This window comes from Desmodus rotundus, chromosome 7 (assembly GCF_022682495.2).
Source record: "Desmodus rotundus isolate HL8 chromosome 7, HLdesRot8A.1, whole genome shotgun sequence".
In the NCBI taxonomy this organism is placed as follows: domain Eukaryota; kingdom Metazoa; phylum Chordata; class Mammalia; order Chiroptera; family Phyllostomidae; genus Desmodus; species Desmodus rotundus.
The window spans coordinates 38,489,707-38,633,885 of NC_071393.1; the positions used below are offsets into that span (position 1 = coordinate 38,489,707).

At 42.8% G+C, this 144,179-nt stretch overlaps 1 protein-coding gene and 2 pseudogenes across 6 annotated transcripts; 2 read left to right on the plus strand and 1 right to left on the minus strand.

Moving 5' to 3' along the window:
* The first annotated feature begins 16,598 nt into the window (after nucleotides 1–16,598).
* Nucleotides 16,599–108,887, plus strand: UACA (uveal autoantigen with coiled-coil domains and ankyrin repeats). 6 transcript variants are annotated; one of them, XM_053927612.2, is made up of 19 exons: nucleotides 16,599–16,864; nucleotides 60,326–60,459; nucleotides 65,520–65,608; nucleotides 67,979–68,043; nucleotides 68,839–68,896; nucleotides 74,752–74,822; nucleotides 74,925–75,031; nucleotides 77,022–77,203; nucleotides 78,548–78,585; nucleotides 81,990–82,058; nucleotides 83,140–83,247; nucleotides 84,299–84,331; nucleotides 84,856–84,954; nucleotides 94,736–94,772; nucleotides 95,590–95,642; nucleotides 98,656–101,394; nucleotides 103,070–103,222; nucleotides 105,072–105,137; nucleotides 107,671–108,887. In XM_053927612.2, the coding sequence occupies exons 1-19, from the start codon at nucleotides 16,790–16,792 to the stop codon at nucleotides 107,740–107,742; spliced, it is 4,248 nt and encodes a 1,415-aa protein (XP_053783587.1). In that variant the 5' UTR covers nucleotides 16,599–16,789; the 3' UTR covers nucleotides 107,743–108,887. The 6 variants fall into 6 exon arrangements, with proteins under 6 accessions (XP_053783587.1, XP_053783589.1, XP_053783590.1 ...); XM_024557402.4 differs by lacking the exon at nucleotides 16,599–16,864 and adding an exon at nucleotides 17,493–17,732; XM_045192659.3 differs by lacking the exon at nucleotides 16,599–16,864 and adding an exon at nucleotides 48,480–48,708.
* On the minus strand, nucleotides 69,880–73,327 carry LOC112301860 (cell division control protein 42 homolog; annotated as a pseudogene).
* Nucleotides 96,548–98,649, plus strand: LOC128781310 (GTP-binding nuclear protein Ran-like; annotated as a pseudogene).
* Nucleotides 108,888–144,179: the final 35,292 nt, after the last annotated feature.

Here is a 144,179-nt window from a genome sequence, read left to right on the forward strand (position 1 = left end):
TTCATTCATTAATCCATTCACTCAACACCTATGTATCATCCAGGGTTAACACGGTGCAATCACTGCTCAAAATAACCCGTAGGTGATGTGACCTCCCCTCTAATTCCACTGCTCACTAGCTGTGACTTGGAAAAGGCATTTCCTTTCCTGGTCCCTCTCCTGGTCTCTCTGGTTCAACTTCCTCAACTATAAAGTCAGGAAGTTGGATGAAATGATCCCGTTTCATTCTGTCTGTGTTATTCAGGGTCCAGATAGGAGAAACCACACAGTACTTGGAATTAATAACAGAGAACTACTCAGGGGTATCGTGAACTCTGAAGAATATTGGGATAGCAGATAGAGCAGCCTGGGGCCTACCCTAAGGCTGAGGCAGAAGACTAGAGGAAGGGACAAATTCAGAGTCCCCACCCCCAAGACTAAAATAAAGACCTTCCAACCATAACTCAATGAATGGCACAGAAATTCTTGGAGGGGTTGCAGGCCAGGCTGGCAGGCCGGGAGCCATCCACTGGAGCACTGGAAAGCGTTGTTGAGAAGCTGCCCACAGGAGTGATGCTGTTCTCCCTGGAAGCAAACACAGGTGATTGTGGACTCCACAGAGGCTGCCTGTGGGGGCGCTGCTGAAACTCACTTGAGGTGAGTGTGTCCCCCACCTTGTCCTCTGCCACAGAAAAGCCACGAGGGTAAGAAGCAAACAAAGCACACCAGAACTGGAAGATAACTCCCTTTCTCCTGCTGTGCTTTCTCCTGCTCTTGTACTGCTGTGCAGTACCCTCCAGAACCCTCTACTGGCAAAGCTAACAATGCCACCAGGTAAAGAGGAATGGTTACAGATCCAGCTCCAGTTCTAGCACCACACACTGGCAAGAAGGGAGGCTTGGAGATGAGCAGCAACAGATCAGTAATGGACACATTATCATTCTATAATATATGGTTTTTTTGATTCACTCAATTTTAACGTTAAAATTAACATAAGTGAACATGAAATAAAGGAATCACTTGTATTGTACCTAGCCTAGACATGACCTTAGCTTATTCTGCTATGCCTCCCTCACCTCTGCTCCTCGGTAAGTAATGAATCATTTCAGAATGAGCCATGCCATAATCAGGTTTATATATGATTATAAACATGCCCATATTTTATAACTAATTAGTAATTAGTTATTAGTAATACCTATGCCAAGGATAAAGGAGGGTCTGAGCTTCAAGGGGAATGAGTAAAAGATGCCGAGTCTTTCAGTACCCTTCCTGATGACAGCAAATAACTCAGAGGAGAAATAAGATCTAGTGAAGTTAATTTCAAACCAGACGTGATCAAGAACCAGGTGTGTGACAGAAAATGTGACAAAAGCTCATAGGAAGGAAAAAGATCCATAGGCTGAAATGCTCAAGGAAAGATTTGTGATAGCAGCCAAATCTGAGGAGAACGTTGAGTAACAGGCAGAAGTCATACGTCAGGTACAAAGGGAAGGAGCCGAGGTATGACTACAGAATGAGAAATGGGCTAACTGGTCCCTTGACCCCAAACTCACTCGCCCCGCATTTGGACGGAGCCAGTCGGTGGCAAAGAATGTGTAATGCATCTAGGACAGATGTGAGACCAGCAGAGAGGGCCTCTGAGTCACTGGATCCCTGACGGCCTCCTTCAAGAAAACACCATTGTATACTTTATCATTTAGATAAACCCGTGGTTCTCGTATTTGTGGGTTGATAGGAGATCATATCAGAGCATTTCCTGGTATAGAGGATTTACTGCTCTTACACGCAACTTGTGCTCTGCAAATTGTTTCATCGAAAGAGTGAAATACAATACCAAGAAAGAAGACAAATAAATGTCGCAACTGTGCAAATACAGCATTGCTGTGTTAGGTGCCTTAAGTTTATTTCTTCTCTCATGAATGAAGATTGAGCAGAGGCGTGGCTCAGAAGTGTTCCGAGTGTTTGGACAAGCTGTGCTTTGTGTGAGGACGACTGAAGGAAACTGGCTGTTGACCTCTGTCAATATCACTTGCACTTGACATTTACTGATATTTAGCCTCTGTGACCTTAGAGTTGGCTGGCCTGAGTTTCTCCGCCCAGCCTCTTAAAGCTGTTGTTCTTCAGGCTCTGTCCTAGGCTTGCAGTCTCTCTACACACCTCCTGGGCCTTTTAATCCATTGCTATGGTTGAAATTCCATTTACATGTGCTAACAGCATTCGAGTTTTTATCTTTGGCTCCAGACTGGAATAGCCTCCCTGCTGATGGATGTGGATGCATTATAGGTAACTCTAGCTCCACACATGCCAAGCTGAGCAAACTTCCTCACCCTACAAACCTGTTGCCGCTCCTCTGTGCCCTTTTATTAAGGCCCAAATTATTTCACTCAGGCTTGCAAGTTAGAGACCAGGAAGTCATCCTTAACTTTCCACTCCTTCACCTACCACCTCCGAATCAGCCATCAAAGCCTACTGATTATCCCTCCAAAATCTCTTAAATCCACCTCCTACTTTCCACCCCTCTCTCGTTCATATGCCCGAAACTCTAACCTGTACTACCACAGCCTTTTAAATGGTTTTTAATCATGCAAATAGTTGTTACTAAAAAAATGTATTTAGAAGACTCCTGTCAGCCCTAGGCTGAGGGAGGGTCCTCCGAGTTGGTTTTGGTTTGCTTCTGCCAGGGCTGTCGGTGGCTTAAGAACAATTTTTAATGCAGATTTCTTGGCTTCAAGGTGTCTACTCCATGCAATGAGTATAGTTTCAACCCCCTCAAATGACGTGAGGCCAGACATAGGCTCAAAAATCCACGTGGAGACTTCCTTGTCCCCGCTGAAGACCAGGCCGACTCTGACACATTTCCCCGCGCGTTTCTTTGCTGGAGAATGGAGATCTTTCAGTGCGTCCTTTCACGGAAGACCTGGTTTTATTTCCCAGTTCCAGCTCCTACTCTTTTATTTCCCCCCCAATATATTTGGTAGATAGCATACTACTTACTGTTATCTGTCATCATCAAAAAGGCTAGCAAAACTGGAAAATTTGTAATGTTGTAAAATAAAGTGCAATCTCATCTTTCGGTTAGAATTTAGATCTTCCACAGTCATGCTTTGCCTTAGTACAAAGTGTTGTAATGATTCTACTAGTTAAAGGTCCTGTTCGCATAAAAGCAGCCACATTGATGGTATCTTAAAGCACACAAATGACTTATGCAGAGGTGCACTGAAGTCCAAACAAGAAGCAGGGCGTCTCCCCCGGCCCCCTGCACTAAGGAGAGTCTGCCATTCCCTCAGGACCCAGCACTCATGGCAGGTGACATGGGGCTCTGACAGAGGGAATACAAGGGATGTTACCTGCGTCGGTCCACGTAGTAAGTGCTGGTAATATTTAATTTCTCCCTTATTTTTTTAGGAAAAAAATAAGTAGAAATAAACATTTTAATATTTTCTTTCCTCTCCTCACAGGATTATCGTGTGTACTCTGTGGGGTTCTTGCTCCACTTCATAGATACCTGCTTCATAGGGGAGTGGTACTGTGTCCCCACTGATTTTGAACTTCCAGCCTCCAGAATTGTGATGCAATATATTTCTGTTGTTTCCAGACAGGAAGTTTATGGTACTTGTTACAGCAGCCCTAGGCAACTAATACAAAATGGGATCTGGAGAAAATCGAAGCAAGTTCAGAGAGGTGGCAGGGATACCAGTAGGGCAAGGTGACTCAGGGAACCGGGCAGGTGAGAGCTCAGGAAGGAGGGCGTGGGCAATGGGTTCAAATGCATCCCGGAAAGCAGGAGGATGTGAGCAAAGCTACAGGAATGTGTTTGGGAGGACGGGAGCTGGAGGAGGACACTCATCTGCTCTGAGGGATGCGGCACTACGGGAAGTAGAGGAAGATGCCCTTGAATGGGTTGGGCATGGGCTGCGAACAGCCCTGAATGCCCGTTCCTTCTGCTCTCTTGGGCTTCCCTCTTCCAGCATCTGAATTTCTTCAGTGGCCTTCTGGCTGTTGCAGCCCTATCTACATTGCTTTCCTTAAGATTTGCTTGTAACACCCATCTGGGCTTCTGGATGCCTAATCTACACCATGGTTCCCACCATTTTTTCCCCACACAGGACCAGTCGCATTCGCTCTTCCTCGAATGCCTGAAATTCTCCCACACTTTTGAGTCACCACCTTAGGGCCCTGTATATAAAGGTTTAATAAGTTGTTGGAGCTCTACTTAATAACACACTAAGCAGCTGTTGGAAAGACTGGCATTGTGAAATAAAAATACAAGGAGTAGAAGTTTGTTTTGGGATGCTTCCATTTGTATATAAAAGAGTTGTATCTGCATAAAGTTAGATTATGCATAATCCTGTTAGATTAGACAGAAGGGAGGGCAAGGAAGAGGACCTGACCCTGCTCCCAGAGCGGTGTCCCATCTCGCTTGAAGGGATTAGGTGTCATCTCTTGTGCCCAAAGAAGCGATTTCTCCTATAGCAGCTTCCGTGAAAGAACTGGAGTGCTCAAATTTATTCATTCATTCTGTTGTTCAACAAATATTACTTCAGCACCTACTTCACACGCTGGCTAAGGGCTCAGAATAGGGTGAAGAACAAAAGTGAAGCAGTTGCTGCTCTCAGAAAGACTGTAGTCTTTAGGGAATTCAGGCCTTTATAATGCAGTATGACCAATGTCCAAAGGAAAAATGCATGTTTTACTTTCTTAATGCGTATTTATCTACATGTCAGTCACTGGGTGTGATAGGCAGATAATGACCTGGGTAGGTGTCCGTCCATGTCTTAGTCTTCAGAACCCGTGAGTATGTTACCTTACATAGCAGAAGGATCTTGCAGATGTGGCTAAAGTTAGGACCCTGAATTGGAGATGTTGTCCGGGATCGTCTGGCAGGCCTGAACTCATTACATGCCTCCTTATAATCAGAGAACCTTCCTCAGCTGATTTCCGAGTCAGAGGGAGATGTGACGATGGGGGCGGCATCAGGGCGATGCAGACATGCTGGTGTTGAAATGGAGGAGGGGCTGTGAGCCAAGAAATGCAGGCAGCGTCTTGAAGCTGGAAAAAGCAAAGAAACAGACACTCTGCTGACACCTTCATTTTAGCCCAGTGACCTGCGTCAGATGTCTAATTTAGAGAGCTGTGTTGTTTTAAGCCACTAAATTTGTGGTAATTTGTTACGGCAGCGATAGAAACCCAGTATGCTGAGTTAGCCCACGTGCACATGAAGTTGAATAAAACAAGGTCCCTGGCCTCGTGAATCTCACAACTTATTGGGGGCAGAGACATGTACATAGCATAATAAAAGTGCGAAGACTGGAGTGTGTTCATGGAGCTATGTATATACAATTAATTTGGAGATATCCTGTTAATCTCTACCAGCTAAGAAAAGCTTTTCTTGATTTTATTTTCTCCACCAGCTAATGCCCCATTTCCTCACTCCCCCTTGCACCAAAACTGCTAGATAGAATTACATCTATTATAGTTTCTGGTTCTTCTCCTCCTCCCATGTCCTCTTCAAGCCACTGCAGTTAGGCCATTGTACCCACTACCTCGTATCTCCGCCTGTGGTCCTGGTCACCAATAAGCTCCATGATGCTTAACCCAGTGGTGAGTTTTGGTCCTCACAGGTACAACTAGTGAGCGGCATTGACGCAGCCAACCATGTCCTTCTCCCTGATACAATTCCTTTATTTGATTCCCGGGACTCCACACTCTGGGCTTCCCTCTTTCCCTGGATGCCACTTCTCCCAGCATGTCAATAGTAGAGTGTCCCAGAGCTCAGTCTTTGGTCCTCTTTTCTTTATATTTCCTCTTTTGGTGATGTCATACAGTCTTGTACCAACTGTCTGCTGATGACCCCCAAGGGTATCTCTCCATTCCAGGCTTCTCTCTTGGACTCCAGTTGCACACATCCAGCCTCCTACTTGTCAGCACCACTTGAACGTGCACAATAGCAGACATCCCATACTCACACGTCCAGTACTGAACTCCTGATCTTCCCTAAGCCCGTCCCGCAGCCTGCTCCACCCACAGCCTTCCTCACCCCCGTGGGTGACAACTCTATCTTCCCAGGTACTCGATTCATAATTGACTCTCTGACATTTCACATCAACCCATCAGGAATTTTTTATTGGCTCAACCTTCAAAATATATCCAGAATCTGACCACTTCTCTATTGCTACTATCCTGGTCTGGTCACCGATGCCTCTTGCCTGAGCTACTAAAAAGCCCTGATATGTTTTTCCCATGTGCCCCAGAGAACTGTCTCGGAGCCCTTACAATATCCTACCAGGTGCCACCTGACCTAGATCTCTGCTCCCCTTACACCTGTCAGGTCATCTTCTGCCCTTGTTCCCACCACACGGGCACCGAGTTTCTGAACTTTGTACTTTAGGAACAGTGATTAATCTCAGCAAGTCCAAACAATGCCTGGAACTTAATGCATACTCAATAAAAATTTAATGAATGAATGAATACATTTTGTCAATCACAGGTGCACATGTTGCTTAATTTTCCCTTTCCAAATATAACACTATTTGTTACTTCTCTTGTTTTTTTTGAGATATTTATCTAGAATTTCCATTTCAAATAAACGTTTCTTTAAAATGACAAACGAATTTAGTGTTCCTACAATACCAGGAACATTGACATAAAAAAAAAAAATCTAGCAATCGCATCTGAAAGAAAACTTGATTCCACCCTAATGTCCTTTTCAACCCTAGACTATGAACCACACATGAATCAGAAGTGGAACTGGAAAGGCTTAATTCTGAAAGGTCACATGACAGTCAACCATGACTTTGTAAATGCACTACTTTGGTGAGTATTCATAATCTTGAACTTGAAACTAGAAGGTCAATGAATCCTTTGTTTAAGATGGCAGGAAGCTAAATCTCTGTGTGTGAACTGTTTTCATACAGGAAGCAAAGTCATTTACATTACCCAATAAATCAACACCAACTTCTCAGCCACTTACTTGAGTCTCGAGCTGTGTAACTACTGCGTAAGAACAGAAGGCCTGGAATTACACAGGCATGTTGAAACATGGGAATCTCTGAATCTCTGAATCTCTCTGAATCTCTGTATGTGATTTTATCTTATTCACTTAATTTTTCCAATAATTTCTGGAAAAAGAGAAAGTACAGACACCTATTCTTAACCGTAATATCAAAATACATTAGAATCAGTAGAATTCATGGATTGAATTCCCTTTTTGTTTTATTCTCTTGGCCCATAGGAAGGGGGCGACGATCTCAGACCAGCTGAAGTTCTGAGATCTCAAAGTTGTCCTTGGGGGACGTCCCTAAGGGAACAAGAGGTCTGGTGGCACCCGAAGGAGTCATTCTGGCTTATTCCTGTGGCATGCTGGAGCTCGCCAACGAGAGTGAATTGGTAGTTTTTAAAGATTTTAAAACTGGAAATTTTTGCGAGCTGGTTGATGTCACATTGCTAACTTGAACGCTGTGGTGGAAGTATTTACACCACAGAAATTGGCAGTTACCACAAACCAGGCATTCCCCACCACCCCCAAAAGCCAGCTGTTAAATACTTTAGCAGTACCCAGTGATTGAGTCTCTCCTTCAACAAACTTTGTTATGTCAACAGGGGTTTCTAAATTCCCATTTTTTACTTTTAGACTTTCTATCTGAAGTACTTTAACTTTCTAGTGAATCATTTACAGGTATATGTCATTTTATTTAAGTTTTGGCTTTATAGTTTTATCTCCCTATGGGCAAATTATTTACAAGCATGAATACCTTATTAAACCTGGCTTTACATTTATTTACACAGCTCCATTCATAACTACATGCTGACTCTGTCCTTCCGTCTCGTGAACAACCTCACGGTCTCTAATATTGCTGTAATTTAGCCTTTGTAAGCTTCAGCTTCATCATTTATGAAACTGGGATAATAATAGCACATGCTTCTCATTTAGTTGCTGGGAGTATTAAAGGAAATTACACATGTAAAGCATTTAGCACAGCGCTTGGCATATGGCAGTATCTCAATAAATTTTAGTTATTGTATAGTAATATTAGCAGTAGTACTTTGTACTACGGGCTACACACAGCAAAAGGGTGAGACATGGTGCTTTGGTGCACAAATATTTTGACCAATCCCCATGCAGTTTGGGAACACAAATTAACCAGTGCTTGGTGTTCAGTGGTGTAGTTCTTGGGGGCCCCCATCTGAACTGATTTGCGGGTAGAAAGATATAAGTAAGAAATTATCTTCATGCTGTCAAAATAACACTGGGGATTTACTCGATCGGGTACACTAAGTAGATATTTTAGAGTTGAAAGACTGAACAATATGGGTCAGTTATTACCTTCTTGTTTCTCCTGAAACTTTCAAAAGCCTTGTTTCCTCACTGTCCATTTTACTTTTAACTGATAATCATGATTCCTGAGAAAATGGAAGCAATCCAGGTAAGACCTTTTCTTTCCACTAAATATACCAGCCTATATGTATCTGTACCTGTACTTTTTGCCTTCCTTCCTGTTACTACAGATGATAAGAGCCCACGCTCCTATCTCAGGAATCACAACCCTTTCATCTGCTCAAGGACTTAACTCTTCTACATGTTCCCCTTCTCTGCTTCATCAGTCCTTCCCCCTCTGCTGGGTCATACTCCCCCTAGCTTACAACAAATGTTAGTAGCACACACTCTAAAATAAAAAGATTTCTGACCTCTTGTCTCTCTCCAGCTACTATCCCCATTTCTCTGCTCCCCTTCCCACCACATTGGTCAGAGTTTCTGTCCCATTTCCTTTCATTCGCTCTTGAACTTGCTTTAGCCAGAAATCTTTCCCCCAGACGGGTGGAAACTGTTTTGCTAAGGCTATTAGTAGCATCTATGGTGCCCCACCCAATAGTCACTCATCTGTCTTCAGGCTTCTCCATCCTTCAGCAGTGCCGAAGATTTGGCAGAGCTGAGCTTAGAAAATGCATCCTCTCTTGGCTGCTGCGGCCGCCCCACACTCTGGCTTCTGCCTGCCCTCTAGCCATTTCCTCTCCGTCTCCTTTGCTGGTTCTGCATCTCTGTTTTCTAAATGCTTTGCTACCCACATCTGGGCCCTTGGCCCTCTTCCTGCGTAATGGGTCGCATCTTGTCCCATGGCCTTAAATTCCATTTATTTGCCCTTGAGGTCCAAATGTGTGTCTCCAGCCCCAGGTCTCCAGTGAGTTGCACTCTTGTTATTTAGGCCATCTTCTTAATATATCCCCACTTGGACGCTCAATGGGAAGTTCAAACCAGAATGACCACAATAAAACTCTTGACCTTCCCTTCAAAACATAGCTCCCACAGTCATCCCCACTCAATAAGTGGCACTACCATGCACTTAGTTGCTTAAGGTCTCAATCTGCATCCAATCTACCAGCAAGTCAGTCCTGTTTCTAGACAACATCCCAATCTTGTTCATGCCCCCCTACTCCCCCCTCTTTGTCATTTATGATCCATTCTCTCCCCAGAAGCAGGAAGATATTTCTGTATATAAATAAGATCCCATTGTGCCCTGCTTAATTTGATTCCCATTAGAAAAAACTTAATTAGCTTCCTATTGGAAAATGATCCCAAATCCTTACTTTGGCCCCTATACCCTACTTGTGCTGGCTCCAGCCTACCTCTCCAGACTCACCTGGCTCATATTCTTCTCTCGCTCTGCTCCAGCCGCAATGGCCTTCAATGTTTCCCCGAGACATGCCAAGCTGACCCTCCCCTCAGGGCCTTTGCATGTGCTGTTTCCCCTGCCTGGAGTGTTCTGTCACCACATCTGTACTTGGCAGGCACCCTCCTTTCTGCCATTCCGAACCAAGTTCAAAGCCTTTTCTCCAGAATACCTTGCTGAAGCACCCAAACTACAGTAACCCCCTCCCTCTTGTTCTCTAGAACATTACTCTTTTTATTTTCCTCACATCCACTATCTGAATTTATTTATTTATTGCTGTCCCCAAATAAACTAATTTGAATTTATTTGTCACTTATTTTTTGTGTGTGTGCTTTGTCTCCTGCCTCCCACTACTCTTGCTGGAATTAAATTCCTTGAGAACAGAGCCTGTGTCTATCTTGTTCTTGATGTTTTCCCAGCATTTACATATAAGTTATATACACACGCATTTGCATATATATTTGCATACAAGATATTGACTCATAACATATATTACGTATGCCTCCCAATCGTCTGTGACTAAACAACAACTGTCGTATGAATGAATGAACATCGCAGACACGTAACAAAGATATTTCTAAAGATTATAACGGTGAATGTAGTTGAGGAGACTGACTAGCACACTGCTCCTCGTCTTATACGTAAAGCTGCACCGCATGAGAAATTTATTGCAGAGTGCAGCATCAGGAAAACTTCACCTCTCCTGAGAACTTGCTGTGTCTGTCCTTTTCCAGTACTAAAGTTAGCGCCGATTGTTTCCATTTTTGTTTTACCAGAAATGGCTGTTTGGAAGCTGAGAGCCAAATTTCAGATTCGAGGAGAACAATAATAGTTGTTCTAATAATGAACAAAAATGCTCCCTTCCTCAGGTTTATTTCTTACTTTTGTCATCAGAATTATGGCAGTGAAATTCGTTATACGTTACTTCAGTTTCCTTTTTGGAGTGATTTAAACAAAAGCATTTACAGTGTTCAAATTCGGGCATAGGCTAGATGGTGTTGACTTGGAGCAATGTGGTGTTGGCCGGGAGCTTTCCGGCTGTGTTTATGGGGTAGCATGAGAAGCCTTTATTGCTGTAGGTGATTTGCTGTGCTTCCTATTAGGGAGTCCCAGAGGTTACTCTGGTTAGGATTTAGTTGCCTAATATGAGTCCAGGCTTCTGGGTGTGAGGGTTTTCCAGCTTATTTGGTTGATGTGTCACTTTGGAGTTATGAGCTGAAAAGTTGCTAGCTCATAAGAGTTTATGATTCTTTCAGAGCTCATGTCTCAGTGGTAGAAGAAACATGCCTTCTAGTTTAGTCTTAAAATGCCATGCCTTGATCTTAGACAAATTCACGGACTACACTCTTCTAAGATTTAAAGGAACAGTTCTTAATTGCTGTTTCGGTCTAGGAACATTTTTGAAGTTTGACACATCATTTTTGGAGCATAACACATAATGCTTCTCCCTAGCATGGCAAAATAAAAATGTAACTCTTTAGAAGTCCAGAATATGCTGGCATTTTAATGTATTAATTTTTAAATATATTTTGTTTGTGGCAACAGCATTCATACCATAGCAATAGGAAAAGCACACACTGACCTGTTATTATTGAATATCTTTGGATACTTGCACAAGATTGATATAGGTGACGCAAAAATACATGTGTGGTTAATCCATAAGGGTATAATAGTGAGCGCATCTCTTTGATCTGTGTGTTTTAAAAATAGCCCTGAAGGCTTATACGCAATGTGGAATGACGCCACTGTATGCAAGAATTGTACCTTAATTAAAATTTTTCTCTCAAATAAGCATTGTAATTAAGGATAATTTAGCAATTCGACACAAGATTATATTTTAACTTTTAATGATAATTTAAACATTGGTGCAAGTAGTTTTGAAGAAGGGACTTGTATAAGTTTTTTTGTAAGCTATCTCTCCCAGGAAGCAAAAGTCTGAGCCTTTTGGTAACCAAACCCAATCACACACACATCGCACATACATCCTGTGTGACACCATGCAAGGAAGTCATTTTTAAGATTAACCTTTAAAAATATACATTTTTCCCACACATACAAGTGTGGAGATCCCATATAAAGGTTTGATTTTTTTAATATAAAAATCAGGACTTACATAAAGATGTATTAATTCATGAAGATATTATATGAAAAAATTCCAAATACTACATTAAAACATATAACATATAATCTTATATGATATCCAATATAATAATATACATAATCAACTGTGTTTTTACATGTGACTTTATTAGAACATTTACATATCCAATATTTGGCCTATGACCTTCCTTTCATATAACTAAGCCACATAGTTAGTAGTAATTTTAACTGAAGTGACTGTAAGGTTATTGTTAAATGTGCATCATAATAAAGCTTGGGTCATTTACCTAGTACATTCGAACATTAGATTTACCTTGATTTATTCTGTCTACGCTGTTTTTTCATTAGAATAAACAGCAAAGATTGGCACACAGGTGGTATAACAGTCCCATAATTTGCTGGTAATTTAATTATCATATGAAGAGTATTTACTAATACCTTGCCAGAGTTTTAAAAGGCCCCTGGAGATCTGCAAGGAAAATATGATAAGGAGGACAAGTAAAACCACCCTTCAAAATCTGTAGAGATAGTCTTTATTTGCCACATTTCAATTCAAAAGCAAGAAACTTTTCTATGCAAATTATCCAACAGTGCTCAAGTCTTGAAAGTCTCTTTGATCCTTGTTGTTGCATGTCCTGGTATCCTGCCCAAGATAAGAAAATGCCAAAGTCCAAGAGAGTTTGTTACGAGTCAGAGAGTTCCTGAACCCTGAACCAAATTCTTTGCATTTATCTGGGCTCCTGGATAAGCAGCCCGTTCTAAAAGAGGCAGCCGTGAGCTTCTGCCTTTGAACCATCCTGACTCGGGACCATCAGTCTTCTCATTACAGAAAAGCCAATGGTATTTCCGGAGCTTTGTGTCAGCAAGACTTGATAATGAAGGGTTATTTTCACCAAATGAAATGAGTTCGGTTTTCTTGACGTTAAACCTGAATTCAAAGAAATAATTGCGGGTATCTCCACTACTATTATGTGTAAGATCAATTTTGCAAGCAAAGTCTAGTTTTGTTCCAGACCATGTCCTGGCTTTTTTGCTCCCTCTTTCCGTATTGAAACTAACGGCACACTTGATGTGAACGGCTGTCTGTGAAGGGCCAAAGACAGAGGGACAGGTGGAAGGAAAGGAGAACTCTGGGAGATAACCAGTAGAGTTATCAAGACGGAAACAGCAGAGCATAAAACAACCCTCAGTGGCGGAGACTGAAGAAGTTTCTGTAAGAGGGAATTGGCATCTCTACAAATTTTAGTGCCAAGTAACCGAGAAAACTCACACAAGTTTGTAGTTACATGGAGCAGAGGCCACCTCCTCTTCCTGCTTTCCTTCTTCCCACTCTAGTTTTCAAGGATGGAGTCATTCGACAGCTTACTAGAAATGCAGATGGTTTCACATTTAGTGTCAAAAATGACCCATTTTTTTAAAGCTTTCTTATGCAGTGTGTTTTGGTTTGATTGCGGGAAGAGAAGAGGTTGTGAGAACCGCCTCAGGTCTCTTATTCCTGGGGCTGCCATATGAGTTGTGGATGTGGGTGCCCTTGCTCATGACCTCGTGGCTACACGTGGCTCTGCCAGCTATCTGCCTCGCCATCTGAGCTGGGAAAGGACGACTGGGGTCCTGAGCTCCTCCAAGGAATTATTGACTGGCTTTGGTGGTCAGTTAACTGGAGCTGTCAGGAATAGCAGGACCCTCCGAAAACAAAGAAGGAAGTCACTGGATATGGAATTCACACCTTAAACTGGTCTGGAAGATCTTCCTGTTTGAAAGGGATAATTTTCAATTTTGTGTGTTAATTCTTTGTTCTCCTCCTAAGGAGTGCATTTGTCACCTTGTTGCCATGTTCATCACATTGAAGATCTGAATAGTTAAATTGAACAATGTTATCCATGAATATCTCCCAAGGTGCTTTCTTATCTGCTCTGGCTGGTCCAATGCACGTCCTCTGCCTCCCTGGTGTTCCTTCTCACCCATGTGCACTCACCGAAGCTCCGTCCAACCTTGAGTACCCTCCCTTCATGCAAACTTATTTCCTACTCTTTTTCTTTCTTGAATACTAGCCACATCTGCCATCCTGCCATACAGTTCAGTAAGTATTTGTTCTCTGGTTGAGCTGTATGTTAGCTTTTCCCCCCCAGTCTAGAGCAGGGCCAAAGGATAGAGCTGGTAGGGAGACTAACTCTTATCCTTTTGTATTATTTGATGTTTGTTTACATTGTACGTGTATAACTTATTAAAACAAATTTAAAAATGTATTTCCCTTCCTGGTTTTATATTGTAAAACATTAAACAAAAAAATTCATATAGGTTCAGAACACTAACAAATAAAAACCTGTCTAGGTTAGATAAGTGCCTTTTGTTCTGAAGGGAAGACAAAAATAAATAATACTGATAATAGTCAACCAAACCAAACCAAACCTGTCTGGCCCAATGCTAAAAATGTGACTTTACTTCATGTAGGGCGCTTCCAGATCAACATGGAAAAAGCCTTACTGCACATTCAAACCAGTGCTATTTACTTAGCTGCTCTCACATGGGAATAAGTAGACATTAGCTATCAGGTTTCTAGTCTGGAAAAATTCATCAAGGCCACTGGACACAGACACCACGGGGACATCATGCAGACAGTTCATAAAAATAACTTGTCTAGCATTTTTGGAAACTGATGAAAGCTGTATTTGTGGCTCTGTCTGTTGCTTTTGCTTTACCCAGTAATAACTGAAAAGGGCCGGCTACTTGGACTGTAAGACCTTGGATGCTACAGGAGACATCCAGTATTCACAATAGGAGGAGTATTAATCGTTACATGAGAAAAAACAACGAGAATTCACTCCAATAACCAAAAAGGACTCATGGATCTATTCAGAAGTGTTTATTGAGCACCTAACACATGTTAAGAATTCTAGAGAATTCAAATATTATCAGTGTTCCCTGGTTTTAAGGAGTCCGAAGTCTAGTAGTAAAATAATGCTTGTTCAGAACAGATGTGTTATCTGAGAGGTACCATGTAACTCTTCAGGGGCTGGAGAGCTCACTTGTAGTTGACTGATCTGAGAAGGTTCTGTTAGAGAGAAGGGCACTTGACATGAACATACAATTAGAAAAAAACATTTTTATTAAAGTATTATACACACATAGAAGTATCATAAACACTACAAGTTAACAGAATTTTCACAAACCGAACACACTATTTATGCAACCACACGGAATAGTACAATACTCCAGAAGCCCTCCCCCTGTGCTTCTTCCTGCCGTTCTTGGGAAGAGGAGAATTTTGTTAGATGAATGTAGGCAGAAAGAAAAGTACTGGAGGAGGAATCGGCATGTATAAAGATGTGGACATTAAAAGGCAAGGGCTGTGGTTGGAGAACGGGCTGAAGGGTAGTTTGGAATGTCAGCGGGAGGATGAGGTTGCATCCGTATTGTAGCCAGGTAAATGCCAGGTAAAAAAGTTAGATTTTGTTCATCAGCCACTGAAGGTCTGAGCAAAAGAGGAATAAGATATTTGACGATGGTTAGTAATTTATCAGTAATGTGAAGGTGAGACTGGAGGTCGGGTGACTGGTTGGGAAGCTTCTGTAATATCCAGGTATGAGATGATTTTGGCTCTGCAGTGGCAGGTGGGGACATAGAGTAACTTTCCACAGACACTATAATGAGCCAACGAAAATTGAATAGCTGTGAATCTTGAGGAAGGAGTAGAAGTCCAAGAAAATTCCCTTCTATAGAACTAATCAAAAGAAAATTGTCATTTGCTATTTTATCAAGAGATAACACAGCCTTTGGATGCTATCTGTCCAAGAGAATTCTAAAAATGTTCTTACAGTATTTGAATAAAACCTTGCGTACTCTAAGGAGACTCCAAAGAAAGCAACCGACCTTTCCCACAGAGAGTTCTTTGTTAGTCAGAAATGTGGATTGTTTGTCTTTTCCTATGGGTGCATGCTAGAATAAATAAACATTTTGGTGGGCAAAATGGACTCTAAGGAAGACTTTTGAAGGCGTCAAGTTAACGCAAAAAATTATTGAGTGTTGCTCATCTGTTTGTTCTTTCTTCATTTAAATTATTCTCATCCAGATTTCTGGATAGGATGAATTACTTTCATAGTATACGTTTACTTGGAAATGTGTTTCTACAGGAAGCAAAAAACAATTTTTGGAAATGAAGGCCATAATATTAATTCTTTGACGGCTTCTTATATCACTTTAGCTTTGTGGGTCATTTTTTATTAAAGCAACCCCAGCCCGAGCATTCCATCTCTTTCCCTCCAAAGCAGTGGGTTCTTGACTGAGCAAATAATTACTGAGCACTCAATCTGTACTTGGATTTACTATTAGGTCTTTCAAAGTCTTTCCTTAACTGTCTGTCCTCCTATACAACTGGCACCTTATTCCCAGAGGCTTTTTGTGGAGTCTTTGATTCCCATGGTGGTTTCCAGGTACCGGGACGTGTGGAGTGAAGCATCAGCAGATGGAAGAGAAGTTGCTCTTCAAAGCCAGGGTGCGTGCAGGTAACCTGAGGTCCTCCCTGGGACCAGACGGCAGGAAGTAAGTTGGTTAACTTTACTTGGGAAGGAGCACGCGGGTGGGAAAAGGGGAATCCTCCAAGCGGAGAGCTGGCATTGCCTGGACCGCGTGTTCCCCGCCGGCCTGCGGCTCAACCTCTCAGGTAGGCAGGAGCCGGAGGTCTGGAGCCAGTGCTGGCCGCCACTAGCTACCCACCTCCGCCGCTCCCCCAGCTGAAGTTCCAAACTTTTCCTCCCGCAGGGAGAGGAAGGGTGTTATTAACTTAGGAAGGGAAGTCCCTCCCTCTTCCAGGATTCCGATTGGCTGTGGCCAGCCCGCCCCCCCCAGGGCCGCGGGCGGATTGGCTGCGGGGGTGCGGGGCGCCGCCGCAGGCCCCGAGCCGCGGGCTGCCCGGGGCCCCCAGGTGGCAGGTGGGGTCGGGACGCCTGCTCCTCCGCGAGCGCTCGCTTCCCGAAGACTTTGAGGTTCGCCTGTGGACGGAGCCGGGCGCGCAGCCTCGCCGGGAGTGGGGCTGCGGTGACTCGGCCATGAAGAGCCTCAAGTCCCGCCTGAGGAGGCAGGACGCGCCCGGCCCCCTGTCCTCCGCCGCCGCCAGCAGCGCGGTGAGTCCCGCAGCCGCGCGTCCCGGGCTCCCGGGCTCTCGGGCTCCCCTCCCTCCGGGTCCTCCCCTGCTCCTAAGCGCGCGCTCCTCTCGGCTTTCCCTCCGGGCGCCCTGCCCCAGCGGCGCCGGCGACTCCAGCCGCTTCAGGTCTGGGCTCCGCGTGGGCTCGGAGACCCTCCGCACCCACCGCCCCCGGCCTCGCGGGGCCCCTCCCCCGCCCCCTGTCCCCAGTCTGCGAGCTCTTGGCGCTGCGGTATCCGGTCGCCCCCTCCTCCTCAATCCGGTGTTTCTGGGATGTCCTTCACTCCGGCCCTTCCCCTGCGACCCGGGGGCTTGCCCCGCTCCCCACGCACAGTCTGTCCCCGCCGGGCTTCGCGGGGTCCCGGGAGGGCTGCGGGCCGAGAGGGAGATTGGCATCCCGTGGCCAGCTGCTCGGGGTAGCGGACCCGCCGCCCTCCCCGCCCGGACTCCGGACCTTCCGTGAGTCCAGACTCCGAGCTTCGAGCGCTGCACGGCTGGGTGGATGTTTTGTTCTGGCCTCTGTCGCCTGTCACTGGGGAAGTTTGATTTCTGAGCGCAGCAAATGGGATCGGGCGTAGTTGGACACACAGAGCCCCAGATGGGTGGTGACTCTGGAAGTGGGGGTGAAATCGGGAAGGTGGTTATCCTGCTGCGCCGCGTCGCACCTGTGGGACAGACTCGTATCGCAGGATGGAGTCCCACCGGTGGGACAGACCTCCGTTCGGTGTTGACGTGGAGCCTGCCCTCAGTGTGCACGCTAGGAAGTACTAGGGCCTCTTTTTAGTTGGCAGGAGAATAGGAATCTGGAGAAACAGCCTGACTGCAGATGTTGGGATTTAGATAATTTGGTAAGTTAGAAGAATGGCTATATCATCAAAATTTTCTGTTATTGAAATAAACATTATTTTAAAGTATTGAAGTCAGAAACATAAAGGAGATGTGCTTCGTTCGAACTGACCTGTTGCCCATTTGGAGCAATTAAAACGGACCTTTATACGTTGCATAGATTTTACCAAATGATTGCATGCTTTTTATGAGAATACTAATTAACCTGCTTTTAAGTTAAGTCAGAATTGTACCTTTCTCTCTACCTATTTTTTAGGATGGTTTTCTTGGGACTTAAAGGAAATTGTAGTGAAATTAGGCTCTTTCATTCCCATTTTTTTTTTTTAAAAGGGGGGATAGCTTCAGGCTGTATGTGCGATAATTTGATGTTGTTTATTAAAGCATGATTTTGTTTTATTAGTATAAGCACATAGAAGGAGAGATTACTTTGTTTCACATTTTAAAAATACTTTATTTATTTATTTTTAGAGAGAGGGAAGGAAGGGAAGGAGAGAGAAACATTAAGGAGCTAGAGAAACATGGGTTGGTTGGTTGCTCCTCACATGCCCCCAGCTGGGGATTTGGCTGGCAACTCAGGTGTGTACCCTGACCGGGAATCGAACCAACAACCTCTCCGTGTGCGCAAAGGTGCTCAATCCACGGAGCCACACCAGCCAGGGCTGTTTTACAGTATTTTTCAAAATAATTGGAAAAAATGGCATTTAGTGATGGCACAGGTCACTGCAGTTGAGCTAAAGATTCAACTTATTTCTGGTACAGATTGTGTTTTCAGCTTTAAAGATACATTTTCCCATGAGAAGGGGATAAATGATAATGGAAAAAATACGATAAAAAATACCCTTTTCTAGGTTTATTCACTGCATTTTTTTCCACTTAGTTTGCACTAAAGATTCACATCCCACTTGGAGGTTAATACACATTAATTTAATCTTTTTTTTCTTCTAGAGATGCAGAGTAGTTATTGGTATTTCCAATATGCCAGTTTGCATTTTGTACACTTGGAACGTGAAGCATCTCTTTGAGCTTAAATCTTTAGCAGGTGCTAAATTGCGCATTTTATTTTTCCTAAAATAACAACATAAAATAAAGAGAAATACATGGTATAAAAACCAGAACCTATCTGATTAGAAAAAGTGAACACATCTCAGTTTAAGTTAAATATTAGCATAAGTTTAGTAAAATAATAAATGAGTGTGATGGCAAATAAAACCAAACCAAGCATCGAGAACAAAATTTTGCTGGCTGTTAGCTAATTCTGGCAGGAAAGGGAAAGGAAGAATGGACTTGTCAGCTTACCAACAGGGTAATTTCTGAAGATGCAACTTTATAGCACCAGCCAGCAATCTCCCTAAACAATGGTTTAAACTTGTAACGGAATTCACAATTTTAATTCAGGTTTAAAAAAGAAAAAAGAAGGAGAGAAAGAAAAACTTTCCTTTGACTCTGTCCCCCAGCTGCTACCCTCTCTGCTCCCTCCCTGGGCTGGCTATGTTAATTTCACAACGCCACACTGTTACACTTGCTGCGCTTTTGCTTGGAAAGCCTTGCAAACTGTCCTTTGGTCCAGGCTCAAGCCTTACCTTTCTACCTTTTCCCCTGACCCCACCCTACTCATCCATGGTCCCAGGTCAATTTATGTACATCACTATTATGCCTCTGAACATATTGTGTTGTTATTTTATGCCTAGCTCTCCGAAGGTGTTTTTTTTTTCCAATGAAAAACTGATTTACTGACTGAGGTGAAGGATGTTAACCTTAAAATTCTTGAAGGCTATAACTTGATTTTTTATTATAGAAACTTTAGAACATATACAAAATACAATAGTATCACAAAAGTAAACACAGTAGTTACAACAATTGTTAACCCAACCAATCCTATGTCAACTATACACCCCGTAATTTTCCTACCCACAGATTATTCTAAAGTAAATCCCAGACTTCACATCATTTCATCTGTAAATAGTATACTTGTAAATGTTTCTCTGAAACACAAAACATTCTATAAACATACCCACGTCAATACCATTGTCACATTGGTATTATTTTAATCTTTTAAAATAATAGTTCTATAAGGTCACAACATATCCAGTTAGTGTTTCCATTTCCTCAGTTGTCTTATAAACTTTTCCTTTTTACAATTATTTAATCAGGGGCTAAATGAAGGCTACCGTTAGAATTGGTTAATGTCTCCTAAATCTCTTTTAGTCTGTAGGTTTTCCTTTCTTTCTCCTTCTTACCGTTTATTTTTGAAGAAACCAGGCCATTTGTTCGGTGGAGTTCCCCAAGACCAGAATTTTGTGCACCGCACCCCCATTCCTCTGCCTCCTGCGTTTTCTGTAGAAGGGTTGTTAGCTCTAGAGGCCTGCCATTCTGCCACCCCGTCTCCATCTGTTAGCTGGGGCACAAGAGCTTTTATAAAGGAGAAACTCCCCTCATTGGATAGTTGGCTACCCTGAGAAAAAGCATGATGTTGCATTCTTTCTCTCGATTTTCTGAATATTAAAAGAATTCTAACTTTCTGCATATGTAAACGTCAGGTTTCCCTGACATTTTCTAAAAGTGATCTTTCTTTCTCTCTCTAAACTTCCTTTCTTTCTTTCTCATTATGAACTCATGGATTTAAACATTTCTGTCTATTGCTGTAGTTATCTTTACTGGTGATCAAATTGTCCCACCATTGATCAAGTGGTAGCTTTTTTGCTTTTGTGTGTATATGTGTGTTCGTCCAGCATATTACCCTGTTACGTTTAGTTTCAGATATTTAGGAGGACTTGTAGGTGAAGTAGGTCCTGAGAATCCAAACTAAAAATTGTTGGCTTACTATCTGGAGGGGTATGTGTGTGTGTGTGTGTGTGTGTGTGTGTCTAAAAGGATACACATACTTTTTTAGAGGGGTCATGATATGTTTTAAAATTGACCTTATTGATAATGTTTTCAAAGTTTGACATTACCTCTGTAGTCAGTTTTTCCCTTCTAGGTGCACAAATATATATATATATATTTATATTTAATCTTAGAGACTTGGTTAGTTTTTTTCTTACCACATTGTGACGTTAAGAGGGAGGAGGAAGGGGTGGGGTTGGGGGAGGACATATACATCATGCTTCCTAAACTAAAAACGCGAGCGTGGAACATTTCTTACGCTTGCTGTTGTTACTGCCTGGTTTTCTCACCTGCAGGGTGTTTACCCTGTGAGGGGCTGGGCTGCTGTGACAATGAGTCTCCCGTGGGGAAGCGTGTGGGTGTGGTTCTGGTGAGGCTAGTGCCTTCTGAGCTTTTCAGCTGCGCTTGTGAATAGGTCGTAAACACTTGCCCATTTAGTGTTTTAATGGGAGATCTTTTTAATGAGAGGTTTTTTTTTCTTAATGGGAGATCTTGTTTTTATGATTTATCTCTTTTTTTAATAAAGATTTTATTTATTTATTTTTAGAGAGAGGGGAAGGGAAGGAGAAAGAGAGGGAGAGAAACATCGATGTGTGGTTGCCTCTCCTGTGCCCCCAGCTGGGGGACCTGGCTCACAACCAGGCACGTGCCCTGGCTGGGAATCAACTGGTGACCCTTTGGTTCACAAGCCTGCACTCAAATCCACGGAGCTGTACCAGCCAGGACTCATTCATCTCATTTAAAAAAATTGACATTTCATACCTTAAAAAAGTACTTTATGATATATAAACAGCATTCATGACAATGGGTAAGTAGACAAATACTGTAGGAAAAAGGAGTGTTTTCTCAGCTTTACAAAAGGCAAATTGTAGGCCAGAGAATATCCATTCACAACTTTAAGCAGTATGAAGGGGCAGGTTGATGTCTTAGTGTTACAGGATCGAGCTCTGCAGTCTAGGTGACTTGGGTGTGAATTTTGCTGCTTCCAGTAACCAGCTTTGTGACTCTAGGCAAATTACTTAAATATATTTGTTTCTGCATTTGAAAATGGGAAAGTAGTGAAGAACTCAGTAAATGTTCTTATTATTGCTAACTGCAAAACCTTCCCAGAAGTCATTTCATTTCTGTCCTTTATAACCAGATGAACTGCAGTCTTTCCTGATGATCTTTCCCTTTCCAATTGATACATGCCCTTGGCTTCTGTGTACCCTAGATTTTCACCACATCATCTGCTCTAGCCTCCTGCCCCAAGGGAAGCGAGTAGTAGTTCTGTTTTTCATTTATTAGGAAAACCCCAAACATTTCTCGAGGGCCGAGCCTAAGCACTGGGGGATGAGAAGATAAGGAAGACGAGAGGACGCAAGTATTATGGGGCACTGTAAGCTTCACGGAAAGTAAGAGCTGCTGACAGGTCGGTGTACAGGGTGCCGATTCAGTCCGCTGCTGAGGAGTCAGTGCAGGTGTTTTTGCAGGTGAGCTGCTGCTGCAGCCTCTTGTGAAAAATTGAAGTGAGACTCATACAACATAAAATTAGTCACTTTAAAGTGAGTAAGTCAGTGGTGTATAGTACATTCGTAATGTTGTCAAACCACCTTCTCCATCTAGTTCCAAAACAGTTTCATCACCCAAAGGAAATTCTGTGCCTATTAAGCAGTTGCTTCCCAGCCCCGCCTTCCCCTAGCCCCTGGCAACCACTGTTCTGCTGGGTGCCTTCCTTAATCTGGGGCTGAAAAGAAGTGGGTGGGAGTGGTCCAGGAGAGGATGAAGCTCCTTTTAGTGGGAACAGCAAGGCAAAGGCTTGCAGCTGAGAAATGTCATGGAGTTGGATTATCAGTTTAGCTCTGGTGAGTTCTAGAACAGGCAAGGGGTTTGGATGGGAGATAGGCAGGAGAGGGGAGGAGGGGCTAAATTTTGGGATGGCTTTCAGTTTTCCTTGTGTTAAGAGTGTTGGCCTGCGTCCTGTATGTACAGGAATGGGGAATAGCATGGTTAGGTGTGTTCTGAGGTGGGCTGCTGTGGTAGCTCTGTTTGGGGTGGGAGGCTGCTGCAGTGGTAGAGGCAGAAATTATTGCGAGCCTGAATAATGGCAGTGTTGGAAGGGTGGAGGAGAGGGCCCGTGCTGGAGGAACAGGAGTTCCCTGAGACCCAGAGATGTGACGGGCCAGAGTCACACAGTCAGCAGACAAGTTGTCGGAGCCCTTGCCTGCCAGCCCGGAGTGATTCCCACTAAGCCCCGTGGGCTTGATGGAGGGTACGGAACTCCCAGGCCCGGACTCGAGGTCCTTGCGTCCTAAGCGAGAGAACGCTGTCTCCATCTTCCCGTACACTAGCCGCTCAGTGTTGCTGTAAAGTGCACCTATAATCAGTTTGGGTGAACCGCTGATTGCCCTGGATGGAAAATACTTTTGAAAGGTTAACTGACTGTGCTAATGATCATTATAATCACAGATTTAGAGCAGGTACCTAATTTATTTTCTCCCACTTTTCACTGTGGAAAGTTGAGCCATGCACAAAGTGAGAAGGGATAGCACAATCAGGCTCACGTCGCAGACCCCAGGTTACCATTCTGCTGCAGCTGCTCTGCACGCGTGCACACACATTTTCAGTGAACCTTTGGGAAGTGGCAGACATTACATGTTACCTTTAAGTACTGTAGCATCCTTCCCTTAAGAATAAGACATCTTTTTACTTTCTACAGTATACTAGTGGTGTTTTAAACTGTAACTTGTATTTATTGGTGAGGAAACGTAAGTGTTAATAACTGATGAGGACGAAACAGTTGGGAGAAACAATATTTTCTAGTTCCTCAGACTGCTGTGACTTACATTGTACGTGATAATACTACCTTTCAAATACTACTTCAGTAATATTAATATATTATCTCGATGATTTTTGTCTCATTCATGGAACACTGTGCTAATTATTACTATTCTTTCAGAATGACTGACGTAAGCCCTGACCAGTGTGTCCTGCAAAGTGATAGGTTGCGGGTTCCGATCCCCATCAGGGCACATGCCTGGGTTGCAGGTTGGTCCCTGGTAGAGGCATGTACGAGAGGCGATCAATCAGTGTCTCTCTCTTCCTCCCTGCCCTTCTCTCTAAAAATATGTAAATAAGGTCTTTTTTTTAAAAGGAAGATTCCCAAGAGTTAAAAAATGACTTAAAAATATGTAAATGTCAGTATTTATTTAGAAAGGAAACTGTATGAAGAAGAGGAAGAAAAGGGGGCCTAGCCGTCTGAGCTGCAGAGATGGTCTCTTTGGGGTGAGCCTCTCTGGGGAAGGGGCCGTGGTGAAGGGGTGGGGCAGGCAGGAGGGACGGGCTGGGCACAGGCCCGGGGCTGCAGGCTGGATGTGGGGACCTGCCTTCCGCTGGTCCTGTCGCCAGGTTGAGCCAGGGGCCAGGACTCTGGTGTTGGCTCCTGTTGGGCGTTTTTCTTGCATTTCTCACTTCGTGTCCCAGGCCCTGCTGCTGCACTTATCCCTGCCACAGGCTGGTATTAGATGGTCTGGAACCTTAGAAGGGGCTCGAGTGGACTGTCACCCACGTGTGTCCCTGTGCCAGTGAGGCCTACGCATCCGCATGGTGGTGTAGGTACCACACTCTGAGAAACGCTCCCTTGTGACATTCTGCTGCTACATACATACTTGCTGTGTGTGGATCGATGTTTTAAAACTTTGCTTTACAGCTAATTTGTTGAAGTTCTTAATTAAATAATTATTTTTCAGTCATCTAAACTGGAGAATGTACGTTTTTAAAGTCAGCACATATTCTTTCAGTACTGTTTGCCGGGTACTGTGTTGCCTAGTAATGTAAACAAACTATTCATTGTATCCTGAAGGTTATTTGAAGTTCATTTTTCTTCAATTCCTTTTCTCTACATTTAAAAATCACCTGGAATTATATTAAAGAAAATAACAATACTATTTTTGAATAGCATATAAGTTGTTAAATATTCAGAATAGCTTATATGAATGGAGAAATGATTGTGTCCAATATTTTAATTTGACTACTCAATAAATATTCTAGCTTAGAATATTAGATGCATGGCCATTTTTGTTTTCCTTTATTGGTTTATTTCATTATAAAGTCAGTGATTTTCTTTAACATTTTCTTTAACATTTAAGTAGTATTTGACTTTTCCCTGTATAAATAAAAGGAAAATGGTGTTGCAATTTTAAAAGTGCCACCTTTCATCTTTGTGTCAGTACTATTGATGTAGGCCAAATAGGCAAAAGGATCAGGAATGACAAGATGTCAGATTCGCTCTGCGTTCAGGCACTTTCTCCCGAAAAACTCTGTGACTTCGCGCAGATCGCTCTACCTCAGTGAGTTTCATTTCTTCCTCTCGGAAGACGGGGGTAATACCACTTGCCTTTCAACCCTACCGGAGGTTTTAGGTACTAGAAAGATCGAACACACTTTAGAAGCTGTAGCACAGTGTGAATAGTGATTGAAACAGTGATGGTTGTCGTTGCGTAAACCATTGCACTTTTTAGGTGCGCCTAACATGGCACTGGTCCAGTTCTGAAAATGCAGAAAATGTTTCCATTTTTATGAGGTGAAGAATAAAGTTTATTGTTTATATGTAGAATGAAAAGATACTCTGAATTGTAATTCGAATTGCTTTTCATATTGATTGCATGGGTGGGGAATAAGAAGAGGACAACTTTTGTTTTTTACAAAGGAGTTTTGAGTTGGTTAGCTAAATATAGCACAGTTGGGATGGAAAACTCCTTTGTGAGGTGACAAAATACATATTTTTTTCCCCCAATGAATTTTTATCACAGAAGAAGGCAGTGAACGAGGAAGAGTGTTTTGCAAGCGGTGGAAAACATTACGCTTGTGCATCTGATGAAGAGTTGAAGCTGTGGTTAGTGTTTCATAGTTACGGCTTTTACGAGCTTCTCATTCCGCGGCATCTTTCGTTGCTCAGTGTGCTCTTTCTGCCTCCTGGTTAACACCGATAGGCAGGATCCCGGCTTATTTATCTCTAGAGTTCTGTTGAGCGACCCCATACCTACTTTTGTACCTGCCGTTGTATGGGTTGTAATTACTTTGAGACTAAAAATTTCAGCAAAATTCAGATCTACTAATATATAGCAGATTTTATTTTGTCTTAACACCACTGTTACTTCCCCTCATTTTCTTCTGTGACTCCTAGGAGCGGCTACCCAGTCCCCTTGCAGGCTGCCCCACCCTGGATCCGGTGTCAGCGTATCGCGTATGGGCAGGTTGTTGGTAGTTTTTATTTAGCCCATTAGTAGCTGAGATTTAGAAAGAGTTATCTTCTTTGTCTGGGGGGTAAAGGTCCAAGACTAACAAACATTTATGCCCTATTATACTTAAATTCAATGATATTTATTTATTGAATATTTATTTATTGTATAATGTGCACAGAAACATGGGTGAATATTTATTCAATGAGTAAGTAAGTGTCAAAAATTTATTTGGCACTTACTCTCTGACTTCTTCTTTCTTCACCAGAGGTTATGACTAGAAAATTGGGTCCCTAAAAGGTGACAATTTTGCAAAAACATGTCTTTTTTTTTTTTAACTAGGAGAAAGTTCAGTTCCCTTTAAAAAAAAAAGATTTCATTTATTATATTTAGAGAGAGGGTGAGGGAGGGAGAAGGAGATGGAGAGAAACTGGTTGGTCGCGTCTGGTATACCCCCAAACCGAGATGGCCCACAACCCAGGCTTGGGCCCACGCGCCCTGACCAGGAATCGAACTGGCGAACTTTTGGTTTGCTGGATGACGCCCAACCCACTATGCCACACCAGTCGGGGCAGTTCTCTTTTTGATTAACTAACTTTTAAATTCATATAGTTTTATATTTTTTCCAAGTTTTGAAATAATTGTATATCTTATTTCTTTAATGTGTTCATTCAATTTTTAGCATTTTAAGATTGGAAAGGACCTTAAAATTTTTTAGTCCCGTGGCTCGATGACCTTTAAGCTTTGGGACTACCACCCACAGTTAAAAATACACATTTTCTACTGTGATGCAGAGATGTGACAGGCAGAATTCTAAAAGTGCAACCTGCCCCCCCCCCCCCCCGCACCCCCACGAGTGATTTCCACTCTAATCCCTAGGACTTGGAATATGATCAGAAAATATGCCCATGACTATGTTATGTTACCTGGTAAATGAGATTTTGTGGGGTACTTAAGGTTACAAATCACTTGAGTTAGCCTAAAAAGGGAGATTGTCCAGGTGGACCTATTCTAAGTGCACGAACCCTTTATAAGTAGTTTTCTCTGGCTTGCGGAGGAATGGGAAAAGCCAGAGAAGTTTGAAGGAACAAAGAGGATGTTGCTGCTCGCTTGAGGATGGATGGGGCCATGTGAGAAGGAATGCGAGTGGCCTTAAGGAGCTGAGAGAGGGGCTCTGTGCCGATAGCCACCAAGAAAACAGGGACAGGATCTCAGTCCTACAGCCGCAGGGAACTGACTTCTACCAACCACCTGAATGAGCCTGGAAATGAATTCTTCCCAAGTAAGAGTCCAGCCTGGCTGGCATCTTGATTTTGGCCTTGACAGATCCTAAATAAAGAACCCGCTGCCCTGGCTGGTGTGGCTCAGTGGATTGAGCACCAACCTGTGAACCAAAGGGTCGCCAGTTCAATTCCCAGTCAGGGCACATGCCTGGGTTGCTGGCCAGGTCCCCAGTAGGGTTTGCACAAGCGGCAACCACCCATTGATGTTTCTCTCCCTCTCTTTCTCCCTCCCTTCCCCTCTCTCTAAAATAAATAAAAAAACAACAACAAAAAAACCCCCATACCACTCCACCTAGACTAATGACCTGCAGAACTGTGAACTAAGTATTGTTTTAAGCCTCTAAGTTTGTGGTAATATTTTATACAGTAATAGAATATTAATATGCAAGACTATTTCACATCCATATGAAGAAATTATGTAGGAAAAAATGGAATTCTAACAAATGAAAAAATCAGAATGAAAATCATCTGTATTTATGTAGTCATGTAAAATATTCACATGCATGGGAAAAGACCAACAGGGGATATACAAAGATGATCATAGCTATGGATTATGAAATTTTTTATTTGGGAATTTATTACTGGAAGCATGCATATTCATAGTCCTGAAAGATTCCTGCTGGAAAGTGTTGCACATGAAAAACAAATGTTTTCCCTAAAATTGCTTGATTACTGAATATATCATTAAGATAATTGGTATCAAGAACCTGTAGGTAATAAATGAAAAGCCCTATGTTCCTTAACACTCACCAATTCACTAATTCGCTGAGGAAATAGCTTTTGCTGTCCTGTGTTGAGGGGAATGCTCAGGCCTGCATGTGTTTTGAGAAGAGGTTCTGTGTAGGGGTCCAGGAATGGCTGTTGGAAAGCTAGATTTGAAGTTGTTATGTATGGCCTTTAAAATAAAGATGTCAAAGGACCTGTGCCTACTATTACTTGTTTTCAAGACACTTGAAGTAAGTTAGCCTTCTTACAGAGCCTATTGCAAGGGGTCCTGTAAGTCTTATTAATCATGTTGAGGAAATAGAACAGCAGGCTTCCTAATTGCTTTGGTCTAATTACATTCCTGCTGTGGAAGTGTTTTGGTAGCTTGGGAAAGAGTGAGTCACAAAGGAGGAAGGAACTACGTTTAGGACCCATTCTAAACACTTTTGGGTGTGGTGGTGTGTTTGCGTGTACCCTGAGGACCAACGGAGTGTCTCATTAATGCTGTCACGTAGGGTAGGGCTTGTTGTTGGTATTAACCTGTAGGATAAGCGTATCTCGTGTCTGCTCCTGACTGCTTAGCGCTGAGATGCACCTTAAAGAGGACCAGAAGTAGGGAAGGAATAGTATTGTGCTGTGAAGAGGAAACCCTATCCTGTGATCATTTTTGTATGAACCTGAGTTATTAAAACTAACAGTCCTAACGACATAGTATACTATTGCTATTCAGTGTTCCTGGGTGATAACACTGATTCAGTTAAATAGCAATAATTGGAAAGATTGACTGAAATAAAACGTTTCCACTGAAAGTGTAAATACACACATTTAAAACTTATAAACCATTTTTAAACACAAGGCCAGTGTTATAAAGGATGGAGTTAAAGAGTTCCTTAGAATGACCATCTTTTCCACTGACACAGTTTAAAAACTTGCAAGGGGTCCCATTGGATATGCGTAGTGACCCTTCCTTTCTGCTGGCCTCCTCATGCCCTGTTTGGTGCCGTCAGTTCAGCAGGCCTGACAGGCCCTGTGGTTCTTTGAGGGGACACAGAGATGACGACGAGGAAGGTGTAAGTGTCGAGGCTTAGTATAGGACAGACTTTGGGGAGGTGGAAATCGGGTGCTGTTTTCTGCTGTGAAGTGCATTTCCTGCTGGGCTGGAGCCAGGATGAAAGCAGCTGGCTCTTGCCTCACATCCTGGGTCAGTGCCTGGCCCTGAGAGTGAGTCTTTCCCTAAATTTGGTGACCTAAGCACTTCACTCCTCTTACCCTGGTCCCAGCTCTGCTCATTGGTGCATCACTGGGTTAGCAAATTACCACATTTTGCTGTGTATAATGTGTACTTTTTTGTCTAAATTTTTGAGGGAAAAATAAGGATGCACATTATATGTGGGTATAATGATTACATGCCATGGGTCTAATAAACCCGTGTATAATGCGCGCAAAAACATGGGTGCACATTAGACACGGCAAAACACGGTGCCCCATTTTCTTTTCTCTGAAGGAGAAACTTATTTTTCACCAGAGGATCCATAATGAGAGTCTTTGGCTGATATTATCACAGGTTTGTACGTTATTGTACTGTAGAAAATAATTTAATGTACCAAGATTCTCAAGATCTCCTATCAGCTGAAGTGGTCTCATTTCCATACAGCATTTCAAGAACATGGGTATTGTGGAAACAGCTCAGATCAATCAGTATTCAGGACTATGTCTCTTGGGTTTTCCAGTATGTTCCCTAGTTTTCTTAATTGTCCAGAGAATATTGTCATTCGTTGTTTTCCTCCTTTTTTAAAAAATTATTGCTTTCTAGTTTTGTACTTTATTACAGAGGCTTTCCGAGGTGTGTTTCACATTTATTGTATTTATCAATCCTTACCTGAGGATGCGTTTACTGATTTGAGAGGGAGAAAGAGACACAGAGAGAGACAGAGAGACATAGGTGTGAGAGAGGAAGAGACATTGACCGGTTTCCTCCCATGCATGGCCTGACTGGGACTCAAACCCACAACATTTTGGTGTACTGGGTGGCGCTCCCACTGACCGAGCCACCTGGCAGGGCCAGTAATGATTTTAAAGCACCACAACTGTTCTGCATTTCACATCTGCTCATTATTAAACATTTTCCTCATCCTTAAAGTTCAGAACAATAATACGGTGGGTAAGAGACAGCCCACTCCTATCACAGTACTGAAGAATGTCACTGGTCAACATTTGAGAACCAGTGAGTTGGAATGCGTTACGCACAAAGCCTGGGGCTTCTGCTAGCAAAGCACGAGCTCTGTCACAGGCGGCCAGGTGGTTGCGAGCGTGAGCGTCTAGTAACTGGGATATGAGTGCTCACCTCCGTGCACTTCTCTGATAAGGTGATAACGAAGATACTGAACTTTAACTAAGCTCCGTCCTTCCTCAAGCGCAGGAAGTGTTATTTGAAAACATGTTGAATATGTCAGCATTCTATTAAAATCAATACACAATATTTTAATTCCAACTGTATAGTAATTTAATTTAGTATATAATTAGTATATAATTTTTAGAATAGTTTGCTATAAATAGGAATTTGACTATAAAAATGCAATACTTAAAGAATACTAATTAATATGGAAACTACTAATTCATACCAAATTCAATTTTTTTCATATACATCTACTTGACTGGTGTAAAATATAATGTAAAACATTTAAGTTTGTTTTTAAAAATTATTAAAAGTTTCTAAAACATGAAAGCTAATTTAATTAACCAATTTAGAAATCTAGCAATTAACTTCTAAACTTCAGACCAAGGGTGTCTCTCATAAAGGTATTTATGAGTACAATATTCATATTATTATCTCTGACATTAAATTCTAAATTCAGTTCACAATACTGGAAATAACAAAAATAGCAAAATTAAAATATTTGTTATTCATTCCTTAAATATATTTCCTCTGATTATAGACAATTAGACATCTTTGGAAATGATCATTTAGAAGGTAAAAATTTTCCATATTTACATATATGGGACATGTCAAGATATCCAAGAAATATTTGTAATGTGAAAAAGCAAGTTGGAGGACAGTTTATTAGTCTAGTTTGTTAGTGGAGATTTTTTTTAATTGAGAAAATTTACACCCAATTCTTCACCAAACTGTTAAAAGTAGTTTCCTATGTTGAAGGGATGCAGAAGTGTGGGGTTCTCAAACATTTGTGGACCGAACTTTCAGAGGTGGATTTAGAAGCTTGAGAGTGGTATCAGTCTGGGTTTTGAGTAAACACATGTGCCATGTTGTTATGATGCAAATAGTTTCCTGCTATTACACGGGGTACAATTTCCGGCTACAGTTTCCTTCAAACAGAGAACTCCTTGAAGAAAAATTTTGAAATTCAAAAGATTTGAAAACCATCATCTGTGATAACTGTCCTAGCATGTAGAAGTTCTGGGACAGTTTGAGGGTGTTCAGTAAGTAAAATTTTAAACATCAATACCTTATGTATATTTGGTGGTTTTAGTTTTTGAGAACACTTTTTCCATTATTTTTATTTTAGCCAATTTTCATTTGTCCTGTAAGCAGGACAAATGAAAGTGTATAATAGGAATTTAAAAATTTCCACCATGATAGAATATTTCAAATAACTTATAAATAGGTTGCCAATATAAATTTTTCTGTTCTTTGGATGGTAAAATTCAGAAATATGTGTATTTAAAATAGAACCAACCTTCTGGTCAAGATGGAAACATAGGTAAACATGCTTTGCCTCCTAATACAACTACAGCAAAAATTACAGCTAGACTACAAAACAAATATCACCCAGGTCTGTCAGAAAATCGAACTATATGGGAGTCCAACAACCAAGGATTTGAAGAAGCCACATTCATCCAGAAGGCTAGGATGGGCAGAGATGTGGAGTGGTGTGGAGAGGGACGGAGATGCCGAACAGGTAGCCACATTCATGTGGGGTGGGTAAAAATCAAGAGGGATACCTTGGGAGTGAGGGATCCCAGCCCCAGACCAGACCACCCAGCCCCCAGTTCCAGCACCGGGAAGATAAGTCTCCATAACTTCTGGCTATAAAAACCAGTAGGGGTTGAGGTAGCGGAAGAAACTGAAGGACTCTCAGGAGACTCCTGCTAAAGGGCCCACAATAGTCTTAGGACTCAGGCAGACCTGCCCCCTCTGGGATTCAGCACCAGGGCAATAGCTGGAAGGGCACCAGTGGCATTTGGGGAGAAAGCGAAGTGACTGGGAGCAGGGTGAGTGCCAGGAGACAGCTTCCCCCTGGGAAAATCTCCAGAGGCCCAGCAGCAGCATTGCCCCCTCCGCGAGCCCTCCCCGACGTAGAGCCCAGAGCTGTGACATGGGTTGCCCTGGAGATTACCTGAGGCTCTGCCCCATCCAACTTACAGGTGCACTTTTCTACAGGAGGCCACACTACTAAGACAGGCAGTCAAAGCAGCTCTACCTAAGAGACAGAAGCATACACAGGGAATTGCCAGATTGAGGAGACGAAGAAATAAGGTCCAAGTGAAAGAACAGAACTCCAGAAAAAGAACTAAATGAAATGGAGATAACCTATCAGATGCAGAGTTCAAAACATTGCTTATCAGGTTGCTCAAAGAAATCATTTTATGCAACAGCATTAAAAAGACCTAGGCAGAAATGAAGGTTACATTAAGTGAAATATTGAATAATCTACAGGGAACCAACAGTGGAGGGGATGAAGCTGAGAGTCAAATCAACAATTTGAAACATAAGAAATAAGCATTCAATCGAACAGCAAGAAGAAAAAAGAATTCAAAAAAAAAAGGACAGACTAAAGAGCCTCTGGGACATCTCCAAATATACCAACATCCGAATCATAGGGGTACCAGAAGGGGAAGAGGAAGAGCAAGAAATTGAAAACTTATTTGAAAAAATAATGAAGTAAAACTTCCCTAATTTGGTGAAGGAAATAGACATGTAAGTCCAGGAAGTACAGAGAATCCTACAGAAGTTGGACCTAAAGAGGACCACACCAAGACACATTGTAACTAAAATGCCAAAGGTTAAAGATGACGAGAGAATCTTTTTTTTAAAATGTATTTTATTGATTATGCTATTACAGTTGTCCCATTTCCCCCCCTTCACTCCCCTCCTCTCTGCACACCCCCTCCTTCCCACATTCCCCTCCTTTAGTTCATGTCCATGGGTCATACATATAAGTTCTTTGGCTTCTACATTTCCTATACTGTTCTTACCCTCCCCCTGTCTATTTTCTACCTACCATTTATGCTACTTATTCTCTGTACCTTTCCCCCCTCTCTCCCCCTCCCACTCCCCTGCTGATAAACCTCCATGTGATCTCCATTTCTGTGGTTCTGTTCCTGTTGTAGTTGTTTGCTTAGTTTGCTTTTGTTTTTGTTTTCGGTATAGTTGTTAATAACTGAGAGTTTCCTGTCATTTTAATGTCATATTTTTTATTTTCTTTTTCTTAGATAAATCCCTTTAACATTTCATATAATAAGGGTTTGGTGATGATGAACTCCTTTAACTTGACCTTATCTGGGAAGCACTTTATCTGCCCTTCCATTCTAAATGAAAGCTTTGCTGGATAGAGCAATCTTGGATGTAGGTCCTTGCCTTTCATGACTTGGAATACTTCTTTCCAGCCCCTTCTTGCCTGCAAGGTTTCTTTTAAGAAATCAGCTCATAGTCTTATGGAAACTCCTTTGTAGGTAACTGTCTCCTTTTCTCTTGCTGCTTTTAAGATTCTTTATCTTTAATCTTGGGTACTGTAATTATGATGTGCCTTGGTGTGTTCCTCCTTGGGTCCAGCTTCTTCGGGACTCTGAGCTTCCTGGACTTCCTGCAAGTCTATTTCCTTTGACAGATTGGGGAAGGAAATATTCCTTCAATATTTGTTCAAATAAGTTTTTAATTTTTGCTCTTCCTCTTCTCCTTCTGATACCCCTATATTTCGGATGTTGGAATGTTTAAAGATGTCCTGGAGGTTCCTAAGCCTCTCCTCATTTTTTTGAATTCTTGTTTCTTCATTCTTTTCTGGTTGGATGTTTCTTTCTTCCTTCTGGTCCACACCGTTGATTTGAGTCCCAGTTTCCTTCGCATCACTATTGGTTCCCTGTACATTTTCCTTTATTTCACTTAGCATAGCCTTCATTTTTTCATCTAATTTGTGACCAAATTGAACCAATTCTGTGAGCATCCTGATAACCAGTGTTTTGAACTGTGCATCTGATAGGTTGGCTATCTCTTTGTTGCTTAGTTATGTTTTTTCTGGAGCTTTGATCTGTTCTTTCATTTGGGCCATGTTTTTTTTTTGTCTTGGTGTACCTGTTACGTAAAGGGGCTGAGCCTTAGGTGTTCACCAGGGTGGGACAACCCTTGTTGCTTCGTTGAGATGCTGTATGTGTGTGGGGAGGGAGTCTGAGAGGGAACAATGCCGCTTGCTCAGCTCTCTGCCAGCTTTCAGGTACTTCCCCTGCTACCCGCAAGCAAAGTGGGCCTTTCTGGTGCTGCTTCCCAGTGGGTGAGCTTGTGTACATTCTAGGCCTCTGTGTGTCTCTCCAATGAACTCTCCTGTGAGGCTGGGAGTTTCTCCTGCTGCAGCCTCAACCCCCACGGGTGTTTTCATTCAGTGGTTTGAGGCTTTGTTTCCCCATGCTGGAGCCCTGGGTTGTGTGGTCTGCCACCCGGTCCACCAGCTGTTGCCTCGATGGCCAGCTGCTGCCTGGCCTACCTGCTCCACAATCCGCCGCCTTGCTGGGTCCACCAGCCGTCACCTTGCCGCGAGTCCTCTCCTCCCAGCTGCCCATCTCCGCTCCTCCTACCGGTCTGGATGAATGTTTCTTTAACTCTTTGGGTGTTGGACTTCCATACAGTTCAATTTTCTGGCAGTTCTGGTTGATTTTTGTTTTTGTTTTTGTTTGTTTTTAATTTAATTTATTTTTTTATTGTTATTCAGTTACAGTTGTCTGCATTTTCTCCCCATCCTTCCACCCCACCCCAGCCAATCCCACCTCTTGTTGTTGTCTTTCTTTTGGTTGTGCGAGGAGGCACAGTGTGTCTACCTACGCCTCCATCTTGGCCAGAAGTGAAGAGAGAATCTTAAAAGCAGCAAGAGGAAAGCAGATATTTATCCTCAAAGGAGTTCCCATAAGATTATAAGCTGCTTTCTTAAAGAAACCTTGCAGGTAGGAAGGGACTGGCAAGAAGTATTCAAAGTGATGAAAGGCAAGGACCTACAGCCTAGATTACTCTGTCCAGCAGAGCTATCATTTAGAATCTGAGGGCAGATAAAGTGCTTCCCAGATGTAAAACTAAAGGAGTTCATTATCATCAAGCCATTATTATATGAAATGTTAAAGGGACTATTATAAGAAAAAGATGATCAAAACTATGAACATTAAAATGGCAATAAATTCACAACTATCGACAACTGAATTTAAAAAGCAAACTAAGCAAACAAGCAGAACAGAAACAGAATCATAGATAGGGAGATCATTTGGAAGGTTATCAGCTGAGAGAGGAAGAAGGGGGAGAAATGGGGAGAAGGTGCAGGGATTAGGAAGTACAAATCGGTAGGTACAAAATAGGGGGAATTTAAGAACAGCATAGGAAGTGGAGAATCCAAAGAACTTATATGCACGACCCATGGACATGAACTAAGGTTGGGGATTGCTAGAGGGAATGGAGTACTGAGCGGAGGGGGGCAAAAGGGGAAAAACCGGGACAACTCTAATAGCATAGTCAATAAAATATATTAAAAAAAATAGAACCAACCAGAGTGCTTCATATTATTTCTCAGGGATATGATATCAAATAATTTTAAAGTATCCTATTTGTGTTGATTGTGTACATTTTCTAGTTTTATACAATAATTATTTAATAATAAAAGGAGGAAAAAACTTTATAGATATGTGCTTTGTTAAGTAATATATTTATGATTTATAGAAACATAAATGTTTTTCTGTTATAGATTATTTCTCCCCCCAAAAAATGTCAGGAAAGAGGAGGGAGACTTTCCTTTTCTACCCTTCTCTGTGCTGTTGGACCTTTCTAAAAACCATGCATATGTATTCAATTCATAATCTAAAAAAATAAAATTCAGTGCTTAAGCAAAAGCGGCCTGTTTTCCTAACCTTCTTATACCCGAACCACAGCCTTATACTTAAAGCAGAAGACATGTGGAGTGTAAGATGGAAGCAAAAAGAAGAATATTCACAGCTGATTAGGAGAGTGGAGGGGTGTAGGTGGACGAGCAGTGAGCAGTGAGTTGGGAAGCGACGGGTGGGCGGCAGCTCCGCTTTTGCTCTCTTCCCGAGGTTCCTGGGACAGAACCGCCTGCAGCGCCACCTCTCGCTCCAGACTTCGTAGGGCTCAGCTCAACTGCGGTCCCTGTGCGTGATTTCTGTGAGGTTTCCGTAGCACCCCATTCTATAGCTTTGTGATAAATGTTTTTTTTAAAGGCAACTCAAAGGATGTTTGTTTCTTGCGAGTAAGGAAGTCTGACCAAAACAGTGTTCATTGTAGAAAATGTAGAAAATACGAGGAATTGAAGTCTTCTCTAATCCCACATTCCATAAATTGTTAACTCTTTATTTTCTCCCATTTTTTTTCTGAATGTTTATTTCTTAAAATCGTCGTGATTAATATTTGCATGCATTTTCATTGTACTGGGCTCTGTGATGTCTGTGAGCTCTGTGTCTAGTTCAGATGAAAGTTAAAGCTAAGTGAAAGGAGATTAATTGGGGAAACTATTTAGTGAATATGTGCTTTTAAAACTCAAATTTTGGAGAGATTTAGTATCATGAAAAGAACAGCAAAGAATATGCTTCTAAGCTGATGAGAAAATCAGTGGTGTTTGCACATTATATTTATAATTTCCTCTGTGCTGCTCATATATTACATATCTTGTAAAAGTTAAGAGTTAAAAGTTTTGTTAGGGGAGATCCAATTCTCTGTTGCCAGGGAGAGGGCTTGTTTAAGATGAAACTCAGCCGCGATTGGATTCAGAGATGCTGAGTTACACTGAAAGTTCACTGAGGTATTAGATGTCATCTCACTAATGTATAATGAGGACTAAATAGCTGGTATTGGGCTGGATACTTCGTCCAGTCTCTCTGTACAGGGATGCGAGTTTGTCAAGGAGCTAGCCTGACGGAGTTAGCGTCAGATCAGAGGGAGTGAGAGACAGGACTCAGATGTTTCAGGCCATGGTGGTTGATGACTTGGTGCCCCATCCTCTTCCTTGGGGTTGTTCCTGTGTGGCCAGTGTCAGAACTCCTGAAATGCACCTCTGCTCTCTTTCAGGAGCAGTTACAGGTACTTCACTCTGGGCTCCTACTTCTTGGTTAAGTGATAAAGTAGGAAATACCTTGTTTAGTCGGATCACAGCCCAGCTAACTCTGTGGACTGTGGTGGAATTTAAGCGATGTGTCACCAGAGATCCTCCCTAAGGTTGGAGGGACATTGTAAAAATGGACAGGTTTCCGTTTCCGACAGGGAGGAGGATGTTTACCAGTTGTGGCTACTCCCTTGCACAGTGTTCCCTGTGGCAATGAAAATGACCCTGCTTTTCTTACATTACTGCCTCGTCCTCAGGAGCCTGGAGGTCTGTGGACAGTCTTCTTGGTCAAAAGGAAAACGCTAAGATTGATTTATCCATATTCACTATGGAAGTGGACACATACAATGCTGAATATTTCCCATTCCTGGGCAGGACGGTCCCCAAAGGGCTTGTTTCTATTCTATAGGAGATGTAGTTTAAAATTTAACTTCCTATAAAATAACAAAGGAAAAATTAATTTTTAGTCTTTTAATACAGCATGCAGCTTTTGGGGAAAATGACAGTTGCTTTTTTGAAATCATAAGATTTGCCACAAATCTGCCAATAATGATAAAAATCTATCAAAAGTCTTTAGCTATCCTAGCAAATAAAGATTTGACTCTAAGATGTGTTGCAAACCTTGTTGCTTTTTTTGGTTTGGTATAAATGAGTAGAGGGAAAGCTATTGAGACCAGAATTTACTATATACTTGGGAATGCTTACTATGTAAAAATGAGTTTGTGCTCTGCAAGTTCACACGCTTTAAGGCAATCATAGGTGTGCTTTGGTTTAAAGAAATGCAGTTTGCATACTTCCCAAAGAAACCATGAAGCACGCCTTTTAGCTGGCATCATTAGCTCTGCTAATTTGTTTACCACAGATTTCCTGGGAAAATAAAACTCTACTACAGTATAAAACACTCAGTTTCAGACAAAATTTCACTTGAATATTTGTTACAAAACCAAACCACACACACACTGAAATTTTTTCAAGTTTAAATCAGAAGTGTTAAGAGGACTACCATATATTTAGGTTTCTGTCCTCTTAAAGATGGTTTTTTTTGAAGAGCACAACTTTTTCAGTGAGTTTATGTTAAAGATATTTCTGTGTATGATTTTCTATCAGACTTTATGAACACCAGCTAGCCTAATAAAGAGTACAACGCAAAATATTTGTGATATTACTGTATACTTATCTGGCCACCTTGAACTGAAGTAGTCATGTTTAGAAAGAATTCTTGAGTTTCATATGTGTTAATTTCAGTTTGCTCCGCCACTGGACAGATACTTAAGTGCCTCCTCCATGTGGCCAAGTGGCTAGATTATGAGGATGCAGTGTATTCAGTACTTCCCCTGCTCTTGAGCATTTGTGGACAGACCCATGGAGGAGGCAGTAGTGCCATGCTAACGCAGTTAAAGAGAAGCTTCAGCCCTACGTAATGAGCTGGGCGAAGGAGAGGTGTACCAGAATATGTCCTAGAGAAGGGCCGACTTGCTCTGGGAAGTCAGAGAACATTTCCCTGAAAAAGTTGAACTAAGATCTAAAAAAAGGTTCTTGGTAAGTAGCATAGGGGAAGGGCATGCTGTTCCTAGGCACCCTGTGAGGGAACTTGGTACTTTGGAAGAACTTCACTATGAAAAATGATCGGAGGGCTGGAGGGAGGGTGACTGACTGAACGACAACGCTTCAGGGGTCAGTAGGGGCTGGGCTGTGAAGAAATTTAGAAGTCATTAACGATTTTGATCTTGAGAGCAGAGTGTCAGTACAGTAGGTTTATATTTTAGAAGTTAATCTGTTTGAATTTACTGGCTCTGTAGTAACTCTTCAGTAGTTGTGCTGTCCAACCACAGCTCAGCATCTTCGTGGGGCTTGGTGTATTTTGTGCTTACTCTGTATCAATGCTTTACAGCACACCCAGGTGTAAACATATCAACTCTAATGCTTATAGCTCTGAGGTAGTTGAGATCAGCTTTATTTACAGGTGAGGAAAATGAAGCTCAGAAGGATTAAGTAATTTGACCAAGTCCTTAGCAAACAAGTGTTCAAACTGGGAGCTCAGTCCAGGTTTTTCTGATGCCAAATCCTTGCTGGCTAATAGGAATTCACGAAAAAATTGTCCACTGTCCACCTTCTGGCAAAATTGTACACCTTGTACAATTTTAGATGTACATTTAGATGTACACTTGTGCACAAAGATGTTTTTAGTGATAAATTAGTGCCTAAGTTTGATTTTTCAAACAAGTTGAATTAAAAAAAAAAAAGCTTCTCTTAGTTAGGTACCAGCAGAGGGAGCCAGAAAGATTATTTTAATAAGCTTTGGAGTTTTCCAAGTTGGGAATCTTCATTCTTAAGTAATTCTGTTGAACTCATGTTAAGCATAATCACTAAATGAAATATGTATGTACTCTGTAGTACGTTAGTTTGATATAAAGTACACGTGTATCTAGGTGTTGAAAAGAAGTCTGGAAAGACGTGTAACAAAAGATGAAGTTACTGTTACCACTTAATGGTGGTTTTACTAGGTTGTCTTTTCCTACTTTTTTGAGTATTTGTTAGTCTTGTCTAATTTTTCTATTAGTATTTATTACGTAATAACAATTTTTATTTGTAGTTTACATGAGCTGTATAAAGGCTATTAAATGGCTTATAAACTTTAAAATATTTGTTCTTGTAGCCTAAAATGCATTAATATTAATAAATACATTAGGAAATAATTTGCTTAGGAAATCTTTTGCATATTGACAAGGTAAATTTAGGTCATCACTTTTCTGAATCTTTAAAATTCTCAATTAGTATAGTTGAAATTTAAGAACATTTAGAATTAAAGTTATATTGTTTTAGGTTCTTGTTTGTTACATTAATAAGAACATCTTAGAGTATGAGAAAAATTCAGTATGAACAATATATTTAATAGGATTCAGACTTAGAACTGAGTTCATGGTATCAGCTTTTCTTGCATCTGTCTTGTAGAACTGGTAAGTAGTATACAGTTACCACTTTTATAGAACTATTACTAAATAATCTGTACTTTGGTTGACAGCATGATACAAAAAAAAAATTGAAGAGTTACATAGTCTTCAACTTAAGTAGCTGGTAGGGGAATACAAATCAAAACTACAGTGAGGTGACACCTCACACCTGTTAGAATGGCCATCATCAACAAGACAGGTGACAATAACAAGTGTTGGAGAGGTGTGGAGAAAAAGAAATCCTCATTTACTGCTGGTGGGACTGTAAACTGGTACAGCCACTATGAAAATCAGCATGGAGGCTCCTCGAAAAATTAAGAACAGGGTTATCATATGACCCAGCAATCCCTCTTCTGGTTATTTACCTGAAAAATTCGAAAACATGTATTCACAAAGATATAAGCACCCCTGTGTTCATTGCAGCATTATTCACGGTGGCCAGGACACGGAGACAGTCAGTGTTTCGGGAGAGGACTAGATAAAGAGGCTATGGCACATATGTATAGGAGGTCTGTCCAGAAAAAGTCCAGCCATTGTTCATATAATGAGAACGGCACGCACAACATCAGTGTAACCTGGCAGCCAAGGAGCATGGACTGGAATGCACGTGCGTGAACAGTGAAACTAGTCAGTGAGGGAGGTAGATGCTGGTGAGTGAGCACGTGTACCCTGTGGCCCTCATATTCAAAATCACTGAGCGAGTAGAGCAACGATCTGCATCCAATTTTGCATGAGGCTGGGACATTCCTCTGTGGAAACTATTTGGATGATTCGGAAGGCCGCAGCTGTGGGCAAATGGTGATTGGCAGCTTCATCACGACAACCCACTCATGCATCACGTTTTGTGCAGAGGTTTTTGGTGAAACATCAAATTGTCTAGGTGACTCAGCCCCTCTATAGCCCAGATTTGGTGCCCTGCAACTTCTGGCTTTTCCCAAAACAAAAATCACCTTTGAAAGGGAAGAGATTTCAGACCGGTGATGAGATTCAGGGAAATACGATGGGGCAGCTGATGACAATGGGGAGAACTGTGTGAGGTCCCAAGGTGCCTGCTTTGAAAGGAACTGCGGTGTCACTGTCCTATGTACAGTGTTTCTTGTATCTTGTATCTTCTCAGTAAATGTCTATTTTTTTGTAGTACATGGCTGGGTACTTTCTGGACAGACCTCCTGTGGAGCACTACTCAGCCATACGAAAAGATGAAATACTTCCATTTGTGACAACATGGGTGGACCTTGAGAATATTATGCTAAGCAAAATAAGTCAGATAGAAACAGCTCAGAACCATATGATTTCACCCTTATGTGGGGTGTAAAGCTGAAAACACAGATAGACAACAGTATGGTGGTTACCAGAGGGAAGAGGGGGGAAGGTAGAGGGTAAAGGGGGCAAAGTATATGGTGATGGAAGAAGATGATTTGACTTTGGGAGGTGGGCACACAATGCAATGTACACATCATGTATCATAGAAATGTACACTTGAAACCTGTATGATTCTATTAACCAGTGTCACCCCAGTACATTTAATAAAAAAGGAATTAGGTAGTCTTGGCTTTGAATTCTAACTCTGTCACTTGGTAGCTGTATTTAATGTTGGCAAGTTACTGAACTTCCCTAAGTTTCTTTCTTTCTGTGTGGAAAATGTAGATGGTAATGAAAGTCTTTTCAATTATAGTTCAGGACTATGTGAGGTGTGTGTGCAGTGTTTATTATTAACAGTAAATGTTAAAATACCAGGTTACCACCTTAGCGTTATCTTTGCCACAGCATCACCTCCAACAACTAACCTGCTTAGTCCTTTACAGGATCTTACTTACCCGTCTGTACCCATAGCTGCTGTGGGAACGTAGATCCTTCCCCTGCTGTGCTTATGTGCAACCATAGGCATCTCACACTGTATTCAGTCACCGAATAGTAGCTATGCATCACATAATCCCTCCCCCTTCTACCTTTTATTTCATTTGATTTCTGTATTAATCAGCTTTGCTGCAGAAGCAAACAACCCTCAGATCTTGGTGGCGTATATCAGCATTACATTATATGTAGACTTCGGGCTGCCTTTGCAGAGTGGTTCTATTCCACATTTTAAAAAATATTTTATTCATTTATTTTTAGAGAGAGAGGGGAAGGGAGGAAGAAGAAGAGGGAGAGAAGCATCGATTGTTTGCCTCTTGTGCCCCCTGACCAGGGACGGAACCCGCAACCCAGGGATGTGCCCTGACTGGGAATCAAACTGGTGACCTTTTGCTTTGTGGGGCAATGTCCAACCAACTGAGCCAGACCGGTCAGGGCTCCACATGTTTTTTTTCTGAGACCCAGACTTACGGAGCAGCCTTTATCTGGACCTGCCGTTTGCATAATATTGAGGACTCAAGCCTGGCTGAAATTTGTGATACCTCTGAAAGCTTCTGCTCAGGTGTGGAGTGTGCTTCATGACCTCCAAAGCATGTGACGTGGCTAGGTTCAAAGTTAGTAAGGCATGGGGGGAAATACTCTTCACACTGGAGGTGTAGCCAAGTTATAAATCAGTGCGCGGGGACGTATAAACCTCTTCCAAGGATGGGGTGATAAATAGTGAACAATAGTATAATCTACCACAATCTGTCCTTTTGATCAAAACTATTAACTTGTTCTCCCTTCTGCATACAAAATGCATTTTCTCAGTCTCAGGCTTAAAACCTAGAACCTCATTAGAATTTCTACCTTTATACATGTAGACTTTCTTGATCCAAAACCCAGTTACCTTAAACCTTCCCTCTCTACAACATGCAGAGAATATCCACAGTAACCGTGCCTGTTAAGAAAGGAGCAGGGTGGGGGCACCCAGCGATCACGGGTCCCTGGCCCTCGTGGACATCCTGCTGCGTCAGTGCAACGAGGGCTCGTTCTCTTGGCATCAGGGGGTGTTCCTGGACGAGGCCCTGGGTTTGCTCCTGTGTGTGGCTCCCAGTGTGTTATGTTCCGTGGCTCGTGGCCGTGCCCTCCATGGGGTGTTTCCTACAATATATCATCCTTTTCCATGTTTGAAAAGAGTGTTGGAGGATATTCCCTTGCCTGGGGAATGAGGTGAAGGGTTGAGCAGCTTTCCTGGCCTGCCTCTTGCCAGTAGAAATCGGGGGCCAAGGATGATCTGCCAAAGAAGAGTGGCAGACCCTTAAGTTTGGGGTAGTTTTGGAAGTTGTCTTTTGTCTTTATCTGATGTGAGTCAGATCCACTTGCTAATAATTATATTCTCAGCTCTCTGGGGTGTGCATTTTTCTCTAGACTTGTATTCAGTTATCTCGAGCTTATAGGGCTTCTGTGGGACCACAGCCTTAGTCTTTTCCTGTGGGGAATCCCCCTTCAAGTCATTTTTGTTTCACCGGAAAGGGCTCAGTGGGTGAAAGGAAAAACATTTGTTTCCTTTGCTCACTACTCACTGAGTACTTCCGTACTACAAGTGTGTGGGGGTTTTCCACACCAGACAATTCTCTGTTGGCACAGACTGACTGGGTGTCCTACACTTTAACTGAGGTCTGATGTGACCCAGAGTTAGCTCAGACACCACAGGGTCAGAGCTCCGTCCTGTGAGCCTGCCCCTCTCCTGCTCAGATGTCACTCTCAAGTCCGGTCTTGGTATTTACCAGGTTTTCTGGTTTTTTACACATAACAGTTTTAGTTATCACTGTGATATGTGGCTTACCATTTCTCCAATCTCCAATAACAGTTTCTTTGCTGTGTGCCAGCTGGCTCCAAAGCTTATAGCACAAAAATTTTTTATCGTTGGAGGTGGTGGTTGTTAAGATTGCCCTCCACTTAGGTACCAATTTCTGCGGTGTTCAGCTTTGCTGTGTAATTGCTTGTGAGTTTCAGTGGCTTCTTAAAATAGGAAAGTTGTATTTCCTAATAACTTTATGTTGCAGACTGTGGGTCAGCCCTATAGAAACAGCCTATGGCTCCCTCCCCTTCAGAACCGTGGGTGAAGGACCTTCTAGGAAGTAGGCCAATCTCTTGACAAAGTACCGAAGCAAGAAAGACCGGCCCGAATTAAGATCGCTGCTTCAAGTTTTTGCTCAGATGTGATGAACAGCAGTATATCACATCTGTTCACATTCTGTCGACCAGAACATATCACAAGAGTGATCCCAAAATTGAAAACCTAGGGATGTCCGTTCTTTCCCTGTGAGATATTCACAAGTCACGTGTTTACATATGGATATACGGTCTGTCCAGAAAAAGTCCAGCCATTGTTAATACAATGAGAACGGTTTGCGTTACATCGATTCAACCTGGCAGCCAAGGAGAGTGGACTGGAATGCACATGCGTGAGCAATGACGACTTCACTGTACTAGTCAGTGGGGGCAGTAGACGCAGCTGAGTGAGCGTGTGTACTGTGTGGCCCTCACATTCAAAATGACTGAGCTACTAGAGCGATGAATCTGCATCAAAATTTGTGTTAAGCTTAGACATTCCTCTGCAGAAACTATTCGGATGATTCAGAAGGCCGCAGCTTTGGGCAACTGGTGATTGGCAGCTTCATCACAACAACATGGCTGCTCATGCATCACGTCTAGTGCAGAGGTTTTTGGCGGAACATCCAATCACCCAGGTGACTCAGCCCCTCTACAGCCCAGATTTGGCACCCTGCGACTTCTGGCTTTTCCCAAAACGAAAATCACCTTTGAAAGGGAAGAGATTTCAGACAGGCAAGAGATTCAGGAAAATAAAACAGGGCAGCTGATGGTAATTGGGAGAACTGTGTTAAGTCCCCAGGTTCCTACTTTGAAGGACACTGAGGTGTCATTGTCCTGTGTTCAGTGTTTCTTGTATCATATCTTCTCCATATCTTGTAAATCATATCTTGTAAATGTCTCTATTTTTCATAGTGTGTGGCTGGATACTTTCTGGGCAGACCGCACAGACACACATACATATATTCATTACCTTGCAAGGAAGTGGTAGGGGAATGAATGATGTCAAATAATAATGCAGTCTCCACAACTTTCTCACATAGTTTTGGATAATGCATAAAAAAATCAGAGTATATCCTTTTTAAAATTTAAGGGTATATTACGTTAAAGTACATATTAATAGGCCTATATATCTGCACCTATGAGAGAGATATATACTTGAAGGAATTGCTTATGTGTTTTGGGGCCTGGCAAACCTGAAATTTGTAAGGCAAATTGTTACAGTGACGAGGCAGAATTGTTTCCTCTTTGGGAAACTTCAGTTTTTGCTCTTAAAGTCTTCAAGTGATTGGATGAGTCCTACTCACTTTATCAAGGATAATCTCCTTTATTTAAAGTCATCTGATTTTAGATGTTAACCATATCTACAAAATGTCTTCATAGCAACATCTGACTCATGTTTGACGAAAAAACTGGGCTCCATAGCTGAGCTAAGTTGACATAAAATTTACCATCTTGTATTGTAGCGTTATTTTGCAGATAGGAGCTGTGAATACAGAGAGTACTCTCTAATAAGTCTCATGGTGAGGCAGGAAATTCGCTTGATCACAGCTACTAAACTAGGTGTGCTCTGGCTGCAGATAACTAAGCACCTAAAACAAGGGCTGGCAAACTATGACCCACTGCCTGTTTTTATAGATGTAACCGTATTGGAACATAGAGCCTCGCTTATTTTTTATATTTTTTGTTTATGGCTGTTTTCATTCTACAGTGGCAGAGTAGCTAAAATAGAGATCACATGACCTGCAAATCCTAAAATAGTTACTTATCGAACCCTTTTCAGAAAATGTTTGCCAGCCCTTAAGGAATACATGGAGAAGGCACTTGTGGTTCTTACTCTGTCATGGTCCTGGCTTAGTGTTTTCATTTAAATGTGAATGTATACTCATTAAACATTACAATAGCAGTGTTTTCTTGTTTAAAGCCGTAAATTTTATTAGATTCACAAAAATTAATTTCTCCATTTTTTTATTGTGTAGCTATTAGATTTTCTTTTAGTCACATGGTGAGTTCTGTTTTGGTGGATAAAATATATATAAATATTATTAATTTTTAAATGAATACTTGTATATCTTTGGGGCTGAAGAGAGTACTTTTTTTATAAAATTTTATCAGCTTTCAGTTATTACAACTACAGATTTCAATGTATGTACCTATTGTCCTTTGAGGCAGTAAAAAATATATTTCTTTATTAGATGATGAGTAAAATATGTAAACTTATTTCTCAATTTGATTGCTCTTGTATGTCTATAAAATTGAATTGGACTATAAAATGTGTTTGTTTTCAAACCGAAGAGCAGATTGCCCGTTTAGTTAGTGGAGGGAGTCTAGGCTGTGGATTCAGACAGTCCTACGTTTTAATTTAGTGGCTTAAAACAACAGCTGTTTTATTTGGTGCTAACTTCACGGGTTAGCAGTTTGGTCTGGGCTCTGCTGTAGGTTGTTCCTCTGGTCTCGTTTGAGGTCACTCCCATGTCCCTGTAATCTGGTAGCTCCTCTAGGGTTGAGTGGTCTAAGGTGGCCACACTGTTACATCTGGCACTTTCTGCTCGCTGGCGCAGCCTGGTGGCCGGGCTCTTTCTCTTTCAAGATCTCTAATGTCTAGTGAGCTAGCTTGTTCACACTGTGCAAGCACCGGCCCAGGAGGATGCTCACACCTATCCTCAGAAGTCCTACAGGGTCACTGCTGTATTCTCTTTGTCAAAGTAAGTTACAAGGCCAGCCCAGATTTAACAGATGAGGAAGTAAGTGCCGCCTTGTGGTAGCGTGTGGCAGAGTCACGCTGCAAAGTGATGGGCTCACAGGAGTGAAAGGGATTAATAGCAGCTGTGCCGTCCACCTCCCTAACTCCGTTTCTTTATGCCCATTGGAAAGTGGAAGTAGCAGTATGACTTGAAGAGTTCTTACAGCTTAACAATTATGTACATGAAGCATTTCTTAATTCTGAAATGGAAATCTAATTTTAATTTCTGTTTGTTATATACCTAAATATCATAAGAGTATGAATTTTTTCTTGTTACTAATTTGGCCCTGTAGTTTTAACATACTAAGACTCACTGGAAGGAAATGTGTAAAAGAGCTGTGTGGGGAGAGTCTTCCATTGTGCACACCTATGCTCCACTTAATACATATAAAGAAGCGCAGCCACTAACTTTTAATGTCTTTGCAGGAACATACACTTTCCTATAACCCTCTGTTTTTACACACATATCTTTATATTTTCCATTTAAAAATGTAAAAATAATTGGCTTGTAGTGTAAGGTTTGTTATCAGTTTAATTCTTGAGGAGTCTTTTGAGTTCTAGCAAACATATTTTTGTTCAGCTAGGTTTTTTTTTTCAAAGCCAAGAAAAAATAGAAAGTCAAAGGAACAAAAATATCTCTTACTTTTTTATTGTGGTCAAATCCCATCCAAGGCTCTTTTATAAGCGTATCTGTTTTTGCTTTGTCAGGGACACGGAAGGCTTCCAAAATCTGTTCTGTATTGAGGGTGTGTGTGTGTGTGTGTGTGTGTGTCAGACATTGGCAAAAATGTTTGTTAAAATTCACAAGAAGTATTCTGTTCATTGGTGTATGATGTAGGGTGGGGTAGGAATGTAACAGACCCTCCTTCATTTTTACCTTTGTATTTTAAAAACGTTACTCCTGACATTTAGGCATTTTAAGAACTCTAACTTGAATACCTTTTTTTCTATAAAATATTCTAAGGACAAAACTTGTATTTATGTTTTCCCAAATAACTGATTGCTTAACATTGTAAAGGGGACGTTAAACAAAATCTGACTTACCCAGCCTGCGAGGGCTCTTCTTGCATGATACACGTTACTATTTGTTGTGTTTAAGACCCAGGTATATATTCACTTTGGAGTTTACTGCTTCTAGTGAGGAAGGTGAAATCAGTAATGTTACAGAAAAATGAGACATCACAATTGGAGAGACAATTTCCCGTCTATGTTTTCAGTACTCTTTTGGTGTCTAGACAGACCTAGGAAAGGGACAAACACCTGCCCTCGGGTGGGGGGGCAGTCTGGTATTTATGCAACAGACTGGAATAGAATCAGACTGGATGGTTAGGGAGTCTCATTAGAACAGTGCCTTCCGAGTCTTTGTGACTCTAGTTCTTTCTGAAGTTTTTTTTTTTTTTTAGATTTCATAGCTACCTTCTGTCCTGAAGATGTTAGATTTATTATTTAAATAATAATCATCATTATTACTATCTTTTTGTCCTTGACATTTTTATGTAGAGAAACACAATAAAGCAGGATGAAGCCTTTTACTGTTTTGGTCAGAAAGATGATCGATGCAATGTAATTTGCCCTTTCCTCTGTTCCATTGAGCCCTAACTACGTGTCTTCTGATCACAAAGTGGAGGGCTTGAGAGGATAAGAGGAGCAGATGGGGCAACATTAAAAAGGATAAGGAAAAAATAGGGAAAAGTCAAGGTTGGCGAGGAAGAAGCTGGTTGAACAGCTTTTATTTTCCTGGTTTACTTTCACATTTTTCTTTTTCTATTATGTAAGCTCAAATTTGCTGTTATATAAGAGGGAGGAATAAATAACCTTTGGACTAAATGGAATGGGGCAACTATTTCTAATTATCATCAATCCAGTGAACTGTTGAACAGTTCTTAATTGTGGAGCCTAATCTTCAAGGAATGTGTGTGCTTGGTGAGCTTTGCTTTCTGCTCTTTGCTCAGTTTTCAGTTGTGGTAGAGCTTGTCTCTTGTTTAATAATGGGCAGTGTTGATAATTGTAGGGTACTGTAGAGGCCTATTGTAATACTTTGTCTCAATTAGGTGTTTAAGGGATTTGCCTAAACGTACATGTTGTTTAGTTTTTATTTAGGATTTTTTTTCCCCTTGGAAAAAATTTTATTATTTTTCTGGAAGAAGCTTATCTTGAGGATGTAATTGTGAAATTCTTTTTTTTTTTGAGTGCTATTTTTCTTTTAAGGTCGATTTTTAAGTGTATTTCATTGCAAAGTTTGCTTGGGTTTTTAGGTCTGAGGAGAGTGATGGAGATTATGATATCTATTATGGTGAAATTAATTTTATAAATATTTCAAGGCAAGTTAAGATTTAGTAGTTATTGTTCAATGTAAATTTTTAAAAATATTTTATTTATTTTTAGAGGGGAAGAGAGGGAGAGAAACATCAATGTTTGGTTGCCTCTCACACGCCCCACACCACTGGGGACGCGGCCTGCAACCCAGGCATGTGCCCCGACTGGGAATTGAACCAGTGACCCTTTGGTGTTCACAGGTCAGTGCTCAATCCACTGAGCCACACTAGCCGGGGCTCAATGTAAATTTTTAGAAACAAAAAAAGAGTAGTATGTTGAGATGAATACTTTTTTAGACTTAATTCTAAAGTGGCCAAAAGAACCTTATGAAAAAAAAGCTGCCTTAGTTCCTGAAGAAGTACCTTTTGAAAAGTTTTTATGAGAAAACTGGGAAATCCCACAGTTCAGTGCCCACTTCTCCATGCCCTCATAGCGTTTTGTGATCCTTCGGACTCCTTACGTGTCAGCTGTACTGACCATCTTTCAAACTGCCAGCCTCCTCTCACTAGTTGTTCCCTCTGAAATGTAAATTTTCACCTGCTGGCTCTTGCTTTTTATTCAAATACAGTGACAAATATCACTCTCTTAGAACTTTCCAGGTTACCCAACCTAACAGTTTATCCCCAGTATTCCCACAACATCTTCCCTGGTCTCACCTGATAGTTTTTCTTAGTCTTTACTCTATCATTTCCCCATCAGAACACCGAATTCCATTAGAGGAGAGACCTTGATATGTTTATGGCCTTGATGGTGGTGATGGTTTCACTGGTATGTACTTATCCTCAAACTCATTGTATCAATATATGTACAGCTTTTTACATGTCCAACCATCTCAGTGAAGTTGTTGAAAAAAGAGACTGGCTGTCTTACTCATTGCTCCCCAGTGACAGCCAAGACATGTAGTGGGTGCTTCATAAAAGTTTGCACACGCAACTGTGTAAGTTTTCATTCATTCTTTTTTTTTTTCTTTCGATGTAAAGGGCGTCTCAGTTTATGGTGTTTAAATATTTTAAAGATATGTGCATTTTTATAGTAAAGACTTGTTTTCAGACCATTAGAAAAATGGAAATAGCTTGATTAGTGGGAAACAGCTTAATTAGTGCAAGGCACTGGACAAGAAATCCTAACAATAGGATTCTCTAATCATTCTGCCACTAACTCTAATTGCCTTACAGTGGACCAAGTTCCATAATCCCCTAGTGACTCAGTTCCTGCCTGTGTAGCCTGAGAAACGGTGTTAATGCTTTGCGAGGTAGTGGGGCAGCACTGTGTAGGGACTGCAGACCCTGTTAAGCAATTACTCCTTATCCCGCAAGGAAGACTACCGAAGGGTTTGCAGGGAGGCGGGACAGGTTGTGTGGAAGCGAGTGGTAGTGGTGGTATGATTGGGCTTCCATTTCGGACCAGTCACTCTGGCTGCTGTGTGGAGAACACCGGGCGAGGGGCTGGAAGGTGCGTATGTGGACAGAAACTTTAGTGGATTAGTGCAGTCATCCTGACGAGGGACGGTGCTGACTGGAAACAGAGTAGTGTTGGTGGGTGTGGCGCTGCGCAGGTGGATTTGAGTAATGGGGGGAGGGAGGATGACCAGGACTCAGGGGTAGCAGACCAAGAAGAGGAAAGACTGATTTCCAGGTTTCTGTCTTGGGCAACTAGGTGGATCGCGGCGTCATTTGCTCAGTTGGTGAAACTTGGAAAAGGATCAGATTTCAGGAGGAAGAACATGTTTTTGTTTGGGGACGTGGAGATGCTTTTAGGACACTGGAGACGAATTGCCAATGAAGTAATTGAGCACGTGGGCCTGGCGTTAGAGAAGCCCGGGTTGCACACGTACGCGAGTCCTTCGTATATAGATTGTTAACTGGCGTGCGTATGAAGTGCCTTGTCAGTCATCAAGGGCCCCACCTTGGGTCTGTAGTTTCATAATTTTTGGTGCTATTTCCAACTTGGCCATTTTCTACTCATCTCTTAGTAGGTGCTTTGGTCATTTTTTTCTATAAAACTTTCCTGATTTTCTCTCTTTTGAACTACTTCCTTCCCTTACATGTAATTATCGTGGTGCTGTCGCAGTGTATCATGTGCACATTTGCGTAGGTCTGTCTGTTCAAACCGTGAGCTCAGTTGGAGGAAGGTGGCTGGGTTGTTTTCCTGCCAGCTGCCTTAGGCCAGGTCTCGTGTCCGCTTTGTTTCCCGTGGTATGTCCACACGCAGCATGTGGCGTGGCACATACCAAATGACTGTGCATATATGAACGTTGAGGGAAGTAAAGTATTTATATCCCTTTACACATAGGTAGGTGTTCAGTAAATTTTTATATCTATTGAACAAATTTTCCAAGTGTCTGGCCGTTGTTTATTACTTATTAACATTATGTAAAAGACAAAAGTCTCTTGCTGCTTCTCTTTAGCTATATTAGGGGTCTTTTATCTTGGGGTTCACTCATGGACTTTATATTTGAGAGAGATCACTGAACGCCCTAAAAATAAATGTGGATTTGTCATAATACGTGTGCTCATACATAATTTTTAAAAGAGAGTCCATTGCTTTCATCAGCTTCTTGCCGGGGGCCCATGGTACCAAAGTTGCTAAGATCTGTGAGTCAGATACTTTTGTGTCAGCGTGATTCTGCTTGGTTTTAAACAAGTTTCCTGTGAAAGTTTCGCTGCCATCTTGTGTGTGTGTACGTATATACATATATATGCATACACACATATACATATACATATATATGTATTTTTGATACTGTATCAAAAGTTGCCTTTGGGCTAAAACTGGTCATCAAATCATTTTAGCTGTGATCTGTTGAGTCCATCCTTTAAACATAGCATTTTATATGTATTTGCATGTATTTTTAAAGTCTACTTGTTTATTTGCATCAATAAATCTCTTCTCAGGAGACCTAATCTAAATATTGAATAAATGAAGCAACTGTTGGACTCATTTAGGTTTAAAAAAAAAAATCTCGATTAGACCTTTGAACAGAAAAGATTGGAGGTTAATATACAAAATTTTTAATAATAGTCTTTTCTGCATGATGGAACTATAGGTCATCTCTTTTTATATATAAATTTAAATATATTGCAGCTTTTCTATACTGAACATGAATTACTTTTAAATTTTTTAAAACTTCCTTGTTTCTGAAAAAATTATGAATTTACAATTGATGTTAATATGAGTTGTCACCATTAAATTTTTTAAGTGATTTCCTTTATGTTGATTTAGAGTTTAAAGTTAACATCCAGTTAGGTCTCTACCTAGTGAAATCATTGCTTTATTTTAGAATGTGATATTTATTCTCTAGAAATATCTGTATTTTGACTCTTTTTTTAAGAAAGATTTTATTTATTTATTAGAGTGATGGGAAGGGAGGGAGAAAGAAAGGGAGAGAAACATTGATGTATGAGAGAAACATCAATTGGTTGCCTCTCGCATGATGCCAACTGGGAGCCCAGCCAGTTGGGGCCCAGGCCACAACCCAGGCAAGTGCTCTGCTTGGGAAGTGAACCAGCAGCCTTTCAGTTTACAGGCCCGTGCTCAGCTCACTTGAGCCACACCAACCAGGGCTGTATTTTGAGTCTTACCAAAGGTACTTTGGCTTGTGCATTCTGAGTTTGATGAATATCTCCTTTTCAAACCAATGCAATGCCCTAGTATACAAGTATATTCATTATATTATATGGTATACGTTAATGCTCCTTAAAAATCTTACTGCTTCTTTTCAGAATGCGTCCAGTAGCTACCGCGGGCTTGTCTTGTAAGTATATGATTGTGGACTCATGAAGACATGTTGAACTGTCAGTAGCTTCATTCTCATCCAGCGAGAATTGAGCCCATCCTGTGCTGCATTTCCTGCCGTATAAATGAGTCAGTGAAGGGCCTTGGTGATAAGCATGTAATGTGGTTTAACATTTTATACATCAACCAGATTTATTGGACCATGTATCAAAAGTGCATGAAATACACAGAAGGGGAGAGAATAATTCAGTAAATGATCCCTGATGAACATATAACTCAGCCTTAACAATTATTAACCTATGGCTAACCTTACTTCATGTATACCCTGACCTACTTGGTCGTGTTTAAAAATTGTTAATTCATATTAATTATGCTAGTGATACTGTGAGAGATTACATTTCTTTTGTTCCATTATTTTTTAAAAGATTTTATTCATTCATTCCCAGAGAGAGGGGACAGGGAGAAAGAAAGGGAGAGAACCTTCGATGTGCAAGAGAAACATCAATTGGTTGTCTCTCGCACACCCCCAGCTGGGCACCTGGCCTGCCACTCAGGCGTTCGTCCTGACTGGGAATTGAACCAGTGACCTTCGGTTCACAGGCTGGCGATCAGCCCACTGGGCCACACCAGCCAGGACTCATTATTTTTATTTTTAATTGTGGTAAAAACATACAGTTTACCATTTTAACCATTTTTAGTTGTACAGTTCAGTAGTGTTAACGACAACATGTTCATATCGTTGCACAGTTGACCAGGTTTTTTTCATCTTGCAAATCTGAAATGCGGTGCCCATTAAATGACAACTCACCATTTCCCTCTGACCCGAGCCCCTGGGAACCACCATTCTGCCTCTTGTTTCTATGAATTTGACAGTCAGATACATCATAGAAGTGGAGTCATACACTATTGGTGATTGTGGGACTGGTGTATTCCACTGTCCTCAAAATGCATTCATGTTGTATCATGTTGTAACAGGATTTCCTTCCTTTTCTGTAGCTCAGTACTATTCCATTGGGTGTGTATACCACATTTTTTTATCAGTTCATCCATCAATTGACACTTAGATCGCTTCCAGTTCTTGGTTATTGTGAATACGTTGCTGTGAACCTGAGTGACCTGTTTGAGACCTTGTTTTCAATTCTCTCAGATAGATTCCCCAAAGAGGGATTGCTGGATCATAGGATAATTCTATTTTCAACTCTCTGAGGAACTACCATCCTGTTTTTTATAGTAGTTGTACCATATTTTATTCCCACCAACAGTGCACAAGGATTCCAATTTTCCCCACATCCTTGGCAGCACTGTTTTCTGATTTTTTCTTTATAGTAGCCATCCTAATGAGTGTGAAGTGAAAACTCATTATGATTTTAATTTGTATTTTTCTAATAATTAATGATGTTAATCTTTTTATATGCTTGTTGGCATTTGGACGGTATCTTTGAAGAAATGTCTATTCAAGGCCTTTGTCCATTTTTAAATTGGGTTATTTGTTTCTTTGTTCAGTTGTTAGTTGTTTGTTATTCAGTTATTACTCACTTATATATTCTGCATACTAGCCCTTTATTAGAGATATTTCCTCCCATTATATAAATTGCCTTTTCACTGTGTTAATTACATCTTTTGATGTACAGAAAGTTTTTAGCTTGATGATGTTCCATGTGTCCATTTTATTTTTGCTTTTGGTTTTGGTGTTACATCTCAGAAATCACTGTCAAATCCAATGTCATGAAGTTTTTCCCTGTATTTTCTTTTAGGAGTTTTATAATTGGATCTTAAATTTAGGTCTTGCCCTGGCTGATGTGGCTCAGTGGGTTGAGTGCTGGCCTGCGAAGCAAAGGGTGGCTGGTTTGTTTCCTGGTCAGGGCACATGCCTGGGTTGCAGGCCAGGTCCCCAGTGTGGGGCACGTGAGAAGCAACAACACATTGATGATTCTCTTCCTCTCTTCCTTCCTTCCTTCCCCTCTCTCTAAAAATAAATAAATAAAATCTTGAAAATAAAATCAGTTTAAAAAAATAATAAATTTAGGTCTTTAGTCATTTTGAATTATTTTGTGTATGGTACAAGACAACTTCACTCTTTTGCATGTGAACATCCAGCTTCCCATCACCAAATGTTGAGGAGACTGTCCCTCCCCCATTGAGTGGCCTTAGCACTTCTGTTGAAGGTCATTTGACCATATCTATGAGGGTTTATCTTTGGGCTCTATTTCATTTCACAGGTCTGTGTAGCTTCTTTATGCCAGTGCCACACTGTTTTAATTACTATGCCTTTGTAAGATGTTTTGAAATCAAGAAGTGTGAGTCATTCAACTTTGCTTTTCTTTTTCTAGGGTATTTGGCTATTTGGATCCCCTTGAGATTCAATATGAATTTTAGGATGGATTTTTCTCTTTCTGCAAAAAAAAAAAAAGAAAATTGGAATTTTGATAGGGGTTGTGTTGAATCTGTGGGATCACTTTGGGTAGTTTTGACATATTAACAATATTCAGTCTGCCAATACACGAACACGGATGTCTTTTCATTTATTTGTGTCTTTTCTAATTTCTTTGAACAATGTTTTGTAGTTTTGGTGTACAAGCCTTTCACCTTCCTGGTTAGTTATATTCCTAATTATACTTTTTTTGATGCTACTGTAAGTTAAATTGTTTTCTTAATTTTGTTTTTGGATTATTTATTGTAAGCATATGGAAACAATTGATTTTGTATGCTACAACTTTGCTGAATTCATTTATTTGTTCTAACAGTTTTTTTTCTTGTGGAATTTTTAGAGTTTTCTACATACATATAAGATTGGATTATCCGCAAACAGATAGTTTTACTTTGGATGCCTTTATTTCCTTATCTTGCTTAATTGCTCAGGATAGGACTTCCAATACTGTGTTGAATAAAAGAGGCGAGAGTAAGCTTCTTTGCCTTGTTCCCGACCTTAGAGAAAAAAATTTCAGCCTTTTACTGTTGAATATGATTTTAGCTGTGTGCTTCTCACATATGGCATTCATTTTGTTGAGATAATTTTCTTCTATTTCTTGTTTGTTGAGTGTTGTTTTTTTGTAGAATCTTGTATAATGCTTTTCCTGTATTAATTGAGATAGTCATGTGATTTTCATCCTTAATTCTGTTAGTGTGGTATATTGCATTGCGATTTTCCTATGTTAAAAAAATCTCACTTGGTCGTGGTGTATAATGCTTTTAATGTGCTGTTGAATTCATTACTTTGAAGCAAGTATCAGACACGGGCAGTAAGCTGATAAACAGGCAAACGAGTGCTATACTGGCAGATACTGATAAGTATTGTGAAGGAAAGTAAAACAGTGCAGGAAGATAAAGGGTGGCAGCGGTGGAGCTGTAGAGCGCAGCTGGGACTGTTGAGAGATTTGAGAAGCCTTCTGAGGAAGTGACGTCTGGGAAGAGCCCGAATGAAGGTGAGAGAAGAACCTTACAGGCCCTGGAGACAGCGAAGGTGGGAATCTGCCCAGAGTGTTTGGGACACCTGGGAAGGAGGTCGTGAGAGTAGGGGCTGGAGATTAAGTCCCAGAGGCCAGGGAGGTGCAGGACAGCTGCAGCAGGGGCGGGTGCGTGAACTGTTGCCTTGGCAGCGACAGCTCCTTATACGGTTTTGAATACTTGTTATAGGTTTCCCCTTTCTTATTTCCTTTGCTGTCCTATTTGTAGAAAGAATGTGCTTGCTTTGTTAACCAAAGGACAGAGCCTGAGTTCTATTCCAGATTTCCTTTGAAGAAGGGTGAAATACAGTGGGTGGAGTCTCTGGGTCCAGCCAAGAATTCGTGGTGATGTCTAAGGTGATTTGAGAAAAAATCATTGTTTCAGAAATAATACATTATTGTGTAGGACCTTATATATATATTATAATTAGAATATGTACCTAATATTTTAAATTTAAATAGTATGAAATGGATTTCTTGATGAAGTTTATAACAGTTTTAACTGGCAGCATAATCTCTAGCATAGCAGTTAGCTTTTTCCTATACTGTTTTGTTGGAAAGTTTTGCGTTCCTGTGAAACATTTTTCCAAAATCGGTCTTTTTGGAGGAAGTATAAATTGTTGTCACGTGTTTTGGCAATTAAAAGGTAAAAACACCCTGGAGCTTGCCGATGTTCGTTCCAGCCCTTGATAATGTGAGGAATGTTGGTACAAGTATTCTAAACATCATCGAGAATGTGGAGGAGTTATCTGCTTTGTCTCCCAATGGAGTTTTATTTACAGTCTCGCTCGGTGTTTAATATACATTTGCCTCTTCTAGTATTTAATCAGTTTGTTTTTAATCCTCGAATCCTGATAATTTGATTTTCCACTGATAAAATATTTACTTGCCATGTCAGGCAGGATGCTAAACTTGGAAATTAAGAGTACTGAGTTAAATATAAAATTTGTTGAAACGTATTCATCATAATGCGGTCTATTTAATGTCTTGGCAGTACCTCCGGCTCTTCTCATTTAACGTGTTAGGAGACAGCCTGGCAGCAGTTGTAAACTGAAACCTGGTTGTGTGCGGGAGACTGGTAGGGGTAGGAAGGAAAATGGAGAAAATTTGAAAATGTTCCTGTGTGTGTGTTTTCTTAAATTAAAGTGTGACACATTTGCTTAAAATAGAATTTTATACTCTGTGTATCAAGGCTATTATAAGTTCACTATGGATGGTCCTAAGGCTGAAGCTGGTTTTAAATACTATTTTGTGGAATAACCAAATTTGACTCTTAAAAATATTGTCATAGTGTCACACACGTTGTTTGGATATCATAAGCATATTTTACAATGTGTTTGAGTCATTGGTCCCCCAGTAGACCTGAGTGAGATGTATTACTCAGAGGAGAAGCATGCATTTATGGTATATTCTTAGCGGCTGCTCTCTGTCACTCAGCTGTCAAGTCCTATGGAATCTGAAATAGAACCTGACCAATGGGAGGCAGCCTCCACACTGTTTACGGAGGATTCGGATGTGGACTGTTCTGTTGTGCACGACAGCGTCTGTGTTGCAGTTTTTGGGCAGCAGGATGCAGAGTGCACTTCAAATTTTCCACCGGAGTCCCTGAAAGGGAACAGCTTTGAAAGCCAGCCTCTGGAGTAAGAAATAGGAGGAGTTACGGTACCTGACTTGGGGCTGCTCTTATTCCAGTTCTGCACAGCGAAGAAGATAATTTTCCAGCGTTATGAAGGCGGAGAAGGACCCCGAGGATGAAGAAAACATCGTTAGAGGTCCAAGCTAAGTGTAGCACAGCAGGAGGACTGTAGAACAGGAAGAGCTGTAAGAGAGGGACGAGGCACTGGTTAGGAGTTTGCAGGCTTGCTTTGTGAGCCCCGGAGATTGGTAACTACTGCGAAGGAGTTCAGTGTTAGCAAAAGAAACGAAATCCTGTCTATGATGAGCTGCTGGTTTTCTTGTGCTCCGAAGAACAGCGTAGGTATCCGTGCCATCCAGTCTAACGAGATTCTCTTTCAGGCTTTCTGAACTGTATTTGTTAAAAGCGCACTACTGTTTTATTAACTTCGGTTTCTTTGTCTTACGATATTCTTTCTGATTTATCTGATTAACAGATTGGTGTTAGTAATAGAAAACAAAATTTCTTCTTTCTTTTTCTAGGTTTAAAAAGCATATGATAGAATGTTAATAATTCAGCCGTATTTCTGGTAACTGACAGTGGAGCCAAGTGGAAACCTGCTTGGTAGAGGAGAGGTGGAAACCACATGACAATAAGAGATTGCAGTCACCTTTAATTATCTTTGAAACAGCCTTACTTCGGGATTTTACCCTTTTTCGTGTTTTAAATAGCTTCTTTCTCCCCCAGCAAATTTACATGGACATAAAGTTAAGATTGTTTTAACTGCAAGGATAAGTAAATCAATTTAGATCTACTATTTGTGTGACTTCATCCCTCAGGCACTTGCAAACAGTCTCCTGAGCCTGCATCTACTGCTGCTCTCCAAGGCTAAACCAAGTGTTTTGAGTTACAGCTGAAGAAAGGGGGCACCTAACTTGCAGTTTAGACTTTGAGCAAGTAAGCAGGGCTGTCTCTGCTCATAGTTGTCAGTTTGAGTTTTTGAAGTTAGAAGGAAGGGGGTTCGTCTCCAAATTTGATGAAATATCCACTGAAATATTACATTTCAGAGTGGGTCAACATTTTAATGTATTTATCTTTCTTCGTATTTAATTTTCATATTTTCACTTCAAGTATTTAATAAATGCACTGCTTATTTAGCTAGGAAGTTGGTGATTTTTTTCTTTTGGTTTGGAGGGGATATTACATAAAATAGCCATACTGTTCAAACATTTAGAGGATATGCTTCATATAAGTGATTCATTTTCTCCCCAGAAATGTGTTACGGTATTTGTGGACATACGAATTGCTTTGTCAGTTAATTCAAAATTATGTACATCTTCTTTTGCTCTAGAAATAATACTGGACTTAACACAATTTAGCAGTAAGTTTACTATATAATATTTTAAAAGGCTAAAATAATGTATATTCTAGTTCTGGGTTCTACATTTCTGCTTACTAAGAGAAGATTCACGTTACTGGCTTCAGAATATTGTGACTGTATTTTCTCCATTCAACGCTAAAGGTAGCCTTGATACAGTTAAAACATATTTTAAAAACTGCCTTTGCTCTTTTAAATACATGTGCACTGAGCTTTTGTTAAAATTAAAAATCTTTTGAACAAAAATAGTATATGTTGAATGTAAAAAAGGAAGAAAATGAAAGTCACTTATAGTCCTGTTATCCTAGGATTTTTGAGTAGTTAATACTTCAGAGTCCTTTTTAAAATGTTTTCTCTGTAGAGGTTTCTTTTTATCCTAATGTACGTATAATGAATTGCTTTCTCTATTTAGGGGTGTGGGTGTGTGTGTGTGTGTGAGAGAGAGAGAGAGAGAGAGAGAGAGAGAGAGAGAGAGATTTTTGCCTCCATAAGCGTATTTCCAACCGCAGGAGAGAGGGGTTTTTAAGAAATGTGTGCAGAATTCCACTGCATCTGAAGGTGTTTAGAGATGTGTAACCAGAGCCAAGTCTAAAAGCGCGCGTTAGAGGATAGGAGAAGCACACACTGATTTTGGAAATCGTGAGAAGTCATGGTTGGGCTTGGCCACCTGTCATTTAATGTTTCTGGAGCTTTGACTTTTCTAGTCTGTTAATTGGGGATAATAATTGGGATTGTTTGAGTAATTCATGCCTGGCACAGGGTAGGTGTTCAACAATGATTAATTTACTTTCTTTGTTCTAAAAGCAAAGAAAACAGAGCAGAGAACATGAGAAGCATGCTTTTTCTCAAAAGTACGATTTGAAACATTCCCTGCATATCATGTGTTTTTGAAAGGTTCTCTTTCTGAAATTAGCACAACAGGGAGGAGGAAATTTGGGATGCATTTGGAAACTGAATGACATAGTACGCAATAATGTTTTTCCTTTCTTTAGAAAGTCTTATTAGTATAGTATATACAATATGCTCTGTTTACTTTTTTTTTCATTTTTGTAGCATGCAGCAGATTGGAACAAATATGATGACCGACTGATGAAAGCAGCAGAAAGGGGAGATGTAGAAAAAGTGTCCTCAATCCTTGCCAAAAAAGGGGTCAATCCAGGCAAGCTAGATGTGGAAGGCAGATCTGCGTAAGTGTTACTGCTGATACCCTAAAGGGCATTTGGGAAGACCCTTGGGGTACAAATGCAGCTCGTGAATTGTGCTTATCAACTTTTAAAATGAGAAATCTTTATTAAAACTCACATTTAAAATGTTTCAAATGTCACTTTTAAACATTCTGAACTAATAATTGTTCTTAATTTGAAAAATTTCCAAGCTAGAGAGAGCATCTTGAAGTCCTAGCAGCGGTCTGGTTCTGTAGGCCCTATGGCCCACCACAGCCTGCGTTGTTTGGCGCATTTCCTTTATACGCTTCTTCATGTTCCTTCTCCCATGTAGTCCTCGCAGTGGCCCTCTAAAAGAAGTAGGAAAAGCTTACAGAGGTGAAATAAGTTGGTCTAATCTCACCAAAAGTTACGGAGCTAGGACAGGAACCCAAGTTCTGTGTCTCCAGTTCTGTGAACTGCACTCTGTTTTCCTCTCTGCCCCCAATTCGTTTGTGTATTTGGGTAAATGAGAATTAAATTTAGTTTGAATGAGAATGGTTTTAGCAGAAAGGAAGGCAGAAAGGGATAACTTGTGTGGTTCAGGGAGGCAGAGATAGTGATCCTTCCCTTTAGTTTTTGTGTTACGGAGGCCTACGGCTTGTTTACATGTTTATCTCTTCTCCCACCTTCCCCAGCCACCACTTCCCTTCCTGTTCAGGATGGGGGTCCGTTGAGTTAGTGGGTAAAATCTAGGTTCTGTTACTATCATCTATAATTGTGGCAGTTAAAACCCCATCTGGGAAACCTTCCAGAGTTAGAGGTGAAAAGTCTCATTTCCTGAAATTCCTCTCAGTCTTATGCTAGCATGAATTTATTTAGACTATCATAACTGGAAACCAGATACTAAATATAGAGATGAATATTAAGAAGTGGATAGTAAATGTTTGATGTGGGTCACCACCTTAGGATGCTTAGATATTTAAGAATAGTAAAAATAACAGCATGACTTACAAAAATAGCTTTTAGGAGCAATAAATTTGAAAAGTTCCAGTTTTTCTATACTATTTTAATTTTATCAAGTAGGCAATTTGATAGCTACAGAAACATTGGTTATTTTGAGTCCTGCTCCTATTTTAGGTAAATTTTAAGCTATTTATAGGACTCACAGCATAAATAGTGAAAATTTAATATCTAAAAGTGACTTTGCTTCTCATGTTCCTTTTCCCCCAAACACTAAGATGTTAAAAAGATACAAGGGAATCTTCTTTGGGATCGAAACCCCTCTTCCTTCAGTTCTGCCCATCCATGCTTTGAATGTTTTCAATGAATGGTTGCTGAGTTTTTGTTCAGATTCTTTTGAGCTAGGGTTCAATTTTGAGTGAAATTATTTGTGTTAATGATCAGAGTTGTAAAAATACAATGTAATTTGATGAACTATGAGCTTTATTTTGTGAAATATTTGAGTGTAACTAGTCATTGAGGTTTTCACTATAGGAGGTAGAATTCTTTCTGGGATTTATAAGATAAAATATTTTCATTTTGTTAAACACAAACTGTATTCTCCCTTAATTAAAGTATTTTATAATTAGTCAAATATACAACTTGTTACAAATATATTTTCTATGTTATCTATAATTATAAAAATAAATTTATTTTTGATGATGGGGGGTGGTTAATTTGGAAATTTAACACAAAAGTAACGAGTGCTCCTTGAGTTTAATCCCAATTTCAAAAGTTAAATATTTGGATCCTGGCTGTAGTCACCTCAAGGATCTGTTTTCTTCCTGTTCACCTCTTTCTTAGGTTGCAGTTTTTTGCCAATGCAAAATGGGGCAGATTCACCAAGAAATCCCCCTACCACTTGGAGAGTTGTGGATTCCAATTCCCATCTCCCCAGCCCTAAAGCTGTCAGGGGTTCGACATCCCAACTATCTTCTCTGGAATCAGCAATTGCTCCTAGCCAGAAATGGCCTCAGACACGAGTTTACCTCTCTGGACCTCTGTCTTTTCTTGGCATCTTGCCCTTGTAATTTTTCACTATCTTCTTAGCTCACTGATGACTTCAAACATATGCCTTACATATTTTTAAAAATATTTGTTGATTAGAGAGAGAGAGAGACATCGATTTGTTGTTTCATTTATATATGCATTCACTGGTTGATTCCTGTATGTGCCCTGACCAGAGATCGAACCCGCAACCTCAGCATTATTGGGATGATGCTCTAACTAACTGAGCTACCCAGCCAGGGCCAAACATATGTCTCATATTTTATGCAGCTTTTCTAGTTGTTCTTCAGGGATTGGGATTGTTCTTACAGGGTAGGTATTGTCCAAATCATTTACATTTCTATTGTAGAAGTAGTAGTACGTGTCTTGTTCAAAAAAATGTATTTAAAAAAAGAAAATGTATTGATTTTTTAATTGCAAAAGAGTATTTCTATAATGCAGTTTTTCAAATTTCCTTTACAACTCTTTGCATACAATGTACTGATTGCGGTATCTTCTTTCCGAAGCACATCTATTTATAGCACACCGGCATTAATTATGCATCAGGGATTGTTGTGATTTCCGCCCTTTAGTACATCATCAATATATAATGTTGATTTATTTCTTCCAAATTTTGTGAGAAATGAAAAGACTAAGAAATGAAAACAAGCAAACAAAAAATATCTCTAAGATTGTTTGGGAGAATAAAACCTGTGCTCAAGGGAAGTTACCATTCCTCAAAAGATTCTAATGGTGTAAAGATACACCTTGCATGGTGTAATTCCCCGCTTCCGTGTTGCAGGGAGATTGATACCCTCAACCTTATACTATTTTAATTCTACTGTAAGTAGAATTTACCGAACTTTTAAGAATACCATATTCCCTTTATCAGAAACATCTCCTTCTCTCTAATTCAAATTGTACCAAGTCTGTTTAACTTTAACTAGTAGCGCTTTGTCTCTAGTTGCGTTTATATCCTTCATAGAGACGCATGACTGAATTTTGTAATATCTGGGAATGAATTTGTAAGCTATCTCCAGATTTTGTCTTTAAGCGTTCAGTTATTCAATTACCTGAGGGCCCATCCTCTGACTAGTACTTAGTTAGATTGGTTCTGGGAATAGAACAGGAAACAAAATGAACAAAAATCCTTGCTTTTATGAATTCATAGTTGAGTGGGAAGGGATTGATAGGCTATGAAGAAAATAAATCCTGAATTTACATATTATGTTAGGAAATGCACAGTTCTTTACAGAATAGTGAAGGCCAGGATGGGAAGTGGAGCACTGAGGTTTCAGGGAATGGGGACATGCCAGATGTGTAAGCGAAGGGGTCAGGGAGGGCCCCCTCTGCGAGGGCGACACAGAGTGCGTCTGTATCCAGGCACCTGGCTGAGCTCGCACACACCCTGTATCTCCTGCCAGCCTCACAGTGGTTACTGTGCTGGCCTAGGGCCTCGGTTCTGTCTCAACCTGAGTTCTGCGTCCTTGGCCAAGTCCTTCTGTCCTTCTTAACTGAGGTTTCGGAATGGCAGCAGAGTGGTCTGTATAGGCTGGTGAGCTGCACTCAATGTCTGTGCTTACTGCTGGGGAGTGCAGCCAATGTCAGTTCTTACTGCACGCAGAGAGTCTCTGTAAATATTTGATGATTAATAAATTGCTAGGTGATCAAAGAAACAATGGGATTTTTCATCTTGTGTCTGGAATACTTGATGGCTTATAGCTACTTTCTAAGCAGGCTTTACTTATGGAAAATTGTTCAATTGTGTCTTTTCATGTGGAACTTCAACCAGTCATACCAGTCCATGAGTGAAAGGGGAATTAGATGGTAGTCCCTGGTGCTTTTAGAGAAGAAGTTGATGCCAGTTCTTTCATGGCATTCAGGTGTAGTTTAGTTGGTTGTTTCTGAAGACTTGTCTATGTCAGGTTTAATTTGATAATTCTAAAAAAGAAGGGATAGTATTTTGATCAGTCTTTGGCCTTAGTATTATTCTATTGTAACTTCATTTGTTTTGGCGGTTTCAGAATATTTGAAACTAATCAAAATAGATAATTTACTTTGTTTGTATCACCACTGATAGAAGTTTTTCAATGCATTTATTAAGTTTCAAGCACCAGTGCCTTCTATTGAAATAATAAACTATAGAGTTAATGATATATGAGGTCTGTCCAGAAGGTATCCAGCCACGTACTATGAAAAATAGAGACATTTATTGAAGAAGATACCAGATACAAGAAACACTGAACATAGGACAGTGACACCTCAGTCCCCTTCAAAGTAGACACCTTGGGACCTCACACAGTTCTCCCAATCACCATCAGTTACGCTGTTCTATTTTCCTGAATCTCATCACCGGTCTGAAATCTCTTCCCTTTCAAAGGTGATTTTCATTTTGGGAAAAGCCAGAAGTCGCAGGGTGCCAAACTTGGGCTGTAGAGGGGCTGAGTCACCTGGGTGATTTGATGTTTTACAAAAAAAATCTGCACGAGACGTGATACATGAGCAGCCATGTTGTTGTGATGCAGCTGCCGATCACCAGTTGCCCATAGTTGCAGCCTTCTGAATCATCCTAATAGTTTCTGCAGAAGATTTTCAAGCTTAATGCAAAATTTGGTGCAGATTCCTTGCTCTACTCACTCAGTCATTTTGAATGCGCTGGCCACACAGTACACATGCTCACTCAACAGCTTCTGCTGCCCCCATTGACTAGTACAGTGAAGTTTTCATTGTTCACACATGCGCATTCCAGTCCACTCTCCTTGGCTGCCAGGTTACATCGATGTGGTATAAACTGTTCTTGTTACGTTAACGATGGTTGGACTTTTTCCGGACAGACCTCTTAATAGTATAAAATTTCTGTTATTGACTATTGAGTATTGGAGTATTCCATTGGTTCTAAGGAGGTATTTCTAGAAAGAATTGGCCCCTTATGTATGTTTGGGTTAGAATGAGTTTTTCAGTAACATGGGATAGATTTGTTTGTTCTTCTATTAGATACATAGATGTGCCAGCGTTGAAAATGTGTGTGTCTGTTGAATAAAGAGTGATGTTACTGTAGCATTTCAGTTGACCTTTGGTAGTTTCCACGGCATGACAAATATTTTCTTTCTGTTTAGCTTCCACGTGGTGGCCTCAAAGGGGAATCTGGAATGTCTGAACGCCATCCTCATACACGGAGTTGATATTACAACCAGTGACACTGCAGGTATGTTTGCCTCCACGGTCCGTTACCAAACCGAAACACATCCACCAACAATGTTCCTACCAGACGTACATGTGGTTTAAAAAGAGAAATCCTTAATTTTCTGTTTTTAAGTAGTTGAGAAAAGGTTTACTTCTGAGGTTTCGTGGGCGAGCGGTCAGGTACAGGAGACTTACTAGAAAGGATTACTGAACTGCTGAGCAGCTGAAGACCCGAAGTCTAGCGGTGGTCTTGGTAGGGTTACAGTACCCTAAAATCTCAGATTTTGAAGACCCATTAGGGGCCAGGTAGTTTATACTCATGTTCTGTCCAGTATATGAATCCTTTATGTTGTAAGGTCATTTGGCATTTGGTTGGACATGCCTTGTGATGGGGAACTGCCTGCCTCGTGACAACAGCAACATTGCCAGTGACGGTCACAACAAGAATAGCTGACACTTACACAGCATCTGAGTGCTGTACATGTACTAACTGCTTTCACCGCTCCATCACCCCGGCGAGGCTGTGCGGCGCCGGGTCCTTCGGTGGACAGCTCACCGGCAGAGTCTGTGTTCCTACTTAGTATGCTCACAAGGAAACCTGTTCTGGGTTTGGTTAGCTAAATTTAAAAAATTACTGTAGATGGTTCAAGTCTATCCATTACCATGTTACCTGCTTAAATCTAGTTGTTCCTCTCTCTGTCTTTTAAAATCTTTCCGCATAAGTCTGAGCGCGTGTCACAAGGTCAACCTGTAAGTATTGGAACACAACTGTTGCGTTTCTTCAGTGAGTGAGTGAGTTTTCTGTTCATCGGGATAACCCTTCCCAGTTCCCTGGGACTCTCGACAGCTTATTTCTCTGCAGCTCTCCTCTGTTACTCAATTAATAGGAGGCGACCTAGAACAGAACTTTCTTACGAGCTTCAATGTTTTCCTCTGTGAGGCCCTGTGTGGACAAGCAAATACATTACTGTTAACTAGCGCTTTGTTTAGAAACGGAAGGGAGGGAGAGGAAGGGAGATCACAATTGAGTCAGTGAGGAAAATCTTTACCTAAATGAGTATCCAATTCTGAATTGAAGACCAAACTGTCTGCCACCCATGAAAGAACAAAAGAATCGGTCGGTCATATATGCTTCCATTGGTGCAGAGGAATATTTATTTTTAGAAATTCGAAGTAAGTATACCTTTTTAGAACTCTTAAGACTTTTAAGCCTTACTGTACTGATTCAAGTATCTTTCTTGGTTTTGTGTGTGTCCTTTCTGGTCTGGACATTCTTGCTAGTGGCCACTCCAGTAACTTCCGCCCTCCTTCCTCCTGCGCGGGTCAAGCTCACCTGCTTCCGCCGGCTCAGAAGGCATTTCGTGCACGCTGTTCCAGCCTGCCTGCTTAACTGTGTCTCTCGCCTTTGCCGTCGTTTGGTCGTGCTTTTATCTGCTCTGTATTGTTGTGTTTGTCCTCAGAGTTGTCCTTTTCTGAGGACAAGGGCCTTTCACACTTGTCGTTATAATCCAAATGTGGATATTTGATAAAAGTTGGATTAAAAAACTTGGATCTTAATTTCTTTATTTGCAAGCAGTATGAAAGTATATTAAAATAACCAGATTTCAAGTTAGTGTGGTTTTGATGTATTTGTGACTCGGGTCTTACCAGGTATGAACCTTTACTATGATTTATAGTGGTAAGCCTTAGATCTGATATTTTCTTGAATTTTAGTGCCCCGTCTTCAGTGGCTGGATCTGAATTCGGCTAGCAAAATACCTGACCTGCCATTTTTATGTGAGCGAGTGTCTGTGACATTTTCTTGAACACCAGGGACTATTCTACCATTCCACTTTATACCGCCCCCCCTTCCCCACCCTCCTCTCCCCTCTCCTCATAGGTGAACAAGACTGATTTTAAGAGACAGTTTCTTAATGAACTTTGAATTTTAGTTGAAATATAGAAATTAGTTAGAGAATACCCTTTCTTTGACATGCCTCTCTTCATTTACTTCATTTTAGTACCCATGCTGCCGATTTGGAAATGTTATGAGAAATCTAGGTATCTTTCCTTTTCTCCCTTCTCCATTGTCTTTTTCCTTGTCTCTTTTCCCCCTGTCTCTCTGCCTTCTTTGCTGTGCCGGTGTGTAATTATTTACTGTCCAAGGCACTGCTATAGGCGTTGGAGGTCCAGGGCAAATAAGACAGAGTGCTTGCTCTCTGTGCATTTGTGTGCATACTTTTTCTTCCCACCTTTGTTGTTTTGGTACAATTATATCTTATTAAAATATCAATCCAGGTGAAATATCTTAGAAACTGAAAACATGGTTATAAATTAAGTAGCCTGTCAATTCATTTTGGAAAAATTAATCACATTTCTATGGAAAATTCACATATATTTTAAACTTTTATAGGGAGAAACGCTCTTCACCTGGCTGCAAAGTATGGACATGCATTGTGCCTACAGAAACTTCTACAGGTAGTACAAGTGGTTAATATTTTTTGGGTTTATTATTTTGACTGCAAATAATAGATGTGTTTTTAACGTTTTCAGAATTTGAGATAAAAGAAAATAGTAGGTTAACTCTTGTAGCTTACATAATATTTCTCCATAGTTTGTGAAAGAATGTGAACAATAAAGAGCAAAATCTCTGAGGGAAGTGAATGGCATTACTCAGTGTATTAAAAATAAATAACAAAGACGTGACCTTCCTGTTGACGTTAACTGGAGATTGGAATTCTCTGTTGTCTGGTATATGACACAAGATAAAGTGAGGCAGCATGGAATCTGTGTATTTCTAATAAACATCAGTAGCCTACACTAAATAATACTAACCATTACTTAGGCATGTAATCAGGCAGCCACAGAATTTTATGACTTAGTGGGCTGAATTTTCAGTTAAAGGGTCCAGTCATATATTTCCATAAACATTTTCACAAGTTTAACAGCAGAACTCATTGGTTTTTCTGATTCAGTTGTTCAAGTTTTAACCCACGATGGGAAAAAAAAATACCACCAAACAATAACATAGTTTCTATATCCCAGGCTATTGTAATGCACCATATGTTTTCCTGTTTGTGAAATATTGTTAAATTTACAGCATAAAGTTACTATATTTGTTTCATGTCAAAGTATATTAGTGGCCTGTCTAGTAGTCCTTGTTTTTCGATAAATGGAATATTTAAAGATTAAATAACAGCTACTCATTGGAATTTAGATGTTTAATTTTAAAATGAGACTCTTTTAGATGACTAGGTTTCTGTGTTTTAACAGTACAGCTGTCCCACTGAACACGCAGACCTGCAGGGGAGAACCGCACTTCACGATGCTGGTGAGCTAAGGTTGCCCTTGGACAGAAACAAGTACTGTTAAGGGGCTAGGCACTTACATTAATTTTAAAGTTTTAACATGCATGTATTTGTATGATTCATGGAGAAATACAGTATTACAAATTTCTTAACTTGAATTTGAGGTTTTTTTAGATTGTACAGCTTACAAAGATTCATTCAGCCAATATTTACCGTCCAGTTTGCTAGATACTAAAAGTCCAACAATGAATAAACCACAACTTGCTCTCAAGGACCTCCAAGGAAGCAGGGAGGGAGGGATGGAGGAAGGGAGAGGCTGAGAGAGAATTAGTAAGTTAGTGAGTTAGTTTGGGAATTGGCAGGAGAAATAGGAGGGAGGAAGACTTCTCTTTCTTGAAAACTACATTTACCTATTTAACCTGTCTGAACTTCGTTTTTCTCATCTTCAAAATGAAGTTAATGCTGCTGCAATGAGTATTTACAGTTAAATCATCAGTAGTGCCTGGCACGTGGTAATTCTTAATTAAGGGTGGTGGTGGCTGTTCAGTTAGTGGTGTCAGTGCTGAATTTCATATCATTGTCATGTGCTATATTTTAAACAAGATTTATACTAATAATTTCACAGATTTTATTACTCATGGTTGCATATCTAAACTCATCTGTATTATTCTTTACGTGTCTTAAAATACTTAGAAAAAAGCTGGATGTTGAATATTTTGGGCATGTAGTATCTGACCTGTGGCCTGCCTCTTCCAGGCCTGACAGTCCTTCAGTTTATTAGGAGGCCAAAGGAAAGAAAAAAAATCACTTGCCCTCTCTTCTCACATATATGGCCTGTCTGCAGTAGATTAAAGTGGGTTGTGTTAAACATGCATCGTACTTCAAATTTCCTGCAAACTTTTTACACCTTCATTTTCTTTTTCACATTTTGTGTGCTTTTATGATAGTTTAATTTTTTGTACAGTGCGTTTCTTTTATATTTTCATAGAATAGTATTATTTTCAAAGTATTTTTACATCCATTATCACTTGAGTTTCACAGTATCCCTGTGAGTTACTATAGATTTTATTTTCGATGATAGTTTTGTATTGCTACTTAAATAAAATGTAAGCCTAAATTTATAAGTGACGTACTTAGCAAGTTTGTACAGTGATGGAATCATCAAGACATATTTACAAATTACATTTAAAACAATTTAAAAATACAGTTTATATTTATAATACTAATTTGCTGTGTTTGATGGAATTTTGAAAATGATTTTGCCTCTTGCTGAAGTATGTGTGACATGATATTTCTGTTCTCCTACCACCTTTTCCTAGTTTTAAAAATCCAACATTATTAATAATTGCTTTTAAAAAATTGTTTTTAACTACTTATTATGGACAATTTCAAATATATGTAAAGTTAGAATATTGTATTAAAATATCTATACTCTTCACTCAGCTTAGACATATTAACATATTAATTGTCAACATATGGCCAGTTTTGGTTTGTCTATACCACCATACATTATCTTCCACTCCACTGGCTTATTTTGTATTAAATTCAAGACATAACTTTATCCATAAATAATTTAGTTTGTAGCTCTAAAAGGTAATGATTCTATTTTGTAAGCTAAGTATAATACCATTATTACACTTAATGCATTTGAAAGCATTTTCAATGTTGTCTAGTCAATATTCAATTTTCCCCAGTTGTTTTTATTTTTTTAATGCTTTTTGAAATATAATTACATGAAAAAATTGCACATAATTAATACATAATTAACATGCTCTTTAAAATATAATAAGGGGTTAGATCTCAGGTTGTGTTCCTACCATACACAGAAGAAAAACAACCAAAACAGAACACGCACACAGCGAGGGCATTGGTGGACGTGACGAGTGTGTTTATTTAGTCCCTGAGAGTGGAGATGGTATCGCCACGCATGCCTCTGTCCACACTCGTCAAAATGCTCATGTTAGACAGGTGCAATTTTTGTCTGCTATAGATTTTATTGCCCCTGTATTTAAAACTGGTACAGCTCAACCAATTGAAATCTTAACACTTGTCTAGTAGTTGTACGGATGAAGCTAGAATGAAGCCGATGTGATAGAACTCCAATATCAGCTGCTTATAAAAAATTGTTAAGTGCTAGAAGTTGGCAGATGACTCAAGGTCATTCATGAACTGAATTCTTTGCATCTTACTGCTCTACTTCCTCTGAGTGTCTTCCTCAGCTACGTGGTTGAAGCAGGGTTGCGGTCATATCCGTGTTCCAGTGAGCAGGAAGGGGAAAGACAGCGTGAAGACGCACATGCCTAAATTCTATGGCCCAGATTTGGGAGTCTACGATAGCCCTCTATTCATATCCCGTCAATAAAAGCAAAGTGAATAAGCTGTATCTATCATCAAGGAAGGCTCAGAAATGTAGTCTCTAGGTCACTAGGTCACTAGTCATGGCTGAGCTGCTACACTGTAGAAGGGAAGAAAAGATTTTGGTAGCAAATTGCATTTTCTGCCACAGTCCAACCCTCTGGCCTTGTAGATATTGCTGCAGCCCCTACTTTGCACACACAGAACTCTTTACCTCCTCCCAAGGGAGAGGATACACAGGCCAACCCAGTTACCGCTGCTTGCTCAAATTCTAGGATTCCTGGGCAGTGGACCATTTTTTGTTGTTCTGATGTGGCTCTTCATGGTTCAGCAGTCTGTAAACTCAGAGAGAAGAGGTCTGCTCCCCACGATATATAGTTATGGAGCAAGAACAGGATAAATGGAAGACAAAGTCTCTTTCAGAAAAGGGGGAACCCAAAAACACATTGTAGTTACTAGTCAATAGCAGGTAAAAAATGCTGCTGAGCCAAACATGCAAACTTCCTGCTGAGGTCTTATTGTAAATTTCTCAGCTAGCTCCTCTGGCTTCCCCCCTGGCTCTGTTTTCTGGTGGAAATCCCTTGTCCATTGTCCTCTCTGGGCCCTAGCTCTGCTTTGTAGGTGGTTCTTACTTGTCCATTGTCCTCCGAGATCACAGATAAATTGGTGTGGAAGGGTACGCCCTCTGTAGAGGCAGCCTAAGGGCTGGAGCAATGGTGAGTTTTAGCCACCTGGGCTTCTGGGGCCTCAGGTAGTGTAATTCCCCCAGACTTCGGTACATTTCTGGTCTCTTTGTTGCCAGGCACTTCGTTATGTCCAGAACCATCTCCAAAGTTATTTTCTGGACATAAAGTTCTTAACCTTCCTGTTGTTTTTTATTTCTACACTCATGAGTCTGTACTTTTAATGGCTGCTACCTCAAAGCTCTCTGAAATAATAGTCTTGAATGGGAATATAATATCCTTAATCTGATGTTTATCCAGAACTGGATCTTGTTTTTTCTTTTTTCTTTATTGGGAGTTCTTTGAGGAAATTTGTGACCTATAATAGTGTTACAACCTGTTGTTTGATATAGAGAAACAATCGTCTCTTTACACCTGTGAGGTTCCAAATACCTGGAGGTTCAAATAGTCTCTGTTTCCTTCCATCTGTGTTCATAAATTGACTAATGCTTGCCTGACCTCATCTTGCTTCTAAATACCTTACTAAAAGCAGTAAGCAGATGCCCATATGCACTAAAATTTTGGCTCTTTCTATTGCTTTACCTAGAAAGCCACCATAGTCCCATGGGGTACCTTCTAAATTATCATAGATGGCAGCTCTATCAAATGTTTTCCCACAGCGTAAGAAAAACCACAAGCTTTCTAGCCTGAAACATGTTTACTTTCCACCTAGTACCCAACCACTGAACTAGTGCCTATAGTTTGGGGGTTTGCCACCTGTTTCCGGGTAGCGGCGTTGTCTGTTCAGTTCAGGGGTAAGGCTAGGCTCTTGTGACGAAGGCGCTATAAAGTAACAGTGGCTTTAAAAAAACCCCCTGATACCAGCTGTGCAAAAGGATGCTGGAGCCATGTTCGCCTGTGGCTCTTCATTTCTGGAGGCTCCAGGGTAGCCATTGTTGCTTCCTCGAGCACATTCTTTCAGCCTTTCTGTGTGCATGCAGAGCAGTCCACACCCCTGATGGCCTTCAGGCCGCGGGCCAGCTTTTTAGCAGTCTCTGGAGTGATAGTGTTCTGTTTGTTCTTGAAAAGTTTCTCAGTGGTTGAGGGGTCATCTCTGAGATCAGTTTGGGTCCCGAGAGCAAGAAAGGAGTCTTTCGACTGGTGAGTTATCTCAGGCACCTGCAGAGTGGAGTGACCCCTGAGAAACAGACGAGAAACACATCTGTTTGTACATAACTCCGTGGTGGTAGTCACAGTCCTCGTGCGCTGCAGTAGCACAAAGTCCGAGAGGACGTGGCTCTCCACCAATCAAAACCGAGACAGCACAGTCGTTGGAGACAGTCGGTACACACTCAGATGGAAATCTGTTATGTAGGGTGTCAGGGGACATGTTTTACCAACGGTACCATAGCCCCAAACTCACTTAATTGTCTGCATTGCTGAAACAGTTTTCTCTTCACTGAAATATTTCCCATCTGACGATGACCTTGGCTTCTTCAGCAGGGCATGGACAGCGCCCCGGAATTAATTTCTTTCATGTCACAGTCCTGATTTTCACATTGGCTTGTGCCTCTGCTCCACACGGTCATCCAGGGCTCCAGATCCCTCCCATTTTGCAGTTCTACCATTGCCCAGGGCCTTGTCCTCATCTTTAAGACTGAAGCTGGTGGCAGCGCCTCGATCTTCCTGCTAACAGGAAGAAGAAAGATTGTAAAACCAGTGCTTTGAGCCCTAGACCGGAAAGTGGCACGCAGCACTCTTGCCAGGGTTCGTAGGCATGATCTAGCTCCTGTGGTCATACATACACACAAGGGACACTGGGAACTTGGTCTCTAGGTGAGCCACCGTGTCCCCAGCACAGCTTCACCGCCCCGGAAGAAAGGACGACCAGAGTTTGGTGATCAGATGCCGCGCTCCAGCGTAGCACCTTCAGTAGTGACTGTACTTGTGCACTGTATCATCACTCTGGGGTTCGTCATGCTTTACATTTTTAATTTTTATTTTTAATTGGGCCTGAATGGTTCTTAATTTTGTTTCTGAATGAATGCATTCAGTTTGAGTTTATCTTTTTTTAAGTTTATATACTTTATATAAAAGACTTGCTGGATTAAGGACATCCAGAAATGAACTTGATCTCATGCATGCTTGGTTTTGTTCTATTGAATTACACACACACACACACACAAAGAATGTTGACTTTGTTAGTATTTTTGTGCTGATAATCTAGGATTAACGCACAGGCTTTAAAAAGTTCGTGGCAGCATAAACACAATTCTGTTTTATGAATTTAACAATATTTTTTCGTAGTACCAATGTGAACTCTAGTGTCGGTCAGAGAAGACACATTGTGCAATTTTATGATTTTTAGCAAAATGACCCTGCTTTGTGTCATTAAGGGCAGATATGCAATCTCTGCTTTTGAAAGGTAATACGAACTGTATGAGTCATACTTTATCTACTGTGGCTCTTTTATAAAAAAGTGAATGTGGTTCTTCAATAAAAACTCAGCTAACACTTCAAGGATCAAGCCCGTTATAGCTGCGTTTAAAAACATACTATAAATAGAAAATTTAAGCTTGATTTTTATTATCTGTGCTTATCCTTAGAAGAGCAGTATATTCTTGCCTTCTATAGGATAATAAAATTTGTGTTCCTTAAAAATTGTATGAAATTTATAAGGTGATCTTGTCTAATCCATTTTCTGATAGAAAATTGATGCTTATATGCTAACCTGAGAGTGAATGATGCAAAGCTTGGTAGTTTAGAAAATGAAGAATTTATCCCTTCAATGGACCTAGCAAAACACCACGTGTCTCACCAACAGCTGCTCACCATTTACCATTTTCCTTTGTTCCCCAAAGCCATGGCGGACTGTCCCTCTAGCATACAGCTGCTCTGTGACCACGGGGCCTCGGTGAATGCCAAAGACGTCGTAAGTCAGCTTCCGTTTATTATCACTGCGACGCTTGTGTTCAGACGGTTTTGCTTGGGGAGATTTGTCGTCTTACGCTGTTTTATTTTTCTCATTGCTTAGGATGGGCGGACGCCACTTGTTCTGGCCACTCAGATGTGTAGGCCAACGATATGTCAGCTGCTGATAGACAGAGGAGCGGATATCAATTCCAGAGACAAACAAAACAGGTAAATGATTTTTGTTTTTTTTTTTAATCACAGCTCCCCACACCAGCTGGATGCACAGTGATTCTGAAACTCTGCTCCTGTGACTTGGCCTTTCCATCCCCTAGTTCTATCCCCTTCCTTGGAGTTAGCACCACTTCTTCCTTTCCCTCGGTGTTGGCTCAAGGAGGACGGAGAGAGGCACACGGGGAAGATGACGGGTAAATGCAGAATACACACAATGATTAGGGCCCGTGTTTGAGTCAAAGAATTAAAGAAGGAGAATCCCGGTTATTTTTAAGCTATAAGAAAATGTTTAATGAAATGGGCTCAAATAAGGTATAAGGAAGAAGAATAAAAAATCACACCTCCAGTCCACTTCTTTGTTAGTGAGTCCTTTGGTTCTTGGGTGTCCTGGGGACTCACATGATTTTCTCAAGGTGTTTTCTCTCTCTTTACTTTGCCCAGGAACCGTGCTCCTTCCTGCTCTGAAACCGAGTTCGCTCTCTATCCCAAGTTTCTGTTAGTTTATTGTTGCTTCTGTATTTCATACCAATTGTACATTGGTTATAATTTCTATCTATGATTTTCCCTTTCCCCTTTTCTAGGTCTAGTGTATCATGGCACTTGCTATGATTCTAGTATTTATGGTCAGAATGTATCTGACAACAAAGTATCTGAAACATAGCCCCTCCACTAGTTGAAGCATTACAGTAATTTATAACAAATCTCTGGAGTTTTATAGATGATTATGAGTGAAGTTGTTGATTTCTTAATTTTATTTTTTTAAATGTATCCTATTTGTTGTAGTTCATGGGAAGTAGGAAGTATAATAGTCTTTAGATGTTAGATTTCATGGTTCTAATTGCGTTTATTGTTCAGGCATTTCAAAGGGAGAAATTCTTAAGCAGTTAAATCATTCATGGGATTATTAAGAAAGTGGCTTTTTGTATTACTTTGTTTTGGCAGATATAATCCGGTTCCAGGCATTACTGATGAATTTGATTTAAAAATACATTTCAGTGTCAGAGGGCAATGAGCTGGTTGATCCATGTGTCATGCCTCATTTTCTAAAATTGATCTTATATTTCTTTCAAGCATGTTTTTTTTTTCCATTGGAATTAAACAAACAAAAAATCAGTGAGGTAGGGCAATGGGTACTATATAGAGTAGATAGCAGATGGTTTTAAAAATAAAATCTTAGGTTCTAACGCTGTATTCAAGTTTCTTTTATTCCCTGTCCTAGCTGTATATAGCATTTTCCCCATTATTAAAAACTTTGCTAATTCCTGTTTTATATAAAATTGTGTACCAATAACTATTGCAGAGTATAAAAGAGAAATAGAACATACATAGCAGAGTGAATTGAGAATCAATTTCCTTATAAAATCTAGTATACACATTTGAAGACAGAGTTCGATATAGGGGAAGTCACTTCATTTCATTAGGTGTTAGTTTCCGTAGCAATAAAAATAGAGAATTGGGCAAAATAACTGCTAGGATCCTTCTAAATGTTCATAACGATTTAATTGTTTTGCTGCATTATTACTGCTTGCTGATATAAACAGAAATTCAGTTCTTGTTTTGTGTGGAGTAGAAGGGACTCACCGGGGAGGTTTGCATGCCGTGGTTCAGTTCATGAAGGGACCTGAGTAGTTTGGGTTTGTTGGAGGTTTGAGCAGGTGGGATGACAGTGTCAGTTGTGGGAGATTCCTGGTAGTTTGCTTGTAGGACACAGTAGGACTGGAATAAAGGGAGTTAGTTTGGTAGTAGAAGTACCAAATGTGTATAAAGCGATAAAAGATTTTAGCTCTGCAAACTAAGAAACAAAGCAAATGTTTTAATAAATGCTGTGATGTTAAAATATGAGGTTAAAACAGAGTAAAATTTGAAACTGTAATAAGTATGACTTTTTAAAGTCATATTTGTTCTTTAAAAATGGGGGCTCTGGAAGATTTCTGAAGTATTTTCTTGGCTATTTCTCAAGGTCTTTTATTCTTGTCTTCCCTTTTAGAACTGCTCTCATGCTAGGTTGCGAGTATGGTTGCAAAGATGCTGTAGAAGTCTTAATTAAAAATGGTGCTGATGTAAGCTTGCTGGATGCTCTTGGCCATGATGGTTCTTACTATGCAAGAATTGGTGACAACCTGGACATTCTAGCCTTATTGAAGACTGCATCGGAGAATACCAGCAGAGGTATCGGAAGTGTTCTGTAACTAGGAAAGTCCATATTTATCAGGAGCAGCTTTTAAAGATTTAGATGGTAGGACCACAGTTTTTAAGAAGCAAAATACTTGTTACGATGAACAGTATTGGCTTGTCTCCCTGCACACCACGGATCTGTGTATTTGCACTGTCACTTGTTTTGAGGCAGTGTGTGTTGCACATGTTGTTAGTGTATCAGCAAACCCTACCACACGACGGAATAATTTAGAAACTGAGTGGGCGGGGTCACATCAAGCATTTTAGTAATACATTTTTTTGATGGCGGGGGCGAAATTCCTAACTTTTATATTTACACTTTTAAAGAATCATTGTTCAAACTTGTATATATAATATTCAACCAATATTTATCGAGTACATGTGCCAGGTATTTTTCTATGTCTATTAAAGAGAAATTGGAAAAGACAGAAAAGTACAATACATTAAATTAGTCAGTCATCTGACTACTGAGGAGCCTCCGTTAACATTTTGAGGAGTATCCTCCCGGTCTTCTCCCCATGTGTGGAATCGAGGTTACCTGGAGTGAGCTGTAGATTACTTTTTGTGTAATATATTTTGTAGGCTTTTCCATTACAAATGAATGTTCTTTCTATGATGTGATTTCTATTGATGCCTAAAATTCCATCTGTTTAAGTTTAATTTAATTAAGCAATTTTCTATAGGTGTCAAGTTGTTTATAGTTTTTACTAGTATAAATAACAATTTAGTGACTATCCTTGTGTATAACTCTTTCAGCATATTTCCATTATGCCCTTGGGATTAGTTCTTAGAAGTTGAATCATGCAGTTGCAGGGTATGCATATTTCTTTAAGCTTTCAATATACAGGGCCCGGCACAAATAATGCCCCTTTTTATTACAAAATCATAAGCATGTAGTTCTGTAACATACCAATATCACATTCAAGCACACCATATGACATTTTAGGTGAAATGTTCAAATTAAAACTGTAAATTATTACACCCATATTATTACCCTACCAACCACACTCAAGCAGGCTTTACTTCTTCCAGACCCTGTATATTATTGATAAGTTGCCTTTCAATTTAGGAGTGTTTTAAATATTGCATTTTCACCTGTCCTCTCCTCCCTACCATTGAATATTATCTACCTGGATGTTGTCATAGCAAAAACGTATTGCCAATTAGAGATGCTAAGAAGGTTTTTTCCCGGTTATTTTAACTTTAAAGTAGTAAGCTTGAGAGGCAACTTTAATTTTTTTTTTTATATTGACTCAATTGTATAGTTAGGGAATTTATGTCTACTCACGTTAACCTGCTGTTTCACTATTTTCCTTCCCCATCTCTTTAAATCTTCAGGGAGAGACCTTTGGAAGAAAGGACCATCATTACAACAGGTAGATATTAATTTTAATTTGAAAAATTATGTATTTGAGGTCTGTCCAGAAGGTATCCAGCCATGTAATATGAAAAATAGAGACATTTGTTGAAGAAGATACCAGATACAAGTAACATTGTACATAGGACAATGATGCCCCAGTCCCCTTCAAAGTGGGCACCTTGGGACCTCACACAGTTCTCCCAGTCACCATCAGCTGCCCTGTAATATTTTCCTGAATCTCATTGCCTGTCTGAAATCCCTTCCCTTTCAAAGGTGATACTTGTTTTGGGAAAAGCCAGAAGTTGCAGGGTGCCAAACTTGGGCTGTAGAGGGGCTGAGTCACCTGGGCGATTTGATGTTTTGCCAAAAATCTCTGCATGAGATGTGATGCATGAGTGGGTGCATTGTCCTGATGAAGCTGCCAATCACCAGTTGCCCATAGCTACGACCTTCTGGATCATCCAAATAGTTTCCATGGAGGAATGTTCAAGTTTAACACAAAATTGGATGCAGATTTGTTGCTCTACTTGCTGAGTCATTTTGAATGAGATGGCCACACAGTGCACATGCTCACTCGACAGCGTCTACCATCCCCAATGACCAGTACAGTGAAGTTGTCACTGTTCACACACGTGCATTCCAGTCCACTCTCCTTGGCTGCCAGGTCATATCGATGTCGCAGAAACCATTCTCGTTACATTAACAATGGCTGGACTTTTTCTGGACAGACCTTCATATTATTCAGTTTAAGGAAAGTGCTTAATAGATGTGGCTAATGATTATACGTAACTGAGTTGTAAGTGAGTGCTCCTCTCCCTGCTCAGTTAGCTGTGCCCATGCAGAGCCTGGGCATTGAGACCTGGAGGCTTTGTCTAGAGGCTGCTGTTGCCCAGCCTGTGCCAGTGGGCTTCAGTGACAGTGAATGTATCCAATGCGAAGTAAACAGCCTCCTGTTTGCCGACCTCGAACATCCGGCCCTTTCAAGTAGGAGATACTGCACCTTGTTGAGATTCTTAAATAATGAATTTTAGCCTGGTAGGTCATGGACTGGATTTCCTGTTCTCCCTTAATAACAGATCAAATATTTACTGTTAGGGAAAATTCTGCCTACACAATAAGAAATGAAGAAAACAGAACTCAGAATTGATTATATATTGCGGTTTCAATACCACTGTTAACATTTTGATTCCCTTTTTTTCTCTGTGTATATTTAATTAGGGCTTTTCTTTACAAAAAAACACAATGCACGAAATAGTTTATGCCTTGCACTAATTTTATTATCAAGTCACCATTTAACCCTAGTCTCAGTAAATGTCTTGTATTCCCCAATCTCTTCAAGTTACGGGGTTGGTTCACGGCATTCTGTCCGTCCATCTTGCCGCAAGCTAGTGTAGGCAGCTTCCCTCTTCTGCCGGCTGTTTTCTTCCAGGCTTTCAGCTTCTCTCTAGCGAGAGGGATCTGAGCACTTCCAAGCCCTGAGGAGAAAGTAATCAGGTACCTTCTGAGCACCTCTCGTCACCATTCCGCGTCATTCCGCCACCTCTCACCTGAATCTGAAAGCTGTGTTAAAGCGTATTTTCCATTTTAATCTGTCAGAATTAAGTAGTCCATTTCCGCCTGGGTCATATCTGCTGTCATTTGCTTTTCCATCTGGGGCAACTGTTTGGGCCCCCTCTCGCCCCTCAGATACGTAAGTGGGGGCTGGAGTGAGTTGAAAGGGACACTGTTGTGTCCGTGGCAGCCATCTCACGTGGAGTCAGAGAAAAGTAATTTCTGAACACACAGATATTTAAAGAACTGTCGCTGAGTATTAATATGGGAATGGTATTCTGCTAAGTGTCATCTAAGAGAATACATGGAGTTAATATTCTGCGGGGAACTGTAAAACTCATTTGTTTCCATTATTTATTAAATACATTAAAATATATATTCTATAAGTAGGATATTGTCCAGTACTAAGGGACTTACAATTCCTGTTAGAAGACTACAGTATAGTTTAAAAAACAAAACTTACTCAGTCTGCTTCACAGATGCCTGTAGAGCACCTATTACATGCCAGTTACTGTTCTAGCCACCGGGGAGAGCTTAGTGTCCAAAGTTTCTGAGTCCCTGAAGTGATGGAGCTAAGTCCCAGCCTAGTGAGAGGGATGACTGACAGGTCGATGGATACTTAGGATTATAGCAGAATCTCTGAAGAGCAGTAGAACGGGATTAGGAGATGAAGAGGGAGAGGGCAAGAAGCTGTTTCAGATTCTGTGCTCAGCAAAGGCCTCTCCCAGGACGTGACATTGGAACAGAGGTCTGAAGGGAGTGAGGAGGAAGCCACGGGGGTCTGGGAGACGCCTTACTGAGAGAGGAAAGGGGAGTGCGAGCTCCTGCGAGGGAGCATGGCTAACGAGGCCACAGCAGCAGGAGAGGAGACGGACCAGACTGGAAACCCGGTGCCAGATTCGGAGGGACCCTCTGGAGGGAAGGAGGGGCTGTGAAAGTTGTGTGAGGCTGGCCAGGCTCCACCTAAGAACAGTCCTTTGGTAGGAGGGAGGCTGGAAATACAGTTTGGGCCAAACTGCAGATACAAAATATCTTAATGGGCCCTGTCCCGCAAATTCTAAATTCAAACTCGTTAAACACTTGGTTAAGTGAAACTTGACAAATAATATAAAACATAAAAAATTATCTTGGAGAATTAAAGCATTAGCTGCTTTTTCTTTTCTTTTTCTTTTTTGCTCTCAAATAGGAAGAAAGAAATAGCTTTCTAAATTCTTGTGTAGATTTAAAGGTCAGTCTGGGTGAAAAAAAGGAGGTTGTTTGCTCTCTTGTTGATAATTGTGTTTTTATTAAAGCAGATCTCTAAACTGGAATAAGGTTTCAAAGCAGTAAGTGTACAAGACAACACAATCCCAACCAAGGCGTGAGAGGTCTTTCGCGTAGCTCTGGTCAGAGGGTCTTCTGTCTCTTGCTTACCACAGCCCCTTGGTATTTTATTTCATCAGTGCTCAAAGAAGGAAATAATTTCCATATTTTTCTTTGAATGTGTATCTCCCCTCCTCCTTGTTTTAAAGACTAAATTCTTCCTTTGGGGATGGTTGATGATGCTTTATGGCACAACTGTAGTTCTCTGGCACAAATTCTTTCAGAATTTGTTTACTTTGGTTAAAATAAATTCGTAACAGTAAGGATTTTAAGTTGTTTTACTTTTTGGCATTTTAAAATAAGTTATACTTGATTTATTTACAGTCAGTATCCTTAAATGGGATTGCCATTTGGAGTTTTAAATGCAAACACTGCTACCTTGTGTTACGTAGACCAAAAGTTAATGTTGGATAAACTGAAAAATCACTAATTGGGCTTCTTGCCTGCTGAGGAAAATGTGTATTTCTGTATTCTCACACTTGCTGTGTCTCTTGTGTTCCACCAAAGCGAAATCTGGCGCACATGCTGGATGAGGTAAATCTGAAGTCCAGTCAGAGGGAACATCAAAGCATTCAGGTAACCAAAATACTGTGATCTTTCTTTGCAAAGAATTCCAGTGGGCTTTTTTTGTTTTTTTTTGTGGCTTTTTTTGTAGTGAGGTAGGGGGAAAGAGAGGGAGCAAAACTGTGGGGGAGATGAGTAGGGGAAGCAAAGGCGGCTTGTTATGTTCTGTGACTCCATTCTCTTATCCAGTCCCTTCGGAAAGAATTTACTTTTGATACGAATGTTTGGGTCAGTATTATCTTACACAAAGTATCGTTTTAGTGCGTATTAGGAAGCACATAATTTAACAACCTTATATAACTTTTTGTTCATTTAAAAGTATCTGTTTTGGGCCATAAATCATAAATTGCTATTCAATGTACATAGTTAATTATAATGATCAAATTATGTTTGTTAATGTAAACAAAATAAAATCTGAACTTCTTCTGAAAGTATTTTTATTTTGATTCAGAAAAATAATTTTGTTAACCACACGGCACTTTTTACCTTTTATATTTGTGAAAGGGTTCAAAAAATAATTGTTACGTGGATTATGTTGGAGGCAGATCCCATAATTAAATGGTTTATCTTATGACTGAAATACCATTAAAACATATGTCGAATAGCTCTTTTCCATATGCTAAAACAAAATATTTTATTTGGGTTTTATAGTTTACTATGTAGTATTAACAAAGTGAAATATATAGTCTTAAATTGGAGACTTAAATGTTTTTTTTCAGAGCAATGGAGTGGCGATTAGTTTAACAAAAGCATTAGAATAGGCATGTGAATCTGAGAGGCGTTAAACAAAAGCGAAAATGGCATATTATCCTGCTCTTTTCCATGTCCCGATCGCTGGTCCTTTTACTTTTTGTTAGAGCCATGGTGGTTTGCTGTCTCGTATGTCCTTGTATTTGTTGGGTTTTCTCTTTTCTTTCCAATATATGGATTTAACTCATTTGAATGTCATTGAAATTATTGTATCTTTATAGTTAAAGCCCTTTTATATACACATATATCAGTATGTGATAGCAAACTGTTTTTTAAATTCCTTTCATAAGAATTGGTCTTTTAAGGTTGGTCTACCTAGCACCTGTTATCTTTACTATTTAAGGAATTGGAGCTTGAAAACGGAGATTTGAAAGACAGGTTGAGAAAAATACAGCAAGAACAGAGAATATTATTGGATAAAGTCAATGGTTTACAACTACAGCTAAATGAGGTAAATAATCTACATGTTAAAAAGTCCAAACTATTTTGCTACCAGTAATCACCATTGATAATAAATTGGTAATAATCATCTGTCAAGTCAGATGCTGTGTGCTTAAAGAGCTAAAATTTGGTCATTGCTCTGAGGGAAGTTCTGTCTCACTGGGACCTTACGTGAAGCTTTTAATGTTTGATATATGAGGGGGGACCCAATAAAACCAGAATTATCTTCTGGAGAGCAGGCCCCTTGTAGTACAGACTTCCCCCACTAGGTGAGTGTTCTAGGAGCCCATCTGTATCAGTGTGCCAGCTGGTGTTCTTGTGAGAGGCCGCGTTTGGCTTGAGTCAGTTGTTTTTGAAGACTCTTTCAACACGTTTTCCTATTTCACGATGGGTGATTTACGAGTACCTGCCCACACCTCACTGAGTGTTCAGCAGTTTTTGACCAAAAACAGCATGACCCCCATGCCTCACCCTCCCTATTCACCTGATTGCCCAAGCAACTTTTTTTTTGTTTCCCCGGATGTAAAAAGTCCTTAAAGGGAAACATGTTGCTGATATGGAAGAGATTAAAAACAGCAGAAGCGCTAAAAAGGCATCAAAATCGATGAGTTAAAACCCTGTTTTGAGCAGTGGGAAAAAGTCTTGATAGGTGTATTGCATAAAATGAAGAGTACTTTGAAGGTGATGGAAATGTAAACATGTAAGAATAAATACACAATTTTTAATAAATAAATTCCGTTTTGGGGGGTCACCCCCTCACAAGAACAGAAAACAATGTTGGTATGTAGCAGTAACAAAGGACAATTATAGTTGGGGCTGTGGGATTGGGGAGAGCAAGGTGCAGACAGAAATGTGAGGAGGAAGAGCAGGTAGGGGTTGATAATTGATGGGTTTCCAGAAGAATCAAAGGTGCTTCTGAACCTGGAGAGGGAGAAGAATGAATGACAGGTCAGCGGAATCGGGTGTTCCCACTCTTAAAGAAACATAAAGGACTTTTGCCATGCTTAAGCCTTTTACAATGAAATTCCAAAAATGAAAATGCATTTCTTTTTTTAATTCAGGAAGTGATGGTTGCTGATGATCTGGAAAGTGAGGTAGGATGATGAGTTCTATGGTAAAGCTGTGGGATGTTATGCAAGTCGATGATATTTCCGTAGAGGTTTAAGTCCTGGATTGAGGTGGAGACCAGGATTCTATTTCTGGTTATTGCTCCAAGGGAACTCAGAGCTCACCTGTGACTGTAAAAGGGCGTTTTGAATATAGTGGCATGGGTTACCGTTGACATTTTGTTGTTAGCGCCTCTGAATATCCCATTTCCTGTGATGCTTTTCATGAAAAGATGTAAAATTCTAAACATTTTAAATAAAATGCCTGAAAATAATATTTAAGACAAACAGAAATTCTGAATTTTTCATTGTATTGTTTGTATATACTATATATTTTATTAGTATATTTAAAGAAATTATTATCTCTGCTAATAGTTAAAAATCCACTCTGCTAGAGAATTCATTAACTGCAGCCCTCAAAGTAATTGTAACTCACGCTTCCTAAAACACATTTTAAACTCAGTTTCAAGCACAGTGTGATTTTGTTCTGTATTTATTCCTTTCCACTTCAGAAAGAAAAGCTGAAGTCCCTTTTGGCGGCTAAAGAAAAGCAACATGAAGAAAGTTTGAGAACTATTGAGGCTCTGAAAAATAGATATAAATATCTTGAGGTATAGAAAGCTTAAATAAATTATTTCATATAACTCAATGGATAGTGTTAAAGGGCTTGGAGTCAGACTTGAATTTGTATTATCATTGTTTCCTTTATAGTTTACATTGACCTTGGGCGGTTTTTTATTTAAAGTTCCTGAGCTTGTTACCTTTTGGCAAAGTTGGAGTTACTGTGCCTTTTTTTCCGAGTTGTTGTGAAGGTTAAATGGATCATTGAAATTGACTAGCATGTAACTGACATTTGTTCTAGTTTCTCATCCCCAACCTTCCTCATTGTCCATTCTTACCATTGAACAAGGTTTTTTTACATGTAAATTTACAGTGATTGTGATGGCAATAATAACAAAGCATTACATCAGCGCCTAGTGGTATTTCCAGGAGTATCTCAGGGAAAATTTCGTACATGTCTGGATTAAGTAGAACACATTGTCTGATGAAGAATAGGGTGTTAAGGTGGCCCAGATCATATACTTGTCTTTGGTTGGATCAATTAACTTATAGTTTCTCCAAAGCCATGTTTTTCTAAAGAAGATTTCATTGAAATACTAAAGAGCACACATGCACGAGAGTAGTATTAATTGAAAAATTTTCACACATCGAACATATGCAATCAAGACACAGCATTGTCAGCATCCGAAGGCTCCTCCACTTGCTTCCTGTCCGTACTCACGCTCCCCGCCCCAAGGGTGACCATTCTCCTGGCTTCGCACGGCACAGGTTCAGCGGGCAAGGCCGTAGTATGTGTTTTATAAATGTCGTTCATCCCCGGGGACACTGAAGAGGGTGGCTTATTCAGTGCGAATCTTTATCCTTGTTGGGGAATGTAGCTCTGAGGTACGTAACAGCAGTAATTTTTAAATTTTGATTTTCAACTATAGTTGACATTCAGTATTACTTTATATTAGTGTCAGGTACACAGCATAGTTGTTAGACAGTTATATAATTTACAGAGTGACCTCTCTGATACTTTAAGTGCCCACCTGGCACCGTACGCGGTTATTACAGTGTTACTGACTCTGCTCCCTGTGCTGTGCTTTAATTACATCCCCATGTCTGTTTGGTTACTACCCGTTTGTTGTTCTTAATCCCTTCGCCTTTCCTGCCCCTCGGCCTCCCAGCCCCCTTCCTCTCTAGAACCATCAGTTTGTTCTCTGCATCTGTAACTCTGTTTCTGTTGCATGTTCTTCTATTTTGCCCTTTAGATTCCACATATAAGTGAAATGATTCGGTATTTGTCTTTCTCTGACACACTTCACTTAGCTCAATACCCTCTAGTTCCATCCATGTTGTTACAGATGGTAAAATTTTATTCTTTTTTGTAGCCTAGTTATATTCCATTGTACCTATGTACTACATCTTCTTGATCCACTCATCTACTGATGGGCACTTGGGTTGCTTCCAAATCATGGCTATTGTAAATAACACGCAATGAACGTAGGGGTGCTTATATCTTTTCAAATTAGTGTTTGGGGTGTCTTTGGACATATACGCAGAAGTGGAGTCACTGGGTCATAAGGTGGTTCTGTTTTTAATTTCTGCATACTGTTTTCCACAGTGGCTGCACCCGTCTTCATTCTCACCAACAGTGCATGAAGATTTCCTTTTCTTTGTATCCTTGCCAGCACTTGCTGTTTGTTGAATTATTGGTGATAGCCATTCTGACAGTTGTAAAGTAGTATCTCATAGTTTTAGTTTGTATTTCTCTACTGATGAGTGATGTTGCTCTCCTTTTCATAGGTCTATTGGCCGTCTGTATGTCCTCTTTGGAGAAATGTCTATTCAGGTCCTCTGCCCATTTTTTAATTGGATTGTTTATGTTTTTGGTGTTGTATGAATTCTTTATCAATTTTCGATATTAACCCCTTACCTGATTTATCACTGGCGAATATTTCCTTCCATTCAGTTGGTTGTCTTTTTATTTCATTGCTGGTTTCCTTTGCTGGGTAAAACCTTTTTAGTTTGATGTAGTCCCATTTCTTTATTGCTATTTTTTTGTTTCCCTTGCCTGGGGAGACATATCAGAAAAAATAACTGCTAAAAGAAATGTCAGAGAGTTTATTGCCTATGTTTTCTTCTAGGAGTTTTATGGTTTTGAGTATTACATTTAAGTCTTTAATTCATTTGAGTTTATTCTTGCGTATGGTGTATGAAAATGGTCTGGTTTCTTTTTTGTTTTTTCTTTTTTGGCATGTACCTGTCCAATATTCCAAACACCATTTATTGAATAGACTTTCTTTACCCCATTGTATGATCTTGCCTCCTTTGTCATACATTAATTGACCACATAGGTGTGGGTTTATTTCTTTCTATTCTGTTCCACTGATCTATGTGTCCCTTTTTATGCCAGTACCATGCTGTTTTGATATTACTGTGGCCTTGTAGTGTAGTTTAATATTAGGCTGCATGACACCCTTCAACTTTGTTACTCTTTTTCAAGGTTTCTGTGGCTATATGGGATCTTCTCTGGTTTTATATAAAATTTTGAGTTGTTCTAGTTCTGTGAAAAATGCCATTGGTACTTTGATAGGAATTGTGTTGAATCTATAGATTACTTTGGATAGTTTGACATTTTAATGATGCTAATTCTTCCTATCTATGAACATGGTATATACTTCCATTTATTTGTATTTTATTCAGTTTCTTTCTTCAGTGGCTTGTAACTGTTCAAGTACCTGTCTTTTACATCCTTGGTTAACTTAATTCCTAGGTATTTTATTTTTTTTTGATTCAACTGTAAATGGGATTTTTTTTTTCTGATCATTATTGGTGAATAAAAGTGCAGCCAACTTCTGAATATTTATTTTGTATTTGCTACTATACTAAATCATTCATCAGTTTTAGTAGTTTTCTGGGGGAATGTTTAGCATTCTCTCTATGTAGTATAATGTCATGTGCAAATGATGACAGTTTTACTTCTTTCTTCCCAATTTGGGTGTCTTTTATTTCTTTTTCTTGTCTGATTGCTGTGGCGAGGACTTTGAATTCCATGTTGAATAAAAGTGGTGAAAGTGGACATCTCTTGTTCCTGATCTTAAGGAAAATATTTTTAGTTTTTACCCATTGAGTAGGATGTTAACTGTGTGTTTGTCATGTATGGTCTTTATTATGTTGAGATATGTTCCCTCTTACCCTGTTGCTGAGCACTTTTGTCATAAATAAATGCCAGATTTTGTCAAATTCTTTTTCTGCATTTATTGATGTCATGGTTTTCATCCTTCATTTTGTTAATTTGGTGAATCACAATTGATTTGCAGGTACTGAACCAGCCTTGCATCCCACAAATAAATCCCACTTGATCATGGTATATGCTCTTTTTTATGTGTTGCTGGATTCAGTTTGCTAATACATTGTTGAGGATTTTTGCATCAGTGTTCATAAGGGATATTGGCTTATAACGATTTTTTATAATGTCTTTGTCTGGTTTTAGAATCAGGATAATACTGGTCTCAAAAAATGAGCTCGGGAGCTTTTCCTTCTCCTGAATTTTTTTAATAGTTTAAGAATGTAGGTGTTAATTCTTTTTTTTTTTTTTTTTTTTTGGACGTTTGGTAAACTCACCTGTGAAAGCTATTCAGTCCAGGACTTTTGCTTATTGGGAGTTTTTTGATTACTGCTTTGATTGTGTTGGTTGTGATTGGTCTCTTCAGATTTTCTGTTTCTTCTTGATTCAACCTTGAAAGATTGTGTTTCTTGGAATTTATCCATTTCTTCCAGATTGTTCAGTTTGTGGGCATATAATTGTTCACAGTATTTTCTTATAATCCTTTATATTTCTGTGGTATCAGTTGTAACTTTTCCTTATTTCTGATTTTATTTATTTGGGTTCTCTATCCTTTTTTCTTGATGAGTCTTGTTAAAGGTTTATCAATCTTGTTTATCTTTTCAAAGAACCAGCTCCTGGTTTCACTAATCTTTTGGTTTTTTTTAGACCCTATTTTATTTATTTCCTTTGATCTTTATTATTTTCTTGCTTCTACTCCCTTCTATTCACTTTGGCTTTGTTTGTTGTTCTTTTCCTAGTTTGTTTAGATAAAAGGTCAAATCGTCTGTTTGACACTTTTCTTGTTTCTTGCGGGAGGCCTGCATTGCACTGAACTTCCCTCTCAGGACTGCTCTCGCTGTGTCCCATAGGTTTTGTGTCGTTGTGTGTTCATTTCCTTTGTGTCCCAAGTATCTTTGGACTGCTTTGGTTTCATTGTCGGCCCATTCATTGTTCAGTAGCCTGTCAGTTAGTCTCCATGTGTTTGTGTGCTTTTCAGTTTTTTCTTTTAATTGATTTCTAGCTTCATACCACTGTGGTCAGAGAAGATGCTTGATTTGATTTCATTCTTCTTGATTTATTGAGACTTGTACTGTGGCCTAATTTCTGGTCTATCCTGAAAAATGTTCCATGTGCACTTGAAAAGAACATGTATTCTGCTGCTTGGGAGTGAAATGCTCCAAAAATACCAATTAACTCCATCTGGTGTAATGTGTCATTTAAGGCTGCTGGGGGTTTTTTGATATTTTTTGTCTGGGAGCTCTGTCCATTGATGTCAATGGGGTGTGAAAGTTCCCTACTGTAACTGTACTACTGCCAGTCTCTCCCTTTACCTTCATGAAGATTTGCTTTACATGTTTAGGTGCCGCTGTGTTGTATGCATAAGTGGTTACAAGAGTTTATTCTCTGTTGGATTGATTCCATTATCGTTAATGTAATGTCCTTCTTTGTCTCTTACTATTCCCTTTGTTTTGAAGTCTACTTTGTCTGATATAAGTATTGTGACCCCTGCTTTCTTTGTTTCTATTTGCATGAAATATCTTTTTCTATCCTTTACTGTCTGTGTGTGTCTTGATTTGGAGTGGGGTTCTTGTACACAGCATATATGTGGGTCTTGCTTTTGTATCTGTTTAGCTGCCCTATGTTATTTGATTGGAGGATTTAGCCATGTGCATTTAAAGTGATTATTGTTAGGTATGTAGTTGTTGACATTTTATCATCCATATTTCTGTTATTTTTTCCTTCTTCTTCTTAAGTACTTTTAACATTTCTTCTAATGCTGGTTTGGTGCTTATGAACTCCTTTAGCTTTTCTTGTCTGTGAAACAATTTATCTTACCTTCAATTTCAAATCATAGCCTTGCTGGGTAAAGTAGACCTGGCTGTAGGTCCTTCCTTTTCATTGCTTTGAATTTTGTGCCAATTTCTTCTAGCCTGAAAATTTTTTGTTGAGAAACCAGCTGATAGACAGTCTTATGGGTGCTCCCTTGCAGGTAACTAACTGTCTTTCTTTAGTTGCTTTTAAGATTCTCTCTTTGTCTTTAACCTTTGTCATTTTGATTATCACATGTGTTGGTGTGGGCCTCTTTCAGTTCATCTTGTTCGGGACCCTCTGTGCTTTCTTGTGCTTGTGTGTCTTTTTTTTTTCCACCAGGTTAGGAAAATTTTGAGTCATTATTTATTCAGATAGGTTCTCAATCCCTTGCTCTCTCCCTTCTCCTTCTGGCATCCCTATGATGCAGATGCTGTTGTGCTTGATGTTGTCCCGGAGAGCCCTGAAACTATATTTATTTTTCTCATTTTTAAAATTCTTTTTTTTACTTTTCTGCTGCTCTGATTGGGTGTTTCCCACTCCCATGTATTTTAAATTGCTGATTCAGTCCTCTGCTTCATCTATTCTGCCATTGATTCCTTCTGTTGTAGTCTTTAGTTTGGTTATTGTGTTCTCCATTCTGATTGGTTCTTTTTATATGGTTTCTGTGTCTTTTTTTATGCCAGCTATCTATCTCTTTGTTGGAGTTTTTTCTTAAAGTTTTTGACCATCCTTATAACCATTGTTTTGAACTCTCTGGTAGTTTCCTTGCCTCCACTTTATTTAGTTCTTTCTTTGGAGATTTCTCTTGTTTTTCCATTTGGGACATGTTTATTTGTCTCCCCACTTTTTCTGCCTCTCTGAATTTGTTTCTGTGTATTAGGTGGATCTGTTATGTCTCCCAGTCTTGGCAGGGTGGCCTTATGTCGTAGGTGTGCTGTGGGCTCCAGTGACATAGTCCTTCTGATCACCTGACCCAGGTGCTCGAGGTGCATTGGTCCTGTGTTTCCTACTGTGTAGCTGGGTATTGGTTGCTTTTGGCACATTCATGGGTGGTGGTTGACCCTCAGGCTGGCCGGCCTTGAGAATCAGTCACGACGACAGCGTAGGAGCTGCCGCATGGGGGCCGACCCAGCAGAACAGAATTGGCCGCAGCAGGGTCTGGTGCCTGCTGAGACCCCCCTTCGGGTGTGGTCCTGCCTTGTGGACTGGAGTCATGACATGGTGGATTGGTTCTGGGGGCCTTCGGGGAAGAACTCCGGTGCAGATTATTATCAGGTGCTGTCTGTGACCAAGCCTGGAGCTACCTGTTAGGAGTTACAAAGTGGTCCACGGTTGGTAGCTGCTTATGCTGGGGCTGGGTGCATGTGGAAGGCACCAAGCTATGGACTGAGGCTGGCTGCCACCAATACTGTGCCTGGGGCAGATCAGCAAAAGGCACAAGGTGCTTTTAAGATCTTCTGCCACCTGTTGGCTACCTGCAAGGCCCAGCCACTGAAAGAGCCTGGGGCGGTACAGAAGTTGGATGAGGCAGTGAGTCACCAGCGTGGTGCTAGTGGTGTCCAGCAGATTGACACAGATTCAGACTTTGCACCTTGCTGGACCTGACGCCACTCAGTGAAAGTCTCAGGGTACATCAAGGCCAGCCATCACCTGCCCGGGGCCTGTGGACCTTTGCCGTGGGGTCTCAAGGTGTCAGTAGGTTGGAGCTAGTAGAGTTCACAGGCCAGTGCAGATTAAGATTTGGCTGTGTGGAGGGAGGGCTCAACAAAAGAAAGGTGGCCCTTGCCTTGAAGCGATGTGACTCAGTTTCTCCCTCTGTGTCTCAGCACCTGCAGGGCTTCGTTGAAATTTCTCGAGAGTTCTTTGACAGACTGCATGCAGGCCCAGGGTTTCCAGCAGCCTTCCGTCCCCCCTGGGAGGGTGGAACCCCACTGATTTTCACAGCCAGATGTTTGTGGGCTCCTCTTCCTGGCACTGGTGGTCCAGGCTGGGAAGGCCCCTTGGTCTTCAAGGGGAACCTTTGCAGCTGAGATATCCCTCCTGATTCTCTACCACCACACCCAATGGGCTGGGTACAGGGCCGACCCATTTCATGTCTCTACCCCCCCAACAATCTCGATGGAGTTTCTTTGGTAAATGCTTAGTTATAGGTCTTCTGTTCAGATAGTCTTCAGATGGTTATTCAGGTTTATTGTTCTATAATTTAACTGTAATTTTGATATGGTCGTGGGAGGAGCTAAGTGCAACTTCCACTGACTCCCTTCTTGGATTCCTCCAGGACTAACCAGTCATTTTTTTCTTTGTAAATCTAAAAAAATAAGTGTATAGCTTTGAAAAAGCATGTAAAAACATGGCTGCCTCTCACAGGCATAATGTTGACTATGTGTATGAAGTTCCGAATTAGGCAGCACTGACCCGTGGGGAGGGCTGGCGGAATGGAGGCCGTGTCCGGTGCGGGGCTGCTGATGAGGGTGCACGGGAAGAAGCTGTGGTGGTGCTGGAAACGGGCATCTCGGCCAGGGTCGGGGTCGCCCAGAGTAGAGATACGCAGAAATTCATTGCACTGTGCACAATATTCATGTACTTTATTGCAAGTGAGTCCTGCCTCGATACATTTAAAAAAATAAAAATTGTGACTCTATTTATGTGACTGAATTCTGAAGATTATTTAGAAACCCAGTTTTATAGAATTACCTAGTATGATGGCCTCTATCTTTTCCACATTGGAAGACAGTTTGATGTTAGTAGTGAACCTATTAGTAGCTAACATTTCATAGTTCCAATGATGTGCCAGAAACCTCTCTGTGCACTTCACGTGCATTTAATAAATACATCAGATCTGTGTGGTGGGTGTCACTGCCATCCCCACCTCGTAAGTGAGGATAGTGAGGCATGGAGTGGTCTGCCATGACGGGTTTTACAAAAGTACGTGGCAGAGCCAGAACCTGGCCCCAGGTAGACTGGCTCCTGTGTGCTCTTAACTACTGTACCAGTGCCTCACGCAGAAGAGCTCGGGTACGAAAACACAGATGTGTACATGGGCCCTTTGAACTGTCCTTCAAAGTCTGGCCCCCGAAATTGGGTGCTGGTTATGTACTGCTTTTTTCTAGTAGTAGCCCCTCACGTGTTAAGAATGAATGGTTTTCGGGAGTTTCAGATGAAATCAAAGCAAGTTGGTAACTTTCAATGAGGTTATAATAAGCTATACAAAAATGACATTTTTTCTTATAAAAATGCACATTTACTTTAGAACAACTGGAAAATGTAGTTAAACTAAAAGTGGGAAGTAAGCATTCCTGCCATCCAGCGCTGTCAGCGCCCAGGTGCGCCCTCTCCGACCCTTGCCCGCGCCCGCGCCGCACACACGCTTAGCAGCGGGCATATTGTGCGCTCTGTTTTGTGACGTTTTTCACTCAGTATAATGGGGACACTCAGTCCAGTTAATACATATTCATATGATGAGTTTTTATGCTAGAAATGATTTTTTACTTTCGAAAAGAAAATTATAGGGCCCACTCTGTATGTGACTTAGTATTTATGAAGGCAGCCATTTAAAACTAAGAATTCGTCTCTACTGTATTATCTCACATGCGTAAAAATCTTTGTACACTTCAAACAGAATTGCTGTGCCATGTGCAATATTTAATATGTAGGTATTTCTCTTATGTTTATAGAAAAAATGAGAAAACATGGATATTTTAGAGTGAGGCTAATTTTGTTATAATAAAAGCATTCATTTCATTTGCATGATCAAGGAAAGGTAATAAACCCAAACTAAGTTTTTTGAAACACTTATGTTCGTGGTCCTCCCCCCACCCACACATTTATAACTCCATTTGGTAGCTATTTCAGACTCTACTATTAAATATTACACAGAACAAAGAGCTTAATTTAAGCTCACAGGCATATTTCCACACCTTTGGGGCAATGAGAATTGGGGGAAGTAGCATTAATTTAGTTACAGAACCGTAGACCCTTTTTATTGTGGTTCCCTACATCAGAGAGCAACACATAACTATTGGTACTAATATACACAAATACACAGACATAAGTTTATGCATCCATATCTCCACTCTTGAAGGTATAATGCTTTAAACTTAAGTGTTAGATTCTTTGTATTTGGCTTACTTGGAAAAAGGAGCAACCCAAATATATTTTATTCAGAGTAAAGTTTCTCTCTTCTCCTCTTTCTGATGCATTGATAAGTGTATTACTGAGTGTAGGTTTTGCCTCAATTTCATTTCCTGCTCTCTGTCTCCTTTTGCCTTCAGAATTAATGGGGATTCTATAAATTCTGAAAGAAGAGGTTAATACTAATATCTCACAGTCAGTGAGGCAGGGTTCCCGCTCCCAGCAGTGGTAAAGTAATATGGTGCAAATGTGGCATTTCCTTCCTTTTGAGGAAAAGAATATGCACCGAAAATTATTTCAGGTATTTGCAGCTCATTTTTTTTCTGTTGCGCAGTAAAGCTTTTCCTCGAACACTTGGCTGCTGTTACTAAAATGCTTAGTGGTCTATTCCCTGCCGACTGTTGCTGGTGCTGGGACTTTGTGGGTTCTAGCAGAATAGTAATACTCAGGAGAAACAAGGAATGTTTAAAATGTGGCGTTAATGACTGGATCGTTTGGAGATAAATTAGATACAAAATATACCAAAAGGAAGCAGTGTTCACCTAAAATGTTTAAATTTATACTTCTGATTTCAGAGTGATCACGTTGGATCAGGAAGTCATTTCAGCAACCGTAAGTGTGAAAATGTAGATTTTCATTACAGCTCACCCAGTTCAAGCGAAGAATGTTTATGCCTATTTATTTTGTGTAACTGTATGTGCTACTTCTGCTGCTAAACGTCATCCAACTATGCGTATGTTACATACCTCAACGCGAGGGGGAACTCTGTAGCCTCTAACGTAAGATCCCGGCATCACCGAGGCTCTGGCTTTCTGTGGCGCGCATGGTAAAATCGCATGTGGTCTGCATTACCAAATCTGCCTTGGTGGTTAGTAGACATTTATCTTGTGATATGTGGGGCTTGTTTTGTATGGAAATAAACATGGTTTTCTGATTTGGAGAAATCTATGGATACAGTCTCAATTCAGGTAGTAATTTTAAAATTAGTTTAGAAGTTCCATAAACATTTATTTTAAGAGTATACATAGTTAATCTTCACTTTTGTTACTTGTTTTGCAATTTTAAACAGTTTCTCTAGAACATCTTTTGCTTCTCTCACTGAGTATTAATATTTATCCAGTAAATTGCAAGAACACCATTTTTATTCTGTCTGATTACAAGGTACATATATAATAATCATGGAGCTTATTTAATTTAACAGTGTTATATACTTCTAAAAGCAAACTTAAAATCTATTCAGAAGAATATAGATACTTTCTTTAAATACAAAGAAAAAGCATTGGTATTTTAGAACAGAGATAATTTTATGCTATAACTCATATTTTTCTTTTGTTTGAAAAGTAAAGGAGAGATAACAACATCCAAATTAATGCTTAGCCTACCTTGGTATGGATATTGAAGCTGATACCATTTATTTGGATTTGTTTAGGAAAAGAAGATACTCTTCTTAAACAAGGTCAGATGTACATGACAGACTCACAGGTAAGACTACTTTTTAATAAAAAATTATAAAAAATATATCTGCCTTTAAAAAAAGGGAATAAGTTTTATGTTTATCAAAAATATATGCACCGAATAGTTTTCATTATAAAAAAAGGAAGTTGGTCTTGCCTTCTTTAGCAGATCTTGCTGTCTCTGCTGCCCCCTAGTGCGTTTTTGATGACAGTGGCTTAAATAAGAGATTTGAATTAACGATTTCATGGTCTTTATAGTAGTAAGCCTCTGTTACAGCAGTGGTTAACTCTTCATATTTTCCCATTAAAAGAGGAAAACAGGTATGAATAATTAAAGAGCCATTCGTTTTGGCTTTGAAATATATATGTATATTTTCCTTGCTTTCCAATATGCCGTGTTTTAGAAATTCACCTCAAAATAAATAAAGCTTCCAAGAAGGTAGTGTCGTCTGATTTTCTTACTTGTTTATCTGTTCCTCACTTTTCGTTGCCAGTAGTAACAAGGTTTACATTCCTAATACCTCTTATGGACTTGAGAACTGATGAACAGTGGGGCTTTAGAGGCCTTTGTACATGCTCCATCTGTAGACACACGATTAGTGTACCGGGTGTCTACAGTCACTTTAAGCTGGAAACTTCTAAGGTGAGAGAATGGATATCAATCAACTGAATGATCGTTAAGAAGATTAGCTAATATTTGATCATAGTAAAACAAGTATGGGAATTGTGAAGCTGTGTGAGTACCTTGTTGGTAGATTGGAGTAGTCTTGGTCTAAAGATGACTGTTAAGTTGAAAGGTAACTGGAAGCGGACTGAGGCTGGGAAATTACGCCATGTTGTAAATTTTCTCCCTGGTCCCGGGAAGGGTAGTGTAGCGTGAACAGCACGACGCTGAAAGGGTAGGGTGGGTCAGCCGTGCCTCCGGGCATTTGAATCGCAGTTCTGCCATCTTTCCTGCTCTCAGTCGTACCGACTGGGAGGCGCTCTGAAAGTCACATCACCATGGCCACCCAAAGAGAACCCCCAGTTCAGTTCAGACTGGTACTGGTGGGTGATGGTGGGACTGGGAAGACCACATCTGTGCAGCGTCAGTCTGACGGGTGAAATTGAGAAGAAGTATGTAGCCTCCGTGGGCGTGAGGCCCACCCCCTGGTGTTCCACAGCAGCAGAGGGCCCATCAAGTTCAACGCGTGAGACACGGTGGGCCGGGAGAAGTCGGCGGGCTGAGACATGGCTACTGGCATCCAAGCCCAGTGTGCCATTAGAATGTTTGATGTCACTTCAGGAGTGTGCCTCCCTGGCACGGAGATCTGGTACGAGTGTGCGAACGCATCCCCATCGTCCTGGGTGGCAACAAAGTGGATGTTAAGGCCGGGGAAGTTAAGGCACAATCAGTCGTCTTCCACTGAAAGAAGAATCTTCAATACTACAACACTTCTGCCACAAGTAACTACAACTTTGAGAAGCCCTTCCTCTGGATCACTAGAAAACTAAGTGAAGCCCTGGCTGGTGGCTCAGTGGATTGAGCACAGGCCTGTGAACCTAAGAGTTGCCGGTTCAATTCCCAGTCAGGGCACACGCCTGGGTTGCAGGCCAGGCCCCCAGTTGGGGGTGTGTGAGAGGCAACCACACACTGATGTCTCTCTCCCTCTCTTCCTCCCTCCCTTCCCCTCTCTCTAAAACTAAATAAAATATTTTAAAGAAAGAAACTAAGTAGAGACCCTGACTTGGAGTTTGTCACCGTGCCTGCTCTTGCTTGTCACGGACCCAGCTTTGGCAGCAGAGTCTGAGTATGACAGGACCTTGAGGTTGCTCAGACCCCCGCTCTCCCAGATGGGGATGAACCTTGTGAGAAGGGGAAGCTGGAGCCCGGCGTCAGGAGTCCAGTTCTGTAGGCAGCTGTCCTGTGATGTGGGCGGTGCGGCGTGTTTGCCACTTCATTGTATTGCTGAGCAGAGCGGTGCTTGATCTGTGGGATGCTGAAGGAGGTGGACGGACTTTGGACTGAGTGGGCACTTTAAAAATACCTTCATTGTTTGCACCTGCATATGTAGCTGTTTTGGAACTCAGTTACTTCCTTACCGAGTTTCAAATACAGGACTGCTTCAGCCACGTACAATAGCCAGTGGTGAAACCTTCAATCTCGTTCCCGTCAATCTTGTTCCTTGTCATTTAGAATCAGAATAAAGTCGCATTTCACATGACAAAAATAAAGTAAAATAGTGGAATGAACTCGTAACACTTGGTTTTTATCAATGAATTGGTACTTGTAAAGAGCCCTTATTGTAAGAGGCTGTGTGGGGAAAAAATATAAATTGTTAAATTTAGTCTTTCATGATTATATGTTTCACTGAGAAGTTTAATTATACTTCTTTTTTTTGTCAGCATTTACTAGGAAGGAACAAGATATCAGTCAAATATTGTAGTAAGATCAATGCAAAGTTCTAATTTATCTCTCCATTTGAGAGAAGAAAGGGTGTTGCTGTTTTGCGGGTTAGTTAACGTCATTCTCCTGACTGCTCTCAGACTAGCTAGGTTTATTTTGGGGGTATTTTTATAACTGAAGAACATTGTCTTGGAGTTAATGATGAGGATACTCAGAAGTCGGATATATTTTTAGAAATTAAATAATTTTAAACTTTTTTCAAGGGTTCCGATGGCTTCAGAATTTGAAGTTCTAAGCACATTACATGTCATAAAACATATTGGTAATAAATGTGTGTTGATTGAACCAATAGTCATGTGTGGGGTAGGTATTGTGAATGGGGAAAGATACAACAGTTTCCGGAGCCCACAGCTGTTGTCTTTGTTTTGCTAGAAATACACTTAAGTGAACAGACTTCCAAAATGCCCCTGCTTAAGTGTGTATTAAGGAAATCATACCCCAAACTGTTTCTCTTACCTCACAAATCAGTACTATGTTTTTCCAAAGTACTGGCCTGGAAACCTTTTGACTACTGATGTTCTGGATACTGTGTAAGTTTGGCAAATGAGCACGAGTCTTTGGCCTTTGTGATTGACACCTTTCCCCCCCTTTTCAGTGTACCCCCACAGGTGTGCCCGCTCACATGCAAAGCAGATCTATGTTGAGACCGCTGGAGCTGTCCTTACCCAATCAGACCTCATATTCTGAAAATGAAATTTTAAAGAAAGAGCTGGAAGCCATGAGAACGTTCTGCGACTCGGCGAAGCAGGACCGACTCAAGCTCCAGAACGAACTGGCACACAAGGTGGCCGAGTGCAAAGCGCTGGCGCTGGAGTGTGAAAGGGTCAGGGAGGACTCGGACGAACAGATAAAGCAACTCGAGGATGCGTTGAAAGATGTGCAGAAGAGAATGTATGAGTCGGAAGGGAAAGTGAAGCAAATGCAGACCCACTTTCTCGCCCTGAAAGAGCATCTGACAAGTGAGGCCGCTACAGGGAATCACAGGCTGACAGAGGAGCTGAAGGATCAGCTGAAAGACATGAAAGCAAAATACGAAGGCGCTTCAGCAGAAGTGGGAAAATTAAGAAACCAAATCAAACAAAATGAGGTGTTAGTCGAAGAGTTTAAGCGGGAGGAAGGCAAGCTGAAAGAAGAAAACAGGCGGCTGCAGAGGGAGTTCGGTATGTGTGAAGTGGAGCGAGAGAAGAAAGGGAGGAAGGTCACGGAGCTGGAAGTCCAGTTAAAAGAACTGCAAGCCACGTTGGCCCTTTCGATTCCAGCGGAAAAATTTGAAAGCATGAGGAGCCTACTGTCGAATGAAGTAAATGAGAAGACAAAGAAGTTCATTGATCTGGAAAGAGAGTATGAAAAATCACTCAGTGAAATTAGACAGTTAAAGAGAGAACTTGAGAATAGTAAGACCAAGCTTTCTCAGCTTGTCACTCTGGAGGAACACGAGCAGCTCAAGAGCAGGCTGGAGCAGAGATCGGGAGAACTTGGGAAGAAGGTCCCTGAGCTGACAGCGAAAAACCAGGCCTTACAGAAGGAGGTGGAAAAGGCTTATCTGGATAATAAGCTCCTCGGCCAGCAAGTGCATAACTTAACAACCGAAATGAAAAATCATTATGTTCCTTTAAAAGTAAATGAAGAAATGAAAAAGTCACATGATAGAATTGTCGGTGATTTGAATAAAAAGCTTTTAGATGTGACACAAAAATACACCGAAAAGAAGTTGGAGATGGAGAAGTTGCTGACGGAAAATGACAGTTTAAGTAAAAATGTTAGCCGCCTGGAAACACTGTTCATACCTCCCGAGAAACACGAAAAAGAGGTGATGGCTCTGAAGTCCAATATCGCTGAACTTAACAAACAGCTGTCTGAACTTAATAGGAAATGTGGCGAAGAGCAAGAGAAAGTGTATTCACTCATGTCTGAAAACACCAAATTGAAAAAGACCATGAGTAATCAGTATGTGCCAGTTACAACCCACGAAGAGATCAAAACTGCGCTGAGTAGCACGTTAGATAAAACTAACAGAGAATTGTTCGATGTGAAGAAAAAACTGGAACACGTAAATCAAGAACTTATAAAAATAAAAGAGGAGGATGAAATATTAAGAAGAAACCTGGAGAACACTCGGAACCAAATGAAGGCCGAGTACATCAGCCTTCGCCAGCACGAGGAGGAGGTGCGCGCCGTCAGCGAGAGCGCGAGGAAGGCGCAGGATGACCGCGCCGGAATCCTGGCCAGCTACAGGAAAGGCCAGGCAGAGATTGTGGCACTGCAGGGCGAAATCGAAGCCCAGAAAAAAGAACTCGACACTATACAAGAATGCATTAAACTGAAATATGCTCCAGTTGCCAGCCTTGAAGAGTGTGAGAGGAAGTTCAAGGCCACAGAGAAAGAACTAAGAGAACAGTTGTCGGAGCAGATGCGGAAGTGTAATAGCAGAGACGAGGAGAACAGGAAGTGCAGACGGGAGAACGACAAGCTGCAGAAGGAGGTCTGCACTCTTCAGGAGGAGGTAAAGGGTAAGAACGCTCTCATCGAGAATTCACATGAAACGCAAAGAGCACTGAGCAGAAAGACGGAAGAGCTGAACAGACAGTTGAAGGACCTGTCGCAGAAATACACGGAGGTGGAGAAGGAGAAGGAGAAGCTGGTAGAAGAAAATGCCAAACAGACTTCTGACATCCTTACAGCACGGGCGCTTCTGGAAAAGCAGTACGTTCCGTCGGAACAGGTCGAGGCCCTGAAGAAGTCTCTCAACGGCACAATTGAGAATCTGAAGGAGGACCTGAGGAATCAGCAGCAGCGTTATGAGAAGGAGCAGCAGGCGGTGACCGCCCTGAACCAGCTGCTGGAGAAGCAGCGCAGCGCCTCGGTGCCACTGGCAGAGCACTTGCAGGTGAAGGAAGCCTTTGAGAAAGAACTCGGGATCCTGAAAGCCAGCTTGAGGGCCACGGAAGAAGAAAACCAACACAAAGCTGAAGAAGTCTCCAAACTCCAGTCGGAGGTTCAGAATAGCAAACAAGCATTAAAAAAATTAGAGACCAGGGAGGTAGTTGATTTGTCTAAACACAAAGCGATGAAAAGTGATTTGGAGGCGCAGATTTCCAACTTAAATGAAAAACTGGCCAATCTGAATAGGAAGTATGAAGAAGTGTGTGAGGAGGTTCTGCATGCCAAAAAGAAGGAGCTATCTGCAAAGGATGAGAAAGAGTTACTCCATTTCAGCATCGAGCAGGAAATCCGGGACCAGCAGGAGCGGTGCGACAAGTCTCTGTCAACAGTCACAGAGTTACAGCAGAGAATACATGAGTCTGCTAAGCAGATCGAGGCGAAAGACAATAAGGTAGGCCCTGGGTAGTCTGCGCGCCTTTGTATTGGGAACCGCAGAGCAAACTGGGAGCTTTTTTAGCATCCTGCCGGCAGGGTAACAGCACTCACGTAGTGACCATCACATGCCACCCTCCTATTTACCTGCTGGTGTGCAAGAAAGTTCGGAAGTGAATAAAAAAGTATAGTCCCAGGAAAATCGAAAGCATTTTGAGTTTTGTTTCCTCGGCTGGCACAGCCAAGAATTGAGGAAAGACAAGGAGATGCAAGGGTCGTGTACCCCCTAGCGAGTCCAGTGGGGTTCGGGGTACCTGAAGAACAGTGAAGGAGGGAAGGGAGAAAACTATGTTTCTGGGCTGCGAGAAAGCAAGGACGCTGGGGAGCACCCACACTTAATCTTGGCACTCACCCCTACCAGCACGTCCAGCTCTCCACTGTACATTCTCTCCCCACCTCTTTCCGCAGACCGGGCCCCTTACCCAGAATGTGCTGCCCCTCCTTTGTGCAGTCAGATTCTGTTCCTTTCTCCTTAGGGCTCACATCAGTACTAGTCCTCCTTCCTGAAGTCTTCACTGTCCAGTCTAGTCCGCAGTAAACTGTTCCTCTTCCAAAATGCATGTTTTGTTTTGGCTTTGCCATCCACTTAAAACATGCATTTTACAGTGTCAGAATTAGGTGGTCAATCTTCCCAGCCAGTTGGTAAGAGAAAAATTATAACTTACCTTTTCTTTTTCACATCCATTCTCATGGTATAATTTGCAGAGTAGGTGCTCAGCAATATTTTCAGAAGTGGCAGTTGCATAAAGTATGTACTGTGAAGATGAGAATTCAGGGAGACTGAGTGCAGTTCTGTCAGTTCGGCAGATAATTGTTCAACGCCTACATGCTAGGCGCTACGCTCGGTGCTGGGGACGCAGCACTGAGGGGAGTAGACGCAGCCCCAGCCCTTGGACAGGTGCAGGTACTGGCTTGACCCACCTGCGCCAGTGACCCAGAATTTGAGTGCTCCCTGCTTGTTTGGAAGGTGTTACGAATATAATAATCTATCATCATAATAGCAAGTCACTAATTTCCACTTATAATTGTTGCCACTAATTGAGTGTGTATTATGTATCAGGCATGCATATCTTTATGATAATGTTTGATTTTCTTAACTATGCAATATTTTCCCCCTGTCACTGATAATAAAATTAAGGCTTAGAAAAAGAAATCAACCAAGCTCACACAGCCAATAAACATCAGATCTGCCTAGTTTAAAGCCTTAAAGCCTGTAGTCTGTACTGTTCTAAACAGCCTCCCCGATTTTTCCCTCTTTAAGACAAAGTAGTGTAAAACCCTACATTCTCGAAAGGAGCGAGGCACATAACTTACTGCTGGAGGTACATGAGCTGTGCTTTTTACTTCCCAACTTTGTGGGAGAGGTCTCTTCCTTCCTGCTTTCAAACAACCCGGACGATAGTCTGTATAACTTCACAGGTAATTGCGTATTATCTAAAAACAAGAAGACTGGGGTCACACTCAAATCTTAGGGCATATTCCAGATTCGTTCTTAATTCTGTAATGCTTTCGAAAGGAATTCCTGAGGAATATAATTCAAGAAATTAAATAGTTTGTATACACTATGTAAAGATGTTCATTGCAAATGAGTAATATACGTTTCTCCCACAACTTTTTCTTCTCTTTTTAATAAGATAACTGAGCTGCTTAATGATGTAGAAAGACTGAAACAGGCCCTGAATGGCCTCTCACAACTTGCCTACTCAAGCGGGAGTCCGAGCAAGAGGCAGAGCCAACTGATGGACGCGCTGCAGCACCAAGTGCGGTCCCTGCAGCAGCAGCTGGCTGTGAGTACCAGGCCGCAGGGCCACCCTGGCTTGTTGGTTTGTGAAAGCCCATTGAGAAATCAGAATGGTTTGTGGCTACGTTCAGATCCAAGAACATAATCATTTTTGCTAAAAATTACTTACGCTAGTGGTATAATATACTTTGCTTGGTGCCTACTATCTGCCAGGCCCTACACTACACATTTTACATCCTTTAAACTTTATCTTCATCCTTACAAGGTTACAACCTTACAAGGCTTTATTCCCCCCACTTAACATTCCATGTTAAGAAACCAAAGATGAAAATACTTGATGCCTGGGGGTCTGAGAGCTAGGCTTCATTCCTGGGACGCACTGACTCCAAACCCGGTGTCTTTCCATCTGCAGCACACTCTCTAAAGTGTCAGTCCACTCAGCTAGAGGAAGTTTTCTTACACTCGTCTATCTTTACGAGTAAAGACAGTATTCCCATGGTGCTACACCTTACATCGTTATATAGTGAAAGAAAGCAGCTGGATGTATGTATTTCATATAGGTACCTATAGATACCTGTAAGGATATATATCTCCTTTATATTCTAAAGGAAACGTCTGGAGTTAGAGCTGAAGAAGGGAGCTCAGTTCTAAGCCTTGCCATTTAAAAGCAAGTGACTTGGGACTTTACCCTTCGCACTTGGCTTCTTCATCCGTAAAATAGGATAAGAAGAACTGATTGCTTGTTTGTTTGTTTGCTTTTTAATTGAATGAAATTATATGCATGGAAGCACTAAGTAAAACATAGCCCAGTCAAATGTAAATTGTTAATATTTTCCTACTCTATAGGAATTGACTATGAGTTATTTTTGAATAGAAGAAAGTTTTCTTTTTTTTAAGTGTTCATTTTATAACACTGTAGGCCTCTAGCACCTTGTCGAAATTGCTAATTTGGGTCTTATCAAAGGGATATGGCAGTCCCTTCAGTAATCGGAAATATTTGCTTATTATTTCTTAAGTTCATGACTTTGTCAGGGACGAAAAGTCTACAGTCTGGTCCCCAAGGAGTTCTGGGTGGTTTTAGAGGCAAAATACAGACAGACACAACAAAAGTAAAGGAAAGACAAAAAATGCCAGGTATAGAATTGCGAACACAGTCCCAGATTCTGAGTGACAACTGAGTCCCAGGAAGGAATGATCGCTGATGTGGCAGGAGCTAGTTTCAAAGAGGAAGGGCTGAACTTGGAAGAGATGGTGTTTTGGTAGGTGAGAGGGAAGCAGAACCTTCTAGGCGAAGGCAGTGGTGTGAAGCAAGGCTTGGAGGGGGAACGTAACTGGCGTGGCCCAGAGCGCGGAAGGCCAATCCGTCTGGCCAGTCACGGGGCCGTATTTGCAGCCAAGTCATGGAGGCTGTTGAGAGCCAAGCGGATGATTTTGGATTCTCTCTTACTTGTAATGAGGTGTCACCCAAGGTTTTTAAGCCAGACGTGATAGGAGGAAAGATCTGCCTCTCTCTCCAGAGCGTGATAGGGAGTAAAGGCTAGAGATGGGACAAGAGAAACTTTGCGATAATCTAAAGCGTAAGTTGTTAAGCGTCCACATTATTTAGCGGCATTAGACGTGAACGAAGGCAAGAATTTCTTGTGCCCTGGGATACATAGGGTTGCTTTCACTGCGGATGTCCCCACACAGCCGTGAGAAAAGTTCCCACTATCGTTATGCCGTGGAGTTTTGCAGGGGTGGGTGCTAGGTGGCTTGTTACCAGCAGCAGCAGCAGCACTCCGATAGTACTGCTGTTCTGTAGCCTCAGGCCCAAGGTCAGCAGGGCCACAAGCCTCCACGTGTCGGAAAACGTGAATGCCGCTGATTCTGATCTGCCTGTCTTTGCACATTTCTAGGATGCTGACAGACAGCACCAAGAAGTAATTGCAATTTATCGGACACACCTTCTCAGTGCCGCACAGGTAAAGAGCGGTTTCTCCTCTGGAAGGGACATTATTTCAGAGAAAATAATTTTGTATGTTCAAGTAAATGTATGTGAAAGTCATGTTTAAAGCATTCGTACCCCATATGCTCATTGAAAAATAAGCGTGTTTCTTTTGATCGTGGCTTGCACGTCTCCCCGGGAGATTTGCAAAGCTGTAGGGCAGCACAACAGCTTAAATGTAGTGTTACCTCCATCTGCTCGTCACCCACATTACAGACAGCTCTGCGGCCTGTGACGGCAGCACAGGTTGGTGGCGTTGCTGGCTGGGGCGATGCCTCGATGGCCACACGCGGCATAGAGAGGAGAGTGGAAAAGACTTGCTCGTGTCCTGGTAGGGCAGGAGCGTTTCTTTGGAATGCAGAGAACACTGTAAGAGTGGAAAACTGACGAGTAAGGCGCGCACAGCATTATAATAATTTAAGGAAAGAATCTGATTCTGTTAGGACATTTTCCATAACACTTACGCACTGAGTCTTCAGCTCAGTGCAGCATGAGATTAAGAATTCCCTTCTTCGGGTCCCTAACGAGGAAGCTCTATTTAAAAAACAAATCTCTCTAAGAACAGGTTTACCATCTGAAAGATACTATACTTAATGCTCTGCAGAAAGCCCATGATCAGCATCTCCAAAATTCTCACACCAGATTTTTCAGGGAAAGAGACTGTGTTAGAATAGCAGTTGAGACATACGTGGATTGTTTAGGGTTTGAAGTGTGTCAGGCCACACTGTTAAAAGAAAAAAAACATGGGTATTCAGAGCAAAGTTCGAAGAAAAGTCATTTAAAAAAAAGAACTAGATAAAATAATACAAAGGAAGAAACCATGACATAGAATTCTTAAAAGAAAAAAGCTGGCTTGTTCTATAAGGTGAATGGGAGACCAATGGGAGAGAATGAATGCTACGCTAAAAGAAAGTATCTCAGTATCTCCAGTAACTGCCTTCCCTTGAGGAGGTAGAAGGTGAGCTGGAATGGGAGAGCGTGCTGCAGTTCCTGGAGAAGGCTGTCGAGGGACCGGGACGGGACGTTCAGGAGGGGAAATGGAAAATACAGAGATCTGTATTAGAGAGGGAGGAAGAGCGAGCTCTCCCAAGAGACACTGCAGCCTAACAAGCTTCTGAAACTACTCTACTGACTCCTAATGGAACATAACAAAACCAGCTGGCATCTGAAATAGTCTTACCTTCTGGCATCATAAAGTTAACTAAGAAATTCAGTTTAGTCAACTATGGCTAATGTTTGAAATTTAAACACCCTGCTGTTACAGAAACAGATTTTGGAAGCAAAACTTTTTATATTAATAGGAAGCATCATGCTGAAACCTATTCAAGTGCTCCAGCAAAGAAAAAGAAGGGGGAACTGTAATAAACTCACATATTGACTTGCATTTAATCAACCCTCCTGCCATCTTTTTAAGTTTAAAGTGTTTCTGTCTAAATTTGTGAGTAAATGGCTAAGAAGATCTCCACCTCACCAGTAATGGGGGGAATGGAAATAAACACGGAGGTACCATGTTTCTCTTGTGGGATTGGTAAATGCTAAACAAGGTGCTGGGCCATAGCATTGGCCAGGGCATTGTGGGCAGTGGGCATTTATCCCCTGTTGGTGGGAGTATAAATTGTCATAGTCTCTACAGAAGGAAATTTTGTAGTACTTAGCGAAATGAAAAATTGAGCTTGCTTTTTTTTTAAGTTCTCACCCAAGGAGGCGCTTATTGATTTTAGCGGGAGGGAAAGAGAAACATCTGTTGGTTGCCTCCCATACACACCCCAACCAGGGGTCGAAACCCCAGTCTAGGCATGTGTCCTGACCAGGGGTTGAACCCGCAAACTTTTGGTGCACGGGACGCCGCTCCAAACAGCTGAGCCACCGGCCAGGGCTGAGCTTGCTTTTCGACCCATCAGTTTGTTTTCTAGGAATCTGCTCATAAATGTTGGGAACACCGTAAAATGCCCATCCCTGGGGGAGTGGGCAAAGAAGTTATGCTACATCCATACAGTGGTATGTTTTACAGTATTTTAAAGTAATCAGGGGAATAACTTGGGGTAGATTTCTATGACACCAAGTGAAAAGGCAAGTTGCAAAATTGCACGTATGATTCTATTTATGTAAAATATCTAAACATGGGGATTTTTTCATTAATTACCTTTCTAATTAAAAAACTCTCAGCAAGAGCAAGAATAAAAAGTTCCTTGCAGTGTACTTTGCTCGTCTGCAACTCATGCTGTGCCTTATTATCCGAGCTGCTATAAAAGACAAGTGTCTGTTTTCTGATAATCGATGTGAAGAGCACCTGGTGTGCACTACTTTTTAAACTGAGTTTCTTTGTGTCCACGATAGAGCTCTACTCCGTTTTCCAGTGAATCCTTTAGAGCATAACCAAGGTGGTGAGGATTTGGCATTTGGTGACTCACACCCAGTCAGGCCCTATTACAAAGCCTTAGCGTGTGGTTGGAATTCTTGTGCAGATGAAGATGACGCGAAGTATTTCTCCCCGTTCTGCTTTGTCTCAGGGCCACATGGACGAAGACGTGCAGGCGGCCCTGCTCCAGATTGTGCAGATGCGGCAGGGGCTCGTGTGCTAGTGTCAGCGTGGTCCCGCAGCGGCCGCCTCGCCCGCCGGTGCTGAGCACTCTCTTGCAGCCGCATAGCCTTTCTGAGCCTTCCTGTACCGGTATAATTGAAATAAAACATATTTTGTTCCATCAATAGGTTTTTTAAAATTAGATGAGTATGTTACTGAGTTCTTTTAATATCAGTTCAAATCTTATCTTCCATATATGTTAACTTCACGGTTAGGCAAACACTACAATGCTTTGCCCTGGACTGGCCACGTACTTTTAAACCTTGTGTCCCTAATAAAACACGAGCCACCTGAGTGGGGTTGAGGAGGGGTGAGGCTGAAAAAATGGCTTAAAGATTTCTCTCAGAGAAATTAATTTGGTCGGTGGCCACTTTCAAGTGGATGAAAAGATCTCTCGGCTCTTCGGTCTGAGCCGGGAGACTGATGTGTTGCAAGGAATGCGTTGTAACTTGGCTGGCCAAGTTCATTTTTACTGAAGTAACTTGAGTGCCTTTGACTTCTTTTGGAGTTACAGATTTTTTTTTTCTTACACAAGTAACTTTTATGCCTTTTAAAATAAATTTCTTTTCATAATGGTTTGCAGTGTTAAATTACATTTAGATTAAGAACAGGCCAGGGTGGAATATATCAGGAATTTATAATAAAATTGCCTCGTAATCTCCACAACAGTATCTTAATTTTCACTTGCGGTGACTTTTCTTGCTGCAGTATTTAAAGAAGTATAAATGGTATGCTAGATTTTTCAGTCAAAAATTTTAGACTTTTTTAGCAATTATGTTGACATTTGCAACCATAATAACCCATCACTCGTTATACATACATCTCCAAATGTTTGTACTTATTTATAGGAAAATTGCACTAATGACATTAATAATGTGAAAGGCAACTTTCTTGCAAAATAGCATGAGAATAGATCTTAATGATTTTAGACAAAAGTGCAATAATATAGTAGACTTTAAGAATAGTTAGCAAGAAAATAAATAAAATTGGACATGTTTATAGTAAATACTCTGTTGTAACCACCCATTTTTATTAACTACATCGTGTTGAAGTTTATATGTTTTGATATTTTTATTAATTTTGTTTACCATTCACATTGAAAATTACTAATTTGACTATTAGCAAATAAACTGAACAAACGAATTATTTCCGCCAAGTTTTTTTAATTGCAAAATGCACGTTACCAGTCATATTTGAAGGCCAGGAACCGGACTTCGGGCCCCACTTCGGTGTGGTAGCAAGGGCCCCGGGCCGTCAGTGTTGCTTTTCCGGCCGCAGGAGTCACCGCGGGTCTTCAGGGCAGAGACAGCAGTGAAAGGCCAGGGCAGGATTCACTTGAAGCTCCTTAGGGAGGTGTGCGGAGTTTACATCAGCAATATTTGGGTTCTTTAATTTTTATATTTAACGTCCCCAACCTTTCTGGCACCGGGGACCAGTTTCGTGGACGATGGTTTTTCCATGGATCTGGGGCGGGGCGGGGGTGGATGGTTTCGGGATGATTCGGGCATATTTACAGTCAAGCTCACCTCCTGCTGTGCGGCCCCGGTCCTAACAGGCCTGGAGGTTGGGGACCCCTGTCGTACAGCGTGAGTTCTGTTTCGGGAGTATGAGGTCACCTGCCGAAGCCCTGCGGTGGAGAAAGTTCTTCACGGAATGGGCACAGCTCCGTGCTGTATTTCCGTATTAGGGGTGGGACGGGAACCTTATGTGTACTTTATTTTGTCTTCAACCATCAATAAAGTGTTTTCTGTGGAATATTGTTTTGAGCATCCTTGTAAGTAAACAAGGTCTATTTGCTGTCTTCGGAGAATTTGGTGTAGAGACCCATGGGGTTCAAAGTACAGAGGGTGATATCCACTTGCAGCTACTGTGTAGAGTGAAGGAAGGATCAGGTGACCTGAAGTCTTCCCAAGCACTCATTCCCTCATCTTGTGCTGTCAAAGGCAGAGACTGCATCTCTGACACCGAGGACTAATGTTTTCAGACAGTGAGTGAGGGGAACAGAGAAAACGGCGATGCCGGTCTCTGCTGCCCTGTGCTCAGAGGGACCGCGAGGTCTGGACTCCTGCCCGAGAGGGAGAAGGCGCGTTGCTGACGTGAGTGCCCCCTGGAAGGCCCGCTGAGCTCCTGTGGAGTGCAGTCCTTTGTGGAGAGCTCTACTACCCTTCCCTTGTTTAGTCTTTATTACCACTCCTGGCTCATCAGAAAAGCTTATTGCTTTCCAGTGTTGTAAGGAACTATTCACATAAAATCGGACATCCATCCGATGAACATCTTGAATTTTCACATTACGGTGACTAATCTCTCACTATACCCGCGTTGTTCTAAAACTACAGATTAAATTAGCTTCATCTTTCAATGGCTTGTTTTTTGTTTTAACCTTTTCTTTTGTCTCCAACCAAATGTTGTCGTTTAACATGTTCTGTTGTTCTAAAGGCATGGGACTATTGCTGCTTTAGAAGTCTTGCAGCTTTAGAAGGTGCTCCCGTTTCCCCAGTGGTCCCCGCTGCCCGCTAACAGGGACGTAAGCGCTGTTCTCACACGTTTCAAGATTCAGAGATTCAAATGCGCTGTCGGTGCCCGTGGTGACCGCTTACACTGAGGCCAGGCATTGGCCGGCAGTGGTTCTGTCCGCTTCACCACGGCGGAGAAAAACGACTTCTCACTGCCTCTGTGTTTTCCTCATCGCTGGATCCTTCACCCTTGTGGTGATGTTTTCCTCTTGCACATTCTGTTCATCAAAATAACGGCGTACCTCTGGCTCTGAAGTGAGGATTGAAAGAGGGTTGCCTGTGATGAGTGTGCAAAGTTGTGCTTGTCTGGCAGGAAAAACGAACCTGGACCCTTATCCTGGCTGCTACATGTTGTGGATAATTTTCAGAAAGGAAAATAGGAATGGCACTAGAATGCACCATGCTCAGAATACGTCGTGCACACAGCACAAAGTGGGAACTAGGCAGTCTCTGGTTTCAGTGTTCCCACTGAACTGGATCTGACACTCGGTTGGAAATTCTTGCCCGTGTTTGGGCCTTGGCTGTTTGAAACAAGGCCGTCTGGACCAACCTCTCCAGGTACATACTAATCTGCTTCTCAGCATCACCTGTTTCTTACAGCACGTAGGGGCCTTTGGCTGACAGGAGTCCTGAAGGCAGAGATTTTTTTTTTTTAAAGATGAAGCAGCAGAGACGGCACTCCAGTAAGTCTCCCTCGGCCCTGAGCGCACTTGCGTTTAGCGTAATTGGGCGTGTGGCTTCGCTTACTCATTAGAGGGCATTTTCCTTGTTTACGCCTGGTGAACAAACACCGATGATGAATGAGTTCAACCACAGTGGGAAGGTTACAAAAATGTCACATGTAAGTGAAAAGGAGCCAAGGTCTGTGAGGGCTGCCTCCTCCACTGTGTGTGTGTGTGTGTGTGTGTGTGTACGTGTGCCATTCGGTGACATGAGACGTCAGTGAAAACCTGCCCCTTATAACTGATATTTAGCATCAGACTGTACTTAGTGGGCCAGAATTTTGTATTTTAAACAGGTTTGCATTTTTTTTTTGAGATAACAGTCCTGGGAACATTCTGAATTCGGGAAGGAGTTTAGAGAGGTTATTGCCTTCTTAATAATTTAGAAGACTTCCATTGCTCTGCCAAGTCAGAAGATTAACATTTAATAGAAAAAATTATATATCTATAATTCAGTCACGGCTTTTAGATCAGATGGATTTTACATTAAGTGAAAAAGATGTCGAGCACTTAAGGACCATTAAACTACAGGACTCTCTCATATGGTTTTAAGGCCCGGGCCCTGCTGCACGGAGTATTAGTTTTACGTATACAGACTGCACTAAGGGTGGGGAGAAGGGCGTGCGTGTTAAAAGAAAACAGGCCTTGAAAAGGTGTCGTTTTCCACATTGTGAGTAGCTACCGTGCGGATTCAGTCTCAGTTTAGAATAATTAGTTTCATGCATCATTAAGTTGCTCTCTTACAGGCTGGAAGAATATGGCCAAGGCCCCTTTAAAAGTGGTGCCCTGTGCTGATATTTCATGTTGAGAAACCACATTTCTCATAGTTTTCAGATCACTCTGTATGGTAAAGAATTTGCGTTTGAAAATGCCCAGTCCGGTGGTCCTTAAGGACCATGGGGGGAAAAGACCTAAAGAGGAGGAGCTACTTCTAAGGAGTGGCACTTTTACTAGTGATACCCAACTGACCCAGAAAGGACTGGAATTCCACGCGCAGAACAGCCACTCGCGGGGAGAGAACGTCTGCACCGTGCTATTAAGTGCTTGTAACACACTTTTCCTAGTTGCAATTCAAACGTGACAAGCAATGCCTTAACATAAACTTTTCTTGCCATTTACCCCATGCCTCCCGTCCCATTCCCACCTCCAGGAACGAGGGGCCAGTGTTATGTAGGAGGGTAAAAGCACACAGACTCCGGGAGCATGTGGGAAGGAATGGAGTTACTATAATGTGTAACTTTTCCCCTATGATGTCCAAACAAATTTTGGGATTTTCTTTCTTGCTATTCTAAGCTTTTTAAAAATTGCCTCTGACTAAAGTGGCACCTTATGGGCTGCTTCAGAAATTCTCTTCAGGATTTAAAAATGAAGCTGATTCATATTCAGATTCCTATTCCTGCTAAAAATCCGTTGAGCCAAAATAAAAATGACTGCTACCTAAAGTTTTCCCCTCTCTGTTGTTGCTGGAAACATTGTCTCCCAGGAGTTTCAAGCTGCCGCGTATGCGTGATGCATCGGTACAGACTGTTCTTTGTGGGAATGGAGGGAGGACCGGGCGGGGCCAGCACAGCCCTGAGGCCTGAAATGTGCCCGCCTCAGTCAAACAGAGGGGAGCTGCTCCCCGGAACTCCAAGGCTTTTTTATTCGTTTTAAGTGAATTATTCCAGTTGGCCCTAATCCCTAAGCAATATAGTTCTTCTAAAGCCATCTCTATTCATTCACACCAATTGACACTTTTAAGAAATTCCCCCAGCTACTGTTCCTCGAAGCCTAAATATATCTGTTAGAGTTGAAAGTGTTTAAGAGGATTTGCAATCTGTGATGATCCAAAATACTGTTCATTGTCAATATTTTTGCTGTGCCATAGCCAATCTTGTTGTTACAATGTGCACAGCCTCTTAACGGCGGCAAAGCCCAAGTACATCAGAGCACCCGGGATGACCGTGAAGAGGGCTTTTCTCTGACCCCACGCTACCACCTGGCTCAGCTCGCTGCGTTGGTTATGAACGTCGGGAAGAATTCCTTTATCAGCCCTTGCTTTCCTTCCAGACCCTTTTGGGCAATTTTGGCCTCTGTGTTCTCTAAGTAGAGAGCAGTTACCAGGACAACAGAGAATTTGAGGTAATTTCATTGTGATCTGATGCTAATGAGAAAAAGGAGCTAGTGCCTGGAACTTACATTCTAGGTTCCCAAGCGAATGTCAATATGCATAGTTAGTGTTTTTGCCCTACCTCATTGCAGAAAGGATTTTGAATTAAGGGGGCATGCAATTTTTCATTAATGGGGGCGGGGAGGAGAAGGGAGACGGTACATACTAAAAGGATGGGAAAAGCAAGAGCAGCTGCGGTTGTAGAAAGCAGGCCAAGTACACCGAGTATTCTGGTTACGTTTCTGCAGCCGACCCCAGTTTGACTCAGCTTCCCAGCAGCCAGTGCAAGGCAGAGGGCATCCCCCGTGTGAGGCCCGGGAGTGCTCCCTGGAAAACCACAGTGTTTCTGTAATTGCTTCTGGGGAGTTACTTGTGTAGTCTAAGGGGTTTAAAAGCTTCCCATCTGTCCTGGGCCGTCTTCCTGTTCTTAGAGTTGCCAGCTCTGCCTGTCCTGAGATCTATGTCCTAATGGCTATAAATAACACTCATTTTAATATTAAATATTTATATACTAGTACAGACAGATTCAAACCCAGACTGTCTAACTCCAAAGCCTGTAGGTTCATCCACTCTACTACTGTGCGTCCAGTTTCCCAGATTTACTTCCTTGGTTATCACATTATCTTAGTTTGAATCCCTCCAGATGCAGAGCCGGGAGAAGGATTTGAGGGTAAGTGCTTTTTTTGGAAAGTGATTCCAGGAAACACTGATAGGGGAGTGGACAAGTGAGGCAAGAAAGAAAGGAAACTTGGTGGGGGCGGGAGTGGGGGAGTCATCATGTGAGTTACCACTGTGGGCATCAAGCTGAACCCAGGGAAGAGCCCAGGGGCACTAGAGAACTTGCCGAAGAAGCCAAGGGAGGTGGGGTCTATTCACCAAGCTCCTCCTCCCTGGTGGTGGGGCTGCTTCCGAGGGCACCACTCTGCCTCTGTGGGGGTGGCGTGTAGTCTCTGGTGCTCAGGGAGACAGGAGGCTATGGGCCCTCACCTAGTCCACATCCATATTCTGAGTTCAGGGTCATGTTCTTACTTTTCTTTCTCTCCCACTTCCACAGCCAGTTCTTTCTTGACCACAGCTGAGTCCGTAGGAAGAGGTATTCTTTTTCTTCCACTTTCTGTTTGAATAAATTGTCAACCAAATCAGACTCCGCACTTAGGGGAATGGAGGATGAAGCTTCTCGGGTGTCGGGGGATTCTCCTTGGCCCCGTGCTTGCTTCTGTGCAAACATGGTGATGCCTGCCTGGTGGTGGCCCACCTGCACTTAGCCCCTCCTGCCCCTCGGAAGTTCCACCACGTCTCACCCCCAGCAAGGGCCCTGCCCCTATGGCAAGAGCGGGTGTCACAGCCCGGGAAGACTATGAGGCCCTAAGTGGACGCCTGCTAGTGTTCTTTGCGAAGATTCTTTTTTGTAGAACTAAGTGTCCCTTCTCCCTTCCATCTGTCTCCTGTAGGGAGGTAAAGAATGGCTCCATGGGTCCCAAACCCAGGTGACTGCATGACTAGGCTCAACCTATCAAAACGCGCTGCCCCAAGGATTAGTCACACGTGAGAACGCACCGCCAGCACCACTCAGAGTTCTTTCCTGCATGGACACGCAGAAATTTGGAGAGAGGAACATGCCTTTGCCCCCGGGTTTGCTGAGAGAGAACTAGTGATGCCTTTGAATATGAACGTGGCTGCCAGCCTCTCCCTTTGGCCCCTGTTCTTGGCCCTTTGAACACAGAGCCATGGCTGTGGGTGATCACAGAGCAGTTTGTGGAGGGAGCTGTGCTCAGGGCATTCATCCCAGCAGCCATGGGCAGTAAACCAGGGTCGATGCAGCAACAGGAGCGTTTAAAAGCAATGGCCCAGATGCTCACTTAGAAATATGGTGGGTCTTAAAGCCACAGCCTTGCGGGCCCGCACAGTAAAACTAAACACAAACGGAGGCAGTTAGACGAGGTTAGTCTCCAAGTCGCCCCTCTGTCCTCCAGTGGCTGTGAGCTGCTTCCGCTGGGTGAGCTCTGACTCTGCCAGGCTGCCCTGCGCAGGCCTCATGCGAAGTCTCAGTGGCTCAGAGCAGACAGAACTAACTGGGTTTCAGATCCCAGATTTGCCATTTGCTGATGGCGGGGACCTAATGTCCCTGCGCCTCAGTTATCCAATCTGAGAAATAAGGATAATGAGCTTCATAGACTGCATTGGGAAGGCTCACAGTAAGAACTCGAGAAGTGATGGGCAATTCTCTCTCTCTGAGGGTGGGCAGCATTTTTCTGGGGCAGGAGGAGGCATTTTTTCCAATGGTAGGAAGATCAGGGGCTTAGCCAATGTGGAGGAGCTCAGTGAGGAGGAGAGATCTGGATGTTGTCTTAACCCTTTAAGTGGTTAAGTTTAAGGGCTTCACAGCCCGCCCAATCTCCCTGGGTGCCCCCCAGGCTCCCACGGCCCTGGGTCAACCTCGCACCTGAGGCAAGGCACTCGTCACTCCAGGCTGTGTCTGCAGGCCCAGGGCTGCTCTCCCGTCCCCTGAGAGCACTCATTTTCAGCCTGCAGCCCTCTTTTCCCTTCCTCTTGTCACCCCTCCAGCTGTCCATTCAGCAGCATAGCCCAGAGAACATGCGACTCAGCTGCTGTGATGTGCAGTGGACATGCGTCCAGCCTGATGGGGGACAAACAGACACCTAGGCTGATGTGCACAGCACTGGGGTGAGGGGCAGGGGTGCCATGGGGACATGAGAGAGCCACTTGACACGCCTGAGGAGGGCTCCGGAGCTCTGGAAGGTTCCTGGAGCCCATGGTTAACTGCAGAGTGAGCAAAGGGGGTGAGAGAGTCGGGAAGGGGGTTACACAGGACAGAGCATACACGCAGGTGGGACAGCTTGTGCATCAGTGCAGAGGCAACAGAGCCACATAAAGCTCCCAAGGGTGGGGGAAAGTGGTGGGGTAAGTTGCCGGAGCCACGGCTGGGCCACGTGCTGGGGCAAAGCTCTGCTTGGCCTGGGCAGCCGTGTCAAGGGGCTCGGGTTTGGTGGTGAGGTGGTGGGGATCGGGGAAGGGTGTTCAGCAGGAGTCTCAGGAGATTCCTGGTTTAGAAAGAGGTGGGGCTGCTATGGACACGCTGGTTTTCAGAGGGAAAGGGTGGAAGGAGGAAACCAGGTCGGGAGCCTGTCTTGGTCGTCCAGGTAAAAGCTGCACCGGAGGTGGGCAGGGAGGGAGATGGAGGAGGGGTGTGTGGGGGAAACTGAGGCTCCCAGGTGGGCCACCCCAGCCAACACATGGGGAGCGGAGCCATGCTTTCTCCACTTGGCAACCCAAATTCTGTCCCATAGAATGATGGGTAATGAAGTGATTGTTGTTCAAAGGCCCCGATTTCGGCGTAGTTTGCCATTCAGCAGTAGGTCAGTACAACAGCATGGCCGCACCACCAGCGAAGTGCCATCCATGGCTTGTGGTCTGGTAGGGTGGCTGCCCACACACTGGACACCCTCGGAGGGGATGGCCTTCCTGCCAGCTACCACAGGATTAAATGCAGCCCTTGTCCCCCAGGATGAGGTTCTGTTCTGTCCTCCCTGATCCCTTCAAAGCCAATTGATCTCTGCTCCTGGAACAGAGAGTCCCAGTGCTATTACCTCTTAAGTGAGTGCCTGGAGAGAGAAATGGTATGCTGTCCGAGGGGCAGACAGGCCAGCCTTCTGCAGAGACGTCATCGTGGCGCTCTGCGCCAGGCAGACTCCTAGCGTATGCTTTCCTTCTGTGAGAGCCGGCTCGGGGCACTCCAGCATCACAGGCCCTTTAGTCTGATTATGTTCATGGCATCCCAGTGGGAAATAAAAGTTACCAATAGATCACACAGTTGCTGCAGATATACTGAATGACCTGGGCAGAGTGCCGGCTGTACCAGTTGCTATGAAGGCAAGGGCCAGGGCCCCTCACAGGCGGTGCTCCTCCAGGGCTGAAGAACACGTGGCCTGCTGTTATCCTGGACACGGGTCTGCCTCCCCACTGCCCTTGGTACCCTTAGTAGAGTTAAAATCCATGAGCACAGGATGCTGGACTTGTCGGAAGGCCTGGGTTCAGCCTCTGTATTAGCTGTGTGATATTAGGCTGGCTGCTTGGCCTCTCTGGAGATTTGGGCTCCTCATCAGTGAAATGTCCAGAAATCCTTGTTGGGACAACTGAATAAGAAAACGAATACAAGATTTGCACCCCAGAAAGCACCATATCTGCACAGTGGTGGCATCACTGCGTCATTATTTCAGAGTAACGTAACGTGTCAGGGGTACCCTGGGAGAGGTGCACTAGACTGGGCACCAAAGTACCCTGAGCAGTCAAACACGATTTCTTACTTTTGGTTTCTCGCGTTTCAAACAGCGCCAGTAGTATCTGCCCCAACAATGTCACAGAACTATGTGAGATCAAGTCCAGCAACAGTCGGGGGAGCCCTTAGGCAAAGCGTTAAGTTGAACAAAGGTAGGATACTTTACGGAATCACTTCTTTTCTTACCTCTGTTGTTTGTGAGGGTTTTTTTTTTTGTTTGTTTGTCAATCTTTTTATTTCTCTGGTTTTCAGTATTCTAGAGAATTTTCCCTGACACTTCCTAAAACAATCAAGAAAATATGGGCCAGTTGGTTTTTTGGAAGTAAAGGAAAAACCCCATTGTTGAGTACTCACGATGTTTTAGGCTTTCCAATACATTAGCTCACTTGACAGCCTTTTAAGACTGGTGTCATTTGTCTCTGTGTTCACAAAGGAGGAGACTGGGGCCCCGTGTCTGCTCAGCGGCGCGGAGCAGGAATGGAGCTCAGGTCTGTCACACACACAGGGGACTCAAGACCACCGTTTTCCTCTCATCGGAGGTACTCTCAGCTCCCATTTTCACTACTCCTTCCCCGTTTGACCTTTCTTATCACAATTGATACCCATTAGTTGCAATTAATTTATGACTTCAAGGGTCATATGAAGTTACTAACAGTCTAAACAGTCAGTGCTGACAGAAATACGATGAGCTGGTTCATGAGGTGGTAAAGCTTTCCCGTAACGCGTTACGCCCGTGCCCCTCTGCGCCATGGAACCACGTGGGAGAGCCAGTCTCTCTACGGGATGTGTGAGAACAGGAGAACGTTTTCTTTTCAAGCGAAGGATGGATCGATCATGTCAGGAACACAATAGGTTTGCGTATCTCCTAGGCTCAAGGCAAACTAGCAAGTAGCACCCTCTTAACTTGCAGGAGAGTAAGGCAGATAAACACCCAAACAGCTCCTTTATTAATTGTGACCTAGATGTGTGGTATTTTTAATCCTGAAATTCAGACCTTGATAGATGTATCCATCCAGAAATATCGGCTTGGGCGTTTTTGCTCTGGGAGGAATGTAACAGAGGGTGGGCTTCTGTAGGGCAACGTGTTTCCAAGAGAAAAGGAGGGAGGCTGGACTGCACATAGCTTCTCTCTCCTCCTTTCTAACTCACCAACCGGGGTGAGGCCAAAGTGTTACAAAACCTCTAGTTATACTCACTATAACTAGGAAAAAAGAGGGGAAAAAGGAGAAAAGACTAATCAACAAAATCAGAAATAAAAGAGAAGTTATGATGACCACCACAGACATACAAAGAACTCCACGAGAATACTATGAAAGGCTACGCGACCAGCGTCAGTAACTAGAAGACATGGCCAGGTTCTTAGAAACATGTAACCGTCCTGCACTGAATCCAGAAGAACTGGAAAATCCAAACATACCAGCGATTTTCAACCATTTTTCTGGGACGTGATGGTGAGGTTGTGGAGAGAAAGGGACCCTTCTACACTGCTGGGGGGAATGTAAACTGGTACAGCCACTATGGAAAAAAATAGGGAGATTCCTCAAAAAATTAATAGTGCAAAAAACAAGTATCTAAATATAAATAAGTAATTTAATTAAAAAATTAAAATGAAAGATTCTTCCCCCCTGAAAATTTGGGCCAAAAATGTGGGCGTGCATTATACACAGCAAAATCAGGTATATCCTCAGGTGAGGGTTAAAAAATGAAAAGACTGATTATACGAATGATGATGCTGGTGGAAGGGTGAAGTGGCAAAACCACTTTGAAAACCACTGTGATTTTATTTACTAAACTTGAAAACACACCTACTCACTGACTCAGCGATTCTGTGCATAAGTGGGTACACACCCCAAGTGCAGCCCCACGAGCCCACGAGACACATGGACGAATGGGTATCTACGGCAGCATTGTGCACGATCGTACAATGGACAGCACAAACATTCATGAGCGATGGAGAAAATAAACTGAGCTATTTGCGCAAAGAAATTCTCACGGCAAAGAAAATGAACAGGCTACAGTTTCAGTGTGGGCGAATCTCGCAGACACACGGTGAGTCAACAAAATGGAACACAAAGTAAAACACCGAATGATTCCACTCACATATTGTTAAAAGAAAACAGGCAAAAGTAAACTGCAGTATTTGGGGATGTATGCTTGGTTGGTAAGAACTCTGCAAAGGGAAGTGAGGAAGTGCTTATGTGGCAGTCTGTGGATCAGTCAGCGTTCTATCCGGGCAGCGGGACCCTATGAATATTGTGCGACGCAGGAGTAATCAGACCTTATGTGGTTGTGGCAGAAGCTGGGGGAGTAGAGCTCCAGAACGGGGAGTTGAAGGGGACAGGAAAGGAGATCCAGGACACAGGCTGCTGCGCTGGGGCTGGTGGAGGCAGGCGTCTGTAGGAGGCTACTGTGTCCGAACAGCTGCCATGTTTGAGTCTGCGGCTGACTGTCTGATGGGGAGCTGGGGCTGCTGTTCCGCAGCCAGGGGAAAGAGGACAAGTTGGGGTGCACAGGGATCTCCACATTTGTCTGCCACCACATCTGTGATGACCTTCAGAGAGTCGTTACTTTCTGCTATTTCACTTCTGCCTTCCAAATCTTGCCAAAAAAAAAAATTAATTGGAGGTGGAAGAGGGAAAATTTTGAGTTATTGTACACGCAACTCAGGGAGCCCAGGAAGCCCCATTCCGGAGAGCAGGGTGATGTTGGTGATGCAGAGGGGCACAGGGAAACCTCTGGGAGGCTGGCGATGTCCTATTTCTTGGTCTTGGTGGCGGCTACACAGATGCTCACTGTGTAGCTAGCTGCACATCCTCTTTTTGAGAACTGAATGCATGCAATATTACAAAGTCAAAAGGTTAAAACAAGCCACCGTAACCCCTCTCTTTCCCACCCCACCTTCTACTCCGAAGCGACTGGGCCGTCCTGTGCTGGCTCTCTCCGCAGAGGAGATGAGCACACAAATGCAGAGAAAGAAAGAATTGCTCCTCCTCTCTCCAGCACTCTGCATTTCAAAACTTAGGCCTTTTGGCTACTGGAAATCGTGCCCACTATACTGCAGAGACAAATGTCAGCAGGGGACTCGGATCAGAGGAAAAGCCCCACAGACATTACTTGGGTAGGTTGGTGTTTACTTACTGAAGTGTACGAGCCACGTAGATCGGACACAGGGCAGAGGGAGGAGCGGCATTGTTCAGGCTGGCGGGGGTCCCACACAATCGACTCTCACTCGTGAGTGATAACGTCTGAGCCAGGGTCCCGTCAGACTTTCTGAAGCTTGGCCACCCCCATTTGAACCAGCTTTATGTACTGAAAGGAGCGCAGTTCTATCCACTAAGGCTGGTGCTGGGGTCTTTATTCAACTAAGGAAGGCACCTCTGGGTTTAAAGCTGGTACAGTGCTGCGTGTGGGTGAGGGTGATTAGGTCCCAGGGCCCAGCTCACCTGAGTTGAGCCTTCATCCGTCTGGGGTGCCCAATGGACAGTGTGGGCCGGTCCACTTGGGCACCGACAGAGTCCTCCTTTGCCATCCTTTGCTCCTTCCCTCCACCCCACGACAGCCCAGTCTCCATGCCCAGGAGTCTCTGGGGATCACGGGAACTGGTACGAGGCCCAGGTAGAGGACATCGTACAAAACTACTTGCAGCAGATACAAAGTATTTGGAAGAAACATCATGAGTAGAGCGAGACTTCTGTCATCCTTGTCCTCCAACCTCCAGATAAAAAATCCCCCCCCCCCCCCCCCCGCCCCGCTGGGGTTCTGCAGAGAGTGCTGGGGGATGTGGGGTTATTAGGCTACCTTGTCTCAGCTCCTAACAACTCTTCTGTAGTCTGCTTCACAAAGGCGAAGCTGTAACTTTGTTACTTTGCGATGTTGCCAGGGATTCCCCGTGAGGTGCTGCTGATAGGGAGCGCTGAAGGGAGACGGAGGATGGAGGTACCTGCCCCTTCTGTGAGCTCGCTGGTCTTGTCAGCTTTATTCTGGCAACAGAGCTGGCCAGTTTCCAGAGTTTCTCGATGTTCCCACAATCAACTAGCCCATCTCTCCGTATTAGGGTAGCTTCGAGAGGCCTGTCCTCTGAGCTGGTACAATAGCGTTTAGCTCGTACCCCTCCTCTGAGACCCGAGTCCCAGGCCTGTGAGACCCCTCCTCCAGGGCCTCAGTTCCGATCACCAAAACCCCTTCCCTTTGTTCTCCTGGCCCTAGGAGTGCGAACTGTTTTCTGCAGGTACAAGTCTGTGTACCATCATTGTTCCTTTTCTGCCTTTTCAGCCCTTTAGCACCTGTTCTGTGCAGCCAGTTCCCTACGTTAAATCCTGTTGCTGACTGCTAATGGCTGGAGGAGCTCTTTTTCGGGTTGAGGAGTGTTCTGGACTCCCAGAGTGGTGGTGGTTGTACAACCTTTGAATTTACTAAAAACCACTGAAGAGTACGTTTCAGAAGGGTGAATTTAATGATCTGTGAATTCTATCTCATTAAATCAATCCTCTGTTAAGTTGCTTGACTGGCTCATGATTGACAGAGCCCTAACCAAGGAGGGAGTTCATTCCCTGTGTCATCTCGGCCGGGCCACAGCGCCCGCCCCGCGGTCAGGCACTGCTCCGGTGTCTCTGTAAGGCTGCTTTGCCTCACAGGAGCATTTAGGTTGATGGGCAGGCCGCCCTCCATAATGTGTATGGGCCTCATCCCGTCAGCCGAAAGCCTGACTAGAATGAAAAGGGCCGTTTCCCGAACAAGAGCGAATTCTCCAGTGGACTGCTTTTGGATTTCCTCAGTAATGTCTCTTCTTAGCTCTATGGAAGATGTCTTTCAGCCTTGGCCTAGAACATCAGCCCTGTTGGGTCTTCAGCTCACCATCCCACCCTGCAAATGTTAGACTTTCCAGCTTCCACGACTACATGAGCCAATTTCTTAAAAAAAGAAATACACATACACACGCACACACACACACACCCTGTGGGCTCTGTTTCTCTGGGGAACACTGACTAACACAGAGGGAGCTTTGGTGGTCCCAGGGAGTGGAGAGTAAACCCTGCTGGACCCCTGGCAGGTTTGGGGCATCTGCAGCTCTTGCTCCCAGTTTTCCTGGAAGAGTTTTGAGAGGCAGCAAGAGCCCAGAGAACCGACGGTTGTGTGGAGCATCTGGGCGGACGGGGTCTCACAGTGTTTCTCTCTCCCCTTCATGCGAGCACAGACTGAGTGCCGGGAGCCCAGGAGAGGAACAGAGAAACACCTTCGGGGACCAACGTCTGTGAACTAGATGGGACAGTGGGCACCTAGTGATACCTGTCTGTCTTAATAATATCGAGGACTTAATAGGCCTTCCACTGCCTTTGAAGCCTTGGCTCTCTGTAAGTCCTGTGGGACTCTTCATACCTCCCCAGGAAAGTGGGAAGAGCCCCCCAAATTACCAGAAGTTACGTTTCTATTACCCAAGCAGAATGGGGGCTACAAAAGGAAATTCCATTCAGTTTTGAGATGGTAGAAAAAGTGTTGTTCCTTGCTCGTTGAACTTGTGAAGTGGGATTCTCAATCTCTTCACAAGTATTTGCTTTAATCTGTCTATTTTCAGGATACATTTTGGCATTTTTGTGGTGTCTGAAATGAGTTTTTACAAACTGAACCCACATTTGTAACTTTGTTGCTTAGTGTCACAAGCCAGCTCTTACTACAGGGGGTTGGCTGCCGGCAGAAGGAGGAACTTCAGTCTAATAAAAGTCCCCAAATAGCTGTCAAGTTTGAAAATAAGAGCAGAGAGAGAGCTTCATTAATTAGACAGGAAGAAGTGAAAGCGTGTGGCCCAGGCTTGCATGAGAAGAAACGGGAGCCTGAAAACCGCCCCCTGTACACAGGCGCCTGAAGGAGAGCAGAGCGCCGGTCACCTGGGGCAACCGCGCGTTTACTGGGTGGCGTTGGAAAACCTTGCCCACTCTGTGAAGAAAAGGTTGAATCCTACTCTTACCCTATGCAAGGTGAACCCCACTTAGATTTAAGATCTAAATTTGAAAGGTGAAACTGTAAAGCTAACAGAAAAAATTTTTAGAAGACATCCTCACTACTTGGGGATCACAAAAACGTCTTAAATGAGACCCTCAAACCCCTCTCGTTAGGAAGAAAAATCAATGCATTTGCTGATATTCAAATGAAAGATTTTGTTAAATCGCCTTCATAGATGACATTAATAAATCTATGACAGTTTGGGAGGTATTTTTTACAATGTCAAAGATTATTGGGACAAGTGGGAAAATTGAATATAAACCCTAAATTTGACGTTAGTGTTGTATACACAGTAAATTTATTGAGTGGGGGAGTTGTATTATGGCTTGTGGAGGAGAATGTCCTCGTTCTTAGGAGACTCGTACTGACATGTTTAGTGGTGAAGTGTCTGAATGTTAGCAACTTACTTTCAAAAGTTTCATCAAAATACATTTATGTACCTATATGTTTATATCATAGAGAGATAAATAAAGCAGATGGGGAACAGTATTAACAACTGGTAAATCCACTATGATATTCACACTAGTGTTTTGTTAGTTTAAAAACTCTTTAAATAAAAAATTAGAGAAAATAGCAATAAAGTGATACTCAGAATATACAAAGAATTCTTGAAAATCAACAATAAAAAGATCAAGAACAATTTAGAAAAATGGGCAAAGGATGGGAATAGGCAATTCACAGAAGGGAAGCTGATTATACAAGTGCCTGAAGGGATGCTGAATGGCAATGGCCATCACAGAAAGGAAAAACTAAAGCCAAAATGAGATAGACACACATCACACTTGTCACGCTGACACAGATTAAGAAGCTGGATAATGCCACATGCTGGGGAGGCCAGGAGGCCACCAGAAACCATGGGTGTCCAGCGGTCCGGGAGAGCAACCTGGCAGTGCTGAGAGAAGCTGAGCATGCATGTACCCTGGGACCTAGCCCTCTACTCTCAAACGCCAGAGAGACTTCTTCCTGGGACCCAGGCACCGAGATGCTCAGCACCGTGTTGCTTATCTCAGGGAAGATGTGAAGCCACCTAGGATCGGATCACCAGAGGACCGGATCAGGCAAATGAGGTAGACGTCCAGCAGTGGGGTCCACTTCCCACCCAAGTCTTAGGAGAATAAGGAGCCAGAACTTCAGCTAGACCCCAGAGAGTGGAGCAGGAATCAGGAGAATGGGAGGAAATTCTGGATGGATTCAGGACTCAGGGGTCTAGAATGAGTCCTGAATCCTTCCAGGAAAAGAAATACAATTATATTTTTTGCATGTTAAATTTTTACACGTAGAGATTTACTCCTGCTACCGTGTCATTAGCAGCTATTAGGCTCTCTAAGTCCCCGGGAGCCAAGTGAAAGAGTGTGCTTCACCCAAAGTACTGGGTCCATGGCAGAAGAATTGTAGGCAGAGGACAGTCTAACAGGGGAGGTTTCTGTGCGGGGTGGGCGAGTGGGGAATCCACAGCACCACGTAGGAGATCTTATGCCTGGTCTAAAAAGATTTTCATAAATCCCGGAACTTCTTTTTCTTAAGAGAAAAATGTAATTGTGTCCTACAAATAAATACCCACTGTTGGAATGGATGCCAGCAAGAATGAGCAGTGTATGTCACAAGTCTTTTCAGGGAAGAAAAATACATGTGTTCATTTACTCTGTAGGAAAAATCCCTCAAGTTCTTAAAAGTTAAGGTATTAGCCCTTTTTGCAGGTATTGCCCATTACCTTCTAGCCTTCACAGGAACTTAGATTCCAATGCCTTGGTCTCTCTTGATGTAAAAAGCAAGAGGCTGATATGAAACTGCTGTGGCCAAGGGTGAGGACAGAGCACTTTTCTCCGTTGAGCCTCAGAGGAGTCTTTGCTTGTTGAGTTTATGCAGGGACAACAAACCCCTGGGAGGAGAGCTCGTCTGCACGGTGAGCGTCTTCTCAGAAGAACCTGTTCTGCCCCCTCCAAGCTCCTAGGAAGAACGCCAGGGTGGGAGGGAGGAGCCCACTTGGGTTGAGCGCCACCTTGTGTCAGGGGCTGGGCCAGGCACCCCACACGGTCTGTTCTCCGTTTTTCTTAGGTCCCCTGAAGAATCAGGCATCCTCCCCCGCCAGCTCACAGGTGAGCACTCTGAGGTCCAGAGGTCACTCAGCTAGTTCGTGGGCATGCTAGCATTCCAACCCCAGGTGGATTCTCTACCACCCGGGGCTGCCACACTCAAACAAAAACTGACAACTATTCTGAAGCTTTATACCAGGCTTCAACAGGGCTCCAGCTAGTTTGTCTGATCTCTTAGAAGTGCCCCGACCCACCTTAAGGTGCTCTGGCAACGTGACACAGTCAGCAGAAACATCTGCGGGAACAATTACTCTTCCAAATCGAGTCTATAAATTTCAGGCAGATCTCCATTTGTACGCAGACTTTCCTAATACCCCAGCTTTAGGTTCAAAATGTCTTGTTCACTGAAAAATGGAAAAAGAAAAAGAAAAAAAGTTCCTCGTTGCCCCCAGGGCCCACCCGGAACAGGGCAAAGCTCCGCTTCCCGGGAAACACCGACTGCCCAGCGAGATGAAGCAGGAGAGGCAGCCGGGTTTCCAAACCCCTAAGGGGCAGGGATGTGGAGGCTGTTTGCCACTAACCTTTCAAAACCCCTGCTCTGCAGGGGGGAAGGGTGTCAACTGGGGATTGGGGCTGATGAAAAGTGGAATATTCAAACTGACCTTCACCAAGAATGATGAGGCAGGGAGCTTTAATAGCATAACAAACGACTCTCCTGAAATAAAATGTCAGGCAGGCTGTTTTTTTTTTTCTTGGACTTCTTTCCTTATCATCTCCCAACTGCTCTCAACACTCCCTCCCCATCTACTTAAATTTTCGCTTATTTAAACTTCTGGGGAGTTGCCAGCCAGGCAGGAAGAAGTGAAAGCAGGACCGTTCCAAAGCCTTGGTTTTCAGACATTCATAAATTAGGCGAAAGACAAGGCATTGGCGAAAACCTGCCGGGGGCCTACTTTAAAGTGGTTCTTCCTGCCTGGGTCAGCGCTGGCCGTGGCAGGGTTTGGGGTCATGGCAGGGGAGCTCTTGGGGTACGTGGGCTCGGTGGTTGGCGCAGCTTGGGGTGGAGACATGAAACTGATCCTGAAGTGGATCCCACAAAATTAGGCCCAACAGAATTGTTCTGCTTGCAGATGAAGTGTTTGCTCCAAGCTGATCAGTTTTGAAAGTGTGTTGCTGAAAAACCCCAACTGTCCTATTAGGGGAGAACAGGTCTGCATGTAATTAGTCTGTGGCTCATTTGGCTTTGCCTCGTGCTGGACTCTGTGATTATGGGCCTGGCCTTGCTCTTTGTGTTTGGTTTTTTTCCCCCCAAAGGGGAGATGAGTCACTCCCTACAGCGTTGTTATTTACAGGAGCATGGCTAGGTCTCATAAAGAAGGTTCTAAATTTTAATGGTCCAAATTGAGACTGTACAATTTTACAGTCAGTTCTATGTACCTATCAATGTGTTCTCTCTCTCTCCCTGTCCCCCGTCTCTTTCATTGACCTACCATGGTATACATGCTTGTCCCCCACCCCCTGAAAACTCTTGTGTTGAAACCCTAACCCCCAGGAGATAGTATTAGGATGTGAGGCCCCTGGGAAGTGCTTACGTCGTGAGGAGGGAGCCATTATGAGTGGGATTAGTGCCCTTACAAAAGTGACCCCAGAGGGATCCCTGCCCCTCTGACCAGGGAAGGACACAGCGAACAGGCACCAGCTATGACCCCAAAGAGGGCTCTCACCAAACCATGCTGGTGCCTTGATCTTGGGCCCCCAGTCCCCAGAACTGTGAGAAGTAAATTTCTGTTGTCCTTATGCACCAGTCTGTGTCTGTGGTATTTTGTTAGAGCAGCCTGAATGGACTAAGACACTATCTTTCTTGTCCTTCTTCTCCCCCTTTTTCTTTTTTTCTTTTATCTATCATCTATCTATCTATCTATCTATCTATCTATCTATCTATCTATCTACCTATTCAGTAAAGACTGAGTGCCCGCTATCTGCCAGGTCACAGGAAAATCCCAAGACAAGCATTTTTAAAGGCCCAGGAACCAACATGTGAATCACCTCCCAGAGTCCATTAAAAATGTGGATCCAGGCCCCTCCTGCAGAAATTATGATTTAGTAGCTACTATTAATTAGTACTTACTATGCATTAGACAAAGTATGTAATCTCACCTAATTCTTTCAACATGCATTCCAAGGGGAACAACTATTCTTCCCACTTCACAGAGAAAACTCAGAAAGTTGAAAGATTTTCCCCAAGTTTCATGGCTATTTATCTGCAGGATTTCAACCCAGATCCATCTGAATCCAAAGATGGGGCTCTGTCTATCATCTCCTCTTTCTTTAGTCCAAGGCTCTGATGCCAGTTCTGATGCCAGCCCAGCACCTAGGCACCTGGTCACTATGCCGGGAACAGTGTTCCTTTCGGACCACAGGTTGGACACCCCTGCCTAACGTCATCTCATCTTTAGACTGAGTTAGATTTACACTGAGTGATTTTTGAAGACTGCAGATTCCTGCCCTGGGAAACAAACCTCTTCTTTCTTAGCTATATTCCCAGTGCTTACAACCATGTTAGGTACATAGTAAATGCTCAATAAACACCAGTCGAACAAATGAGTCCCCCAACCAGTCTCTTCATCTTGGTAGGGTGGGTGTGACGGAGCCAGCATTGCTCCGGCCTGACTGTGCTGGACTCTGGAGGGCGGCTCTGCATCCAGGAGACTGCTGGGGCCTTGGGAAGAGTGGCAGCCGCCAGCTAGACCACCTTTCCCTACCTCAATGAGCTGTTACCAAAGGCAAGGAGGAAAGGTCCTCTGCCGTTGTCTTTGTCGCCATCTCTGCAGAAAACACCCCTTTCAGGGCTGATGGCCACACGCCCTGGCTCAACCTGTGGCGCCGTCCACTTGAACTGACCAGGCAGAGGCAGCTTGGCAGGGCATCTGGCTTTCACTCTGAAGTTGAGTCCAGCAGCTCCAAATACAGGTGAGATCACAAGATAAGACTGAAGGTTTCCTGGCAGGCCCGGCTAATGGCTGCCTTCTCAAGTCTCTGTACCTGGGCCACTCCTGAGGCAGAAGGAAGTAGGTGCAGTCTTTAAATTCAGCCTGCAGTCTGCCCCCAGCCCTCAGACCTTACTCTATGATTTGGACACCTTTTTTGGAGCCTTCCAGCCCCCTAGGAGGCCTGCAAACCACCACCACGGCTGCCTCCCAGCTGAGGACACAGCGTCAGCCCAAAGCCTAGGCAAAGCTTGGCGGCTGCCCCCCCACGCAAAGATCAAAGTGGGAGTTTACAAGCAGAAGAGTTCCGTCTGGGCTGGCTGAGCTCCTGGGAAGCCCTGGCCCGTCCACCAAGAGGCGCCTCCTTCTGTACCACTCCCCTCCCCTCCTTCACTTCCTCCCTCTCTCCTCATCCTTCTCTTCTTTGGCCTTGGACTATGATTTTCTTTAAAGGAAGAAATTATTTAGCCCCAGGATGCTCATTTATAGCAAAATAAGTGAGAGGTCTGGGCATCTGGCCCCACGTGGGGCGTGTTTTCTGGTAATTGCTTTTGAGAGCCTTCATCTGGCTGCTGGAGCTTGGGACCTCCCCGCCCCCCAGGCCAACATCACACCTGGTTCCAGCTGGAAGGGGAAGGACTTCAGCTTTTCATCTTCTGGGACGCTTTGGTATTGCCGGAGCCACGGTTTGGCCCCGGATCAGAGGGGGGCGTGGGGGTTGGGAACTGGATCTGGAAACTTTCCCAGAGCGGGGTGGTTGGGGGGTGGGGTGGGGGAGAAAGCCTTGGCAAGGCTTCCCCTCCTGTCCGTGTGAGACCTGCAACCAGCCAGCCAGGTGAAGGATGGAGCTTCTGGCCTTCAGGTTGTTGCTGGTTTTAGATCCAGGAGTAAAGGCCTTCTGAGGCTGCTTGTGATGAGGGATTTAAAGTGATTTGGGCTACGTGAGAGGTGCATAAAGATGCAAAAAAGCTAAAGGGTTAAGCTCAGAGAACCATATGCTAAATTTCCTGAGTAGGGAGATTGCTTTTTGGGATAGTTTATAGGTTAACGGTTAATATTTCCTTAAAAGCTGGCTTATTTCTATCCCTTATTTTTTTTTTTAATGTAGCTTTGAGAAAAACCAAATTATCCTTTAGCATGCCTAAGAGGATTTTGTCTGTCGTATGTTTCAGGATCTTTATGGCATGCATATCTAGCAAAAGCCATTTCCCATAAAAATACCAAGGGAGGGCATTTCGATGGGATTTTAAGCTTATTTAAAATTAATTGCAGATTCATTTCACTGCACATTCGTTGAGGGTTTTTCCTTTTTCATTATTAGGACGAGGAGACGGTGGGGGCTCTGCCGAAAACCAGGGAGGAGAAGGCAGCAGCAGACAGCTGCCTGCGGGACCCGTTCTGGGCCCAACTGGGCCCTGGCCTGGCTCCGCCCAAACGCAGCCTGCAGCCTGGATGGACAGCCCGGCTCTCTGGGCCTCCTCCCTTCCTGCCTGGCCCGCAGGACACAGGGGCACGTGCGAGAAGAGCATGTGCTGGGGGAAGGGGTAGTCCATGGATCGGCCCAAGGCAAGAATCAAGTAGGGCTGCTTAGCGCTGGGCCCTGTGTAGCTGGGAACTTGGAAGGTACCTCCCAGCAAAAACAAGTTGGGCATTTGTGGTAGGTAAAGGGAGTCACTTCGCAGGTCTTTGTGAGATGGCAGTTAGAGCTAGGTAGAGTTACCTGGACCTGCTGGGGCCCCAGAGATGTTTCCTCAATATTTATTTATTTATGTATTTATTTATTTATTTGATTATTGGTTTAGGGACCAGCTCTCTTATTCCTAACCTGTAAGTAAACGGACAGACACTTTTTCCTGGACAAGGAGACTATGCAGTCTTCTCCCCGGGGGCATCTCACTTAGCCGTCTGAGCTGGCACCATCGGGATCCCCTCTGCAGAGGAGGCCAAGGGCACAGGCTTCGAGGGTCCACACCTACTACCACTCCATGGTTCCTCCTCTCCAGAAGTCCCCACACCACCTGGGAAACCACAGGGGCATTTCAGCTCCCCTTGTATCAGTGCCAGCTCAGACCCCTGTCCAGAGTCTCTTGAAGAGTCTGGGTGTTCTGCTTTCCTGGTGCACAGTTACCATAGGAACTGGATACAGGACTCTTAGGGAAGGGATCAGGAAATGGTCTCTCGCATATACTTGTGATGGCATCACAGGGTCATTTCTTGAGGAGATCGGGCCTCCTCTTTAACAACGAGCCTCAGGCGTGTGAACTGACTTAGATCTGGAAACCGTAAGCAGACACATCGTATTCTAGTGTGGCAGCTGACAGCAGCCCCTGCTTGTTAGCGTGCAGTGTTTTTTCTTTATTTATTTTTGGCTATCTATCATTCCCCCCAGGAACAGCATGATCAATTAGCAATTACGATGATCCCCGCAGGTCAGGGCAGCCTGATTGCCACTCCAGCCTCGCTGCCTGTTACAGCAATTATCTACCTCGCTGTTGCTGATTAAATGCTCTCCTCCGCATCAGCCTTTCTGGAATCCCATTATCCCTCTGAGGGATTCTGGGGATCTCAGTTTCATGGCCGCATCTCCTACTTTCAACCTCGTCCTGCAGAGAAGAGCCCCCACCACCGAGCTTCTAATAGATGCCAGTGGTCCCCTTTCCTGTGCTCTCTTTATGCCTCATAATGGGAGTGGGCTGTGGAGGGAACAAACTGAGGTCTATGCTTTCACATAATGCACCCATTCCAACATCCTCACCTTCTGGAGCATTCCACCCCTTCCTCAATGTCATGCAAACACCCCGGCATCTCTGCCTCCTGACCACAGGCCTCCCCTGAGTCCAGCCTTGCAAGGAGTTAGCAGTGTGTTAGGGCTGGCTCCAAAGATCCTTGCCAGGACACTGGACCCTGTGTTATGACATCCCCCCAGGTCAATAAGTATAAAAGATATTCAACCTTATCTTTGACCAACTGTAGTGAGCCCAAACTCAAGATCTACTCCCACACGTGCTCCCGTGGGTCTCGTAGGCATTCATTTGCAAGGCGTGTGAGCTGTCTCCTTCCAGAGAAGGGACTGTGTTTCTCTGCTCGGGCTGTGCTGAGTCCTCACCCCGGTTATAGGCCTAAAATAAGGCAGCCAGTGATGGCGGGGAAAGATCTCGAGAAGGTCGAAATCATCCTGGGAGGTGCGTGTCTCAGGTGAGCCTTGCGTGTAGTCTCTAAACCTGGGGAGGCCACTCTTGTCTAAAAAATAGGAGGGAGCTGCTTCTAGCGCTGAGGACTCAGGGCATCTGTGGGTTCCAGATTCTCAGGTGTGGTCGTCCAGTGTCCCTGCTCCATACCTCAGGGTCTCACTCCTTCTATGAAGACTTTGACTTTGGTGGGGGACACTTGTCCTCTTCCCACTGCCACCTTCGTGTGGGCCTGTTCGCCCCAGAGCCCCGGGGGGTAAAAGAGGTGAGAGTCTCCACAGAGGCCCCCAGGCTTTCACAGGGAGCCTTGAGTTGCTCACTGTCTAGTCTGGGCCCGCCACTTCCTTTCCTTTCTTTTTTAAAATAGAGTGATTCTAGAGCAGTTTGAGTGACAGCAGAACTGACCGGTAAGTGCAGAGTTCCAAGATACTTTTCACACCCCAGTCACACACAGCCCCTCCCGCTATCAACGTACAGTACTAAAGTAGGTACGTTTGTCACAGCCGAGGAACCTAGGCTGACACATATTGTCACCCAACGTCCACAGTCTACTTTAGGATTCACTCGTGGGGTTGTGTTTTATGGGTTCTAACAAACGTGGAGTGACGTGTGTGTGCTGAGATAATATCACACGGAGTGGTTTCACTGCCGTAAACATCTGCTCTGCTCCCCCCACCCCAGACATTTCTGACTGTCTCCACGGTGTGGCCTTTTCCAGCATGTCTTATTGCCGGAGTCGTACAGTATGCAGCCTCTTCAGATTGGCTTCTTCCACTTAGTCACATGCATTTAAGTTTCCTCCATGCCTCTTCCTGGCTCGAGAGCCCGTTTCTCTTTCCCACTGGATAGCATTTCACTGTCTGGGTGTAACACAGTTTGTTACCCGTTCGCCTACTACGGAGCATCTTGGTGGTTTCTAAGTTTTGACAATTACAAATAAAGCTGCTATAAAAAGAGGTGTACAAATGTTCGTGTGGACGTTAAGTTTTCAACTACTTTGGGTAAATATCAAGGGGAGTGACTGCTGGATCATATGCTACGAGTATGTTTAGTTTGGTGAGAAACTGCGAAACTGTCTTCCAACGTGGCTGTACCACCTTCGCATTCCCATCAGTAATGAGTGAGTTTCTGTTGCTCCACATCCTGGTCAGCATTTAATGTTGCCAGTGTCCGGATATTGGCCATTCCGATAGGCGTTTGGGGTATCTCATTGTTTTAATTTTCATTTCCTGATGACATATGATGTGGAGCATCTTTGCGTGTGCTTGTCTGCCATCTATATATCTTCTTGGGTGAGGTGTCTGTTAAGTTCTTTGGCTCATTTTTTAATTGGGTTGTTCATTTTCTTATTGATGAGCTTTAAGGATTCTTTGTAATTTTGGGTGGCAGTCCTTTGTCAGATATGTTTTTTGTAAATATTTTTTCCCAGTTGTGGCTTGTCTTCTCATCCTCTTGACAGTATCTTTCACAGAAGTTTTTAATTTAATGTAGTCCAGTGTATCAATTATTTCTTTCATGGATCGTGTCTTTGGCGTTGCAACTAAAAAGTCTTCGTCAAACTTGAGGTCGTCACATCTTTTTCTTATGCTATCTTGTAGGAATTGTATAGTTTTTGTGTTTTACATTTAGCTTTATAATCCATTTTAAGTTAATTTTAGTGAAAGATGGAAGGTCTGTGTCTAGATACATTTTTTTGGCTGGAGATGCCCAGTTTTCTAAGCACCATTTGTCAAAAAGCGTGTGTTTGCCTCGCCGTGTTGCCTTTGCTCCCTTGTCAAAGGTCAGTTGACCGTACAGTCATACCTTGGTTCTGGTCTGCTTCAGAACTTCTCAAACCCTGTACCCATCACATTTTGATGAGAAAAAAAAAATGTTTCATCGCTCATCGCTTGCTCGGTATGCATCAGTTTTGGCACTTGTCCTGAGTTCCAGAACTAATTAACGACCAGTACCAAGGTACCACTGAATTTGTGTGGGTCTCTTTCTGGCCTTTCTATTCTATTCCACTGATCTACCCGTCTTTTCTTTTACCAGTACCTCACTGTCTTGATTACTGTAGCATCACAGTAAATATTTTTAAAATAATTTGTTTATGTATTCTTAGAAACAGGGGAGGCAGGGGAGACAGAGAAGGAGAGAAACATCAATGTGCAAGAGAAATATTGATCGGTCGCCTGTCACACGCCCCCAACCGGGGACCTGGTTGTGCCCTGACCAGGAATTGAACCGATGGCCTTTTGCTTTGCAGGACAATGCTGAACCCACTGAGCCTTCAGAGTTCACAGTAAATTATGAAGCTGAGTAGTGTGAGTCTTTTGACTTTGTTCTTCTTCAATATTGTGTTGACTATTCTGAGTCTTTGCCTCTCCATATAAACTTCAGAATCACTTCATCAATATGCATGACATGACTTGCTGAGGTTTTTATTGAAATTGCATTCAACAGATCAAATTGGAAGAATTGATATCTTGAAAATGCTATTTCTCTATCCATTAACATGGACTACTCCTGCATTTGTTTAGTTTTCCTTTCCTCAGAGTTTTGATGATGATTTCTTTCACCAGAGTTTTGTAGGTGATTGTCTTTTTAAGGCTTCTGGAGCAGTTAACAAAAGTTATGTATTTAACACAATCTGTATACTTACCATTGTCCCCATACTGTTCAAGCGTCAGAGCCACTGCATAGCCCAGCACTTTCCTGTCCACGATGGGTGAGGGTCTGAGATACTGTTATACACTGACTGCTAGGGGTTCTCAATACCTCCACCACCCCCAACATTGGGTCTTTATTGCAGTAGGCCTGGGAAGGGTTTAAGCTCCAGAATCCCATTCGAGGGGGTCCGAGTACCAATATTCTTATTGCCAGGGTTGGTAGGGTGAGCAGGCTCCAAATAGTTCCTCTAGATAAGCCCAGTCCTTAGCAGCTTTCGTTCCCCATCAGTATGGGCCTCGGCAGAAAGGCAGTACTGGCTGCCTGCCTTTCTCTGACCGGGTTGGCTGGTCTCTCTGCTTTTCTCCCACACAGCCTTAAGGCTAGTGTCTCACTGCATTGTTTCATCATCTTCAGCACTGCACAGAAGACAGAGGGACTTGAAATCAGACAGTCCCGGTCTAAACCCCATGCTCATGCAGCGTAAGTCCTTTCAACTTCTCAGTGCTCCAGTTGCTCCATCTACAACTGAATATCCATTTTACAGGGTTGATGGGGAAGCACCCAGCTCAGAGTCTGGAATGTAGCAGGTGCTACATAAATGATGGTTTTCTTTCCTTCTTTTATTGCCGGCCATTCTGCGCTGCCATTCCCAGAAGTAAAGGGTTAAAAACACAATGCGTTCACCCAAAAGGACGGATCTGTAGCTTTAAGGGCTTCTGAAGGAGGACAGTGCTCTGGGATGGATAAGGTTTTAAGCCCCTTCAGCCACACATTCCTGCCTGTCCCGTTTAGTGCTTTCCATGGCTGTTGGTCGGCATGGCCAAGGGGCCAGTACTCAGACAGTATTGCACAGGGGGCAGGAGCTCTGACACTGAGTCGGATACAACCTGGGGCTCAAACTTCAATCCTGCCTGGCTGGTGGTCTTGGGCGATTTACTTAACTACTTAGACCTCAGTTTCTCCGTATCTTAAATGAATAGGATCGTAATTGTATTACTCCATCGGGCCGTTGTGGAGATACAGTGGGAGCAAGCGCCCAGCATAATGGCGGGCGCGCAGTGAGCGCACACCGACCTGCGCTGTCCTCGGTATCGCCTTAGAAGACGACCTGGAGAACAGCCGTTGTCTCTGTAACTTCGGGACTGTTCTGGGCTCCCCATAAACAACAATAAAGGTCACTTGGCATCGCCCACAAGGTCTGGTGCTGGCGGAGGCGGAGGGGGCGTGAGCAAGGATACTTTGTGGTACTGAGGTGTGCAGACAGTGTGATTACGGGTCCATTAGGGGCCACGATCCAAAAATGCTTTTAGACTTCATTTCAGGGAGTTGGATGAACTGGACACCGTGAATTAGATTCTACAACAAAATTATTTTCTAAAAACTGGATAAATTATTTTTTATTATTTTTATCTTATTACATTTATGGGGGTGATGTTGGTTGATAAGATCATATAGGTTTACAGTGTACATTTCTGTGATATGTGGTCTGTTTATTGCATTGTGTACCTACCAGTCAAAGTCAAATCATCTTCTGTCACCATATATTTGCCCCCTTTACTCCTTATTACCCCCCCCCCTTAGGTTCAACTATCAACAGCTGAACCTAAAAAACAAAAACAAAAACTAACCAAACAACTAGAACAGGAACAGAATCACAGAAATGGAGACCACATGGAGGGTTATCAGTGGGGAGGGGGAGCAAGCAAATGGGAGGAAAAATGTCCAAGAAATAAGAAGCATAAATGATAGGTACAAAGTAGACAGGGGGAGGTTAATAATAGTATAGGAAATGTAGAAGCCAAAGAACTTATATATGTGACCCATGGACATGAACTAAGGTGGGGGGTATACTGGAGGGTGGGGTGGTACTGGGCAGAGAGGTATAAAGGGGAGAAAAAAAATGGGACAAATGTAATAGCATAATCAATAAAATATACTAAAAATAAGTCAATCACTCCCTCCTTAAAAAATGAAATATAGAGAAAAACTAAACAAGAGAAAGAAAAAAATGTGGGATATCAAAAATAAATTAAAATATATCAACAATCATAATAAGTGTAAAGTAGCTAAAATCTCTTGGGAAAAAGATAAACAAGTTCTGCCCTGGCTGGTGTGGCTCAGTGGATTGAGTGCCAGCCTGTGAACCAAAGGGTCACCGGTTTGATTCCCAGTCAGGACACACGTCTGGGTTGCAGGCCAGGTCCCCAGTTGGGTGCATGTGAGAGGCAACCACACATTGATGTTTCTTTCCCTCTCTTTCTCCCTCCCTTCCCCTCTCTAAAAATAAATAAATAAAATCTTTAAAAAAAGACAAAGAGGTTCAGAGTTGATTATTTTTAACTCAGCAAAACTTAGCTTATATGCTGTGTACAGCAGACATACGTAAAACATAAGGATGCACAAAAGCTAAATGTCAGAGCATGAAAAAATATATGCCAGGAAAATACTAAGCCAAAGAAGAGAAATGGTGTCATGATATAAATATCAGACAAAATAGTATTTAAGGAAAAACCGTAACTGCAGAAACAGAGTATCATTACCTAATGATAGAACATTCTTCTCCAGAAAGATGTAACAATTTTAAACTGGCATGAACCTAAAAATATGGCTATATACATATTATATATATACTTGGTAGAATTATAAGGGGAAATCAATAAATTAATGATCAAAGTAGATTTTAACATTCTTCTTTTATTAACTGATTTTTGTAAGAAGAAATTAACAGTGATATAGAATATATGAACAACACAAAGTCTGACCTAATAGAAATTTACAGACTTTTGCACACAAATAGAGAACACACATTCTTATCAAGCACACACGGAACATCAATGAAAATTGATCCTGAGAAAGGCCATGAAGGCAGCCTCCGAATTTTCAAAAGGTTTATTGTCATAGAGACTATTTTATCTGACTACAATGTGATTACGTCAGCAGTCAACCACAAGAAACTGCAACCTCTATGCCCCTTCTTTTGGAAGTTGAGAAAAGAAGTACTTCGCAACAACTCATGGGTCATGGAAGTCGTAATAGAAATTAGAAAATATTTAGAATTAAACCCCAATGAAAATATTACACACCAAAACATGGCAATGCAGCCAAAGGGTGATGGAGAGGAAAGTTTATAGCCTTAAATTGCTAAGTTGCAAATGAAGAGAGCCTAAACACTAATGAGCCAAGTATCAAACTTAAGAAATTATAATAAGTGTAGAAAGTGAGCGAAAGTGGTAATAAAGAAAAAAGAGAAGTAATAAGATAGACCCAAAAGTGAGTGTTTTAGAAAGATTATTAAATAAACGTTTGCCAAGATTGATCAAGGAAAAAAAGCTACAGTCTAAGGAATGCAAAAGTTTACGAAGGGATTTCGTATCATTCTTAGTGGTTTTCCAGATGAGATGTAAAATCCCTTCTAACTTCAGTCTAAGTTCTTCATGGGAAACCTGGGCCCAGGGACTGGATGTGATTTGGACACAGACAGCCACGGGCCTGTCTGCCTCTTACCTTGCACTTGTCTGACCTCAGCACTGATCTTTCCTCCTTGTTGGCCTGACGTTTTTGATGGGAGAATTAGTTCTTTGAATCAGAGGCCATGGCAGCTCTTAAAGCAGGTGGTTGAATATCAGAGGTGGGGTGTGTCTCAGTATTCCCTACTGGCCCAGTCATTCAACTCACCTTCATGGACCCCTTATGTGCAGAAGGTGGTGGAAAGATATACGTAGTGGAAGTGAAAAATTAACGAACTTAACCTCTAGTAATTCCTCTTAAAGAGGAATAATAGCGTGGCAAGCCACTGGAACAGAAGGTGAGGGTGCTTAGAGGAGTCCAAGCCACAGACATGATAGTCAGTGTATAGGAGAGGTACAAGAAACACTGTGAGTGAGAACACGAGAAGACTTTTAGTTTTTGCTCTTTCGAGGATCAGGGAGGGAAGATCAGAGGAGAGGGGGAGAAGAGAGAGAAAACAGGAGGGTGCGAGGCTCATGGACTCTTGTGGTCTGACTATATTCCCCCAGGGACGGGGGAGTGGCTGAAGGACTTCTGAGAATAAGGCTTACTACTCTCTCGTCTGAATAAATAGGAGATGTTGCCATGTAGCATGTCTGTGTCTTCACTGGAAAATACTTTCAGTTCACCTCCTTCCCACTGTGAGCTGTGAAAATGGGAGGCTGGAGTTTTGTCACATCAGCTCCAGGATGAAGGAGAAAAACAGCAGGAGTTTAATGGCAGTGGTGACCGTGAGCAGAGGGGCCCACGGGCAATGGGCGGATATCTAGTAAGGGAGGACTTTGAATTTCTCCTGGGTGTGGAAGTCGTGCTTGTATTAGTTATGATTCCAGGGGCTGCAGGGAAGAAAAAACCTCCAACAGTGCTTTAAACAAACCAGAGGTTGGTGCAGTGTTTCAAGGTTGTCAGGGGAGGCCCAGGTTCCTTCTATCTTGCTGCCCTAACTCTGTGTGACTTTTGCCTTCGTGGTAGCATGATGGCTCCTACAGACATCTTGCCCATATTCCAGGAAAGGAGAAGAGGGGAGAGAAAAAGCCCAGATGCATGAATCTGTCTTCTTCCGAAAAGCTTTCCCACAAGCCCCATCCAGTGACTTCTGCCAGGCATGGGTCACATGGTCACACTTAGCTGCAAGAGAGTCTGGGAAGGAGACAGGTTCAGCTGGACTTGGTGCCTCCTTGAACAAAATTCGGGTTCTTTCATTAAGGAGGACTTGGTTGATGGCTGTCGGGCAGGCAATTAGCTGTGTCTGCCATGAAGCTCATCTAAACTAGAGCTAAGTGGGCTGAGAGATCCCAGGAGCCATCTGGGTTATTTGGAAATGAATAAGACAGCCCTTGAGGAGTTCACAATTTAGAGGGGAAGACAGACATCTAATTGAAATAACAAGAACACTGAATTACATTTTAATATAATGTGGTTAGGGGAGGCAATAGAGGTAAGCGGAGGGGGCTCAGAAGCAGAGAGGCAAGACAGCTGGCTGGGGAGAGAGAGAGGCACCGGAGCAGAAGTTAGTCACATAATAAGGTTCTGTGGGTGTGGTGTGGGGTGGGGGTCTCTTATGTAAGGGACGCCCAGGGGTGCCAGTTGGTGTGCTGTGTGGTGAATCACATGTAGGTTTGTACAGGGAAACTCAAGTCTAAGGTGGGAAGGGACAGGATATGACCTTGGAGCAGAGTGTCAAGGGCTCTTTCTGTTAGGATACTGGGGAGACACTGGAGAGCGTTAAGCAGAGGAGTGACCCAGTCAGGACTGTGTTTTGGGTGGTGCGTGGCTGTGGCTTTACTCTAGCAGGAGGCAGAGGCAGGGAGAACTGAGAGGGGGCGAGGGCCTTCCTGGGGGAGGGATGGAGAAAAGAGACGGTCTCTGAAGACTCAGATGTAGGGAGAGTCTGTGCCGCCCCCTCACGGGTGTGTGGTCTGGGGGATGCGTATTCGGTGATGCTCCTTACTAATTCAGCCCGGGATAGGGGCAGGGAGGCGGCTGCAGCCTGAATTTGCAGGAGTGAGTCAAAATGAGCTCCTCCCAAAATGTATTGATTTAGGACAGAGAACTTCAATCCAGGAATACCAGATCTACAGAGATCCTCTCCTTTTTAAAAGCTGAGGAAAAGGCCCTCACAGGGTCAAGTGAATTATTCAAGTTGGCCCAACTGCCAGCCTCCTGACTCCAGATCACTTGCCGGCTGGAGGAATCCTTGTCCTGGGAAGATGGCATTCTGGGAGGGAGGAGACTATGAGGGAAGGAAGGAGACTATGAGGCTCAGATGCGATTGACTTGGTCGCACAGTTCAGGGTTTGGGACAGGGTTTGGGGGAGGGGCCTGGGAGAGGGTTGGGAGAAGGTTAGAGCTGGCTCCGGAGGAGGCGGAGGAGGGTGGAGGGAGGAGGGTTGTTGGGGGGAGGGGAGCAAGGCACCGTCGAAGATGTTACTTTAATTGCTTGTGGTCCTCCTGGCAGAGAGAGGTTGTGGGCGAGGGAGGGTGGGGGGTGTGGTCCTCCAATTGTGGACCTGGGCGCTCACAGGGGGCCCGCCTGTCTCAGCCGCCTAGGTTCAATTGTCCAGGCTGACCTTGAATCCGGAACTCCTTGACGCTGAACCCCGTGTTCCTTGAACTTGCTAATATCCAGGTCCTCTCCAACTGGGCCTCTCTTGCTCGCTGATGGACCGGACCCCTCCGCTTTAAGGGGACCCACGATCGGTCTGCAGGTGGCGCTGCGCACCCGAGCAAAGGCGCGCCAGGGCCGCAGGCCCTGGGCGTGGGGCTCTCTAGTTCGCCAGGACCCGCTCAGCAGGAATTACTAGGAAAGGACTTCCAGACTTCAAAGGAAATTCACAGAATTTCGAGAGCGCCGAGGAAGCGGGACGCGTGCTTTCGGGTCTACAGTGGGTACCCAGGCGCCAGGGCAGGGGCCTGGCGGGCAGGGCAGCCTGGAGCGTGTGGCCAGGGCGCGTGCAGTCGGAGGGGCATCGCTCCCAGCTTTTCAGGATCTGTGATGGGGGGCCGCCGGGCCCTGCCAGGCGCCACCTCCCACTGACCGCAGCCGCCCGCATGTCCTGGAGAGTAAAGTCCTTGATTCACAAGGAATCTGCCCAGATGATTCTCATCAAAGGCTGCAGCAAAGGCCGTAGCCTCAAGGGATTTCTCTCAGGAATTGCGAAGGGGGTTATGGCCAGGTTTTGCTGGTATTCAGGTGGAATTTATTTATTTTGCTGGGGCTCAAGGGTCAAGGGGCTCCTGGTCCCTGGGTAGCTTGTGTTTTGGCGCATTCCTCCTCCTTTGGGACTCCATTTTAAGTGTCGGGGGTGGGGTGGGGGGTGTCTGGCCTTTGAGCTCCCACCTTGTGAAATTCTCCAAGAGACTTGATCAGACCCGCCCCACCCTGCCCCCTCCCCACACACACTGTTGAGTTGAGGCCCAGTTAATTCAGCAGAAGATTGGGGGCACCTCTGAGTTGCTCTGGAGGTTTTTCCAGCCTCGTGTGAGAGAGGTGGAGAAGGCTCTGATGTCAGGCTGCAGCAGGGGCGACAACATTTTTACACCCAGCATGGCGCCAGGCCTCAGGGAGGCGGAAGGGGGGGGATGTGGTACCTTGGGTGAGGACTGGGACCACCAGAAATACAAACGGTCAAAGGAGGGACCACAAAGGCTATACCCTCTTGCTTGGCCCGCCATCCTCAGGTTTCCTTGGAACACCCAGCTGCAAGCCCCTGACTTGCCTGAGAAGTCACCCAACACTGTTAGAGCAAACGTTAGGCACTTCCCTGAAGTGTGACCTGTGAGGCGGGGCCAACCTGTATCCTCCCACAGTTCATTGCCCGCCCTGTGCTGAGGTCCAGGGTGGAGGTGACCGAGTTACCCTGAGCCTGGCCTGGGACTGGCCCTGGTCACATAAGGTCAGGCGACTTTGCGAAGACTGAGATAAAGTCGGTGGGTGGAGGCCTGGAGAGCCAGCCATGGGGTGAGGCACGTCTTATCAGAAGAGTTGAGTCAAGAACCTGGAATCTCAGTAGGGTCAGCGCCCTTCACTTCAGCTGGAGGCCGTCCTCACTGAGACACGAGGGACACATCCCAGACGCTAACGCTCACAATCCTCATTATGTGTAATCATTATTTCAGTTATGATTTTTAGCACGCACCTTTTACGGGATTGCCTCCTGCAGCATCGACATCAATCTTCATAACAGTCTATGAGGTAGGGGCTGTGTAATTCCCATTTTACGGGAGGCTTAGTGTAGTGTTACCTTACTGGCCCCCGAGCCCCACACCTGTCTGGACGCACACCCAGAGCTCATGCTGAGCTGACCGCAGCCTGGAAGGGGGCAGCTGCTCAGCACCACCCTCTCAGGAGCACACTTTCCCTATTACAGATGGGAGCCCAACGGTGCCCTGCCTGCCTCCCAGAGTGTCCGGACTGCAGGGAACTCTAGTTTTGAAAAAGGGGACGAAGAAGAGGGACTGGAGCTCTAGTGTGGAACTTAAGGCGTCGTCAGGGTGAGAGTGTGATGACTGCCCACCTTGCCCAACCAAAGGGCCAGTCAAGACCCCCTGCAGCCCCACCAAGCATCCTTGGCCTTGCCTTGTTTTTACCCCCTGACCCGGCTCATGTCCTGTAGCATCTAGCCTGGGCTGAGTCATCCAAACTCAGGTGTGATTTGAAGGGACCCAGTTTAGAAGCTGCAGCTATCAAACCAGGGCCCCTCTCCCTTTAAGAAGCAACTGCGACGTGTGTTCTCAGGCGGGAGGCAGGTCATCTGTGGCCTGCCCGAAGACATTTACAGAAATGATGAACTAGTCCTCCTCACCTCCATCTTCCTTTTTGCCATCATGTCAGAAGGAGGTCTGTCTCTGGTTGACCAAGGAAGGCTAGGAAAAGCGCCTTTTACCACGTCGGCTGGGTGTGGGATGGGTAAGCTGAGCATGAGCAAGGCTATAAGCACTGACTCTACCCAGCTTCTCCCCCGCTCCGACTCTTCAATCGCTCATTTGAACCGGTCCCCAAAGGTGGCCCTCACTGGTGAGGAGGACACTTGCTCCAGATCCCTTCAAGCCTCAAGACCCCTGCTGATTCTACCCCTCTGGACCTTATCCTGAACTTTTTGAAGATACTTCTATTTTGGGGCCCGGACTATCTTAAAACATAAGTAAGGTGCTTTGGATTTTCTACCCATGGTATAAGGTTTTCTTCATGCAAGGAAGACCAAGTTCACCATAGTAATATGAATACTGTGCCCCGGTCAGGACAGAGGAGGCGGACCCCTGTGGGTTCAGGGAGCAGGCCCCCAGACCGGCATGCACGGGGAAAGCCAGTTAGATGGAGGACACAGCTGTCCGCAGCGGCAACAATAAGCAAGCGAGCAGAACTCCCACAAAACAGTATTACGTGCCTCCTGGGGAAATGTTCCATGCTCCCCTAAATCCAGAGTGAAAGGCTTGGAGGCACACTCAGGACCCTGAGTGAGGGCGGTTGTCTCTGGGGACAGCAGAGGAAGGGACTAGAACCAGAGGTTGGTGCCAAGGGTCTTCAAGCCTTATCTGTAATGTTTTAATTTTTCATGAGAATTAGTTGTCTAATTAAAAATTAATATTGAAAAAACTTTGCTCTCTCCTGTAGTTGTCCCAAACTACTTGCTTTAGGCTCTGCGCCGTGGGGAGCATGCTGTGCTCCATTGGGCCTGGAACCCCAAACATGTGCCTTCCCTGTGTGAATGCCCTGGCTATCGACAGGCAGGCGTCCGGTGCCTGCGGCCTGACTGCGGAGCCTTTGATCTGGTCCCCTCAGCTCCTGCTTTTCCAGACGCTGGACCTAATTTCTTTAGCCTCTCCGCAGATGGCAGCCCCGCAGCCCTGGCGTGTTTTGTTGTTCTGCCTGGGGATCATCCCCTCTCTTTTTCCCTGTCTCTGTCTCTGTCTCCCTCTCTCCGTCCCCACAGGCCGCGTGTGTTCCTGGGGGAGGACCCTGTATAGAGGAAAGCATTTTCTGTTTTGTTTCAAGTCAGTTTCCTGAAACTGCCCCAGGGCTGGATGCTGTAGGAATTTCCAGCTGGATGCTGGAACCCTCTGAGGCTGGAACCCAGCCCCTTGAAGATCTGACTGTTGCAGCCCATTCCCTTGCTTCTTCTTCCGATATTTATGGGTTCCGACAGTGTGCTTGGAGCCGTGCTAATCAGTCTACTGCTCTGTGGACTTGGAGCCCGTCCACCTCTTCCTGTTCCTGCTGTCCCTCCTTAGGCCACGGTCACCTCTCCCTGGGAGCCTGCAGCAGTGTCCAACTTCTTCCCTTCGGTCATTCCTCTCCTCTCCAGCCAAAGAGAGCTTTCTAAATCAAATCTCATCACGCTCCTTCTCGGCTGAGCACTCTCAACGCTTCCCCACTGCTTTAGCGTCCAGTCA

Excerpts from the sequence above, each read along its gene's own strand:
- UACA (XM_053927612.2), top strand. The coding sequence starts at position 16,790 with ATGAAGAGCCTCAAGTCCCGCCTGAGGAGGCAGGACGCGCCCGGCCCC. Across the intron at positions 68,897-74,751 it reads AACCGCACTTCACGATGCTG|CCATGGCGGACTGTCCCTCT; the intron begins GTGAGCTAAGGT and ends TGTTCCCCAAAG. Across the intron at positions 75,032-77,021 it reads TCCAGAGACAAACAAAACAG|AACTGCTCTCATGCTAGGTT; the intron begins GTAAATGATTTT and ends CTTCCCTTTTAG.